The following is a 144,179-nucleotide window of genomic DNA, read 5'->3' on the forward strand; positions in this document are numbered from 1 at the left end:
CATTGAGGAATATATTCCGATTATAAGCTCTAATAGGATTTGAAGGACTTGAGATGTTTTTGGAGAGGGTGAACGTCAAAGTTTAGCCATTTATCCCCCTCCCCCGTTAAAGCATCAAACTTTATAACAATTTATAATTGCATAATTTAAGAAAGGTTCCAAAATACCACAAATATTATGTACCTAAACGTCAACTCTAAATACTCCAGTGAGCTGGATATAAAAGACACCACAGATACTGACATGTCTGTTTCATATTTGAATAATTTACTTGAAAAGGACACAGATGGTAACTTATTTAGAAATGGTAACAAAATTTATGATAAACGTGATGATTTCAATTTTTCCATCCTCAACTTCCCTTATTTATGTAGCAATATGCCATCAATACCTTCTTGTTGGGTTTACGTCTCTCAGCTTATTCGATATACATGTACAAGAGCGTGCTCTACATACGTACAATTTATTATGCGATGCAAGCGAATGAAAGACAATCTGTTGAAACAAGAATATCAAGAACTTCGATTAAAATTATCTTTACGCAAGTTCTTTGTCGTTACAATTACCTTGTCAGCAAATATGATATTTCTTTAAGTCAAATGCTGACTGACGTTTTTCATACTTGTAAGGCTATTTTTACACCGAACTGACTACGGGGATTTTTTTTCCTCCACTGATTTTGACAATGAGCAAACGGCAGGTGCGACCGGTCGGCAGGGGAAGCTCACTCCTCCATGGCATCTGTTCTCACCTCTTACTTTAGAGGTCCGCGTTGGCTCGGCTTTTGAATTTGCATTTTGTTTTATGGACTTATGAAATGTATAAAAGTTCGTTAGTGTCATATTTAACATTCTCAAAAGAATAAAATAATCTTCGAACTCATCAGACCCCAATACTATTAAACATGTAAAAAATTGTTCTTTAGAACCAGTTTCGGCAAGGAAATCCTGCTCATTCAAGTATCATTGCATTTAAAGTTGCTTGAATAAAGGAATGGGAATACACCCCCCCCGCCCCCCCCCCCCCCCGCCTGAAAACGCATTCGAGGATTTTCCAGGCAATTCATAGCTCTGATTCGGGCGTTAGGAGGTCACACGAAGTGTTCAGACTTGTTAAATTATATGTCCTTTGATATTCAAAAATAAAGAAATTTCTGACCATGGAAAAATTCTCCGTTTAAAGGGGTGTACCTAATTGGAGGTCTCAAATTTCTTCCAATTTAAAGTGAACACTGAAGAATAGTTTTATCATAAAAGTATCCTTAATACAATGTTAAAATTATGTAAATTATTTAAACATAATATACATTGGTGATATAATAATAATTCTTGAAGCTTTTTATAGCCCTTAACTTTTTTGTTGAGAATCTGAGTGTTTCTTTACATAGATAATACAATTAATGTATATGTTTAATTAATTGCTTCCATTTTGATATGGAGATACTGTACAAAAGTGAAGGATTTTAATTTAGGGATTATAACTTGATTTACCAGTAACTACAATAGATATACGCATCACATGTTCATAAACTACGTGTATCAAAAGTTGTTGACCCTCCAACAAAATGTACCATCAAAACAAATTACATGCCATCCTTTTACCTCTTAATTTAGTGGTCCGTGTTTGCTCGGCTTTTGAATTTGTACTTTGTTCTATGGACATATGAGATTCTAAAAGTTCGTTAGTGTCATTTTTTCATTATATATATATATATATATATATATATATATATATATATATATATATATATATATATATATATATATATATATATATATATATATATCAATACCTTCTTTTCAAGAAACACCAGTCACAATTCAACCAGATTTGTTACAAAGCATCCTTATGTCTAGTAGAATATAAATTATAAAAGTTGAGGGTCCATTCTTTTTCAAAGGGGATATTATTGCAAAACGAAAAAAAGAGAGAATCAAACATCTTCTTAATATAAATAAAATAAATATTATTTTTCTGGGTAGAAAATTTGAACTTTAAAAATATGGAGCTTCGAAAAATGTAACAGACCCCTCTAGACTCAAACGCGGTAACTGTGTGTCGGCAGTACCGTGACTTACCGACTGAGCTACAAAGTAATACCAAAATAAAGTGATCAATATATTTAGATATGATATTACAATGATTTCAACAGGATGTGACGTTCTACCGAAAAAGGTACAGGCCATGGGGCGTCGAGGATCCTTTAAAAGAAATACTGTGCATAGAAATGTTTGCGTGCGTTTAATATTCGCTCCTTTTAACAATCTATCTAAACATCACCACTTTAACGAGCTCAAAGAGGGGCGAAACAAAAGCAGAACAGCGAAGAATACATGTTCTAAAAAATATCCTTTTCTAAGGAAGCTACACATTGTACTTTAAATATGACAAAAATAATTTTTAGAATACGTCTGGGTTTTTTTTAAATCCCGAAATCCACAAGCATGTATTTTGGTGCATTGCATGGCCTTATTTGCGTACTGGTTCTTACATGTAGCATGGACATATCCGTTGCTTTATTTTATGGATTTTACATAAAAGAAGTCTTTCGAACTAAAGAACATATGACTTACATGAGAACCAAGTTTTTAAATGCTGATATGATGGTATACACAGTGAAAAATTACATTTATTTCCATCAAAACTCCCTGGGTATATTGTTTACGTTATTTTTTTCTGTACTTAATGCATAATAAATGTTTCTAAATTTAGTCGTCAGTCATAAATTCCTTTGTGAATCGCAGTCTACGATGCCCTTGTCTTTTGCGCCCTCTTTACATGGGGATATCCTTCTGAGTGGGCGGAGACTATTATGAGCCTTTAGTATAACTATATAGAGTAAGCCTAGGGTGAACCTTCCGAGAGGGCGGAGTCTAAAGAAGCATAACTATAAATTGTGGGTGAGCCTTCCAAGAGGGCGGAGTCTCCTATAAAAGCCTTTGGTATAAATATATAGTGTAAGCCTTTCTGAGTGGGTGGGACTATTGTAAGCCTTTGGTATAAATATATAGAGAAAGCCTTTCATCTTATTAGCATAATTGGTAAGAATATATAGTAAATTGGGCGGGTCTTACTATATAACTATAAAGTGTGTTGTAGAGCACCATATATATCACTACTAATAATGTTATTAAACAAAATTGATTTCCAATATTTATAGATTATAATTGCTGCATTGTTGTCACAGGCACTTGTTTCTGAGAAAAAAATTTACCCTACAGTATAATAAAAACACATGTTATTAGTATACTATAAGGTATTTTTTTTCTCAGAAACAAGTGTCTGTGATTGTTGTAAGAGAATTCTCTTCATCATACATGTACAATCATGTCAGGCACGTAGCATCGGGGGGGGGGGGGGGGGTGGGGGGGGTGGGGGGGGGGCTGCCCCCCCCCCCCACTTTTTCTCGCAGCAACTATTTTTTTTTTTTTGCTTGTCAACATCTTTTGGATGAGCCCCCCCCCCCCCTTTCAAAAATGATGCTACGTGCCTGCATGTACATATGTTTTTTTTCGCCTTCTTTTTCAGATTTACCCATTTCATTGTGCATGTAATTGTAAATAAAATCACACACTCAATAAGTTTTTAGAAAGTAAACTAGCATAACATGATAAATCGTTTCAATGTAACAGTCTGCCTTAGTGTCATTTGTGTAAAAAAAAAAAACGCCCGGAAATGTATATGTTTTTGACACGTCCGTTTCCGGGAGGTGAAAATACAGCACATTTTGGATTTTATACGTACAAGGTATGTATTTTAAAATTTGCTTGATCATTACGCATAATTAAATCATATTGATAGCATCTGTATATATTGCTTGGTAGTTAACAGTTGGTAATTATAAAGATTATCGTAATCTTAATCCAAACTAATAATTCATTGATGATAGGCTGGCAGTGAGTTACATGTAGCTCACAGAGCACAATTCGTTGTTTTTGCATTGAATTTTGTTTTCCTATCAAACTCGTATATTTATTTTGGAAATACTATTAAAAGTTAATGATAAAAACTTTTTTTACATAAGTATGTACATGTATTTCGACCCAAATCTGTCACTGAAGGGTTTTGACTAAAACTTGCATTGCTTGTTAGCTTTGATCTTTTATAGAATAAATATATGGGAAATGGTTTTTCCAGGCTAGCACTAAGAATGTCTGTCTATCTGACCATCTGTCTGTCTGTCTGTTTGACTACATGTACATGTACGGGGTCATTAAATGACCAGGAACACGGTTAACAAGCATGTAGTTGCGTGCAGAACATGTAATGATTTTTGATCTGCCGATTGTGTTTCATTAGATTATGCTATTTGTTCGTGTTTATGATACAAAAAACACAAAAGATAAAAAGAGATACAAAAAGACCCCAAAAAAAATTCAACTGTATAAGCTCTCGTAAATTGTTCACAACCACTCAAAATATTGTCAAAACCTTTTTTTCATTTCCTCTGACGTAAATGATTTGGGACCGACACTTCTTTTCGTCTTCCTTATGCTTTTTAATTATATAAAATATTGTAAAAGTCGCAATATTTTGGCCGACACTTGGGAAAAGATTCTCTGATATATCAAAAACAAGACTTAAAAAGAAAGACATCATTCAAATGTTGTTTACTATTTTTTTTCTCTCCAGGGCCTATTTATTTAATTACAAACATTGGCCAATTCGAATTCCATGGCCATGGAGATGATGGACGCGGTATCTGCCCGCTTCTTCCTGTTTCGGAGTGTAGTGGGGTTCATGCTTTCACAGATCGGAGTCTTCCTTCTGATTCCGTCTCTGATAGCATTTTCCACAAAGTTTCCAAAAGTTTTCGACAACCAAGAAACAGGTACAAATGTATGAGGAAATTATCTTTTCATTATTTTTTGATAGAATTGCATTCCTTGTTGCAGAGTACCTGTAGCGGTATGTATTATTTAAAACGCTGGCTTTTTACTGTTAGTTCAATTTGTTTTTTGTGTTAGGATCTTTTTGAAAAACAAATACATGTATGATAGATAGTACAAGTTTTATTTACCTTTAATCAGATTGCTCAATAAAGGTCGCCTTTACCTGTATTCTGATATCCACCAGCGTCGAGACGTTGCTATGGTGTTGGACTCTGTTAGTTATTTTCGTTGCCGTGGAGTCGGACGGCTTCTGTAATCTGAAATGTTACCACATCGAGGTGCTACTGCATTTTCTGGCGGGTAAGTTCATTCATGATTTGATTGTTTATGATTACTAGAACAGTTCTTTTAAATAATAAAACAGTACACATGTAACTCGATTCAGTTAAGTTAAATTTATTTAAGTTTGTTTAAGTATCCCAGGTATACATGTACAGCGCTGAATTTTAGCTGCATCTTTATGTATGTTTTCCACAATCGCAACCAAGAAGCGGTAAACAACTTCGATTATTATACTTTCATGTTAAATACTGAAGTCTGATTGGTTTAGAGGCAGTTGGTAATCTGTTCTATTACCTTCAGCGTTAGCAACACAATTGGCAACGGGTAACACAACGAATTGCTAAATGCGCGTAAATTATGCGCGTACGGTTCGCCGTAGAATTCACTTTATTTTTGTTTAAAAGCAATACGTTTTTCTTTAGAATTAAGACATTCAGTATAATAAAATAAATAGTGCCTGTTTGTGAGGGTAACTGTTGAAACTGACACCCCTTGAAACCCGTTGACTTGTCAACCTCCGCTTCGGGTCGGTTGACAATGGTTTTCTCGGGGTGTCAATTTCAACAGTTACCCTCCCAAACAGTCACTATTTATATACTGTATAACGTAGGCGTTCATGATTACCACCCCCCCCCCTCCCCTTTTATTGTTTTGTAAAATACAGAACTTGATAGGTTACATGTATAGGACGGTATAAAATCTGTTGAAATTTGAGCTTAATATCTTTTAATAATATACTTTAAAATAGAAAGAAATAAAAACCAACAACAGATTATTGTTTTGAGGTTGTCTAGACAATACTTTATATGTAAAATTGATAAGAATCGATTCCATTTCTGTCCGGAACGAGTTGAAGAATTTCGAAGTTGCCATGCACTAACTTATATTTATTTTTTATTTTTTATTGTCTAGCCGGCTGTTCCGGTGTTGGGGTTTCGGTCTTTGCCTACAAGTATGACAGATTCGTCTGGTACTGGATTTTTGCCGTGGCAGGCGGCGCATGCGCAGGAGCAAACTCATTCATTGGCTGCTGTTGTCAAAACATAAAACGGAGAGTTAAGAATCGTTTTGGAGATTTAGAAATCGGCGAAGAATTGGCCTTACCGATGAAGACAAAACCTCACAAACGTTAACGATGTTAACTATCAAACAACTGATCGTCGTGTACTATCCCTTTGTTAGAGGATTTCTATATATAGACGCTGACATGTATCTTACATATTATATGATGATGATATCATTGTTTGATTGTTGGATTAATTTATATCTGATTCATTAGTTTATTATGAGATATACTTTATGTGTAACAGTTGGCATAAATACTAAATATTCATTAAATAAAATTTTCTTGGAATAACCGAAATTTTCTAAGTCATAACTGCAGTATTCTTGCCACAAAGTGTTCCTCAGTATTCAATCATGTCAGAATTTGAATAATGTTTTATGATTTACATTGTATTATATTGGTATGTTACATAATTACAATATCTATGATTTATTATATTGGTATGTTACATAATTACAAATATCTATGATTTATTATATTGGTATGTTACATTATTACAATATCTAGCTTAACAAATATGATTCTGTGCATGTAATTGAAAAATTAAGATTTAGAGAATAAATTATAGGCGGAAATTTTGCCTTTCGCATGCGTTTTGAGTCACCATAAATATCATGTATGGTAACTGGCTCTCGTTTTCATTAACAATCCATTTCCATTTACTAAAGGCTCCTCTTGAATTTCGTAAAGGAAAACCTATAAGGATCGTGAGTTACCATTGCGGTAATAGTTTTTAGAATCTATTAATATGGTTTAAAAAGTGCCTGTCTTTGTAAAATAATCTAGTATGATTTTATATTATGAACAACTAGAGTTTTGTTTTTTGATCTGAAAATTAGAAATGATAAAATATTAATATTCATCTAGCTATAGATAATAATACAAGCTGGCATACGGTTTGAAAGCGAGAGCCAGATTGGCTTATTCATCTTGAAACCATTAAAGAATAATGACCATATTTGTTATAGCAAACTGCATCATTTTTAACATTTTGGTACTATCAACATTCAACCTAATAACTCAATAAACATGAAAATAGGAAATGTGTTATTAATAACAGATGAGTTATATTGATTTTTATACATAATTACTTGTTTTACATACAGAAAGAAAGAAATTACATTTACATATACATGTATACTTTTGTATATACAAGTAAGTTGTCCGATTACATATTATCATAATGCATGGCTATTATATCATTCCCTGGTTACCTATACTACAGCAGGATGATTTCAGATGATTAAATGTGTGGTTTTCACAAATTTTACAATAAACTGTTACATACAGTTTTTGCTCAGACCTTTGTAAAACAAGTACAGATCAATCGAAATTCCACATGGATCATTCCTTTTTACCTCTTCACATTTTCAGCCTTACAGAACCTGGTTTTGATTCCCTCGGGATTCAGACAGCGGTAGGATTGTGGTCCTGTGATCTCATAGTCAAACGTGTTACAGTTCGGGAGGTTCATGTACCGCTCATCCATGACGTCATCCCACATCATTTCCAGGACAGGCGGAAGTGGGTCAAACCCGCCCATCTTTGCCAGGTCCTCGTTATACCGGAACTGACGGTCGATGTCCCCCATGTAATGGGCAAACGAAGGCGGCTTTCCTTCTTTCAAACGCGACTGGAAATCGGCCTCGCTGTCCGCCAGCATGTTCTCTTTGGACGGCAGTTTGACGTCTCCCGCCAAAATTAACGCGGCAAGTTTTGCCATTTCGTGATAGTGGGGAAAGTACGACCATTGTCGGGGAATTCCCACAAATATCAGGTTGTTGTACTCAATGTGCACCATGTGTTTGTAAATGGGCTCTATCCTCTCATCCTTGATTGTGATGACGTCATCCTTTAAAAATGGATAAGAGAAGCGATATCCGGTGCAGAATATAACGGCGTCCACCTTCTCGGAACCTCCGTCCGGGAAAACCACTGAATCTCTGGTCATGCGGACGAACGGTGGTCGTTGTTCGATTTCCTTCGGGAAAGACGGTGGAAATTCCTTTGGATTTCTTCGATGACAGGCGTATACCTTTATGCAGGAAAAACTGCATATCATTAACATATGTATAACTTAATGTAGGGAAACATAAATCAATTCGTCAAAAAGTACTCATGAGGTGATAATAATTAATCTTAATCATTTCTTTACATCTATACAAAGTTCTATCCAACTGTAAATTAAACCCAATGTTCTCGCACATAAGTTTACTTAGTTAACAGTATTCTCATTTTGAATAAGGTTGGTCTATAGTTTTAAATATGTTTACTATTTTGCAAAGGATCTAGGGTCCTTAAAACGTTTGTCCTTAAATAGTTATACTTATTGATTTCATCACCTAGATAGCATTTGTACGTTAAAAAGGGGTCAAAAGCTTCAGCTAATCGGGGTTTATTTACCCATTGTTTAACTAGAATTAAAACAAAAGCACTTAATATCAAATATTTTTTTTACAACACAAACTGATTTTAACAGTTCTAAGATATGTACAGAATGAAAATAAGAGAAGTCTCACAGTAAGTTGACTTTCGGGAAGAAATAACTCGATTTTTCATTAAAAAATTAAGAATAGAAAGTATATATATAACTGTTGCCATTTTAAAATAAAAAGATGAAGAATAGTATCTGTTCATATTTTCCGTTCGTTTGCAAGGTGATTATAAAATAAGACCAAGGAAAAACGTTTAATGGAAGTTGCGATGAGTTTGTGGTTGCGCCGGGTCATTGGATGTAGGCAATTTTGTAAGCTTACCAGGAATAAAAAAAAATGATGTCATTAACTTCAGAATTTTTACGTCAATTTAAGACATTCTGGTTTATTTTCTGATTAAATTTTAATACTTTATCTTTTTCCCAAGGGAATAAGAGTAAATGTCTCAATAACTTCAGAACAACCCTCGTATATGGTTCGCATTACCTTCTTAGCAAACTTAGCGACATGCATAGAGATGTCTTCTCCGGAATAGTGGCAGCCGAGGATCGCCACACGAAGTCCGTCAAAGTGTTCCTCGTACCGGAACTCCTTGCTATGGATAGCTCGTCCCTCAAACAGCTCCAGGCCGGGAATGTTGGGCGTGTAGTCGTTGAAGTCGTGGCTGTAATATGTCAATTCATAATGCATTATCATTTATAATCGCTATAACGGAAATGTACGTATATGTACACATGAAGCAGCGTACAGTGTATCTATATTATACATCACACTGTGGAAGCATTACAATTCGCGGGAGCCAGTTTTGAAATCGTGGATTGCTTAAATTTTCAAGGTTCGTAGGGACGTAATTTTGTGTACTCTCTTATATACCAACGTAAGGAAATATGAATTCATAATCCTAATTCATTAATTCGTGGAGGATGTGGAAGATGTTAATGTGGATGATAGGTACTCCCGAATTCCACAAAAATTTAGCCACCATGAAATCTAATGATTCCACAGTCTTTAATTTTTCAGACATGCGAAATGCCAGCGGGAAACAACATTTTATAAAAGTAAACTTTTCCAGATAAATGTGATCGTTAATTATAGATACTCAAAAGGCTAAGGAACCTTTACCCGTTGCTCACAAGTACGGCGTCGAACACTTCTGTGTTGACCTCTGACATTCGGGTCACGGGTGAAAAGGTCACCAGCCATTTTGGTTTGCCGTTTTCGTTCATCTCCTTCAATGGCTTCACGTTTCGAACAAATGAATGAAACTGTCGTAAAATAAACAGCTGTTAGTGTACATGTATAATGACATATATTGAATTTTATGACGTCGAAACGGTTCCTCTCTAGTTAATTTAATATAGTTACATGTAATTATATATGATTCGTGATAGACCTGTAAATATACAATGAAATGATTTTAAAATCCCACTTTGGGACTTTTTTTATTCAGTTTTATGAACTGCAAATACAGCAAATAAATGATTATACAGATCTCAAACAATGCATGGACGGACTAATTACCCGGATATACTTCCTGATGTCGAAATGGTCTGTGAACATGTTGAGGTATTCCCAGCACTGCTGCCGCGTGATGTAGGACGTCTTCCATTCCTTTGGGTAGGGGAAACTTGGAAATTCCTGTAGTTCTTTAGGAACATTTATCCTGCGAAATATAAAAACTTTCACTACATGTGTGCTAATGTACCGAATTTGAGTCTGACATCATCATGACTACGGTAACTTCATGTAGTGATTAATTTTGCATAGGTTGTTGAAGCATTTGATAATCAATTTTCGTAAGAAATATAAGGAATCATACTTGGTGAATGTATAAAATAATGAAACATAAAAGTATTTCCAATTAGTGGCGCCATAGCTTACTTCAGCTTATTATACAGTGCAGAGTGTACCGGAAGTCCGAATGCGTCTTTCCGGGTCTGGTCAGTGTAGTTCCAAATCCCGCCCGGCCAGAAGTTACGCTCAAAGGCAACAGGTTCAAAGAGCTCGGGTTTCGCAGCCAAATGCTACAATGGGGAACAGATGTGTCACTACACACACTCTAACCAAAAGCTCTGTTCGTGTGAAGTATGAGCTATGTGAAACGTATAGTAGTATATGCTCTTAAAAAGGATTTTTGTGTAGTCCGATATGACCTTAACTTTAAAGTAAACCTAGGAACATGGTTCAAAATCAGTGCCCAAACCTTTACCTCGTCTTCGCTAGCCAAGGGTGGCGATCCACGGTATTTCTCTATTACATTTCAGTCGGAGCCGGGTTTCGCTTCAACAGAATGTTCATTTAAATTATCACGGACGTTTCGACGCGTACACCCGCAATCAGCAATGGATTGTGTTCCGAGTACCGGGTGTCACCGTCAATTTGAAATAAAATTAAACCTTAAGGCTAATATGTATTTTGATGCATGTTTATTGATATAAAGAAAACTATGGAGAATGCAAAATCTAGAGTTAAGTGGCGTCCTACATGTGACTTTTCGAGAGAGAAGAAGCCGAGCATAGATTTTTCATTAATAAATCAAACGAATCTTTCCTTCAAAGCTACCATATTGTCGGGTCATAAGTTTAGACTTTAAGCATGTCATTTATTTCAACATGAGTGACTTTTATAGGTTCCCCTCTATCTGATGTTGATTGTTAGGTTATTATTTCACCAGCGACACAACTGTCTCGTCTAGTTTGGTGGAGGGAGAAATTTGCAGACAACAACACAAAATTACAACAAAACAGACCTGTAACAGTTTACCTTTATGGTATATCTTATGAAATTAGAAACCCTTAAATATTGTCTGTCTGGTGGTTAAGGGGATCCATGGCCGTGAACATATTTAGACTATATTGATCTCCTTTAGAAGAAGAGCTCTATATAAAAGTATCGGAACACACCCAAAAATGTAAAATATATGGATTTTTTCTTCACTACCTAATAGTTTATAACTGTGAACAAAGCATATCTTAAAGTATAAACAGTTTAATTAATTAACCTCTTTACTTCTGATAAAATACTGAGATCTAGAGCTGAGACACGCTCGTATGTACCATAGATCTTATTGTTATACTTTCATGTTATAAATACTGAAATCTGATTGGTTAAGACGCAATTCATAACCCGTTCTATTACCCTCAGCGTTAGCAACGCACTTAGCAACGGGTAACATTACAAATTGTTACATGCGCGAAAATTATGCGCGTACCGTTCGCTGTAGAATTCACGTTATTCCTATATAAAAGCAGTAAAATTTTCTTAAAAATTAAGACATTCAGTATAACAATGGTTTTCTCGGGGTGTCGATTTAAACTGTTACCCTCCAAAACAGGCACTATTTATTTAATGTGGCTGTGGTGAAGACATTACCTGTACAAATATACGGGGGTTGATCCAAAAGTAATGTCACAGATGCGATAAAATCGTGAAAAATCCGGGTAAAGTGACAAAAATTCGTGCTTGAAGATATCTACCTAATTCAATTCAGACCTGAAAATTTTAATGCATTGTGATAATTATTTCTGAAGATAATATATTTTGTAGAGCATGAGGTAACGATAGTCGCCGCACGCTAACGACGTCATTTCTAGATCTTTGGCGTTCTGGTAGAATTTCGTAATTTAATACTCTATATAAATTCGCCACGATGCTCTATTTTACATTTTTTTTATCAAATTTTTACATAAAGTAACTAATTAATCTTTTTGTAATCGATGAAGAAGGATATTGCCAATGGATTATTTAATGTGCGATCACGTTGTCAAGGTCTCTTCAAGAAGTCATGAACGTAGCTTTATGATATAGACATTGACGTAAGAACCCAGCTTTAATTTTTCTTCAGAGCGTATGTCTTCTATCTATCTCATTTATTTATTAACATGACATTTGCTTTTATTAGGTTTTGGAACCACGTGTAAGGTACCTTTTTTACTCACTCTCAGTTTTAGGTTGATATATCAATTCCAGTACATTTTCTAGTGATTTCTATCCGTCGAAGCAAAAAATGCATCGTATCACTATTCGCATGTCCAGCCTTTTTATTCCTTGATCTAGAGACAAAAGGCATTGGGTAGATATCCAAAATGGACAGTAACGGTCCCTAATTTTTCAAAACAGTTAGAAAAAGTTAATAATATATCTGTTTTAAAATATTTTGTTGTTTGAGGCATTTTCAAAATTTGAGGGATGTAATTTATTCATATATACAAACCTTAAAAAAAAGGTAAATTCATGACGCGGCGATGTCACGTATATATCATGCTATAAACATCAATATCTTCTTAAGTGTTCAGCGAAATTTAATAAAAATTTTGATTCGAATTTAATTTTTCATAAGGACAATTTTGATGTATCATTTTATACAATAGCGCGTCATTGAGAAGCGCGGTGCATAGTGTGACATTACTTTTTGATCAACCCTTGTACATGTAAAGTCGCTTTACTTGAAGAGTTCACAATTCGACACTATACTTGGAAGGCTTAATGCATTGAATTGACACCATGTGAAAATGCTCCCTATCAAACCGCGTAACTAATTACATACATACTGTAGCATAATACAGGCACGAAGCATCATTTTTGAATCTAAGGGGGCGGGAAGGGGGGGGGGGAGCAGGCGTAGTACATCTCTAACTCCAATTTTCCTGTTCATTTTCTTATTTTTACTTCATGCAATTATGCACTTATTCTAAAAAATGGGGGGCGCGACAACTTCACTTTTTTAAATGTAAATTTCAGAAAAATCTTTGCTGCAACAACATAAATGCCTGTATTCTTACAAGGTAGTCCCAATCCATTCAAGTAATTAATTTATATTCTAACATTTGCAATAGTGCAACAGTGTATACATCCACATATATTTATCGCATAAAGCAGTTGATTTTAATATAAGTAACTTAACATGAATTTTTCACATACATACATTTCATAGGAGTAGGAACTTTTTACCATTAATTCTATAATCTTATACAAAAATATGTAACTTCATCTTTCATAAAAACCCTGACATATGTGTCCAAGTGACAGGGCGCCATAATTTGCGAACCACGAGAAGTGCCCCCCCCCCCCCCCCCCCCCCCGATTCAAATGATTTGACCGTATTCTACTATAAGAAATATAACAAATATAAGACGGCGAACCTTGAGACAGCACAGCCCCGCCGGTCCGGCCCCGATAACCGCTACCCTCTGTCTGCGAGTTGTCCCCGACATCTCTGCTGCTCACTGTACGTGTATTAGGGAGATCGGACTGCTGTTAAATGACAGGAGTATGTGGGCTCATGTCGTCTTATATGGAAAACGCATCGCAGCGTATCTATAACCCCCTCTTGTGAATTACTCTAATACTGTTGTTGATATGTAGTCTGATGTATCTTTGATATGTTAACATGCAACAGGAGTATGGTGCAAACTGTAACATACTCCAGTACATGTAGTATATCATATGCAATGGCATGCATATGCACATAATTATAATATCCATAAGTCATTAAATTGATTGGACGGTCTTTTCAAAAACATATTTGTTTGTTTCCAAAACGGCACAGTTAGTGTAAACTCTGCATTTAAACCTATGTATGCTATGCAAACCAGTTCGCGCGAGCATCCCACTTTCAGCAAAAAGGTCATGAGAAGAAAAGGCAGTTGGAAAATAATTCCCATTTCAAAGCCTGTGATGTTATGCCTCGTTCCTGTTCAAATAAACATTGCCTTGAAAATTTAAAAATAAGGTCAAGGTAAAAATGTTCTGGTAGTGTTCTGATGTGCATTATTTCATCTGGACATACGTATTTGGTGGGAGCTTTACATTACGTTTTCCGTTCTGTGTTATAGCAACACCTATATATGGTGCAAATTGGAGTCCTTATCTTAATTATATTTTTCAAATAATGATGAACCTTGAGTAAAAAAAAGTGAAGTGCAATAATCAATAATTTTGGTAGATTTCACTATTCTTTATACCATGTTTAAATTTTGAAATATTTCAGGCAATGTGTTATGAAGTTATGGTCAAGACAAAATTTATTTTATTAATTTGACCTTGGGAAAGAAGTCAAGGTAAAAAAATTAAAAACAGTTACACAATGTTATCTTTATTGTTCGTTGGTTGAAGTTTGAAGTCCTTCTATTAAAGCATGATAAAAAATGAAAGGTATTTTTTCCTTTAAGTTGAAATTGAAGTAAAATTACTAGGGCAAGAGTCGGAGGAATCTTGTATATCTACATGTAGCTTTTAACCCTAGCTACAGGGGAAAAATTGTAAACTTCTATAGTGAAAAGAGACCTGCATGCCTTTATTTACTGGCTAATCTTTAATAATATTTATTTATATTAATTTTATAATGCACAAACATGTATGCAGTTTATTTCTACAAACAAGCAATGGACAAGAAATATAAGTAGATTTCCTAATAAAAAAACAAAGTAAAGTTACTCAAATTACCGCGCTTTTCCTTGGCGCTTTATTATAGAATCTATGTACCATTTTAACAATAGCTTGGACTTTGGGTAGTTGTTTCAAACAGCAATGTGTCTATCTCATTGTTGGCCACACAGGGGCCAAGCCCGTTTTAACATTAATTTCAATGTAACCATAAATAAAGTATTTATGGTTACATTTAAATAAATGTTAAAACGGGCTTGGCCCCTGTAGTTGGCCATTCAGCCATGGCTCTTTGAAATAAACAAGATTTGTCTGGCTTTAGAGCCAATACTACGGAATCTATGCATATTTCAATTGAAACCGGTGCAAGAAATTGATAGTTACGTCCTTTACCAAAATTTTAAGGCCTTATTAAAACAGTTCTAAAATTATGTACCAAAATTTGCCCAATCAAAAGTCGAATTTGAACTGGAAAAATAAAAATTCCTGGAATAACAAAACCTAATTGAATGTTTAAAACATGCATATATGTGACATCATTCATTAAAGTCTTTTTTAACGTTTTCAGTTTAGAAGAAAAGACGTGCGTTAAATTTGAAAACGCCCCAAACAAAACAATATTTTAAACAGATATAGCATATACTTTTTCTAACTGTTCACGAAATATAAGGAAACGTCACCGTCCGTTGTGGTTAACTACGCGGCGCACTTTTATCTCTAGATATAGAGAGACCAGATATATAAAAAGTGATACAATATATTTTTTGCTTCGATAGATAAAAATAAGGAGAAAACATATTGATCAAACTGATCGTAAATTAAAAAAGACTAAAACATGAAGTTAAAAAAACGCCGAGAATCCAAAATGACGTCGCCAGCGTCCGGCGATAATCCGTGCCCTACTGTATATACTCCAGGGTATATTTTCCTAAAAAAAATGCAATTAAGGTCTTCCGTTTCCAACGGAAGACCTTATTGTTATTGCTTTAATTTGTTTCTTTTTCCCTTTTATTATTTTTTTTCTTACGCTTTTTTGTACAAGCGATTTCTTGAAAACGACTCGACCGATTTCGATGAAAATTTCAGATCTTGTAGATATTGATTAAAACCTTATATATATATTTTTTTATTTTAATGACGTCATTTCCGTTTCGGAAATATTGACGTTTTAGCGATTTTTAGAGGGTCGGTTTGTCCTACTATCTCCTCCTAAAAGAAAAAAGATATTGAACTGAAATTTTCAGGGATTGTAGACGAAAAATTGTAGATGTGTTTAAAGGCTTTTGTGGTTATATGGCTTCAAAGGCGTCGAAGCTCGCCTGGACCCGAAAATCAAGTTTGAAAAAGCGACGTGATTTTGAATGTTTTTCGTTCTTTATCTCCTTTCCTAGAAATATTTTAACATAACATTTAGAGTAAATAAAATTTATATTTACAAAAGCTTTCGTTTGATATCAAGAAAAAGGGGCTGGCCCCTCAAATTAGGGGCCAAAAGGGCTCTTAAGTCTTTCTTCCATAGCACATTACCGAGAAATATTTTGTAATATGTTAAAGAAGCAAATATGTTCATCTTTTACTAATAAAACTATACATTATAAAACTTTTATCATGCGTTATGTAATTAGAGGTTTTAAGGGGCCAGAAGTTCAAAACTTAGATCAATTATATCTCAAAAAGGGCAAATATTTTGAAAAACAATATAGAATAAAAGATGCTTAAAATGATGTTTAAAACACTATTCAATCATAAAAGTTTCGTTATCTGGCCCCAATAAGGAGATAAGGGGTCGGCCCCTAAAAGGTCCTATCCCAGATAGCTCAAAAACGGCATTGAATTTCTAAACACTTGTTGAACAAAATATGTTTAATATCAAAAGACCTATCATATGATGTCAAGAAAAGGGGCTGGTCCTTCAATTTAGGGGCCAAAAGGGTTCTAAAATCTTTCTTCCATAGCACATTACCGAGAAATATTTTGTAATATGTTTAAGAAGCAAAAATGTTCATATTTTACTAATAAAACTATACATTTTAAATGTTTTATCATGCGTTACGTAATTAGGGGTTTTAAGGGGCCAGAAGTTCAAAACTTAGATCAATTATATCTCAAAAAGGACAAATATGTTGAAAAGCAATATATAATAAAAGATGCTTAGAATGATGTTTAAAACACTATTCAATTATAAAAGTTTCGTTATCTGGCCCCAATAAGGAGATAAGGGGTCGGCCCCTAAAAGGTCCTATCCCAGATAGCTCAAAAACGGCAATGAATTTCTAAACACTTGTTAAACAAAATATGTTTAATATCAAAAGAACTTTCGTATGATGCCAAGAAAAAGTGGCTGGTCCTTCAATTTAGGGGCCAAAAGGGTTCTAAAATCTTTTTCCATAGCACTTTACTTAGAAATATTTTGAAAAGCAAAATTGAACAAGCATTCTGAGAGTATTGCAATACACGTCCTCTACCGGTTTGTAGAAATGTGTGGAAACAATGCGCTGTTATGCAGAATATCATTCTTACCGTCTTCTGTACCCCGAATCAACAGACATACCCGATAATGAACCCGATCGTAATTATACAAACAACCCTTTCGATTAAATTAACAACACAATGCTTGAAACTATTTTAGAGAACTTATTTGTTCTGTTCGAAACAATAAAAGGAATGGTCCAAGTAATGCACAATATTATTACTGACTACATACTTTCCTCGTTTAATCATTACACACCGAACCCGAACATTAAAAAATTGGAATATAAAAAAATAATTTTCTCGTAAATATGTCAACCAGACGCTACAGAAATGTAAACTTGATCTGTAGTTTGGCATTTTGAAGCTGTTCAGCAAATTTCATGTTATTCCTCAAACGCATAAAGAAAAAAGCGTGGAAAACTGAAGTGGGACAGACAGACGGACGGACGGACGGACGGACTGACGGACGCAGAGGAAAGCTATAGTCCCCTACCGGTGAAACCGGTAGGGGACTAATACTAAATGCTTAGAATGATGCGCATGTCAATATTTAGGCATCGAAATTTTGTCATATGGCCCCAATAAGATAAGGGGTCAGTCCCTAAAACGGTCTTTACAAAATAGCTCAAAAACGGCAAAGAATTTCTAAACACTTGTTGAACAAAATATTTTTAATATCAAAAGACCTATCTTTTTATTTTTAGGGGCCATAAAGGCTCTGAAGTCTTTCTTTTATAGCACTTTACTGAAAAATATTTTGTTATTTGTTTAGGAAGCAATAATGTTCATCTCACATTTATTTAACAATAAATTATAATTATGTCATCATGTGTTTTCCGTAATTTGGGGTTTTTTAAGGGGTTTTAAGGGGCTAGAAGTCGAAAACTTTGATAACATATCTCAAACAGAACAAATATTTTAAAAAGCATCATTTTGAAAATCAGTATAGAATAAAAATGCTGAGAATGATGTTCCTATCAATATTCAACCATCAAAATTTGTTGTTGTTGCCCCAATAAGGAGATAAAGGGTCATGTATCAAAGTCAAAGGTCATATAACCTTCAAAATATTGAATATCGGAAGACCTCCTCGTTGCTCGCAACGAGATCGTGTCTAGTTATTTTAATAATTCATTGAAATTTTCAGATCTGAATTGGTATAAGTAGATAAAGTACGAATTTTTGTCCCTCTAAGCACAGTTTTCACGATCATATCGCATCTGTGACATTACTTCTGGATCAACCCTCGTGGAACACACATAAATATGGCCTAGTGACAATATACCTAGGCTTGTGGTTTTCAAGGTTAACTTAAAAGGGTAAAATCGTTAATGGACGATAAACGATAATATGTTACCCGAGTGACTCAAGTGGTTTAAAAATATATGTTCACCATACGGCTTTATTTGTTTCCCCCTCATATAAAAAGCCTCATCCCCTGACATGGACAGTAAATTTCCCAATTTAAGAACAAGAGAATATGTATAATATAATTAACAATGCATTTAGTTTATTTCCAATGGCTGTGAAAGAACAGAAAATATCATATAAGTGAATAATTTTCACTATGTGGCCAAATTAGCCCTACACAGGAGACTTGAACCCATGACCCAGAATTCATGAATTTTGTAAAGTACGTTTTACTAATAAGTGCTTCTTGGATATCATAACCATGCGTTCAGTTTCACCATCCAACCCCCCTGCCATGGAGGAAGAGAAGATGATTTTTTAAAGATTAAATACATTTTTATGACCATATTGGCCTGCTCGAGGGCCTGAACCCCTAACCCATGTATTTTACAATTTTGACGATAGGCTTTGTAACCACCAGAATTATGCAGTCAGTTTATTCCCCACTACTGTGTAAGTAGCGGAGAGAATTTTCTATAATTCATCCGGCTATATTGGCCCCGCCATAGGACCAAAACTCTTGACACAGCGACCATTAATTTCACAATTTAAGTAAAGGACAGCAAATATGGACATCAAAACCAGGCCTGAACCCCTGAGTCAGGGGCGAAGAACTTCCCAATATAAGTGACATCGTAACCACGCATTGCGGTTTTTTTAATCATCAAAGTTAGGCTTGTTCCCGTTTTGCACGTATTTGCAAATCTAGAATAAAAAATGTGTGCAAATCGTAAATTTGTCCAGGTAAGAGAATTGAATCGCTAATGCCTGTATCAAAAGGTATCCACAAACCCAGGGAAATTTGATATGTCGGTATTTATGAATAATAAAATTTTTTTTTGTCCTAAGTAAATTTGATGTGACAAGAATTTTGGCTGATTTTTGTTTTATATTTTGTACACTTTTCAAACCTTTGCCATTTTTCTGTACAATGGAATTATTGTATACGCCCCGGGAATCCTTTGGTCTAAAATATAAGTGGAGGGGGTGGGTGAATTCACTCATATAAACAAGAAGTATATGTCAACCAAAAATAATGATTAAGAAAAATCGTAACTATATGGTATTGGTAAATATATATTTGATCTACAATTTTGAAGAACAAAATAAACATTGCATGCATTAGAATTCGCCCGGGGAGAACGATGTCTTCGTTAATAAATGCATCCCAGATTTCATTGAACCAGCATATTAAACAGCTCATCAAATCAAGTTTAAAATTGTATCAAGCATGTTCAGCCATCTTATATAATTGGTGATAAAAATGTAAATATTTCTTGAATTGGATTTAAGTTGTTTCTGCCCAACCTGTTTAAAAACTGGTTTAAAAAGATAAAAAACATTAAAGGAACTTGGACATGATTTGAGATCAAAAATTACCTTTCTATTTTTCATGTATAAAATGGATTACTGATGCATTTTAAATTGATTGACCAAAATATTGAATGTTAAAGTCAAATTACAAGCGAGATACAGAGGTAAGAACTGGTTGTTATGTAAACAAAACTCCAGTCTTATAGTTGTTTACTTCTTAGACAAAATGACTTGTAAAAACAATTTAAACGAATTCAGTATCTTCATAAATACTATTTTCCACAAAAGAAATATTCATTTGATTGAAACTTGCATCAATACAACACATATGTAAAAAATGACAATATTCAAGCTTTGTTTACAAAACAAAGAATTATGAACTCTGTATCTTGCTTATAACTTGATATCTAACTTTCAAATTTTGACGTAGCATTATAAACTTCTATGTTTATCAGTTTAAACATCGAAAATGGAAAAATAAAATTTGAAAATTTTAAGTCAAATCGTGTCCAAGGCCCTCACGTAGCCTCAAGTGGCTCACGTGTTTGCTTGCAGTACCAAAACATTCTTAAAAAATAGAATAATAATAACAAACTCAATTTTTCCTCATACAAAACAACGAAACAGTTGTTCTGTTACCATGGTTATAATAATATACACCATTCTGAGATTCCATGTACATCATGTATAGAATAAACAACCTTAAAAAACCCTCACACATACATGTAGTGTCTCCACTTGTACAAGCACTGTTTAACATAAAATTATAAAACCTTGCACACCTTTAAAACTTGACTGTGCTCTCTCTCTCTCTCTCTCTCTCTCTCTCTCTCTCTCTCTCTCTGTCTGTCTGTCTGTCTCTCTCTCTGTCTCTCTCTCTCTTGTTTGGCATGAACTATTCACCAGGAAATAAGATGTTTTCTTCACAATAGCCTGTTATATTTCATTGGAATGCTTTCCTGTCCAGACCCAGAAACTCACATGCATTGTTAACCAGCAACTTTTCCTGTCAATACAAAGAACATCTATATTTAAATTTCCTAAAATGTAACAGGTGAACTACATGGTAGGGTATTGCTTATGACTGGTTAAATGTTAACAATGTTAACCAATGTTAACCAACATTAAAGTAAGAAGTAGCATCTGATAACAAAATGTTAACTATTTGAGAGAAAAAAACCCAGGGATGATGACCATCCTACATAGTGTAGATCCTGCTCTAGAGATATCTATAATGACTGTACCTTCAGTGGTTGCTGGAAGTCCATGGATTCTATCAGCTTTCCTGGATGATGCTCACCCAGAGGGAAAGGATAGTCAGACCCCATTATGACCCGGTCCTAGGTAAAAGAGAGAGATCAGACAAAATCAAAGTACTGATAGCTCTGAAAGGAATTGACTTCAGCAACTGTAACAAAGTCAGAGTTCAGAGTTGCCTATTGACTTTCATTATAAAATATGTTAAGTTGCTTTTAATGATAAAAATTTTCTATTTAATTTGCCAACACAAAATTATGTAGATGCTTTTAACTAAAATTATCTGCAATATATCTGTATCGGGGTATGAACTACAAAAAAAAGGAATAAAATTTTACAATAATTTTTAAATTACACATTTATTTTCACTCTCTTTTAAAGATGATTGCTTATTGAAGGGGTTTCTCAGAAACTAAACATCAAAATAATTGACAATAAAAAATCATGAGAAAAATTTTTATTGTGGAAACATATGACTTGTACCATGTACTATCTTTTTATTATAAATGGAAAGAAGATAAACCTTAAGTCGACCCAGAGTGGGCACAGAGAATAAACCCTGATAAGAAGTACACACTTGAAAGCAGAAGCTACATGTCGTGCATTTAGAGTATACAAGGGGCAGACTTAGAGGCAACAAGATGGTGAGATAAAAGATGGGTCTGATTCTCACTTCATTGTGTACAGTGGACCCCAAAAGCAAACCCTGAGTACACCTAAAGTAAACCCAGAGTATACCTAAAGGAAACCCTGAGTACACCTAAAGTAATCCCAGAGTATACCTAAAGTAAACCATGAGTATACCTAATGTAAACCCCAAGTGGACCCAAAGTAAACCCAGAGTGGATCCAATTTTCAAAAGCGGACCCAGAGAAAACCCTAAATATACCCCCAAAGTAAACCTGGGGTTTAGTTGGGATCTGCTCTGGTGTTAGGTTGGGTCTGATCGTACTGTAGATGCATACATTTAGGAAAATTATGATGACCAAACAAAACAGGGACCAAGTTATTTGAACACATGTAGTCGGCAAGATCTACAACCATATTGACCTACCTCCCCTATAACGTCCACTAGAAGTTTGAGGGCCACTGGATCATGCACTAGGGCGTCCGTATAAAACTTGCCCAAGAATTGTCTAGGACCAGTTTTGCAGTCGGTAGCACACAGATCTGGACGGACATTATAACCATGCTCAATACGACCCACAGTGAAGGGAAAAGCTCCCCCTGAAATATCAAAGTCATGTCAAAATGTCTGCTACTTCTTTCCTCCTGCATGTACATAGTATTACACGTACTATGTGTATGGTGTATGTTTAAGATTCAAAGCCTTGACCAGCTTTCTATATGTAAATAATGAAATTTAAACATTGGAATCTGCTTAAAGTTTTGAAATCTTTTAACTGTTTTACATTTTAAAAGAAGAATCCCCATCTAATTCAACTAAGCAATCTATTGCCTTGTTCTATAATAGATAAAACAGATCAAATCCTACATCTTTGGTCAAGCCATATAGATTGTAGAATATGGGGTGTCCATAACTAACGGTAGGCTCTTACCCAAAGCTTTTGATTATAAACCAACACCCTCCCCACTAAGCTAAATGGTAAGCCCGCTAGGAGCTATATATAGGCAGTACTGAACCTATAAATACACTATTACAATAGTACAGAACGTACCTCCGTGTGCGAAGCAGACTTTGAGTTTGGGGAATTCTTCTAGGACTCCCCCCATGACCATACAGCAGATTGCCGTGGCTGTCTCTGACGGCATTCCTGGAAAACAATAAACGTGATGAATTAAGCTAACTCCTTAAAACAAATGAAATAAATCAACTTAAAAAAAATGAACTAAAAAGCAGGGATATTCGTTGGAGACTATCTTATATATTTTTGTGACAACATTTAATATTAAGATTATTCAAGCGATCCACTCTGTGTGATAGGCCTCAGTACTAAATCACCCCACATTGACCAACAATACCATAAACTAGTTCACTGACCTACCAGCCACGGTAACCAGTACTTCTTCATCCGACCGCTCAAGTCCATGTCCCAGGGGTGAACAAAGATGGACATCTCGTGTTTCTCAGCGGCCTGCAATTAAATTGTTACTGTAAATTCCTTATTTTTCACCAGTATGAATTCCACAAGACTGCTGTTTGGCATCAAACCGCGAAAATATAAAATTGAGAGCAACAACTATTTATTATAATTTAAGAGTTCTAAACTGTCTAAAAAATAAAAGCAAAATTAAAGTTTGAGAGTTGATTCTCGCAACTTTATGCGGATATTAATTCCTCACATTTAATAAGGAATCTACAGTACTCTAATAAGAAAAATCTGATACAACATTTAACAGGGAAATCTTAAAAGGAAATGTAACCATCTCCTCATCTTCAAAACGATGTTCATTAAAAGAGTTTACAAAATGAAATAAATAACTTAAACCAGTAACTAAAATTTTAAATTTTAGAAAAATGCCATCTCTAAAACACATTTCTCTTTTGAGGACAACACCAGACTCTCATTATTTTGTTTTTATCTGATTTATGATTATCCATCTTCTGCACATATAGTAGTTCTTCAAAGAATAACATGAAAAGTGGTCAGTTATCAAGGGACCACTGGTTTGGGTAGCCCTACCACAAACTTTCAAAGACAATTGCCATTACATTGTAGTACATGTACATACCGCAAATATTGGTCGGAGTTCCTGGGCGTCCAAGTTCCAGTCGTTAACGTGAGAGCCAATCTGTACGCCATGAAATCCTGAAGGAGAAACAAAAGCATGTCAAAATAAATCAACATTTAAAAAAGGTAACTCTGGTAGTAAATGGAGTATTTAAGGCAAATATTAATATTAAAGTCTGAACATTTCAAGACTGTTAGTAAGGCTGACATATGAAAGGTCTCAAGAGGAAGACAGTGTTTATTACTTGTAAAGCCAAATATTAAATATTCGTTACTTTTCTCAGGCCTAACATTTTAAATACAATGCAACAAGCAGACATTCTATTTTCATTACAATATTTGAAAAGAGGAATAGCTCAAAGTTGCCTTTTTTTCTCTTCAGTAAAATACAAAAGCACATCTCACAATGTTAAGCTAATACGTTACTCTTAAAGAAAAAAAAAATGGAGGTTAATTGTTTAATCAAATGCAAAAAATTAATAAAGAGGTTGATCAATACAGATTGCCTGACTGAACTGCTTTGTAAACTTTAAAATAATTATATATACATTGACTGCAACAAAACATTTCGATAATGACCATGAACTAAATGAGGTTACTGACCTAGTTCCTGTTTACAGCGGACTAGTTCTTGGACAGCCAGTTCTGGGGCCTGCATGGGGAGTGTTCCCAGCCCCACAAACCTCTGGGGGTACTTCTTGACCGTCTCCGCTATGTCATTGTTCAGAATCTGACACAGGTCCAAGGTGTCCGCTGGTTTGGCCTACAAAAGTTCAAGGAGAGAAAAGTTGTGTCTTCATTTCTAAATCATTGGTGATGATAGGGAATATTTAATCCTTTAATCAAAGACTGTTATGTTTTTGTTACTTACATTATCATCTTGAAAATTCATCATTTCAGATATGAGGAGGAGGGAAATATTCATAATAGTTTAATCTACTGTAGATTCCTAATTAAACGCGAGGAATTAATTGATATAAAACAGCAGGATCGCCGAATTAATTACTCGCGTAATATAAGGAATTTACAGTATATATTATACAAAAGTACTTTAACAGCAGAATGATGTTTAATAATGGTACATGTAGCATCCCTTAATGTATTGTAAACATATTTTATTTAGCGTGTACAATGTTTGGCGGAAAATGATTTTTCAACAAGTTATGGTGGAATTGATTAGGCATTTTGTGAATGTGCTCATTCTAATACACATATGAAAGGCATCTAGCGATGTAATTGAATTAGCGGTAGCCGCTTTCCGCCAAAAACGCTAAAAAGTATACACAGCCAAATGTTATATGTTTACAGTGCCTTATAATAAGCTACCATTCCAGTGGCACAAATAATACTTAGTGCTTTTGCCTGAAGTTTGGTTGACAATAATTGAATAAGCTCCCACCAACATTTTGTACACACGTACCCAGTAACTGAACATCACAGGGACTGTGGACAGGGCCTGTACTGTCACCCCTAAAAAAAAATGAAAATAGAAAATCCAATCGGGTTAAAACCAGATCCTTTGATCTGCTGCACAAGATTGGATCTGCAGCAAATAGATTAGATAATTCCATTTATATTAGGCATACATTGGAGAAGTTTATAACTGTAGTGGCATGGATAGCCCTGGGAAAATATTGACGGTCGACCAGACTGGGATTCCAAACCGGCCCCCTATATCTCTCACCAGGTACTCTATCCACTGAGTCATCTAAATGTACATGTAGCCCAGGTATTCAAACCGATCTTACCATCACATTCCTTCCCCTTACATGATCTTCATCACCGAAGATCACCCAAGGCTCAGTCCTCATTACCAGCATTATAATATAACTGGATTATTGTCTACCAACTTTTCCAGGTTTTTTTCCCCGATTACGACAAAGAGAACACGGCGGGTGTGACCGGTCAGCAGAGGATGCTCACTCCTCCTAGGCACCTGATCCTACCTCTATCTATTTTGAGGTCAGTGTTGCTCTGCTTTGAACTTGTATTTCATTTTATGGATTTTTGAGATGGTTTGTTATTGAAATGTCATTTTTTCATTGATTTACCTGGACTCACCTGTGTATTACAATTAGATAAGTTGTTTAGTTCTCTCACCTGTTTCGTCCATGTCCTTGATCCTTGCCTCTGGGGACCAGCAGTTTTCATCTATGGTCCTGAAAAAGTTTCCATCCTTCATCATGTCTGCCTTCCCAGCACACTTGTGATGAAGTTGCACCCATCCCCCATATCCATAGCGCTGAAATCAAAACCATTTCCTCATAAAATATAATAAAAATCTTCAATGCACTATTATATAAATAGTACCTGTTTGGGAGGGTAACTGTTGAAATTGACACCCCAAGACAACCACTGTCAACCGATGTGAAGTGGAGGTTGACAATGGTTGTCTCGGGGTGTCAATTTCAACAGTTGCCCTCCCAAATAGGCACTATTTATTTTATTATACTGAATGTCTTTATTTTAAAGAAAATTTTACTTCTTTTATACAGAAATGAAGGTTGCTAACGCTGAGGGTAATAGAACGGATTACCAACTGCGTCTAAACCAATCAGATTTTAGTATTTAACATGAAAGTATTATAATATTTAAATGTTTAAAAAAAAAACGGTCCACTGACACCAAGTAATACATAGGATTAAGATTTGGGGGGAAAAATCACAAACAACAAATTCAGCATAAATGCAACATACATGTATTTTAAGTAGTAACTCTAAAGGACTTTATGAATTTATATTTAATCTTAACTCAGAATTCTTAACAAGAATTTGGTGAATTATGTACAATTTTATTCTTAAAAGGGGCAAAATACTTTTTTTAGTAACAGAGCTGCAGAACCTAGTTTAGACTGACCACATAAAAAAAAAATTTGCGCCAAAATATTGAAATTAATTCTTATAGATGCACATAAAATATGAAGTTGATCAGAGAACCTTCCTCCAAACAACTTTTGCATGGTTTTCTCGTAGACATGCTCTTAATATTTTCCAATGTACTTGATTTTAATGGACCGTTATTGTGATCGGCTTCGGCCGATCACTATTGTGTCCATATGAGGCATCTGTCAAAAGCTTCCACGTGCGCACACATTCCGCTTGCATAAGAAGTTCTTATAAAAACTTGAAGTTTGGTTTAGTATTTATATAACATTTTACTCACTTTTATTTCAATTCATTTACCTTAAGAGATGCAAACATACATAAAATACAGTTCCACCTGTTAATTCAAGAATGCACATTTTGTCTCACACGTAGGAATTTTGATCGAAAGGTTCATTCAGTAATGCAGTTGACCTCGATGAACTGACCTCAATCATAAGAAGATGCTCCATGAACTGACCTCGATCTATTGGTGTTGCATAATAGTAGCTAGGAAGACGGCTTGATTTATAAACAAGGTTACGTTATAATGCGACCTCAATAGCAAGTTATGATGGCATTCAATGTTATTCAGTCGCATTAAATTATTTTAATACAACTCTTTCTTTGTATACGTGTTAATGCTCTTTTAGAGCCCTACTCAGTATTCTGAAGAAGAAGATACGTTAAGATTTAATAATTACATTAAAAATATTAAACTAGACAAGGCGTTTATGAACGGCTTTCCCCAAATTTATTTCAAAATTAAATTTGTTGACGGTTTATAATGATGACATTATGATGTATACTCGCTTCTCATTATATCGCGGGTTCCGTTGTATCGCGGTTTGTTCCAAAAAATAGGATTCCCGTTTTTCCGCGATTTTTCACAAGGAGTTCATGCACCAACATTAGGATGAGTGCAAAGAAGATTGTCAATGTATCGATAAATAAAATTTTTCTCACAAATAAAAATTTTTTCCGGAGAGAAATCAAGCTTAAAAATCCACAATGTATATGATGAAAAAAAAACTAAATAAAAAGCATAACAGAATGTATATTTTATTCTCTAACCAGTTAAAGTGACTTTGATTTCATGAATAATCATATTTTATTTACAAAAAAATAAAAACTGTCCGTTATAACTAAACCAGGCTTCCAGATTTCCAATGCCGCGATACAATGGAACTCTCTAATTTTGTAGGTGAATAAGACTTCTGATTTAAAATTAGCATACAAAATAAACTACGTAAGTTGGGAAACTGATGTTCCTCAGAAAAGCTAGTCTAATGCAAGCTTTTTGAACATCACGAATGACATGTGAAAATAATAACTTAGTATATCTTTTTTTAGGAAAAAAATAAGTACCGCGATATTATGAGACACCAGTATACATATTTAAAATATTCTACATTTTTTAAAAATACAATACTTTTTAAATTATTTTACATCAAACTGATCATGTTAATTGCTTCTTGCTATCAATATATCATTATTGCCGATAATTCCTTTAAAAGGAATACTTGTTTTTCATATAGGATTAGCTCAAACTGTCAAAGGGTCCCGATCGAAGTCATGTGCGAAACGCTTTTTGTGTGTGAGCCGTTAGCAGTTGAAATGCTGACAGCTTGTAATGCCATGTGAATTCTGTTATTGGGAGACAAATCTCCATGAATACCTGTTTTAGATCCGGCCAGTTCTCTGGTAAAATGTGGTTATGAATGTCGATCTTCATGTCTTCAATGTGCAGGTTTGTTTTTCGGTGAAGGTCACTTTCATTTCGATTGACCAATCAAATTGTCGAATTCAGTAGGCGCGCCTTCTTAAAACGGTAGGACTAATTACACCAAAAAAGGATAATAATTTTAAACATTTTATTGAAATGGAAATCATTAAAAAGAGCGCCAACGAAAGTTAACATGAAACGATTTGTTGCATGTGCAAATGTGTTGTTTTGCATCAGAATGTCGCAATTGAATAACAGTCCCAATGTAATCCACATAGACGATTTTATTGCCCAAAGCGGGGGGAAAAAACCAGGGATTCCAAGGTGTGTTTGATATTGAAATGCGATTTGAATTTAAATGTACATGTATCTATAGTTGTAGCAAGAATTTTTTAGAAATATATATTTTTGAACTCTGTAGATAATACATAATTTAAAATTACATAGAAAGGGGGGTGGGGTGGGGCAGTGTTTAATTTTCCTTTTTTCCACCTAAAATGCAATGTTTGCCCATTTGACTTTTGCGCCGAGATTTTTACTAAGCGGATAATAATGTTGGGGACATTCATTATGGAACCTTATTTTCCTTTATTCCATTTCGACTCTTCATAATGAATAATAATGGGACCGGTATACGTACATTGTTGGTTTGAGTTTCAATATCAAATGTTACATTTTGTTGATAATATAATCTTCTATACATGTTAACAAATTAAATCAATTTTTCAATATCTTTGGCACGGGCCACTTTGTCAAAAATGATGATTTCTGTACGCTGCATATATTTGTAAACAAAGAAACTTTTGTATCGTGATTGTAACTTGAATTCTGACAAGTTTTTGTCAATCATCTTATAATATGAAATGCATAAGTAAACCATTTTATACATATTTTAAAAAAATCTCAAATCGTGTTGAGGTTCCTTTCATCTAACAATGCACATGTAAATCATTACATTCAACCCCCCCCCCCCCCCCCAAAAAAAAAAAAAAAAAATACACCAAAAAAACCCCAACAAATAAATAGAAAACCATGCAAAGATTATCATGAGGATTTTGATTTGATTTCTAATGTATAGTAATATGTACATGACAGTATTTGTATGCGTATTTGATTCATCACTATTATACGGGCATTTCAAAGTTTTAAGGCTCATCGTCGTATACATGTATGCTAGACCCTCTACATACAGTTATCTCAGTTATCACTTGACACTCCCACCCCCTTCCCCAACCACACACACATGAAGTTACAAAACATTAGCGAATGCTGAATTTTTTTTACAGTTCACTATAAATACGGTATATTCACGCAAATTCGCTTTTTTTGCCGAATACTTTTTTGTTTACATTATTTGATTTTGCTTTTTTAAGCTTACACTAGACTTTGACCCGTGCGTGCACGGGTTGACATTGCATATCGGACATTTACGAAATAGGTACATCGACACACCTCATTATTGACATTTACATAACAAAGCTATAGGCCTACAATAATGCTATTAGTTTCACTACACTTTCCTTAATTTGAATAATCTAACTGTGTCTCGGGAAAGGCCCTCACCACAGCTAGTTAGAATGCATCCCTTATACCCGTAATGTAGCAGAAAATTGCAGAATCGCTCCGGAACGATTTTGGAGAAAATTAATGAAGTTGCCTTGAAAATGATAGTCAAATTCATCACAACAAACCTTTTTAATTTAATTGAGACTGCAAATACCTTTCAACTAAAAATTCTAATCCAGAGAATGGAAGAATTCAACACCTTTTCACCAACGTACACGTATTTTCTTTGTAAAACTGGGTCCGTAGGACATTATTCATTTTTACGATAAAACATATTCTATCTTCACTCTCCTAACAAATATAATGTTACTTTTTTGCATGTAATCAACTATTTTTGTCATCACGAAGACAAAAGTATAAGAACTTAGTTGAAATGTATATTTGTTATTTTATACTTTCTCTCTTAAGAAATCATTTAAATAAATATATATGAACAGAATATATAGCAAAAGTCCAATGAAAATTTACCCGTATCTGTATTATCATCATGCAGATGTGATATTATGGAAACAAACTAAAGATCCCGTTAGCGTGAATGTATTGCGCAAGCGCAAGATTGTAAAATCCAAACAATTCATGCAGGTGATTTCCGGGATTTTTTGAGGAATTTTCGCTGATTATTAATAAGCGAAGCTTAACTGAGAAAAAATTAAAACAAATTGGTAAACTTCAAGTACCAATGATGTTTAAAATATATAAAACAGTATTCTTCCGATTTCTCGGTATTAAAGACTAAAAATTCGAGTCTATTATTTTAATATAGTAGTATAGATATGTACATGTATTTATTAATCAGTTTTCCATATACACATATTTCTCGGTGTATATTTTCGTTCCTTGCAAATGCTAAAAAAAGTGGATGCAATTGTATTAATACTGATATTATAACAGACTCCAAATAAGGAGCAGGGCCAATAATGTAAGAGAGGTGCATTGTGCTACAAATAAGTATGCAATATTTAGACATTGGATCAGTTGAACCAACAACGCTGTGGTTTTTCTTCATTTCGCACTCGTGACATAATCTCGGACCACTGCCGAGACTTGATTATTTGACCTTTGGAAATTGCCATGTACGATATGTAATTAAAGAAAACGAAACATATATATATTTTTTTGATATTTAGAAATTGCACTTTTCACATAAGAAAGAAATGACAAAAAAAATCGTACATCTGAATGCTTCATATAGAGAACTCAAAGACATTTCATAAAAAAGAAAAAGAAAACTGACAAACAAGCAAAAAACCGAATGAAAATGAAAACAAAAACCAGACAAAACTAGAGGTACTGTGAGCAAGCTCACAATTGATACCCCCCGCTAAGATAAAAATCATAATGCGTGTATTTTTCCAATTATAAAAAATATTGGATGAATCGATTTCACCGTCCATTATCTATAAATAACAACTGCTCTATTTTTTTAAAACTGCTGGTCATAAGCAATATTTGTGTGAAGTAAGAACATTCAATGCTTCTCCATAAGAAAGATAATGACCGGACACGAATTTTGCACTTTTTCTGCCAGTGTCCTTGACCTTGCCAAAATGACTTTGGGTCAAAGTCATGACACACCCTTTGGTCCTAAGCAATATTTGTGTGAAGGTAGAACATTCAATGCTTCTCCAAAAGAAAGATAATGACCGGACACTAATTTTGCACTATTTTTCCCAACGACCTTGACCTTGCCCAAATGACCTTGGATCAAAGTCATGACACACCCTTAGGTCATAAGCAATCTTTGTGTGAATTAACAACTTCCAATAATTCTCCATAAGAAAGATATTGACCGGACACAAATTTTGCACTTTTTCTGCCAGTGACCTTGACCTTGCCAAAATGACCTTGGGTCAAGGTCATGACACACCCTTAGGTCATAAGCAATCTTTGTGTGAAGTAAGAACTTCCAATAATTCTCCATAATAAAGATATGGATCGGACACTAATTTTGTATTTTTCCTGCCAGTGACCTTGACCTTGCCCAAATGACCTTGGGTCAAGTGCATGACACACCTTTAGGTCATAGGCAGTCTTTGTGTGAAGTAAGAACTTCCAATAATTCTCCATAAGAAAGATATGGACCGGACACGAATTTTGTATTTTTTCTGCCAGTGACCTTGACCTTGCCCAAATGACCTTGGGTCAAGGTCATGACACACCCTTAGGTCATAAGCAATCTTTGTGTGAAGTATGAACTTCCAGTGTTTCTCCATAAGAAAGATATGGACCGGACACAATTGCACAGACAGACGGACAGACGGACGGACAGACGGACAGACGGACAAGTTGATTCCTATATAACCCCCCCCCCCCCAAACTTCGTTTGCGGGGGGTATAATAATAATGATATGCACCTCTCTATCTTTCGAATGACCTCTGTATGAATTCAATAATCGTTCAGTTCACAGCTGTCAGGAATCATTCTGCATAACCACGTCCATTTCACTGTAATTATCAGCCATAAACTACACACGACTTTTTTAGACAATATATCGATTTAAAAAAAAGAAGAAGAGCTCTACAAAAGATGAAGAAAAATTTTCAAATATCAAATTAACATATTTCGATTGTTTAGTGATAGTTCCTAACTAAACCAATCATATCCGAAAGTTTATGATGATCTGATGTAGTCTCCATACGTATTAAATCACTGTAATGCTGAACCATTACAAACACTGACATACATAGTGAAAACATCAAAAAGGAGTAATGTCATTTTGCATACCTTGGTTGTTTTTCTTATGATGATCAGATTTTCGTATTGCCAGATAGAGATGAAGTTTCAGTTCTCAATATGCATAGCTTTCATAACCGGGGGTAAGGTGAGGCAAATACAGAGGGGAGGAGCCAATGTTTTACATAGCAAAATATAGAGAAAAATCTTCCTATCAAAAATTGGCAAGAAAAGCCGAAGCTTGCATTGTGTAGAAGCATACTCAGATAGTGTAGATTCAATGTGTTCAAATCATGATCCACGGGGTTTGGGTTGGACGACGATATTTCTATTTTACATAGAAAAAAAGAAATCTTTAGAAATCCACCTCTCAAAACCAATTGGCACTTGTGTAAAAGCATCCTAAGATATAGAGTAGAGTCAAGTTTGTTTAAATGGTGATACCCTGGTTATATAGAATGAGTCCACAATGGGATGAGGAAGGGTGAATGTGTTAGTAGGAAAAAGTTTGATTATTCTCGGAAACTCAAATGTTAAAATACATGGTATAAATTTACTTATATGCATGTATGCTGAAATAGGTCGATTTTCAATTGTATAGACAGTGGGCAATACTTCGGCCACATCAGGGATTCAAAATTTGATGTAGGATTATATTCGTATAAAAATGCAGTTGTGTTTAAGATCTTCTTCAGTATTGCAATGCATGTAAAATGAATTGTTAGTGTATGAACAATTTTTATGGTTCATTTAATTACATCATCAAATCGGTAATACAAAATAGCTTATTCATTAATTCATTTATAAAATAATTTTTTGATTTTTTTTTAGAAAAAAAAATGAATCAATACACAACCAAAAACCCGTTGAATGAATGAATAAATAAATAAATAAAGGATAAATAAATAAATAAAAATGAATAAATAAAAAAAAGACAACTAGATAGATAAATAAATAAATAAATAAATAAATAAACTACTTGAGTGCAGGCAAGTACTGCGGGGGTGTTTTGTCGGCGGTAATAAAGACACTTGACAATAACATTGTAAAAAAATAATTCCAAAAAACGAAAATGCAATATGAGCTACATGTGATTGTCCGGAAAACAGTGACATTGACAGTATACAACCAATATACAGACAGGCTCACTATAATAAACCGATGGAGGAGATGAGTATTTTGACACCCCCTCCCGTTTTTATAGAGATATGACAATATAAGTCAATATAGGAAGATAATAATAACAATAGATTGAGATCGGAGGCTGTCTAGGGTTGACCCCCCGGGGTGGACACTCAGGGAGAGGACGAGGATACGTCGCATATATAGCATGTTCCTGCTTCGATATCTTCGCTCGACGAGATTTCACGAGATCTGGAGGAACAGAGAAAGGTAAGGTACGCACCGATTCCTAATCAGTTCTTGTTTAATGTAACCTGTACGCAGTCTGTGTTTAAATTGCCTTTGTGCGTACAACATGCACTCATCCTTGTCTTGATGAAAGCTGGCTTGATGATTAAAAACTTATGAAGTAAATTTGCCGCAAAAATTTTGAGTATAAAATCACACTGCGTAGTTTTTATCTAATTTTTCTATGTTAGGAAAATAACAATATATGTATCTAAACAAGAAACTCATTTTGTTTTGATTTTCTCTGCAATTTATAGTTTGCAAACTTATTCCCCTCGCAAGAAAAAATTGAAGCGTATTTTACGTGTGCTGTACATGATGTAGTTAGGTTTATCAATTCAAAATCAATTTCATTTTTTTTGTTATTACAATATGACTAATATATACCCCCTCTAACAAAATTAAGAAGAAAAGAAACAACTCAAAAAAAAAATACGCATGTACAATGAAAAACTAAGATTGGTTTTTTTTAATCACTGCCAGATCTAAGAACAAATCATAGAAATGATACATGGATATCATTGCAAGATAAATTTGATAAGATCTTCATTTATTTGAGATTGATGTCTTTTTGTCTAGCTAGGTTCCCAGAAAACAAGCAGCCATGTCCCCTTACATCGCCGTGATTTTGTCCCTGTGTGTCTGCCTCTCCTTGACCGTACAGGAACCGCTAAACACCAAGGCCGGGGCGACAAGGCAGCGCAGGTAACAATCAAAGTACTGACAATGATTAATGAGCAAGGGTTATATAATCAAAGTACTGATAATGATCGAAAGTTATAATCAAAGTACTGATTCTGAGCGAAGGTTACACATAAAGTATTGATATGAATATGTTAATGTTATAATCAAAGTACTGATAATGAGCAAAGGTTATAATCAAACTACTTTTAATAAGGATAGGAAATCAAAGCACTTATAATGAGTGACGGTAACAATCAAATTTCTGATCATGAGTGAAAGTAACAAGCAAAGTCCTGATAATGAAGGGATCTTAAAATCAAAATACTGATAAGGACAGATTACGAGGTTCTGATCAGAAAATATTTAGGTAGTCCTAATGTCTTACAAATGGAGCAAAATTCTTTAAAAGACATCGATACGATCGCGATTTATTTAAGGTACAAAAATAAAAATATTATGGGAAAAGGGATAATATATGTAACACTGTAATTTTCATTTCTACTTTTTTTTAATGAACAAAATACCACCTCCTCTGAAAAAAATCTGCATGACTTTAAGATATTCCGATGTGTCCTGTTTGATTGATTTACAATTTATAATGAAATCAGAAAATAATACTTTTTTTGGTGTAGTAGGGTTACACGGAACATCCTTGGGGAGCTTGAGATGATGAACGCGCTGGCAGAGCGGATGAACTGGGTGGGGCACGGACTCAATATGTCTCTATAGTAAGTGTCAGAGAGAGAGAGAGAGAGAGAGAGAGAGAGAGAGAGAGAGAGAGAGAGAGAGAGAGAGAGAGAGAGAGAATATTGCTACTAATCATTATTTGAAAAGAACGCCCTAGATATCTGTGAAAGAAAAAAAAAATTTGTGAGTCAATAAACTTCAATTGAAACCCTAGCATATACAATCTGTTTAAATGATTGTCAACAATGGTATCTCAATATAGTGCAATTTGAGTTTCAGGAATAATTGATTTCTTTAATCGCACATACCATTCATTTTGTAGTGGAAAATAGACAATAAGGGAACGCTTAATAAAGGTACGTATATCTTACTCCGTATCCGAAGTGTAATTTCAGTCTTTCAAATATTACATGCGCTTTCAATATATTGTTAATGATAATTTTTTAAACAAAGGTTTTTTGTAATTCATACATGGAAAATGTTCAGGGAATTAAATGTAAGAAAACGCTAGGGCACCAAAACGTCAAAAACATACTTGCATGAAATGTTGTTCATAAGTCTATTTATGATCTATTTCTGTCATTTTACTTTCCTTTACAGACGCAGCGATACCTAACAAGAACTACGTCCGACAATGTTTATTTTGCATAAATGAAAAGTGTAAATAAATTTGTTATCATCTAACACTAGTTATTCTTCCTTTCTGAATTCTTTGAAAACTATATTGAAAGTGTTTTCAATGGAAATGTGTATTAACGAAAGTTGTTGGATATGTTCTAAAAACTCAGAACTATACGAGATCAACATTGTGTAGTCTTGGTTCTTTCTTCTTTTCTATCATATCTCCATCCATCCTACAAATTTACTCTAACCAGAACCTTAGTTGAAAGTTCACAATCCAAGGATGACATGTGTTTAACACTTATTTAGTAACAAGAAAGAAAAGAAGACGAAAATACACAAAGCTACCAGACGGAATGATTGACGACAGGCAACAAAAAGCTAACCTCATTTTTCTGATATCTATTTGAAAAGGACACTTGAAAAACTTGACTCTTTTAAAACACAGAATAAAATTAATTCAAAACAAAGATTGATATATGCAAACATTATAAAGACACGTCACTGAAAATTATAATAATAAGCGATAAATAAAAATATTTTTAGGAAATTACATAACTAGGCAGTAATTAAATCAACACCCCGGCATTGCAACTGAATTTGATTCAAATGATTTACAGAATTTAACGCCCCCTTTTTTAAAGTCAAAGGAACCACGTGGATTGTATTTATCTAGGGTCAAAATAGACCACTGTGCAATTCACAAGCGTGCAGCTGTCTCGCTATCCAACATTAAGTCGCTTTAATTCGTAATAGCGATCAATACCTTGATAACCGTTTACCGTCAAAACTTGGTAAATTGCTGATACCTGTGTTAATATTGATTGTTTATTCCCTGCATATTTGACGGACTTGTCTTCTTCAATTATCCAGGTAAGTAAATCTTATATGTTTTATGTATAAAACCACTGATATAAACCGTATTTTCGATTTAAGACTTATAAAGTCTCAAATGCTTATCAGAGTTTAAAATGTTATGACAGGGCGGCTATTAATAGACTATCAATACATTTCTGTAATGGCGTTTCTTTATACAATGCAGCAGATTCGACCAAATAGTCTCATTAGAAATACACAATATGCAAAATATTATTTGTACACCGATTGGAGTAATATTGGAAACTGGCACTTCTCGAAAACCCATTGTCTACGACGACTTAATTTCTCTTTGAAAATCATTCCTTTATTGCCTATGTCAAGATTTATGGAAAAGTGAAAGATTCGTAAGAAATATTCCCTACATCACGAAGGATTTGTAGTCATTAATCATTATTGCATGTCAAACTTGTTTGTTGTCAAGCATTTTAGCTATCCGCTTTTGTTACCTTCTGACAAAAAAGAAAAAAAAAGATGTATATATCTTACGCCTCCTAATCCTAAAAACAATTGAAAATTTAAAATAATCAATCGACAAGCAATGTCTCTCAATTCTGATAAAATTGTAATGGTGTCATATTTCTGCCCCAAACATGCACGATGTATTATGTTGGGATATTTAAAATTTCTGGTATGTGACATAACCCTTATATGAAATGATAATCTGTGAAACAATATTTTTTTACACTGTAAAAATATCTTTTTAAAATAGGTTATAAAGTTCAATTGAAATCAGTTACCATTTTTATCACAGGAGCTTTAGTTCGTTCATTTATTTATATTACATAAGCAAATCATGTTAGCGATAAACTAAATAACAAGTTGAAGATATAACATAGTTTTGCTCTCTCATTCAAACGTCCAACTAATGAATAAAAAACGCGTTAAACACACTCTTTATGAAATGAGTAGCTTATATAATTGAAGACATCAGTTTTTTTAAAATTCAGATTAGTATGGAATCCCTATCAAGCACTATACAAGACAACTTCTTGATGTGTACAATTTGTTTAGAAGTCTATAAAGAACCCCAGACTCTTCCTTGCTTACACACCTTCTGCAAAGAATGTCTTCACAACTTTATAAAAAAGAGCAGTTCCAAGGATTCTAGCAACTGCCCTATATGCAGAAGAACGTTTTGGACGAGCCGAAATGAGATTAAGCTAAATTTTTGTTTGCAAAGCTTGATCGATTTATTGAACGTTTCATCGACGTCATCTCAAACGTTCTGTTCGTTTTGTAAACTTCATGATAAAAACGAAACAGCTGTGTCCCAGTGTCTAACGTGCTTAGAATACCTATGTGAGATTTGTGCAAAGGAAAGGCACACGTTCACCAGCCGAACAGTGAACCACAAAGTTGTTCCTTTAAGTGAAGTCCTAGAGGGAAAATACGACAGGGAGCTACAGCTTATACAGAAAACCCACTGCACACAACATAGAGGTGAAAAACTGAAATATTACTGTGTGCCGTGTGCGTTACCCATGTGTAGAGACTGCATCGTTATTGAACACACAGGCCACGAGGTAAAGTTAATGACTGATGAAAGGAAACAAAGAGAGAGACTGATTAAGGAAAGACTGTTATCTTTTAAAAAGCACATTGAGACTTTAAATCATAACAAATCAATTTTATCTAAACGTATTACTGCATTATCAGGAAAAGAAGAAATCATTAAAAAACAAATAGAGGAAATTTGCACAGATGTTGTTCAGAAGATCTATAAAACACAAGCAGAAAAGGAAAATGAAGTCAGCAACTTTCTAAAACCCGCAAGGGACCAATTGGTAAACTCACATATGCAATGTTCAGAATTTTGCAAAGAGGTGGAAGACTGTGTTGCAATTTCGGAAAACGTTCTAGCAAATGGGAGCGATTCTGAGTTATTATCTTTATCGAATGAAATTTTAAGAAGAATGGATGAGCTAGAAATAAAGAACGATCCAAAATATAACCAAAGCCCTGTAGTAAATATTCCCGACTTACAAATTGTTTGGAAGGAACCTTTAATTACAATTGTCGATCGAGCTTATTCATGTAAAGAGCCAACTACGAAAGAAATTAGCACTCAAACATCAATTACTAGGTCAAACCAAGGGACTCAATTTGATTCGATAGAAGATAGTTTGAAAAAGTTATCATCAACTGCCAGTGGTTGTAAACCAAAGAGTGTTACAAAGTATGAAATAAATCTGAGTGAATCCATCACTATAAGGGAGGGCAGTGATACAGTCAAACCTGAATTGTCCTGCGTTGCTTGGATTGATAGAGAAAACATAGCAGTTGTTGACAGAGGAAACGAAAAGATCAAGCTATTTGAGTTAAACAGTAAATCCATTAAGTCCATTTACATGCCAGGTGCTGTAACAATTTCTATTAGTACACTAGCTATAGCTTGTCGATTGGCAGACCTACGTATGAAGATTTTTAGATTACCGTTCACAGAAATTAAAACTGATGTTGGTGTACAATGCTTAATCACGGCTTCAGATGGTTCTTCCTTGATGTGGATGACTAAAAAGAATATATTCTGCTTTAAAGATGACACCGTGTCACAAGTCTCTATCAAGAACAAGGACTCGAACCCTAAAACTCTTGGCGCACCGAGATATGCGATTCAACTCTCTAACGGGACATATGTTGTGTCTGATAAGGGTAATGATTGTGTTTTTTTCATAAGTAATTCAGGAATAATAATTTTGGAGATAAATCATTATCCCGGCTCTATCACACACGACGATAACACTGGTCTCTTTATCTCAGATTTCGAGAAAGGAACGATATCTATTTTTGACCAAACTGGAAAGTATATGTCAAAACTCAAGATCGGTGTATGGCAAAAATCACCAAGAAGCATCTCGATTCTTGACGACAGATTACTGGTTGCCACTCAGTATAAGATACTGTTGTATAAGCTGACAAGGAAATAAAATAAAACATCTTAACGGAACCGTTACCAAAATCTATCCACATCATGGTGTATTGCAACCCAATTATACATTGTTGTAATGATTTTACTACAATTTACATAGTCTTTAAATGGTCTCGCTGGTGATGGCAATTTTTTTCTCCTTAAGAAGAATAACTCTGTATAAAGATATAGAATTTGATCAAAGAATCTTTCTTTGGGGTTTTTTCATCACTGAATATTAGCTTATGGTCATTACTGTCACATGTCAAAGTTTAAGTCAGATCTGATGGAAAAATTGTTGAGCGCCCAGCATCCTTAAGACTGTGGTTTCATTAATTTTCGTAGGTATCAATTTTCGTGGATTTTCTGAAAACCACAGTTTCAAGGATACGTAATTTCGTGACCAATGATCCTATCAATACAACATGTTTGTTGAAATTGAATTTCAATGAACATTTAATTTCGTGGATCAACTTAACAACGAAATCCACGAAAATTGGTATTCAACGAATATTGATGAAATCACAGTACTACGCTGGAATCCTTAGAAAAGCTTTTTTTTCCAAGTAGTAGTGCAAAAGTTACTTTGCTTGAATTTTAGATAAAATATTTTGTAGGAAATGCAAGCTACTTTCAATAGGTTGCTAAATTGGGAGAAAAGAACAACAGTTTTATCATGAAATTTAAATTTCAGCAAGGTGGCATCAGCTGAAAAATCTTTTACGAAAAAAAATCTGCCAGTTGATGTATATTAATTGCTTAGTTATAACCGAGTAGAATTAAAAACGATAGATTATGAAAGTGGATATTGTTAATCTACTGTTGTTTTTCATGAATGATACAATGTTATACATACTTATCAAATGTTTAAAAAAGTAAATTTTTGTTCCCTTAAAACGTTATTTGCAAAGACCTGAACCCTTATTTTGAAATGACAATGCTAACAAATTTCATTTTTATGTACAATCTTTACTTTTGGTGTTCTTATTCGCTTATGATTTTACTACAGGTGTATGGATTACCAGTAATTTGCTTTCGAACGTAGAAAATTCAATAAACAAAACTAAAATAAGACATTGTTGGATCTGAAAGATGTGTTAAACAGAAACGAAATTTTCACAATTGCACGAAAGTCCTTTTGACATTTTGAATGTAGAAGCATTTTTAAAAAGTTTCTATAAAATGATGTGAATAACATTGCATTATAAGTTTTCTTTTTTAAGCAAAATCGTGCCAGAATATGATTTTATTATAATCTTTGGAATTTTATCTGTAATATACAGGAAAAACCAACATTCGCAAAATTTTAAAAACGAAATGTATTTTTAAAAACTATTCTTTTCTGTCCTGGGCATAATCAGATTAATATCTCTGAAGTTTGATTGTTGTGATATCTGATTATGACAATTTTCTGCACAAATTATCGTTAAGCCTGCTTTACATTAATAGATCGATCACGCATTGATCCAAATGACGGAAATATGAATTTTTTAAAATTATTATTTTGATGTTTTATTTTGAAATTTTATTAATCCTGAGTTTTTAAGTAGCGTTTTATCAATCAATGAATTTGTGAAGTACTTTATGGAATGCACTTATTCAGTTTCAATATATATATAATATCGAATCGAAGTTTGTTTATAAAACTATAAATGCCAATTGGTAATTTTTTGGAAATAAAGAGAGAAATAATCATTAAATGTGAATGAATCATTGCACAACAACTTTAACAATATTTCTTAGACCATATTTATATCAGTAAGTTCGTGAACGACAAATGAGAGGGTAAAATGACAAAAAGACAACAACAAATAAACAAAACATGTTAAGTAACCAAAACAGAAGCAAAACAAACAACTTCGGAAAACAGGATTTATCTACCTCATATTCATTTTACAATTGTAGGTATACAACATGTTATTCATCCTTTGCCCTGTTTACTATTGGACGTTTGTATATCTCATAATTCACCTCGTATGTACTCAATCTTAACTGCTATCACATTTCAGTCTATTCCTTGTGATTACATGTACATGATAAGGGATTGAAGGACAAAATTTTGTACTTTTGGTCTCAATGGAAAACATGGTTCACCCATTCGCAGTTGTTTTCTGTGCATTTCTTTTAAGCGATTTCCATGGATATTTTGTGTACGGGGCCAACAAAAGCAAAGGCTCTGACAATGAACACCAGCAGCAACTATTCAACCTACTGGTATCTCAAAACCGGCGATTTGAAATCCTTGAATCCAGAAATCGTGAATTACTGGCAATGGTGGAAAGGCAAACGAAACAAATGAGTCATATGGCTAGCAATATCCTAGAGTTGCAGGAAACAGTAGAGAAGCAAAGACACCAGCTTGATAGCGTTTACAAGATATTGAAGGAAAACACTAATGATAAAAGAACTGAAACGTATACCAATGACAACACTGACCAGAAAAGTAAGAACAACTAACCAGTTTTGTTAACCCTTAATCTTTACCTTAACACAGATCAAACGATATGAAATTTAGTGTTCGTAAACTTTATAATAATATTAAGTAAAGTAACATGTGCAATTGTTGGTGTGCTTTTTAAGATGTATTCATAATTGTAATGTTTTATAATTAGAACGGCTATTAGTCGGAACATTGGCAGTGCCAGTCGCCTTCCAAGCCTACCTCAGCAGAGCACAAACAAATCCAAACGGACACCAAACTATCATCTTCGACAATGTGGAACTCAATGTCGGCAATGGCTACCATCATACATCCGGGATCTTCGTGGCTCCAGAGGCCGGAATCTATGCCTTCTCCTGGTCGATCCGTCTGTTTGGTAATGCTTCACATTCCGCCCAGCTGATGGTCGGGGACCAGGAGTATGACGGGGTGTACCTGTCTGTGAGGAACGGTGACAACGAGAACGTCAGTGGCACGGCGGTGGCTCAGCTGGAGAGAGGACAGGACGTGTTCGTCAGGACCCACGCGGCCTTCAACTATGGCGACATCCACAGTGACCCACTAGGTCGATCATCTTTCTGCGGGTGGAGGGTGAACTGATTTTATCATTGTTTTAATAAATACATTTAAAACCTTTTGTTCCTTCACCAATGATTGACTTTTGGAAAACAAATCAATTTTGTGCCGATAACTAACTACATGTAAGAGTCGTATAAGATGAAGAGGCCACATTATAAATTTCTCATAGTTATATCACACAAATATCGATGCAGAAATGTGAATAAAACCATATTACAGGTAGTATATGGAACTATACCTGGAATGATGTAAGTTTTGTGCATATGAATAATCTTGCCACATACAATAGCGTTAGTATTGATAAATTGCACGCATCAGAAAAATTGCATTCATATTTAATTTCATTTTTGTTAACTACCTTTCCTTTCTGGATAAAAAAATATGATATATTAAAAAAACACTACGCCTAAGTAAAAGTGTACCCCGTATGTGCAAAACGTATTAACCTGCAGCCCTTGGTACATTATAATTTTTGGCTGAACGACAGAATAAAAGAAATGTGGTGATAACGAACAGTTTTAACATTCAGAAGTCCAAAGGGATCATCATCACTCAGTCAATAAGGTCAACCCCTTAACGGAAGAGGAAGAAGAAAGGTAAAATACAAAATAGGTACAGAGCAAACGCTCACAGACCTTTACAGAAATTAGAGTTAGGATTAGATGCCAAGGAAGAGTAATCATCCTCTGGTTACTGGTCACACCCGCCGTGTGCTCTTTGTCGTAATCGAGAAAACGTTAGATCTCGTGAATAATAATGGCTAACAGTAGGTATGGAAAACGTCAGGCAGCATTCGACTTAGCAGATGATTGTATTTGCTGACAAGGTCCTTGTATCGTAAATTTGCCCTTTTTTTGAACAAATAGGAAACTAAATTTTCTCGAATAAATCTTTATTTAGATTTTCACGAATTTTTTACTTGATTTATTCAATGATTCTCGTTAGACTTTTATATTGCAACTTTAAACGTTCTTTGCTAATTTTCCTGATCTTAAAATGTGGACATGGACGCATACATCCGACTAGATAGCCACTTTAAATTCAACACTTTTAACAAATACAAAGCCTAAACTGCTCGCTCTTTTTACATTCATTGATTCATTCGTAATTTGTCATATCCAACTCCAGTGATATTTTTTAACATAAATTTATTTTCAGATAAATGAAAAAAAGATCTATGTTACAACAAACAAAATCTACAATTTACATATATAAATAGCACCAACTTTTTACTTGATAATAAAAGTTTAAAGGAAAAATATGAAGCAATATGAAAAACGTTCGAAAAAACAAAAGGAACATCACATAAATCTCTAACAATGAGGTCGATATTGTTCTTGCAAGTATATTGGCAGTTATTCTTGATGAAATAAGTATCTACATGGACCATCTCACTAAGTATTTGCGTAAACATTGTCTTCATTACTGTAGATATCATTTGTTGAGGTCTCTTGTGCGTCAAGTGATATCAAAGTAGATGTAAAACAGAATCGGAACTCTTCCTGTAAGTAGAGAAATGATATAATGACTGATAGTATTATCTCATAGAAGTTTATGGCTGCATGGAATGAACTGCGCTTTGAGTTCAGCTAATGAAATTAAACACTATAAATTTGTATCCCCTATGGTAAGATTCGATTCCCTATTCACTTTTGGTGTATTTAAATCACCTCGTTATATAAATAAAAATAATTTTATAAGTTCTATCACATAATAAATATTCTCAGCTTATAATGTTTTAAAATTAAGTTTTTTTTTTTTTTTTTTTTTAGAAAATAATTATTTTAATTCCATCTTCAGAAATGTGTTCTCCTATTAAGTTTGTATTGTGTTATAATAGACTTTAAATAATCCATTCTTCCATTACATTTTACTTTCTTTGAAATTTAAGTGTTACTGTTTAAAATGTACAGCGATTTGAGCTCAGCATGCAAGATAAAACAGAGTATTACTTTGAATCTCTAATGGTGAGTTTCAATTGATTAAAATAGTCAAGCAAAGAACTATGTTGAATAGTTCTACACTCTCTTACCAGTGTAGCGACCATTTCCGGTCGTCTGACCTGCAGCTGCCTGACAATGGTAAACATGTCCACCTCCGCGTCCTGACACAGCTGTTGTGTGGCGTTAAGAGCGGCACAAAGAAGTCCGCACCCAGAGGCACCGTCCCTATAGAACAAACCCAAATTATAATCATTGCTACTCCACACTAAGTATTAATTTATTGTCTCGGAAGAATTTCAATTTTTGTCTTTTTATTTAACTACATCTACTATCTCTTATATTTGGGTGACATAATAGATGAATCATTACACGAGAAAATCATCTTCAATGGTGAAGTAATATAAGCTAAGTTGTCAGCTGTTTAATCCATTTTCGTTGTATACGTTGTATACGTTTATACAATGCCTTCTAAACTATAAATAATTACACCGTCACACCACAAATGTAATAATATAAGGATTATGAAAAGTATTCTTTCCTTCTGTTTTCTCCGATCTCCCACCCCGTCTTAGTTTTGTTCATCCGTATACCATTTAGCTATTTAGTTTAACATTGACGCCCTAAGACATGTTTTTATTTCATACTGTACAATACTTACTTTGACAAAATAGTCACTGGTTTCTTCTCTGACTGTGTAGCAAAATAACTGTTTATACTACAAACAACATCTGCTATCACGTCAGCAGTCTTTGGTAGAGGATCAGCCATGCTCCATGACATTATTTCATAAACTTGGATATCATCATCGGTAGCGGACTAAAACGTAAAACACACTTTTTACTTTTGATTAAAACATCATCAGCATGTTATCTTAAAGATTCAAGGTCAGCTTACGATTGTTTACGAATATTTTATTTTATCGAACGTTCATGCAAATAAATATATTTGTGCATTTACGTCTAAAAATCTTTTATTTTATAATCAAACTCTACTCTTATCTTGTGGATTCGGTAAGCTAATGGAAGCAAGTTAATTTATTTAAGTTACATTTATAATATATAAAAGGAAAAGCCCGAGTAAAATGAATTTTTAATGTCTAATTACCTCCGTGTTAAAAACTTTAAGAACATGTTTTCGAACACCCTTTGAACTAATACACGTGTCTGTTTTCGTTATTTCAAAAGGAGGAAGTGAGATTTTCTCGTCCAAAAACCATTCACTGCACTGCAAATAAATAAAATAGTAGATACACAGCTAACGCAATATGATTTTTCTTCGTAAGTTCTTTATATTCCACATATTACTTAGCATTTGCACTGTATACAGTTTAAGTACTTACTGAAGGTATGTCTGATAGTTTATTTGTCACAACAACGATATTGGAGTCATTGTCATATAAAAGACGAAACAGATCAACGGAATTTCCAGAAAGTGGGTACTGCCCAGCAATTAGTACATCTTTATCTGTAAATGTCTACAAAACAAATAGATTCACTGAAAAACTCAACATATAGTTTATACATGCAGGTGTCATTTAATTCATTTATGCTCTATTCATTACTTGTATATTTCATGTGAATTTATCTACATTTTATTGTAATTAAGAGAATTGCTCATACACATTTTATATATTCCTTCGTTTACCTGAGGAATTAACATTGCCAAAACAAAACGTGAAAGCTCGGAAGGTAATTTAAATGCATTATATCAAACAGAAACAAAAATAGTGTAGATATCACAAAAATTGAAAAAGGAAGAATTTATCAAACAAAAAATAACACCGCACTGATGTAAAATTATAACAAAAGTTGAATGAGGAACACTGTTAAGGCAGATAACCGAACTTGAGAAAGAAAACGTTCGTCTACGTACAGATAGATATACTGCATTGTAGTAATCTCCCCTGCCTTCTATGCGTGACGTCAGAAACACTCTGTATCTGTCCGCTAAAATGCCAATTTGGAGTGTAATTGTCAAATGTTATGTATAAGCATCAATTTCAGTAAATAAAACATGGAGGTAATAATACATTATTAAATCAATAATAACCTGGCAGAACATTTCTCGTCATATTGAGCTCCTTGTTTTCCAGTCCGGCTTTCTTTTCACTCGAAGAATAACTCTTTAGAATGGCTTTCAAGTCCTTAAAAAGCAACGGTTTTAATACATAAAAATTTAATATATTAATAAGTATGTTGACGTATGGTTACGGGCTCACCCCCCCCCCCCCCCAAAAAAAAAAAAACCCACAATAACAACAACAAAAACAGATTGATATTTTAAAAAAATCATGTAACCATCAAGATAAGAAAAACAAAACCCATTTACCACCAAAAAAAGAAAAAAAAAAGAAATTAATTTGTTGTTCATTAATTGATAACGTAACAAAATGTTAAATTTAATTTTAAATTATTTGGATTTCACGTCAACATTGTACATTGTAGCTAGTACATTAATTATTAACACATTTTTACTTAAGAAAATACACTATCAAAGTTTAATTTTGTTTGATACCTCAAACTGGGATTTCATCCAATCCGATGGAGATTTACTACCGGTCTGTAGATCACGAGTTTTTTTGATGAACGTGTCCTTTGTCATTACGTCATGCTTGTCTTTAAAAGATTCAACCAAAGCTTCGTACAGAAATATGTACTGCTCCTGAAAATGATTCAATATCAAAAAGCATTAAATGCATGTACTCTTAATGTTAACACTTATTATTATAATCATCTAACAAAATTAATCCATGATAATTGAATGTTCAAGTGTCGTTATAAAATCAAAAATAGAAAAAGAATTGCATAGGTAAGTTTATCTTCACTTGACTGATTTATTTTTTTCTTTTGACTTAAGATAAAATGAGCACTATGTGCAAGCATTTTTATTCATCATTCTACCCCACTTGGTCTTATATTACGAGTTACCCCCCCCCCCCCCCTAATTGAACTTACTACGTTCTGTACCATGTTCATCCTGTCTTCTCTCATACGTCTGACGTAATCCTCCACTGTGACGTGTCCAGTCTCCAGACCTTGCTGATGTAGCGCATCCAAACCTATGAAGGTTCCGGTCCGACCGATACCCGCACTAAAACAGCAAGTACATAGCTTTATGCAGGTTAGAAGAGGAACCTACACTTGAATTTCATGGAAGTTAATATAATTTTATAATATATTTGTTCAAATACACATATTTTCTTTGAACTTCATTCTTAGTTTATTAAGGAGAATGGATGGTCAACAAATTTATCATCAGATCTTTTATAAACGTAACGACTATCGAACCGAACCCTCTTAATTTTTGACAGACAAATAGTTAGAACGTTTTAATAAAATAAATGCTTGATTTCAAATTAATGGAATCAACATTTTCCGATGTATTCAAAACCACGTTGACACAATATTAGTAAATTAAGTATTCCGACAGGAGTGCATAAATTCAACATTGGTACAAACATATATACCACATATGGGTGAAAGAATCTTGACTAAACATGGGTAAAACAATCCCGAACAGACGATAATCAACAAATAACAATGAACTAATATAAATCGATTACATACGGTTCCTACCTGCAATGAACCAGAATTGGGAGAGAATTTTGCTTTCCAACAGATCTCTTGACATGTTTATGAAACACGACCAGACTAAGTGGGTCAGGCACGCCATGGTCTGGCCACTGTATGTAGTGAAACTGGGTCACGGTTCGGGAAGACTTTGTCTGAAAGCAAAGAATAGCTACGTTGTTTATCTTCATTCCAGACAATTATACCAAACATTACACAGATTTTATAATTAAGATGTAGTTTAATTAGACAAATTTAATTAGGCAAATAAATGCAATTAATATATTTTATAATTTTCCTTTAAGCAAACTTATTTAAAATGCCGAATAAAATCAACACTACAATTCAATTATGTTTAATTTTGACAATCTATCAATATTAAATGCAGAAAGGAATATTAGATATTGTAATGTAAATCATCAAAATAAGGTATCATTCATACTTCTACTGAGGTAACCTTCATCTTCCGGACAACATAGTATGCATATGCATTCTCACTAAGCAGAAGGACCTTTGTTTTTCCGAACAGAGATTCTGTCAAGAGGTCCGGCCAGTACTTTTCACACTTTTTCTAAAAAAAAAAAAGATATTTAGAATTATCAATCATTATCATTTTATATCGAAGATTCCGCGGATTTTTTTCTCCTACTGAAACGCCTAGTGTTTCTTTTTTTTAAAGCGATAGAACATTTATTTGGTAACGAATAATTGATAATATGTGTTCCTAGTTCATTGTGCTGTCAAGTCCTAATTAAACACGAGGAATTTTTTTCGCGTAAAACCGAAAGAAACCCGTCTCGCGAACATTAAAATCTAGCTTTTAAATCTAATTTTTGGACATATGTTAACTTTATGAAACAATGATACAATTTCAGCATTCGCGATTTTATCTTCTTGGGCTTTGATGGAAAACCGTTAATTTGCGGAATTAAGTACTCGCGTAAAATAAGGAATCTACAGAATTATGAATATATAGATGCATTTTGTTTTAAAGGCAATGTACTCCTCTAAAAAGCTACTGCGTTAAAATTTCAAAGGCGATATGCATGTTGTTTGCTTTAAACAATTTGACATATGTAAAATGCAAAAAGCATAACAGTTTTTATAAAATGTATGAGAGAAAATTGTAAAAAAAAAATAATTGACTGCATGTACCTTAGTCCCTTCAATAAGATTTGTTAACATAACAATGGTTGTCACATTTTCTTGCCAAATCAGCATCCAGTGATCCGCTAGTGTGTTTGGTCGTGGTCCTGATTGATTAAATAATTCAAAATAAATCTTATTTCATTTGTGCTTTGATTAGGGAGAGTATGATTTAACTTAAACTTTTCTTGTGTAAATATGCAATTTTTTTTTACTTAAAATCATTCAGTCATTAAACTGCTATTTCCTATGTAAAACGTAAAAAATACAGTATGACAGCAAAACAGGTTAAGTTAAACTTAAATTTAATTCAGTATGTGTAATTTGTTAAAAAAAAATCAGACGGAGTAAGGAAGTGTACAAGACGTGACTGTTTAAAAGTTTTTTGTCGAAGAAGTCTAGTAAATTCTTCTTACCTTGCGCTGCTATGTAAGTTTTTTCTCCTTTAACATTCTGAGAGAAAAAAAAAATTATTTGAATTTTACATAGTTAATAAATAAAATAAAATGACATTCGCACTTGAGAGAGGGAAGTGATATATTTTTATCACATTTTGCAGTTGATGAATGAATAAATATGGTAAAATTTCTTTTGCAAACATAAGATAGTGATTTATTTCTGTCTGATTAGGTTTTTAATAAGATACGAGGAATCTTTTTACCTGTATATAGTTTGCATTGATGTAATCAGATTTCGCATCCTTCAGAATAATCCTAGAATGATCATCTGAAAAAACCCCGGAAATAATTTATATGACAGATTGCATGGATTATCTTATATTTATTTAATATTTGATATTTGTGTCAATTTTTAAATTAATTTAATTTAATAGTAGCACTATAAAAAGATATAGAGGGAACATTCAATTTCTAAAGAAAAGCTTCATGTGCACTGTGAAATCATTTAAATTCGTGGGGGTCAATTTTTGTGGATTGTTGGTTTTTTGCTCATTTGTGGGGATGTAATTTCGTGGGTGTGTCAGTTTTCAGTTTCAGTAATAAAGAATACTCTTTCTATTTTTGTTTCGTTGAGGATGTAAATTTGTGGGAAACGGCTACCCATGAATACCATGAAAATGTGGCCACCACGAATTCTAATGATTCCACAGTATTTGAAATTTTTTAACTAGACGGTTTATGATTAAAATATCATAGAGTTTTGTGATAAATAATTGTTAATCATCAAACCTCCTTAAGTTCATAACACTGAAGACGGTAAAATTGTGTGGTCGTGTTATTCTGTTCTACTTTTTACATTTTCGTGCATGATAATTAAGAAAACGGTAGTTATGTGATAAAGCCATAAATCAACGAATGGTATAGATAACCTAATTCCATTGTTACCTTGGAGAATAAAGATACTCATTTCTTCATAAGTGGTGTTTCTAACACTTACATGGGAAAGTAGTTTTGAATCTATTTTTGGGAATATTTTGTGGAAGTTTTCCATGATTGCAAGGTATATGATCCTGTTCCCCATACGGTATTGTCTGAAAAAGGTTTTAGTAAAATTTCAGTCCATAATATATATATATATATATATATATATATATATATATATATATATATATATATATATATATATATATATATATATATATATATATACACCAACTAAAATGAAAAATATATACATAATAGATAACAATTAGTCTTTGTTATTTATAACATAATGAGTGTTTTAACGTAACAATTGATTAAAATAAACGTCGTGCATTTTTTATTGAAGCGTCAATAATTAAAATCAAGAAAATAATTTCAAAGTAAAAACATATGCCCGCCCTTCATGTTCCGTGTAAGTGTAAATTAGATATTTCTTTATCTATTACAAATTCAATTAAAGTAGATTCGTAAACATCCTTTAATTTTATACAATTCTATATTTAAAATTGCTTGCACGTCATGTTCCAAGGCCCAAATTTTGCAGACGGCTAGTAGAAAAACTTCGTTTTAACTTAAGAAAATCGGATGTTTGTAATTTTTTACATATGAAATTGAACATGAAAACCCCCTTTTCCTACATAATCCTATATAAAATGTCGGGGATGATTCGGACATACACATGTACGACCCAAAATTTGAGCGCAGCAAACAGATAAACTATCTTGTCAATTTACTTTATATATTGCACAAAGTTTACTCAGAAGTTTGATCTTTTACTATAAAAAAATAAAAGGAAATCGTATGTTTGAAATATTCTTCCCCGAGATTCATAATTTCATGGAATCCATGTGTATTATCAACGAATGTACCATGATTAATTATCTTGGAAACCAAATTTGTATTAAAGGTGGCCGAAATGTTTCTATTGTTGTGTAGGCGGGCGTTGCCATTGTGCTTTAATAGTGTTATTTAAAGAATTGAATTTCATACTAAAGTCTATTTATATAAAATATTGTGTATCGCTGATACAAAGCCTATTATTCACTGTCTCAGTCAGGGATATGAAATATAAATGGAACAGTCATATTAACATGTTATTTAGTTAGCTTCCGCGACAACAAATATAGTGCCATAAACTTTGTGGAGAGAAATCTTTTTTATTAAGGGGTAGATATATATTAATGATTGTTTTTCAAAAGGACATATCAAATTGGTTATGTAAGATTGAAAGTTTCATTTAATCTAACAAAAATTAATATACTCAAAACACGTGAAGACGTTTCTATCCGTGCTCATGGCGCATGAATTACAATGTAGTAAAGTGTATTCATAAAAAAATGAACGTCGCAGATTTCCAATGCAAACATAAGAGGAAATATACACTGTATGTAAATATTATGAAATGAAGCTTTGTATGAAAACGTTATAAACATTGGCATAAAAGAAAAAGAAAGAATTGTAAGTATTTGCAATCGTAAGCACAAAATAAGGCTATTCTCCAGGTTATTTGTTTTTGTGTTTTTTTTAACTATATAGAAAGGTATACTACTAAACATGAATTACAATTTGAGGAAAATATCAATTCAAATAGTGTGCTATATAATCTACTTTGAAGTGCGGTAATTTGTAATTTGTGATATCATTCTTTTGTTCCAGCAGTCTAAAACTTTGCATGTGACAGTTCGATATTAGCGAGCTTTTTAATATCAGACCATTGCCAGTGATTACAGTAATGATATCTTTCAAAATCGGACTGTTTCAGGTAAGCCAACACGAAATTCAATGGCAGAGTTTTAGGTACGATATACGCTTCAAACACTTTTGTATGAAAAAAATATCAGACATTCTCGGCCCTAACAGGCCTCGAAACTCTCTAATACTTTTTTTACAGAATTTTTTCGGCATATAAACATTATTTTCCGCATATTAATCTAATCGGACATTATCAAATTTAAAAACGTCTTTTGGTGTTGCATAAAACATCAATATCTATTTTCATCTTACTTGGTACTCTTTTCGTAGATCCTTGTAGCTATTCACAGATCCTAATGTGACGACATTAACAAGCCTGGTAATGGATATTTTTCCGACAGAGTTATTGTTCCTGATCGGGGTATCTTCAGGATTAGAGTAGACGGGATCTTGCGGGGGCTCAGTTGTCTGGGGCACGATTACAGGGGGATCAATTGTCTTGGACATTGCATCTGGGATACAAGCGGCCGCATTCATGTATGTGATTTGATCTGCAGACGACATAATTATATACAATTTATTGTGTAGTACACCATGTCCACGTATACAAATATATTACACATATTTTTCACAAAATATTGTCATATCAAATATCAGAGGCCAATAATATCAATGTACAACAGAAAACAATTTAAACTTCTTACTCAACTTTTTAGATACACTGCATTGATTGGAGATATGTTATTTACCTTTTGTGCCATTAGGTGCAGAGCCTTTTGGAGCGTTGTGTGACCTTTTACGTCGATCCCTAAAAATCAAGTTTTGATTCTAAACAATGATCAAAAATGAAAAAAAAACCGATCTGTTCATTAAACGCATGCAATATTGATTGATCTTACAAGAACACATACATGTACACAGATCGAATACATGTATATATGTTAGCCTTAACCTTATAAGCAAGATGGCAGTCACAGCTATTACAGCCAGTAATGACACAGCACCAACCACGGCTCCAACCACTAGACTATTAGAGATATCCGGGGTGTCCGCAGGCGAGACCAGAGCTGAAAAATTGTTAAGTTTACAATCTCTATACAAAGATGGACACATCCAGCAAATGTGTTGCATGCGTTCACATTTGTATATACAATGAACAAAAATTTCAAATGTTCACCCAGTATATTGTATTTACTATTTGAAATAAACACATTTAGTTGTCTTGCCACCGGGTGACTGATTTTCACTTATCTTTTGAATTGTTTAAAAAACGATGCATTGACTTTGACTTCTCGTTACGAAACGATATCTTGACATTTGCTAACTATAACAAACACTTCAGGTTCGTAAAATCTTGTGCAGAGCTTTTGTGTTATTATAAGTTACCGTTTGCAACGATGTTAAGCTAATATCAGAGAAAAATCTTATCCAAAATAATGGTTTCTTCGGATTGTATGATATTCAAAACAAAGTCTTAGGACAATAAACAGCAAATTCAAACCGAGTAAAATCTGTTGCAGAAACAATTGAAGCATTAATATTCCAACTCATCTGGCTGTTTTATTAATGTTCATTTAGCCTTGTTAAATGGTTTTCCTTTTAGAACTATCAGCACATAGTAATGTCAATCAAAAAATGCCAATGATATTAAGTACGCGCTGAAAAATACCAATTTAATGTTTTGACGTTTTATCAAGGGTAATTGATTCAATTGTTATTGTTTTACTAGTATTTCATCTGTGTTATTGATAAAAAGAAATATCAGTAATGAAATGTTGAAAATTTTGCATAATCTCTTTTCGTAATTACAAACTATTAGATTTATCAAAGTAAACACTTAGTAGTCATTACTCTTTTTAGATAAGATACTTCCTAGAAAATCTTTAAAATTTTTGTTACGATGAAAAATGAATAGTACCAAATTCCACCTGTCCCCCTAAAGCCCGCCTTCAAATTTTTAAGTAAAATATTTCAGTACAGAATGGATTACATGTATATTGAGGTTTACCTTTCGCCATTAGACACCTTCCACCCTCCCATCCGTCCTGACACGGTCCACTGCACGAGCCGTTCACGTGATTACACGTGTTGTTTACACATCTACCACATTTCTCTAAACAGTCCCCTCCAAAACTGCCTTCAGGGCACGCTGATTGAAAAAAATAATCAACAATTCTAAATGATAAAAATTCTTACAAAAATGTGAACTTGTCATCTTGTAATATTTTGCTCTGATTGAAAATTCTATTAAATCAAAATTAATCCAGTACGTGTTTTCCTATCTTATTTCAAATAGGTCATAAAGAGTTCAGCTTTGAAAAAGCAAATCTTTCTGTCAGTTACATATATTATATCTAGGTGGATTAATCTTTGTTAACAATATTCTTTTTCATGCCTAGTCTCATTTTTTCCGAAAGAAGACATTTTAAAACTGCCTTAAATAATCCGTTTTATGAAAAAAAATATTGCGTGAAAAAGTTGATTTTTTATTTCCATATTATAAACTAATAGAATTTAAAAATTATCAAAAATCATGTAAAATAAACTTCATATTTACATACGGATAAGGAAAAACTGTTCATAACTAATCATTTAGTTTAAAAATGAATTAAAATTTGCTCTTAAAAAAAACAGGACCTCAATTCATATTCTTTATAAGGAGAAATAAGGAAAAACCTTGGTCGCACGTGCCACCGATCCATCCATCCCTGCAGCCCAAGGTACACGTCCCCGTTACTGAGTGACACATCCTATCCTTGCAACCATCCCCACAAGTACTGTTACAGTGGAATCCAAAACTCCCGGAAGGACATTCTACACAGAAGTTTTCAAAATGATATAAATTCTCTAGCTGAAAATATTCTAAAGTCCACATTATACTCGAATGAATATGTGTTGAAACTAATGTTTTGAAATCATAGCAAGACTTTTGAATTATTTATAAAGGTTTACTTCTTATATTTAGTTTTAGATTCATATTCATGTTAATTGAGTCCAGCATAGTTCTGAATCGATTATTTCGCCTGAAGGTGTCAAATGAATATGTTCCAAATTTCACCCACTTGTTAACAAAATTTTTTTATCATACTTGGTTTACTCAAGTTTGAAATTTAATGTTATATTATTATTTTTTGTTAAGAAAATAAAAACAACAAAATGCTTTCTTTGATGATTTGTGCGAAATATGAAGGAGGCAACTTTGCAGAAAAATAAATAACTAGCGTTATATTTTCTGCATTTTTAATCTTCATTTCTTACAAAATGATAAACATGAAAGCGCAAGTAAAATTTATTTAATACTGTTAATGTAAACCAGTACGTAAAATAATTGAAAAAAACCCCCAGTATAATGGTATTCTATGAAGGTCTGAGTCTGAGATCTTCATTATTATTTATACAGTCCGTGTTTTTCCTCAGGTTGCTAAAATTCGCAACCAATCGATAATGCAGCGTTTAGATTTCAGTTCTGTCAGTTCCTACAGAGCCATGAATTGCAACTAATTTCCGCAAGATATAGAGGGAATCAGACTTTGTGGATGTAAATATATATAATAATTTTTGATAATTAGAAAACCAATACTTTTGTCATTGATTCATATAATGTTTTCTCTAACCTCTGTCACACGCTTCCCCATCCCAACCAATGTCACAGCCATTGGGACAATATCCCTCAAGTCTGTTACAAGTTTCATTTTGGAAGCAGTGTCCGCTGCAATTGTACTGGCAGTTTTCACCATATGTACCGTTACTGCAAGCTGCGAAGTAGGAAACAAAATCATTAACAACTGTTGGAATCAAAACCGCAATTTATGTTTTCTTTTTCCAGTTTGGTTTAAGGATACACCCATTTTTATTTTAAGATATTCAGATTTTTTTCAGTGTAAAATATTATTATCTTGCACATGTTTGATATTGATATGATAAATGTTTGAAATGAATTTAAGATGGAAAGAAAATATATTATACATGAAACAATTACTTACAAGTGAAGCAATTTGAACCAGTCCATCCTTTGCTACAACCGTTTTGGCATGCGCCGCTAATAAAATCACATGTTTGGTTTTCAAAACAATTACCACTACAATTTTCCAGGCACCCAAGGCCGTAAGTTCCATTGATACATTCTGTAGATATAAACTAAATCTTTTAAATACTTCTTGCACTGTAATTCGTATATGATAACATGCTATGTAAACATTATTTAACTGCTCGTTATTCTACAACAAATATCTGATTTGATATTATATAGTACTGACACTAAATACACGAGAGTAAGGCACATTTCTTGTTTCATTAGAATGGATTATTGTTACTATTAATGATTTTGCGTGTGTGTGAATCAATACTTATTTAGATACTTTATCATCTTTATCGTCTTTAATTTTTTTTCATTAAAATATTTTGCTGAATTTAAAAGCAAATAAGGGCGAAACAGACTTTATTTCAAATTAAGATAACGTACCTTTTGAACAAGTCGGTTCTCTGTATCCAGGGGCACACCCTCTTTGACAAGTACCGTTCACATGAAAACAGGTATCATCATCCAAACAGTGGCCACTGCATTCCATGCTACAGTTCTGTCCATACCATCCAGTTGTACATATTCTCTCTATACAATGGTTAATATGTTGATTTGAAATTTCAGCATATATTTCATCATATACTATGCTTTTATCAATGTTCGTTGAATACCTAATTTTGTGGAGTTCCTTGAAACTGTGCAATTCATTAAATCTACCAAAATTAATACGCACAAATATTCATGAAACCACAGTACACCATGTTGAAAGTGCAAAACTGATTTGGGGAAAAACACTTTTGAACAAGTTCTTACTTGAATTAGTATTTTTAAAAAAAAGGGAAAAGAACCTTACCGCAATTATTTCCCATGTAACCAGGTAGACATAAATCACATTCACTTCCGGTAAACTTTCCTTGGCATGACACACATCCTCTTGTTATGTCACAGTCTGTACACTTGGCGTTACAGTCTGTACAGTTTTCTCCGTACTGATGTGCTTCACAACCTGTAATTTATTTGTCAACTCAATATGTTATGTGCGATAAAAGTGCTATTTACAGTATAGCTGTTTTTGGCGGGATATACGTTTGGCTTAATTCAGCGATTTCTGAGAATCAACTAATATTATGTCTTTTGTTTTCAAACATGTGTGTGTTCAGGGTAAAAAGAATAATTGTTACATCACACAGTGTAACAGATCATAATGTATATTTACTCACAAGCAATACAAAACTAATGTCAACAATTAAAAAATAAACATTTCAATGAATAAGAATTGTTTATTCATCATATTACATTTCCTTATTCAAAGGGGTAATTGACTTCAGTGGAAGAGGTATTAGCTTATTTCGTTTTTTATTGAAGGAAAAAGGAGTCACAAAAATTACATCCGCCAAAATTAAAGGTACCTTGTTGGCCTAAATCCACCAAAATTAAATCATGCCAAAAAAAAAAAAAAAAACCCTCCAGCATACGATATTTAGTCAATTCAATAACATATTGCCAACGATCAGTTCATAAAAAAATTTCATCTATAATGAGATTTATACAAACATACCATAAATTTTCACTTCACAAATTTCTAAGAAGGCTTGACTGCCGTCTTGAGGGCTCGGTTTGTTGGTGTAGAACATGATGATTTTAGTTTTACTTGGGCATTCAATCGTGGATGGCATAGGGATTGGTGTACTGTAGACTGTATTATCTTTGTAACATAATACCGGGTTTCCAGATGTATTGTAATAATACAACGAGTAGTAGTGCAACCTAATGGTGCTTAGCCAAGCGCTACCTCCTATAAGATATACATATATGTACAAACATTAACTTCATTATAAAATTAGCTTTTATAATCAAACGTTAACTTTACAATAAAAAAAACCTTAAACTTCTGTAATTTAACGTGTAATAAAAAATGAATGAAAGTCAAAGTCATAAAACGCTGCTAGATTTTTGAAAAGATGATAATGTATCTAATTATGGTATGAAGAAATTAGATATAGTAATAAGAAAAAAGCCAAATTTAACTATCGCTGCAATAAATCAAAAATATTAAGAGTATATGAAAACAATATATAGTAAATATATCGTCAATTCATATTACAAAACATATTACAAAACAGAATGAAGCGCTGCTTTTAAGTTTAGAATAGCAATTTGTTCTGTAGCTTTGTTACCAAAATTGCTTAAATCAGCAAGAGTTTTTTTTCTTTATCATAATCTTTTGAAGGTTTTACATGCAGGTTTTACAAACAGTATAAGATAAATCGCCATTATAAATACTGTGGCTTCTAATTTTCTATCAATGTTTTTCTGTTTTTTTTTTATTTGAATAACATAATTATAGTACATGTAAATGGATCCATATGTTTAGGAAATGCTATAAATGTAACACAGAGAATTTTGTTATAACACAAAAAGGGGTCATGGCAAAGCCACGAGTAGGTCTTCCGTTGTTGCTGCTGGTTGAAAATATATGTGATATGGTGTCAAACGATTATAATGATGTTAATAATGTTATAATGTTATAAAAACGTGTTGTGATTGAAAGCCTGTATATAAAACGTGTTTTGAAAAAGAAAGGAAGAAAATGTTTTAGGAAAACTATTCGTCGAACACAGTTTGTGTAATCGTTTCAAAAATTCTTTAAAAAACGAGATGTTTAATGGCGAGTTAAAGTTTCAAAGGGTAGCAAGCATTGTTATAAACAGTCTGTATTCATGATTCATGTCAGGAATTGTATTTTTTTTAAAAACCGAACCCGCCTACAAAACACATCACCTTTTCTCTTAGATGACTTCTTTATTTAAATCTTTATAAATTTTGGAAGACTGGAAGACTAGTTTAGAACTGTTACGTGCTGACAAAATTTAGTAATTAGTCAAAATTGATGGCATTTCTGAACTTTTCTACAGGGAAATGTGTGTCGTCTGATATTATTGAATGATACGAGTAGACTTGGACATTCAAAATAAAATATAATCAGCTAAAAAAAAGATAAGCGGGAGAATTTATGCAAAAGCGAGCATATAAATTTTACACCAGATGGTGCTGTTTCATAGAGACACCGCTATGTAACGTGAATCAAATAACATTATTAACAGACATGCATATTACTTCTCTCGACGATAAATAATTATATGCAAAATCCATATATTTATGTCAGTGGGTTGACTAATTAAATTGAAAAAAAAACTTCAATTGCGCTTGCGTAAACGGGAATTCTGGGAAAGAATTAGACAGTCCGTGTTAGAGAAATTCGAAGAAGTTATGAAACTGGTCAGTTTCTAGATCAAACTGCGCATAGATGTATAAAAGGCTATCATGGGTATCGTCTATAGCCACGGTCCGGAATACGTATGTGCAGTCAAACATTGTATGTACATCAATACACCTTTACCTCCTCACTTACAGCCATAGAAATAAGGGTGCAACCTTCATATACACATGCATAGTATTATAGTTCTGGAAACTATTTATCTTGTATTTTAATATATTGGGTATTCATTGTTCACCTAAAATTAGTATTCCACTGGCTGTAGCTAGCCTTGTAAGTAAATTAAGTTGCATTACAACCTCATAATACACAACTTCAATTGAAAGTTGTTTTTTTAAATCAATTTTCATACAATTAGCAATAAATAAAATCCCCAATAACGCACATCTATCTCAATTAAGTGTAACTTTGAGAAGCAAATATATTTTTGGGAGGCAGATAAGTCGCTATTGTATAGTCTGCAAGTCAAGTGAATTATTATGGTCTTTCAAAGAAATAAGAAATCTGTCGACACTTGCAGTACTTTGATGATTTCTATGGCGATCGACTGCATTGCATAGGAATATAATGAAGTCGTATTTCCCAAGAACAAAATTTCCTTTGACTTCAAACTTTTAATTATGATATAATATGAATTATTCTGTTCATAACTATAGAAGTTTAGCGTGTTGAACAGAATAATTTATTAGCCACATTCTCAGGTTACGATTTCACATCTTAAATGTGAAAATGATTGACTTCGAACAATATTCTTATTGTTTATAAAAGCACCCTTCCAACTGTTACTCAATTACATTTGTTCTGAGCTGTGTGCGCTGAAGCGACACAAGATTTTCGGTCGCACGTTGCGATTGAATTAACACAGACTGACCGAATAAACAAACGGGTGGGAAAGTGAAACACGTCGTGGAGAAAATGTTACACATAAGAAGAAGTCACCAAAAATGATTTTCGACAGATCTGTATACTAGTATCTTTTCGCCAATTAAAAAAAAATCCAGCGCAAGCACTTGTCAGCGGGGCGGGATGAGGGGGGGGGGGGGCAGCAATGAGTTCGCTTCCACACTGAAACGAACAACCATTGTGATTAATATGTGACCGATAGAATCTAATCTTAAGTTGTTTAAAACTCATGTGAATATTCTTTAAAATAATCATCAAATGCCCCAATTCAGGACAATTCAGGACATTCTTTTATCGTGCTAGCACCTACCGCAAACATGTAACATGGAACTTTGATTATAATTTGATTTGATTTTTAAACTACCTTGTACGATATCGTATAATTAAATCAATGCTTAATCAACTGTACAAGTAAAATAAATTTATCTTTTCATCTTAAACCTATATAATAGTTGAAAACATAATAAAATATAGTTCTCTCCGTGCAAAATATGAAACATGAACGCGTAATAAGGTACATGTAGAAGAACACGAGCCGACCGCGGATCACTTGTCCACTCGCGCTGGATCTCCTCGGCCATGTGCGAGGGATGATCATCAATATATATTTGTGGGGGGGGGGGGTTAAAACAATTAGATACACAAACCAACCATTAATTTATGTCTGACGATGTTTCCGATGTGGAGTAATATCGTTCATTAATGTTCACTTACACTCAAATGTTTAATTAAATAAATACAAGATGGACAAACTTGTATAACATAAAATTAAAACAATTCTTGTATTTAAGGCTATATAAACTCAAACACGTTCATATTCATCTAAGTGTGTGTCATCTAAGAGTTCGCGGCTAAATAAACTCATATATGAGAGATGCAACTCTCGTGTATTGGATAACCGCTGACCGCCAGGTAGCCCGGCCGTGACCATGGTGACCGATTCTCTCCGCCGCGGGCGAGGGAGAGTTTCGTTAACTTGGCCAAATTGCCGCGAGTGCTGGTCAACACGTATTACTTTTTACACTCATATAATGCAATACTCGAACACAAAAACAGTTTTATGAGATCAATAAAGTCACAAACAACAGTTTTTGCAACGACGCCCATATCGAAAAATTTACCGTTTTAGAGTTATAAAGCAAAACTTTTTAAGGGATCTAGACCCCTCATTTTAGGGGCAAGCCCTCTTTTTAGGTATCAAATGAAAGCTCTTAATATTCTGCACAATTTTTGTTCTATATGTGTCTAGAAAAAATTTACAACTAAATGTTATTGAGCAAAAATATAAGCAAAATTTAACATTTTTTGAAACATAAATTTCGATGTAATTTTTTAAGAAGTATATGTGGGTTAATTAAACATGTAAAACTAGGAGGACAGCGTTCAATATGTCTATATTAAAGATTTGTAAATTAACTACTTGCTACGGATCAACTCGGAGCCTTTGCAGGTACACGAGACCCACTAAAAATATTCAAAGGGGAATAACTCAAAAACGGAAGTAGCGATTTCACAATATTTTGTGCTATATTAAGCTATTGTCATTTCCAAAAAACCCTGAAAATGTGAATACAATCTAATGACAAACAAGCGAGATATTACAGTTTAAAGAAACGTCTAGAAGAAAAAGAAGAAAAAAATAATAATGAAGAATTTCCAACGGAATCAGTACAAGGTCTCCCGTTGGAAACGGAAGACCTTCATAATTGCTCTATCAGTAGTTGGTGTAATCTCATTATAGGGATATACTGTCTCGAATAAAATGTTTTGTTTTCCCATATCTGCCCTCTCAGAATTAAAAACCTTTATTCAATATTAAACATCAGAAATGTGTAACGATTTTATGTTATGTAATGTTGAATCATGCGTACGGCACATGATATCTGTGTTTGCATTGTCGCCTGGCAACCAGCTGAGATTGTCACGTGACCCACAGAGGGTATATAAACGAGTGCGTCGCAGCTGCAGCGTTCTTTTCCCTAGCAGTCTTCATTGAAAAGAGAGAGAGAGAAATTGCAAGACTAAGGTACGGTTTTGGTAGGTGGGTTGCCTTGAGAGAGTGGCTTACCACATTGATATTAAAAGGACCAACCGTGTTTGACCACTAGTTGGTTATTATAGAGGCTGTCCTCTTGGAGGTTAGCCTAGCTTAGTCGTCGCTGATACTCTAGTAGTATTAGGGAAGGGGTACGCCTTTAGTTAGAGGTTGTACACTGTCCGTCCTGCATAAGGCATTAACACAGTGACTGCCTCTACTAAGGGTTTACCTCTTCAGTAGGTTACCCAGCTAGGGCGTGCCGCGGGTATTCACTACCGCCTGAATAAGGCATATAATAGTGTTTACCTCGTGGTATTAATAAAGTTTCAATCCCGGCCGACCAGATTCATTTGTGATTTTACCCTAAGTAAGGGAAGGCCATTTTGTAAATATTTGTAGGCCAATTGTAATCACTAATCATTTTAGAGAGGAAAATTATTATTGTTTGATATTTTTATATTCAACACCCAGACCCTAGAATTGACTAGGTACGGACCCCTCGACACGTTACAAATGTTATACTAAGTCTAGAAATTGCAGTTGTCTTGGTCACATGTTTTTCCCAGTTCTCCTGGTAAACAAACTATAAATAGAGAAATAAAAATTTTCCATCTAAATATTATCTGGCCTAGAAAATCAAACATGTACTGTTCATGTACTGTACTAGTACATTCAATTTAGTTATATTTAAAAGAATCCATTATAGGCGATGAGGAGGGAAGACTTATATTGCCTCATAAAGATTTGATCAATATTATTACATGTAGTTTCTTGTGTTTTTGTGTAAAGGTTTTCAATACTTTTTTGTCCCTTGCTAAAAAATTAGATTCATTTCTGTATTTTTTTTGCTACATTTGAATTTGAATAACTGTCGTCTTTAAACATAAATAGTAGCTCGGCACTGCTAAGAGAAAATAAGTGGGATTTTTGTTGTTAGATTACCATCAATGTCCATTTTCAGTAAAATATCCAAATATAAAACCGATGACGCAGACTCTGTGGTATCTTCTATGAAACATTTTAGATCAATGAAAAATAGTCTTTTTATACGTATTAACATGTAACCTTTTGACCCATTGATATACTGTTCATGGGAAAGAATTGCATTAATACATAAAAGCGATCTCGTTGCAAGCAACGAGAGGTGTTCCGCTTAAAGGTTTTAACATAGAATATCGAAAAAGTTGTTTTTTTTCTATCATTTCTTTTTATTTCCTCGATTTTCTTTAAACCCCCTCCAAGGATTTCAACAGACTTAAAATTATACTGACAAAAAGGTGCTGTTATTATAATTTGTGATTTTCATTCAAATTAAAACGGAAATTAATGAAATCCATCATTTAAATAAATGTAAATCGAAATGCAATTAAGGAAATCTTAAAAAACATTTCGGATTGGAAAATCAGCAGAATTTATTCCCATGTTTGTAAGGGTATAACAAATCTGTATTTATTTATTAATTTTTTTTTTCTTAGTATAAGGGCACATTTGTATAATTATTATACTTTCATGTTAAATACTGAAATTTGATTAATTTAGACACAATTGATAATCCGTTCTATTACCCTCAGCGTTAGCAACACACTTAGCAACGGTAACACAATAAATTGTTACATGTGCGTAAATTATGCGCGTACGGTTCGCCGTGCAATTCACTTCATTTCTATATAAAAGCAATAAAAAATCTCTAAAATTAAGACATTCAGTATAATAAAAAAAATAGTGCCTGTTTGGGAGTATAACAGTTGAAATTGACACCCTCGAAAACCTTTGCCAAACCTCCGCTTCGCGTCGGTTGACAATGTTTTCCTCGGGGTGTCAATTTCAACTGTTGCTCTCCCAAACAGGCACTATTTATATAATGTCATTTCTTACCTTGATTCTATTTTTATGATATTTTGCATTGCAAACACAATTCTTTCATTATATGTTTTAGAGTGAAGCTAAATATCGTTTATGAAATGCAGTGCATACGTTGACTTTCTTTCTTCACATGTGGAATTGGCATACTTACGATCATTTCTATACCAGAAGCGTACTTGTTTTACGTTGTAAACCTTGTCTAGGATTATCTTCAACCACGCTTCAGTCTGGCCAGACCCTGTGTGTGAACATGAACCGTCAGTCATCCACAGTCTGTTTGGATAACCGTCAATGGTCCTGTCGGCGGAAAAGACTCCGTAGTCGGAGATCTGTGTTGCAGTTGTAAGGCCACGAACAACAAGGTTACCTTCAGTAATAAGTGAAAAATAAAATAATTCCATGTGATAGAGTCACGCGAGCGACGTCATTTTATCAACGACATTTTACAATAGTTGTTACATTAGCTGTCACAAAATTCAGCTATTTTCTAAATTGTCGATGATTCTTTATAACAAACCTTAAAGAGATAAACTTGATTAAAAACTACTAAAAAACAATAAAAAGTTCAATATTATTTGACTTAAAACAGTTGAAAAAGAACAAAAAGTTCACTCTCGTTAGAAGCCTTTGATAGGGCAATTAAACTTAAACTTAAATGGGTGCATTGGTTGTTGCAAATATTTTTCTTTATATATATTAGGATTTGACATATATAATTGTATTTAAAGTAAAAATCATTAATAGATTAACTTTCTCCATTGTCACTCCTCCATATTAAGATCTAATAAACTGAGTATACATACGGTAGGCCTGGTTTTTATGAAACAGAAGACAATATACAAGTGCTGCGAAGATACAATGGCAACTGTGCATGATTCCTGTATCTACAAATAAACATTCTTAACAATAGAGGATATTAGGTCGAACAAATAATAAACATAAAAAAGAAATTCCTTGTAAGCAAAAATGCAAATAAACTATAGTGTATATAAATGATTAGGATAAAAATTTACTATGATGGAATGATGGACAATAATAATATTTATTATGTCTCATACTGAATTGAATATTCAAACCATGTTAACATGTACATTGTATTATTTGTTTAAGAAATTGTGTTTAATAATATTCAATGAAGGAAGTATTCATCGAGTCTTTACATAATTTAAACGCACGACATACTAGGGCAATACATGTAAAACGATGTTTCTATGTTTTAAAGCAAAGTTAAACAACGCAAATGAAGGATGACAGACTTTCAAAAAAATTTGAAATTATCCATCATGCTTCAATTAGTGATTTTACATCAAACTCTGTCTTTAGATGCGATAGTATCTGATAGTGCATTGAACCTACTTTTTAAATAAAATCATTCATAATTACGAATCTGGAATATTTTAAATCCAGGGTACAATATTCACGGTCTAGGACAAGGCTTAGCCGAGTCCTTGTCCGTGAATCGTGGCCGCTTCCGTGGAATTTCACTATCCCACACGAGTATATAATGAATGATTATTTTTCTCGCATTAGTTTACATTAAAAAATAATGTATGACAACTTTTTGTTATGACTTTCAACAGATTACTTTCGATTTAACCCTACGCGTGCTTCAAATAGTGCAAGTCAAAATGAGAGAAAACGAAGTTTTTTCAGTAAAAAAAATGATAAATGTAATTAATTATGCAAACAGTTACCTAATGGATAATCTAAATCCATCGTTTTGCATTTTTCTACAGCAGAACATTTTTTACGCTTTTACGCTTTACGGTGTAGTAATACACAGTGTAAGACAGAAAAAGCTCCTACTGCTGTCTCACACTGGACAAATCGATAGCACATCGGTGATAATACGAAAATAAAAATATCATCGGTCATATGTCTTCAATTTCGTTAATTTTATGGTTTACCATTCCATCTTTTCAGCTCAGTTTGTTGCAATATCTTTGTAATTCAAGCACAGATAGTAGGAATCAGTATTATCCCCGGTGTTAATGTTTAGTTTTTCTTTTGGTAACTGTGTAAAAAAGTTATATCTGCCTTGAAGTTGTATTCTTCCTTTTGTCCCGTTAAACAATTTATGAGCTGAATCAAATAGAGAATATCACCCTGTGATCGTGTCCATCAAATCAAAGTTTTTTACGTAACAAAGTTGGGTCAAACTTTGGCCACTAAGCAATTCTAAGAAACAAAAACCTTTTCCTACGCTACCGTTACGTCGAAAAAGTCACGGTTAGATTTCATATTAAATGACTTGTCAAATGCAAACATGAATTGAAGTAAGAAAAAATGTCAACATTTAAATTTCTTATTATGATAATGTAAATTGATTAACACTTAAGTCTATTTTTTATATTTTGTTGAGTCAGAAACTAATAAACTTCATTTAACGATTACCTATGAATTACATTGGTCACATTTTTATTTTAAAGATCATGCATGTACCTCAGGTAGACAAAGGTTGAACTCTATTCTCTTGTCCGTGAAGGAAGGTGTACAAATCAGTCAACAACTCCGGATTGTAAGTGTACAGTAAATATATCATGTCTAAGGAGCTCTTATTTATGTCTGTTCAGGTCAGTCGCATTAGGAAGTAAAATTTGAGGATAGAAAAGGCACAAAACGACACTAAAAACGCATCAGTTCTTCACAGAAACTTTAGTTTACCAAAGGTAAATTAAAACTAATATAACTTACGAATAGAAGATTTAGCCATTATTCAGCGTGCCATTACAATTTACTATCAAAATATCAATCAATCATAACTAGAAACGATCTCGTTGCGAGCAACGAGGAGGTCTTCCTCTCGATTTTTAGAAGGTGATATGACATCATCAACTTTGATATTTGATGATAAAAAAAATATTTGGAAAAAGGAGTTAAGTACAAATGTTTTCCTGTGTCGCTTTTTATGAGTTCCCTTACGTTGAGTTTTAAAATACTTGCATTTTTTTCCAATCCAGTTAGAAAAATTTAAGTTTATAACCTCTAGTCCCTAAAAACCCTAATAATGTAAGCGCATGAGAAAATCATAACATTGTTACGATATATAAACGTATTATTTTGTTTAACAAGTGTTAAGAAATTCTTAAGATATATGGGAAAGAACGTTTTAATGACAAATCCCTTTTCTCCTTATAGTGGCCGTTTAACGAAATTTTGAAGATTGCATATTATTAAGTATATCATTTTGAGAATTATTTTCTTATATACTGCGTTTCAAAATTTTTTTCTTTCTGAGAGATGAGAGATCAGAATTTTAGACTTTTGACCCCTAAAAACCCCTAATTACTCAACACATGATAAAATCATTACATTGCTTGGATATATAACTGTAAGATAAATATGTTTGCCTCTATAACCTTTCACAAAATATTCCTCGGTAAAGAGCTACACATAAAAAACTTTAAAGCCCTTTGGTCCCTTAATTTGAGGGACCAGTCCTTTTTTCTTGATATCAAATGAATGGTCATTTAATTCTCAAAACATTTTCTTCAACAAGTGTTTAGAGATTCGTAACCATTCTTGAGATATATGTGAAAGAACGTTTTATCTCCTTATAAAGACCGTTTAACGAAATTTTGAAGATTGCACATTATTAAGTACATCATTTTTAGCATCTTTTCCTATATACTGCATTTCAAAAATTTATCCTCTCTAAGATATGGGAGATCAGAAGTTTGGACTGTTGACCCCTTAACACCCCTAAATACTCAACACATGATAAAATCATTACATTGCTGACATACTTAACTGTAAGATAAGCATATTTGCTTCAATAACCTTTCACAAAATATCCCTCAGTAAAGGGGTACAGACAAAAGAATTTAGAGCCCTTTGATCCCCTAATTGGAGAAGCAAGCCCCCTTTTTTTATATTAAAGAAAGGTCTTGTAAATATTATTTTTTCCCCATAACATGTAAACTAAATATTTTTCCGAAAAGAGATAAACAAAGAAAACTATGAGAAATTACAACGTTTTTTACTCTCAATTTTTGGGACCAGGCGAGCTTTAACGTCTTTTGAGCATGACAAATATGAATGCCAAGTAGCACATCTACAATCTCTTGTCTACAATCCCTGAAAGTTTGAACTGAATATATTTTACCATTTAGGAGGAGATCCCTGGACAAGCCGACCCTCTAAAAATAGCTTAAACGTCCTTATCTCAAGAACGGAAATGACATCATCAAAATAAAAAAATTCCGTTCATCAAAATAAAAAGAATTGTATATTAAGTTCGGATTAATATCTATTAGATCTGAAAGTTTTAATGAAAATCGGCTGAGCCCACTTCCTCCGAAAAATTGCCTGCACAAATTTTGTAAGAAAAAAAATAATAATAGGGAAAAAGAAACCGATCGTAAACAATAAGCCTTAATAATAACATCGAACAACGTATTAAGAATAGGTAGGGGTCTGGGAACAGTAGATGTTTGGAATGTTATGTTAATGAGGCAACTGACAAAAATGCTCGGCGGATCTAGATTTTGAAAACAATTCTATAATTAAATGATTAACACCCAAAATCATATCTACTTTTTTATGCAAAGTAGTTTTTGTTAAAGAATGTTTTCTAAATAAGTAAAGATATTTTATTTGCAATTTGAAAGGTACATAGCTATTAAACGTTAACATTATTTATAATGTTAATTTTCGCTATCCAAGGTAACATTCTTAATTCAGTTTGGTTTCAAAATTTGTAGGTCAACACACTCCGTCACAGCCAACTGAGACAAATCTGTCCAGACAGACGACATAAGCGCAGTTTAAGAGGCAAGACGCATTTTATATAATAGTAATCATCAAAGGGTTTTTTTTAATGGCTGGTCGGTTGGCGGCTTGTTTCCTTTAGAGATTTGTTGAGAAAACAACGCAAGAGATGATCTGAAGATGAACACGGAAGTAAAATTCACATGGGCCTTTACACGTATTAAAACTTGAATATCTTAAGTCAAAAGACGCCAGAGAAAATTCTTTTAAAAGTACATTCCTTCTATCCTTCACAGATTAGAACCAAAGCTCGCAGTGAGATCTCTTTTCACCTATATAATGTAGGCAATTTTCCACTGTCCACTTTTCGACATTATACTAAAGATATGCTGTTCCATTTACCGTTGTTAAACTTACAAATGATGTGAAATAGCAAACGTGTATGTAAAAACACAACTATATTTACATTTTGTACTACAGACACTTCTCTGATAGTTAGAATATAAACAAATGAAACTTTCCTACGCTTCGCCAAAGACGCCACTGTTGACATGTAAATCATTAAGAAGTGAAATTACAAACGGAAGGCAGTATGTCGTACAACTGAGAGACGCACTGAAGCTTGACACACACAGTGCTTCCTTCACTCAAAACAAAACAAACTCTAAAAATATGTACTAGCCTAATAAAGAAAACTTTTTTACATCATTGCAAATATTTATCATGCAAAAAAAAAAAACCCCAAATAAAACTGTATATTACGTTTTTAAATTTTTTGCGGCGTGACGAAGTGAAAGGAAACTTTCGTTATTCAACCCTTTTAATACAAAGTATAGTTAATAGACAAATATTCCTTGGAATGACGATAACACAATATAGTACAATTTATTACTGTCACTATATGAATAATGGACTCTAGCTAGCCTAACAACAGATAGATTTATTAAGAATTCGGTAACCTTTTTATTTAAGTTTCTTACACGGTCGTCAATGAGGAATTGTTTATTTAGGATGAGATAAGTTAGGATGCTTACTTCTACGTGTACTGAATATATTCATCTGAAACTGCCTTAATATCCTGAGCTCATATGAAAGAGTTAAAACAAAATAACCATGGCAAAATGTTCTTCTTTTAAATAGACCCAATTTTTTTTTGAGTTTGGATTAAACAATGACGTTTTCAGAATTATGTACATAAATTTTTTTCTCACCTATCGATCTCTTCTTGAAAAATGTGCACTCGTTACTTGCAAATTGGTTCGAAGCTCCTATTTTACAGGTGTTTATATCTGTCTTAGTGTATTGAAAAAAATAAAAGAATTTAAAGTTGAATTTAAAATTTAATGCAAATTTATCTGAGTTATATTTATTCGCTAAAGCTTATAAAGAAATTAAAACAGCAAAAAGGAACGACATTTTTTTAAATTGATTTTAATTTTAAATTACAAATCTTTTTTTAAAATTTGATTTTCACATATTCTCATAACAATTTTTTTAACCGCGCACCCTTTTTTGCATTTGTTTTTGATTTTTATAGTTTGCTCTACATTTATAAATGGATGGAATAGTTACTGATTTGAACAATGAACCAATGTAATTTTGACAGTTTTATGTTTTCTAATAAGAATAAAGAAAAACCTTCTTTCCACATGACTAGTCTAGTGGAGAATAAGTATAAACTTCCTGCTTAAAAAAAACCATGGGAATGTAACCTTGTTTACGCCACGACAGGGTAGATGACACATTTAAAAGGCGAAGGCTAATCCCTCCTAAAAACTGTTGACTTATTCAGTAACGCTCTGTTAACTAAGTGTTTGGTCACTACGATTGATTCAGCTATTCGTAAAATCTTCCTGGTTAAAACTTGCCTCGACGAAACAGTATTGATTTTACTCCAGAAGCTGCATGGTCTCGACTTTGGTCAATTTGTTTTTCTTGTTTGATGTTAACAGTGCTTTAGTAATGCATTTCTAGTGATCAATCTAATTCTTAGAGTGTCTGTCTTAGAGTTATAGGCAAAATGCAGAGTTTACAATTCTTTGTATTGTAATTGAGGCTTGTACCATGTTTATGTTCACATTGGTTTAATAAATAAAAAATAGAAAAAAATACTTTTAATACTTATTGTTCCATCAAATAACATTGTTCCAAACTAAATTTGAGAGCTTTTCTCATTCATTTTAGGTCTGAAACTGGAATTGTTCAGTCAACATTCAAAATGTAAACAAAACAAGACCTGGCCTTTTCGCATAACAAAATACTGTGAGCTCTATATCTCACTCGACAACTGACCCTGGCATTTTGCGTCGATATACTATGTATATGTCATGATACATTGTATTTATTAATTTGAGCTAACTAATGCACTAAATCCATTTTAATTAATGTAAGTTAACCAGTAATGCAATTCCTTAAAAGTTTTATAGTTTAGGAATAATGGTCGATATTTCCCCAAAAGATAATTATGCTTATGTGCATTTTACATTACCAAGGATTTTTCTTATACATGTACACCTTAAATTAACGACAATCAATATTCTGTGTCCAAATTGTGATGAATTGTATAAATTAAAGGGTGAAACATGCTTTGGGTCCTATAAAAATGGATTCAAAGATTAATAGCTACTCGTTATTTTTGTTTTTAAAAAAATTAGACACCTCTCTTTATCATCACTATGAGCCAGAAAGTTAAGTGTTCCCTTTCTCTTTTAGGACGAAACATCCTTCAGTTGAAACTACGTAATATTTTAAATCTTAACCTTGTTTAATTTCTACTAATGGATGAGGAAGTGAGTACTTGGTGTTTTGTATTTCTGTACCGTGTACGTCCTCCCGTGTGACGCTGGTTTTAGGATATACAAAAATGAAAAAAAAATGGTTCAACATATTAAGCATTCTATTATATTATTGTGTTAATTCCCGCGCTTGCGCGGGGTATCCTTTAGTGCTTAATAGTTAATCAGACTAAATATTTTTTCTATTATGTAAATCAAGTCAACCTTTTCAATTTGTATCAACATCTTCATAATTCAAGCATAGGTACGGATAAGTATTTTTTCCTGGTTTTAATGTTTAGTTTTTCCCCTTTTTGTCGCGTTTAACAAATAATGAGCTTAATGAAATAAAAATATCCCCTGTGATCGTGTCCATCATATCAAAGCTTTTTACGTAACAAGGTCAGGTCAAACTGTAGCCACTTACCAATTCTAAGAAATCTTTTCCTACGCAACCGTTACGTCACAAGAAACTCGCGGTTAGCTTTTTTATCAAATGAACTAGTGAGCCAAAAAATATCAACTCTAAAATTTCTTATTTTGATGATATAAATTGATGAACACTTAAGTCTATATTTTGATATTTTGTTGAGTCGGAAACTTATCAACTTTTTTAAGCAATCCTTCCTGCATGAGATGTAGACGATGACCATATGAATAAAACTGGTCACGCTTTTATTTCTACAAGTCATGCATGTACCTAAGATACACACAAGTTTGAACTCTGTTCTCTAGTCCGTAGAGGGAGGTGTACAAATCAGTCGACTTTGGATTTTAAGGGTAAATTAAATAAATTATGCCTATAAGGCTCTAATTCATGTCTATCGAAGTCAATCGCATTCAGAAGTAAAATTTGAGGAAAGAAAAGGCATAAAACGTCACCGAAAACGCATCAGTTCTTACATTTATTTACCAAAGGTAAAAACCAACTACTATTACTCACATATAGCAGAATCAGCCGTATTTAAAGTGTAGCTACTCAGCGCACTATTACAACTTTCTATTAAAATAATATTCATCATAATAATAACGTCTAACAAAGTATTAATAATAGGCGCAGAGTGGGGTGGGGGGTGGGTGGGTAGAATAATGTACATGTTTGGAATGTTATGTTAATGAGGCAACTGAGAAAATATGCTCGGCGGATCTAGATTTTGAAAATAATTTTATGATTAAATGATAATCGCCCAAAATCATATCTACTTTTTCATGCAATGTAGTTTTTGTTCAAGAATGTTCTCTAAATAAGTAAAAAAATTTTTTTTGGCATTTCGAAAGTTACAAGAAACATTATATAGCTATTAAACGTTTACATTATTTATAATGTTAATTTACGCTATCCAAGGTAACATTCTTAATTCAGGTAAGTCATCAAAATTTGTAGGTCAATACACTCCGTCACAGCCAACTGAGACAAATCCGTCCAGACAGACGATATCAACATTTCGACTGAGCGTAGTTAAAGGGGCAAGAGATATCTTATATAAAAATAATCATCAAAAGGGATTATTCTTTTAATGGTTGGTCGGTTGGAGTCTTGTTTCCTTTAGAGATTTGTTGAGAAAATAACGCAAGAGATGATCTGAAGATGAACACGGAAGTAAAATTCTCATGAGCCTTTACACGTTTTAAAACTTGAATATCTTAAGTCAAAAGACGCCAGAGAAAATTCTTTTAAAATTGTCAACAAAATAATACATTCCTTCTATCCTTCACAGATTAGAACCAGAGCTCGCAGTGAGACCTATTTTCACCTATATAATGTAGGTAATGGTCCACTGTCCGATTTTCGACAATAATAATAAAGATATGCTGTTCCATTTAATGTTGTTAAACTTACAAATGATGTGAAATAGCAAACCGTGTTTGTAAAAACACAACTACATTAACATTTTGTACTAGAAACACCACTCTAATTGTTAAATTACAAACAAATGAAACTTACCTACACTTGGCAAGAAACACGACTGTTGACATGTGAATCATTAAAGGAGAAGTGAAATTACAAACGGAAGGTCAACTGAGAGACGCACTGAAGCGAGACACCCGGTGTTTTCATCACTTAAAACTCAGCACTACGTATATGTACAAAACTAACGGAGAATACCTTTATAAATCATTGCAAGTGTTTATCACGTTAAAAAAGCAAGGTAACTGTATAATGCATTTATTTCTAGGTGAGGCAAGGTATCAGATTTTTTTCGTCTTTCTCCTTTTTCATTACAAAGTATTAGTTTAAAAATGTTAAAACGCCAATTAATACAATTTAAAAAAACATGAAAAAAAGTAAAACATACATTTGGTCTAAAAAGAATTTAGATAATGATGGGTTGATTAAATTGACTCTAGCTAGCCTTACAATTTATCAAATTAAAAAATCTTGTTACATTTTGTTATTTAATTTTCTGATACAGTCTTCGATGAGGAAGGGTTTTATTCAGGATCAAATAAATTTACATACTTCAACGTGTGGTAAAAAAATTTGGGGCTTAAACTGGCCTGACTCTACCGAGCTCATATGAAGGGATTTTAAAAAAAAAAGAATAACGAAGTCAAAAATTTTTCTTCCGGTAAAATAGACCAGGTTCAATTTTTGTTTGGATAATTCAACAAAATTCTAAGAATTTATGTACATAAATTTATTTCTTACTTATGATACCCTGCTTGAAAAATCTACTCTCATCACTGGCAAAATGGTTAAAAACTAATAAATTTTGAAATTATAGTCTTTTTAGATATGTTTGAGAAAGAATAAAAAAAAAATCAAAATTAAATTAAAATTTAAAGTAAAATTTTAGAAATCATTTCTGCAAAATGAATGATATTGTGTAACCTAATTGATGTTAATATAACGTACACATTTGTTTTCAAAATTTCCCTTTTTACCTACATTCTTAACATTTGTTAATTTTAGGCTCACGTCTTTTTTTTTATTTTACACGTCATGTGATGTTGACTGTTTTTTGGTTTAAATGAGATACGAGAAAATTTGTTTTCTAAAGGCTGCCTTGGTAGAAAACTAATATACTTCCTGCTTCAAAAGGACGTGGGAACATATCCCTTTATCCCTTTAAGGAGACCTAAAGAATGACACATTTAATAGGCAAAGGGTAATCCCTCTTACAAACTGTTTGTTTATCTCGATTTAGATGTTCATTATACTCAGCACTCTGTTTCACTAAGTGTTTAGTCACACTGATCGACTCGGACATTCCGACAGCCTTCTTATTGAGTTTGATTTGATTTTTATGTTAATTTCCTGAAATTTGTAGTTTAAACGCCACGTATAAGTATTAATTGAATTGATATTCTGTATATAAAAAAAATATTCGCATGATTTTCTTAAATAGCTTTCACAAGAAGATAAAAATTACGTCTTTCTCGGGAAAAGTGATGAAAAGAAATGCAAACATATTGGAAAAATTAAGAATGCAGCTGAGTTTTTCTTATATGTGACACAATTTCCGCGTAAACCTATATTATAGTCGGTTTTTGAATACTGATTAGTGTAGCACGGGACAAACCAATCTAAAACGTGTATGTTGTTTTCATTTCTCACATGAACTGATTTAAAATGAATTGATATTAGGAAACTAGTTTATGTAATACAATTTCTTCAAAGTTTTAGACTTTAGATAAATTAAGTAAGTATTTCTCTTAAAAGATAAATAAATTAATGTGCATTTTATAGTACCACGGATTCTGTTATAATACATGCCAATCTTAAAAGATTGTCATACAACATTTTGTGTCCAAATTGAATTGATTGTTTAGATTAAAGGAGAGACCATGCTTTGGGTCCTATTTACTGTTCGAAGATGAATAATTACTTGTTATATATTTTCTTCATAAATTGAGAAAGTTATTTTTATTATCACACTAAAGCAGAAAAGTAGTTAGTATCTCTTTCCTCCTTAGGTCAGGGCATCCTTTCTACGTTGTCTGTTTTTAACACAACGCTGTTAAGTTTTCAACTAGGAGGAAGGAAGTGAGTATATTTATGTTTTCTCATGCTGCACAACCCCACCGCAGCTCGGTTTTTGCTGTCTGATAAATGAACTCAACACTTGTGCATGATGAAATGTGTCATTTATTAAAAATGACGAAAGTAAAGAAAAATATAAACAACATAGTAGGGGATCAGACCCAAAGCTGTTCACACAAAATGTTAAATAACTTATCAATAAGCTGATCCCCTTGAAATACAGAAAAACAATATTTTGTTCAAAATTATATACAATATATACAAAACCAGCAAAAAGATGGCACCTCAAAAATAAAATATGCCATATGCAAAAGAACAATATTTTGTACATGCATGCAACTTTCGAATATTGGAGTGGTGAAACGGGGATGGTGGTGGTTGATCAAAACATTACTCGTGCTAACACTATCAGAGATGAAGACAGAATGACCCTAATCTCACCGGTCAGATACTGACCGCATCAAACCACGTTACCGTATCGCTTAATTTGATTTGCTATTAAATTAAATTTGGGGAGAATTTCACCATTGGATTTTTATCAATTACATGATAGGTCACTTGGAGCTTTTTAGACTAAGAATTTGGGCTAAAAATAGACATGGACAGTGACCACTGCAGGGAAATTACATAATATGGCCAACGACCACTACAAGGCCTGGGAAAGAAATGCAACTTATCTAATCAAACATATACATGAAAAATACAATAAATAAGCAAATAAAATTATAGCATTCAACACATAAATACAATTATTAACATAATTGTTGTTTTATGTTTTCTCATGCTGCACAACCCCACCGCAGCTCGGTTTTTGCTGTCTGATAAATGAACTCAACACTTGTGCATGATGAAATATGTCATTTATTAAAAATGACGAAAGTAAAGAAAAATATAAACAACATAGTAGGGGATCAGACCCAAAGCTGTTCACACAAAATGTTAAATAACTTATCAATATGCTGATCCCCTTAAAATACAGAAAAACAATATTTTGTTCAAAATTATATACAATATATACAAAACCAGCAAAAAGATGGCACCTTAAAAAATAAAATATGCCACCAAATGTGAATTGCATAATGACAATTGGCAATTCCATTGTGCCATCCAAGGTGAGTTGTGCCCTTGTTGATGCTGATGTGAACACAAATCTAAAACGTGTATGTTGTTTTCATTTCTCACATGAACTGATTTAAAATGAACTGATATTAGGAAACTAGTATATGTAATACAATTTCTTCAAAGTTTTAGACTTTAGATAAATTAAGTAAGTATTTCTCTTAAAAGATAAATAAATTAATGTGCATTTTATAGTACCACGGATTCTGTTATAATACATGCCAATCTTAAAAGATTGTCATACAACATTTTGTGTCCAAATTGAATTGATTGTTTAGATTAAAGGAGAGACCATGCTTTGGGTCCTATTTACTGTTCGAAGATGAATAATTACTTGTTATATATTTTCTTCATAAATTGAGAAAGTTATTTTTATTATCACTCTAAAGCAGAAAAGTAGTTAGTATCTCTTTCCTCCTTAGGTCAGGGCATCCTTTCTACGTTGTCTGTTTTTAACACAACGCTGTTAAGTTTTCAACTAGGAGGAAGGAAGTGAGTATATTGGTATTTGTGTACTAATTCACCGTATGTGTGTACGCCTTTCCGACCAACAGGTCACTTATAAAGACATTCATTGACATCCTCTGAGTGTTTAGCTCTTCCGTTTTTACAAAATATGACCCTGTTCATACAGCCACTAACAAAAAGGTATCCATTTCAAATTAAACTTGCAGCAGAAAATTCAACACATTAGAAGTTGATAAGAACAAAGAGGGATCAATTATCTTTCAATTGTAATACGACCGTCATCCTAAAAATATATTCGTTGATACTGTTGTTTAATACTATTTCTAAATGAATTGCTATCAATAGTTAAATTCTAACGCATTTGAACAACTTAGGAATTAGAGGATTTTGAAAAATATTCAACATTCTAAAAATATACTAAGATACTCTACATTTATAATCATGGGAAATTCCGATTCTTGGCATCATTTTCATATAGATTGTCTTTTATGAAACAACCTAAAATTAAATGTATTCTGTATCGCAAGTGATAATCTGCACGTAACATATTTTGTTCTTCTGTGCAAATTCAAAAGTCAAATATGTGTTTATGTGGACTCTTTGTGTACAAAAACTGTATGTTTTTTAATTTTCCTTTTTAAATTTTCAGTAATTTACATCATGTCTTCAAAGTCACCATAGTTTCATTGTTTTAGAAACTGTAAATCGAATTATGCTTCTTTTTAAACAAAGACGTGGGAATTTATTTCCTGTATGCCCCGAGAAGCTAAATAAAGATTAAATTTACATTCTTAAATGGAGGTTAATTTCTTTTATAACACTATCTAACTGACAAAGCCTTAACAATCAGAAATACGCAGTATCACTATAAAAGTGCTTGGATCAATACATTGTCTGATTTACATAACCTAAACGTTCAGTAACTATCTGTATCAATGGCTAGGTGTTTGGATCTATACTTTCTGATTGACAGAACCGTAGCTTTCAGTAGCTCTCTGTATCCCTGACAAAGTACCTAGACATAATTTTACGCACTATTACTTATTAGGGTTATTGTTGACTGTTTACAGAAATTTGTGGGGTCGGTAAAGTCCATAGAGGGCGAGGCGGAGCAGTCAGTTATAAACCTTGTAAGTGTTTTGTTTTGTTAAGGACCTAAAGTTTGATAATTAGACATCAAAATAATATGTATAACAATTAAATTCATCGGCTAATTCTCTAACTTTTTACCTTTCTCGTCAGTTGTATGTGCAAACCTAGATGCCATTGTAGGATCGTTTTATTACGTCACGGGCAAAGGGGGGGGGGGTCACTCCAAACATTTTGGGGCTTAAAAATTAAAGGTATGGTTGAACGTTTGTGTAAAAATCAGCTCATATAACGTTACGTCCGCCATGTTGCTGTATAAATTTTGACGCCCGCCGTGTAAAGATTTTCTAAGGCAATCACATGAAACGTTTCATCCAATGACGTCGAGACATTATAGCCCGGGGCAAAACAAAGAAGGTTCAGTAGGTCTCAGTGCTTGTACATACACTGTTTGATTGTAAATAGTTCCTGGTCATTTTTTCATTATCCTTTGTTGTTAAAAATTGGTGTCTGATTTTTTCCTTTGCACTCTGATAGTATCTATTACCTGATGAATTATATGTATCACTATTTTTATGCACCAATAAAAACGAGTGAATTGCTATTCTGAATATTTTCTCTGCGTTTATTTGATATGATGAAAATAATTCAGCAAGAAGGAATCTGTAAATAAGACGCAATTATCAAAATATCATTTCTACATTACAGTGGTACTCGTTGAAATGCGTCTCAAAGGATAACTAATGACACGATTTGCCTTTATAGATGTGTCTCTGGTGTGAAATAAAAGAAAAGATACTTGATTTGTACATAAACGTGTTCCAAGATGATTAGGTACTTTTTATATTATTTATATTTCTTTTTAACTACTCTAAATCATCTTCTAGGATTGTTTAAGTTTCCTTTCATATCGATGAAGATGACATCATTTTTACAATGAAGTTGTTTTCCACCAGCTTTGTTTGAGCGATAGAGGGAGTGCATGCTTATTTTGTGTATTTGCATCATGTATAGGTAGACTCTTTTCCGCAGGATTCATTTGAATTGTTTTAGTCACTCCTTTCCGCAGGATTCATTGGAACTGTATGTCATTTTCAAGACAAGCCACAAAAAAGGAATATGTTTTACATTATGATATATATATTGCATCACAGTCTACTTCACCCCATTGACTTGCCCAACCCTTAAATAGTCATTAACTATTGAAAAGCACTTGATCAGTTATATCTGTAATAGATAAAATGATAAACAGTTTTAATTTTACTTTGTTTCTTGTTGTTATTTGGATTCTTTGAATTAATAACAAAATGAAGTGGCTGGAAATCTAACAAAGTCTGATTATTTTTTGATAAAATTGATAGTAAAGTTTAAACATTTATATCCATTTACCTAAGCATGTAAGAAACAAAAACTAATAAGTTTAATGATCGCCGTATTCACTGAAATGTTGAGAAAATATACACGAAACAGATGCCTCATCGCGGGAATTGAGATTTTTTCTGTGTCGTATATATTAGAACAATTACGTGTACCATGATTAAAAGCTTAAGAACAATTTATTCAAATCATGAAGCAAGGTTCCCTCAAAATTCCCTAAAAACTCAATCAAATTTTAATTTCAAGAAATTAATAAAAACAGAACGATGGCGGAAGCTTAAGTTGAAAGGTTAAGATTTCTCCTGTAAACTTTCAAAAAAATCGTTTACAAAATTTAAAAGACTTAGTTGTCTAAATTGCTTATAATTTCACATTTGAATTAACACAAGTACATGTACTAGTATTAGAAATTATGAAATATCGTCTTATCAAGATTGAAATACACAGTCTCAAATTATCATATCTTTCATAATCAAAATACACCTTTAAGGAGGTTGGCAACTGAAATTAAGGTAATTTCAATAATCTGGAAACCACTTGGATATATAGATGAGACCTATTATGTTCATTTTTTTAATCTGTAACCCATCCCTTGTGCCAATTTTCAAAAATATTGAGCCCCAAACCGAAATGATATTCTTCTTGCAATGTTTGCTAAAACGGGACATAGAAATTCGTAATTTGAAGAAATCAAACAAATATTTATAGTTTGAACTATTATTTAGTTATGGTTTTAATATAGTATGAAGTTGAACACAAGTAGTGACTCTAAAAGTAAAGTCTACGTCAAAGTTTAAAAATTCTTCCTTCACTGGTGGCTTCTACTGCCAATACATAATGAACACAACAACAAGTGTTACAAAATTTGAGAGTAATCAATTTATAACGCAAATAAACGAAATTATAGTTATGTCATCTTTCCAAAACTTGGCATACAGTCAAATAGACATACATTTAATGTCTCATTTAAAAGTAAAACAAGTAGGGGTCACATCTCAAAAATATGAGAAATAGCACGAAATATGCTAAATTTTTGCCAAAATTGAAAAATATTTTTCTTAACTTATATGAAATATAGGATAAATATGCCAAAAGTATCGATAGAAATATCAAAATATTGTTTAGATATGTTTTTTAGAACATCATGAATATATCGTAATACACAAACTATCTAGAAGTTTGGTCTGCGCTATAAAATTAGGAAGCTTAAGAAACAGTCCTCTTAAACTAATGGATTACGAAAATTGTCCATTTCCTTCTTGAAAACTTCCGGCACAAAATATAGTCCCTTACTAAACTCGGTACAAATGTATTTAAAAAAAACCCAGTTTTATTCAATATAGTTTATTTGGCATTGTGAAATATAAATATACTACTATAATTAATATGTGATGCAGAATTTTCAGACTAGAGGTGACCTGAAATGGCTACCCAAAACCTAAGGAGCGAACTTCTTTAACCTTAAAACCAAACCAACTTGAAAAGATATTATACAATGTGTTCAGAGGAAGATTTTCATATTTTAATGATTTTATAAAAAAAAAAAAAGTAGTCGATTATAAATCAATTAAATGTTAAAAAGTAATTAATTACAATCGATTACAAGGTAAAAATGAGTGTTATCGAGGAATAATAGTAATCGATTATACAAAATAACCCTATTATTGATCGATTGCATTGTTAAGAATACGTACCTATGCCTGTTTGGTGTATTTTCGCCATTATAAAAATTTAAGCAAGGTATGATTTATTTTATTCACATTAAAAAGCTGTTATTTTTATCACGAATTCACAAAAAACAAAATACACAATACATTCTGTATATGTACAGTTGAACTGCAATACCAAAAATTTAAATTGTGATGATCATAGAAAAAATTAGTCGAACAATATGAGTACCCTGTATGCAACATTATGTTGTTAAATGACTGTTTGACAGTTGGTATTTTTGGCATTGATTATCAAAAATTAAAGTAATATGAACATCTCTAATATGTGAACAATTGATCAGCCAAAAATAAGAAAAAACCTATCATGATAACAGTAATTTAGTTATAAAAATATAATTAGTTACAAATATCCACCAATAGACCTGTGAGTTTTGAATGAGATTCCGCTTTTAATTATCTCTGAAACTCTTAAAATTCTTTATAATCTAATATCCATACACAACTATCTTGAATATATATATATATATATATATATATATATATATATATATATATATATATATATATATATATAAAACTTAAATATGACGTCATTCAAAGACTTGAAGACGCCGTTAAACTATTATGACGTCATAACAAACGTTACCATGTTAGTATTGTAAAACATCTGAAGAAAATGAAAGATGTTTTACTCGATCTTTGTGTTTTCATTTATTTAAGTTTTATATATATTTCACCGACCACTGAGGTTTTTCTTGGATTTATCTATATATATATATATTACTTACGATCAATCAGATGATTGTCAACACAGATACTCTTGTGCAACATTGTTAAGTGCTTACTACATTCACATGAATACCAAATATGACGTCGCAATGAAAAAAACCCTCTCTCTCTTTCTCTCTCTCTTTCTCTCTCTCTCTCTCTACATATATATAATGAATAGGCATTTTATTTTAATTCATGTATGTCTCGTTTTTTAATTTCCTTATAATTTCAAAGTATCATACTCTTCTGTTGATCTTTCACCTTTGTTTATCACTTCGTACATTGGTCTAAAATATACATGAAAAATATATTTAAAAAAAAAACCTGAAAATTTCAATTTATCAATTTAAAAAACGGAATAATTCTTCAAATGTTTGAAAAAGAGAAACAGCTAGGTATGTTTTTAAAATTCTACTTGGCATTGGTATAAAAAACATACTGGTCCGTGTGATTGTTGGACAAGGTATCATACTCTTCTGTTGACCTTTCACCTTGGTTTAACACTTCGTACATTGGTCTAGAATATATATGAACAAATATTTTAAAAAAACTCGAAAATTTTAATTTTAAAACGGATTTATTCTTAAATTGTTTAAGAAAGGAAAAGAATTCAAGTATGTTTTTAAAATTCTATTCGGCATTGGTACAAACTAACAGATTAAACATACCGGTCCGTGAGATTGTTAGACAGTTTTCGTCTTTCTGCTGAACTCGAAAAACCGTCCTGATTCTCGTATGTTCCGCTTTAAGATAACAAAAATGAAGAAATATGATAACAGCTGCAATAATAGTATTGCTCAGTGAGATAATCATCACCTTTATAACATGAATTTAAAATTAAACTGCATTAAACAACCTTGTTTCCGGGTGTTGGGGCATCTCTTGTTCAAGATCTGAAGAACATATTACGATCATTACCAAATTTTAAAAGCACAGTATATAAAAAAAGTATATCTCTCAGTTAATTGTCTAGACAACAACCGGACAAGGGAAATAAACCGTCAACTCTCTTGAGAAGAAAAGTCATACCATAACTCATTGAAAGCCGGAGAATCGTTGCACAGTCGGTAAAAGAAAGATTGATTCTGAGCAAAAAGCGTGTTGGAAGGAATCAATGATTTTTTACTATGAAATGTTACATCTTCCCTAAATATACGAAATTTATATTTTTTCTACACAATATACATATTTGAACTTTAAAAAAATAATGTAAAATGGCTGGCCTTTTTTATCAGCATGCGCAGATTTTTTTCCGGTGAAGTGAGTCTTTTTATGTCGTATCCTAAAAAAAAATTCTTTAAAAAATTACTGTACAATTATCTGTTCTCATTAATTGCACACATGAGGGAAAATATGCTGTCTTATTTTGATGGTGTTGGCCATGCTTTGTAATTTAAAGATTATGATGGCAAATAATATAAAATTTCTACATATCATATTTTTCCCCGATGTGAACAAAAGATTCTAAAATTAGATTATCGCAAAAATTATCAAATCTAAAAATATATTAAAGAACATTTTATTCTAAATTACAACAGCAAAATAAATTTAATTTTCATTTCTTAAAAAAAAAAAGAATAAATAAATGGTACACAAGATTTTAAGCAAATCAATATATATGCAAAAACAAATCAAGGTAGATATATAAATACATGCATTGAAGAAGGTAGATGAAGAAGAACATATACCAAAAGATTAAGATAGCAGCTACAGCTATAATAACCACCAATGCTCCTGTTCCAGCCACCGGTTCCAATAAAAAACTGTACGAACGTTCAAGAGGCGATTCTAAATCATCTAAAAGTAAATGTTTTAATTGTTTTTTTCCAGGGTTTAAATTTTTCGCTATAATTGTTTTTGCAAATAGTTTAATGATAGCGTCGGTACAAAATTTTATGTAGTTTAGAGAAATATGCGGCCATCTTGTACAGTTGTGGATAAAAATGTAAACATTTCTTGAATTGGCTTGTTTTTTGTTCAAAAGAGACCAAACTCATGGTAACATAAACAAAAACAATTGATATGAGGCTTTATATGTTGAATTGTATGCAGATTATTCAGACAAGAACAGAACAATGCCCTATTCAATCATTTAGAACTGTGCAGCTACAGACTTAAACACAAGATTAAAAAATCTGAAAAATAGTAAAATGGTCGATGTTGTATACTCTGCAACCATTGGTTAAAGAAAAGAAGTCTAAGCCTGGTTATTTAAGTTGTACCTTTGTCTCAAAATTGTGTATCCTGTTCTTAAAATTAGTTTTAGAAACTATCAACTCTAATTAGATACATATATATTTATCTATGGCAGTCCATTTAAGAAATATTTTCATTGAACAATATTAGTTTACCATTTATTTAAGACAATCACCCTTTGACCCTTTTACCACTTGTAAAAAGAACTTACTAAGATACAGACTTAGAGACTTAGTTAACATGCAAGATTTATACCTTTTCTCACAAAATGGTTATAAAAAGGACACCAATTAACTCCTTTCATATTTTTTCAGAATTTTTAAATCTTTAAAATTAGTTTGCAGCTGCGCAGTTCGACAGGTGTTCTAAGGGATTGGAACATACATTGTTCTGTTCTTTTTATGCAAATTGTTTTTACAAAACAACATCTAAAATCTCATATCTTTTGCTTTTTAATCTTTAAAAAACAGTTTTGGTCAGTTTCAAGCAGAAACAAGCAATTTCAAAAAGTTGACATTCTTATCTTCACATGTGCAAGATGTCTGTTCATCCCCTTAAGTAAATGTGAACAAGTTCTGGTATCAAATCATAAAAAAGTAAGAAAAGGAAAGAATAAATGTAAGTTTTTAAAAGTTTTAACACATAAAAAGAAAATATGTTTTTTTTTAAAATATCTGTCATAACACAAGTTGGATGAGCTAGATGCATCAGCAATTAAAAGTACGTATACACATTTTACTGATAAATTTTTATAGATACAAAATATATCGAATATAATTATGTTTATTCCTAATTTTTGATTATAACAATTGTGACCAAAGCATCTTGATAAGGTGTCTGGAAAGGGTTATTTGTATTGTGTTCAGAAAAAATAGTAATTGCGCTAACACACAAAACGCCGTCTCACAAAATCAACTTCTCACAACGCGCCGTCGCGCCAGCACACATCACACTGTGACGTTAACACTCAATACGCCGTCGCGCTAACGCAACATTGCACAGCACGTCGTCGCGGTTACACACAATACGCCATCGCGCTAATGCAACTATGCATATCACGCTTTCGCGCAAACACACAACACACTGCCGTGATAACACACAACACGCTGTCGCGCAAACACACAACACGCCGTCGCACTAACACACATTTCGCCATCTTGCAAACACACAACACGTCGTCGGGCTAACACACAACACGCCGTTGCACTTACACACAACACGCCGTCGTGCTAACACACAACACGCTGTCGTACTAACACACAACACGCTGTCGCGCTAACACACAACACGCCGTCGCGCTAACACACAACACGCTGTCGCGCTAACACACAACACGCCGTTGCGCTAACACACAACACGCCGTTGTGTTAATTTAACAGTTGTATAAACAGCTCGTCGTATTCGCCGTTTTTCGGCTAAATGTGTTTTACTTTGATAAACATAAGGTCATTAATTTATGTTTAATCTTAAGCACTACCTTTAGCCAGTAGACACCCCTCCCCTTCCCATCCGTCCTGACAAGGTCCACTACACGAGCCGTTCACGTGATTACACGTGTTGTTTACACATCTACCACATTTCTCCAAACAGTCCCGTCCAAAACTGTATTCAGGGCACGCTGATTGAAAAAAAAATCAACAATTTTAAATGATAAAATATTCTAAGAAAAATGGGAACTTGTTATCTTGTAATATTCACTTAGTCTTACAAGAAACCAATTTTGTTCTGAGTGAAAATTCTTTTTTAGAAATGCTATGAAATCAAAATTAATCCAGTATCCGTTTTCTATCTTATTACAAATAGGTCATAAAGAGTTCAGCTTTGAACAAGCAAATATTCCTATCAGTGACATAAATTTTATTAAATCTAGGTGGATGAATCTTTGTTAACAATATTCTTTTTCAAGCCTACGCTTAGTTCTTTCCGAAAGAAAACTGCATTTAATAATCCGTTTTATGAAAAAAGAAAAACGCGTGAAAAAGTTGTTTTTTTGATGCCATATCATGAACCGATAGCATTTGGATAATTATAAGAATTATAGAGAACAAACATATGTACATAGGAATAAGTAAATTAAAGCCTATCAGTATAGGCTATAAGTCTATCAGTAAAATCATAATAATAATTTATCAAATGTCGTTCAGTAAGTATTGTTAATCATTTGCTTTAAAAATAAATTAAATTTTTAATATGAAAAAAAGGGGAAACAACCTTGGTCGCACATGTCACCGATCCATCCATCGCTGCAGCCCAAGGTACACGTCCCAGTTACTGAATTACACATCCTATCCTTGCAACCATCTCCACAAGTACTTGCACAGTGGATTCCAAAAGTCCCTGAAGGACATTCTACACAGAATGTTTCAAAATGATATCAATTATCTGGCTGAAAATATTCTAAAATCCACATTATTCTCGAAATAAATTTGTGTGGAAACTACGGTTTCTAAATCAAAGCAAGACCTTTGAATTATTTATAAAGGTTTCTTTCTTAGATATAGTTTTAGATTCATATTTTTGTTAATTATGGCTGGCTCAGATCTGAATCACTTATTTCCTCTGAAGGTGTCAAATGAATGCGTTTCAAAAAGTCGCCTCCAGTAACCAACAAAAAACATCGTACTTAGCATGCTCAATTTTGAAATTTAAAGTTATATTATCATTTTTTGTGAAGAAAATAAAAACAATAAAATGTTTTCTTTGATGATTTATGCGGCATATAAAGATGGCAACATTGTAGAAAAAAAATGAATAACCAGCTTCTAACCAGGTTTCTAAAATTCGCAATCAATCGATAAACAGGCGTGTAGATTTCAGTCCTGTCAGTTCCTACAGAGCTATGAATTGCAATTAATTTCTGCAAGATATAGAGGGAACCAGACTTTGAGGATGTAAATATACAGAATAATTTTTGATAATTAGAAAACCAATACTTTTGTCATTGATTCATATAATGTTTTCTCTAACCTCTGCCACACGCTTCTCCATCCCAACCAATCTCACAGCCATTAGGACAATATCCCTCAAGTCTGTTACAAGTTTCATTTTGTAAGCAGTGCCCGCTGCAATTGTACCGACAGTTTTCACCATATGTGCCATTACTGCAAGCTGAAAGTACGAAAAAATCCATCTACATCAATCCGCAATAGATATCAATTTTCGTTTTACTTCCCATATTAATTTTTGGACATATTTATTTATAGAAATTCATATTTTATTCAGTGTAAAAATATCATCTTGCACTTTTTTAATATTGATATGACAAATCTTTGAAATGAATTAAGAATCGTGGAAAGAAAAAATGTTATACGTGTCATATTTACTTACAAGTGAAGCACTTTGAACCAGTCCATCCTTTGCTACAACTGTTTTGGCATGTGCCGCTAATAAAGTCACATGTCTGGTTTTCAAAACAATTACCACTACAATTTTCCAGGCACCCAAGGCCGTAAGATCCATTGATACATTCTGTAGGTATAAACTAAAGCTTTTAAATACTTTTTGCACTGTAATTCGTTAATGATCACATGCTATGTACACATTACTAAATTGCTCTTTATACTATGACAAATATCTGATTAAATATGTTATAGTACTGACACTATATAAGCATGCACACCCGAGAGTAAAGCACATTTCAATTCATTAGAATTGATTATTGTTACTATTAATGATTCTGTGTGTGTGTGAATCAATACTTATTTAGATACCTTATCATCATTATCTTCTTCAATTTGTTTTCATTAAACTATTCTGAGGAAATTAAAATCAAAGCAGAGAGAAACAGATATTATTTCAAATTAAGATTACGTACCATTTGAACAAGTCGGTCCTCTGTATCCAGGGGCACACCCTCTTAGACAGGTACCGTTCACATGAAAACAAGTATCATTATCCAAACAGTGGTTACTGCATTCCATGCTACAGTTCTGTCCATACCATCCAGTTGTACATATTCTTTCTATACAATGGTTATGTAGATTTGAAATTTAAGCATATATTTTATCATATACTGTGGTTTTATCAATGTTCGTTGAAAACTAATTTTTGTGGATTTCATTGTTAATTTGATCCATGTAAATAAATTTTCAATGAAGTGCAATTTCTACATATGATTTGTATTGATAGGATCATTAGCCACGAATTGAAGTATCCTTGATACTATGCTTTCCATTAAAACCAACAAAATTGATACCCACAAATATTAATGAAACCACAGTACAGCATGTTGAAAGTGCAAAACCGATTTGGGGAAAAACACTTTTGAAACAGTTCTTACTTAAGAATCAGTATTAAAAAAAGAGGTACAAGAACCTTACCGCAGTTATTTCCCATGTAACCAGGTAGACATAAATCACATTCACCTCCGGTAAACTTTCCTAGGCATGACACACAGCCTCTTGTTATGTCACATTTTGTACACCTGTTGTTACAGTCATAACAATTTTTTCCATACTGATTTGATTCACAGCCTGGAATTTATTTGACAGCCGTATATGTTATGTGTGAGAAAAGTACAATGATACCGTATAGCTGGGGTTTTTTTGCGGGGATTTAATTTGGTTTAATTTAGCTATTTGTGAAATTTAACCAATATTAAAATCACCAAATTTAAGTACTGATTAACCTCTTTGTAGATTTTGTTGACAAACATGTAGATTTGGAGCTTATTTTTTAAATATCTTTTAAAGTATGTGGGCAAGGTAAAAAAAATTATTTACATGCACACAGTGTAAAAACAGCTACTAATGTACATTTACTAATAAAACTAATGTTAATAAATAAAAACTAAACATTACAATAAATTAGAATTGTTGGATCATCTTTTTAATTTTCTTATTCAGGTGGGTAATTTACTTGACTGGAAGGGGTGGTAGCTCATTTTGTTTAAGAACATGTGATCCGTTAACGATTTCGGAGCAATGAATTGAGTACTTTATGGTTTTTTCATTAATACAATGAAATTGTAATTGATAGTAGACTGGCAGTAAACATTGGAGTTTATTATTGGAGGGAAAATGAGTCATCAAAATTATACCTGCCTAATAAATGTATATTTATTTATAATGATCTTTGTACAAACGTACCATAGATTTCCACTTCACAAATTTCTAAGAGGACTTGTCTACCGTCTTGAGGGCTCGGTTGAGAGGTGAAGAACTCGATGGCTCTCGTTTTACTTGGGCATACAATCGTGGATGGCATCGGAATTGGTGTGCTGTAGTTTGTATTATCTCTGTAGCACTTTACCGGGTTCCCAGATGTATTGTAAAAATACAACGAGTAGTAGTGCAACCTTATGGTGTTTTGCCAAGCGCTACCTCCTATAAGATATTCATATATGTACAAACATTAACTTCACTATAAAATAAGCCTTTAAAATCAAACTTTCACAATAAAAAACCTTAAACGTTTGTAATTTAAGGTGTAATAAAAAATGAATGAAAGTCAAAGTCATGAAACGCTGCTAGAGTTTTGAAAAGATGATAATGTATCTAATAATGGTATGAAGAAATTATACATTGTAATAAGAAAAAGCCAAATTTAACCATTGCTACAATAAATCAAAACATTTAAGAGTATGTGAAAACAATATCTAGTAAATATATCGTCAATTCATATTACAAAACATAGTACAAAACATAATGAAACGCTGCTTTTAAGTTTAGAATATCAATTTGTTCTGCAGCTTTGTAACCAAAATTGCGTAAATCAGCAAGAGTTTTCTTTCATTATCATAATCTTTTGAAGGTTTTACATGCAGGTTTTACAAAGAGTATAAGATAAATCGCCGTTAATAATATTGTGGCTTCTAATTTTCTATAAATGTTTTTCTGTATTTAATTTGAATAACATAATTATAGTAAAATGGATCCATATGTTTAGGAAATGCTTTGTTATAACACAAAAAGGGGGTCAAATAATTGTTCTATCAGTAGTTGGCGTTATCTCAATATAGGGATATATTTTCTCGAATAAAATGTTTTTTAAAATATATAATTTTGTTTTCCCATATCTGCCCTCTCAGAATTGAAAACCTTTATTCAATTTAAGACATCAGAAATGTTATACTAAGTCTAGAAATTGCAGTTGTCTTGGTCACATGTTTTCCTCATTCTCCTGGTAAACAAACTATAAATAGGGAAATAAAAAAATTCCATCCAAAGATTATCTGGCCTAGAAAATCAAACACGTTCTGTTCATGAACTGTACTAGTACATTCAATTTAGTTATATTTAAAAGAATTCCATGATAGGGGATGAGGAGAGAAGACTTATATTGCCTAATAAAGATTTGATCAATATGATTACATGTAGTTTCTTGTGTTTTTTGTGTAAAGGTTTTTAATACTTTTTTGTCCCTTGCTAAAAAATAGATTCATTTCCGTATTTTTTTTTACATTTGAATTTAAACAACCGTCGTCTTCAAACATAAACAGTAGCCCGGTACTGCTAAGAGAAATTAAGTGGGATTTTTGTTGTTAAATTACCATCAATGTCAATTTTCAGTAAAATATCCAAATATAAAACAGATGACGCAGACTCTGTGGTATCTTTTATGAAACATTTTAGATCCATGAAAGATAGTCTTTTTATACGTATTAACACGTAATTATTTGACCCATTGATATACTGTTCATGGGAAAGAATTGTATTAATACATAAAAGCGATCTCGTTGCAATCAACGGGAGGTGTTCCGCTTAAGGTATCCCACTCCTCAATGTTGTTGTATCAAGATTTTCTTGAGAAGTATATCATTGAAATCTGTAGACAAAACAAACTTAAAAAATACAAAGATAATGGGGGATCAGTATCCATCCCTCTGAGTTATTGCCCATTTAATTTGACCTTTTTGCACCTAAAATGCAATTTCATCCTGATTAGGATTTGTTGTCAGTATTTTTGATTAAGCAAACTTATTTCTCCAAATATTGTTTTTAATTATGCACAATGGTCACACTGAATTGAGGGATTACAAAAAAAATTTGTACAAAGCTGCATAATTTTTTGTGACCTTTTTGCACTTAAAATAGACAATTTCTTTAATAGTTACAATTGGATTTGAAATAAAAACTTTTTGAATATCAAGAATTTTATAAGATTAATCCAGTTTGCCTCAATATGTATTCAGTATCATTTTGACATAATATAACATGGGGGTCAGTGATGTCAAATTTTAGATATAGGGCTTCAAAGGTAAAATTCTCGCAAAATTTGGCTTTAAAAAATTCAGACATGTTCTATATATATGCATGATTTTATGCTAAACGGCTATCATATTTTCAAGATTTGATTTTGTACATGTCACACAGAACCTATAAAATATGTTACAAACCTATCAAATGTTAAAAATGTGAATAATGATTAAAGTATAATAAAAAGAAAAGTATATTGAAAATTCATAAAATTGCTTGTTTCTGTCATTTCCGTCTAAAAAACCTTCCGCACGAAAAAATAATTCCCCTAAAAACTTGTTTGTTTCTTGAATTCAAATGGATTTTCTTTATGAATGTTGTGTAATTATGAAATAATAATCTATCTGTGATGATTAAATAAATAAAATCATATTCATTTTAAATATAATGATCATCTGCGCAATGAAATCAAAACATGAGGAGTGAGATACCTTAAATGTACCTTTTAACACAGAATATCGGGAAAGTTGTTTTTTTTTCTTTTATTTCTTTTTATTTCCTCGAATTCCTTTTAACCCCTTCCAAGGATTTCAACAGACTTAAAATTATACTGACAAAAAGATGCTTTTATTATAATTTGTTACTTTTATTCAAATTAAAACGGAAATTAATGAAATCCATTATTTAAAAAAATATAAATCGAAATGCAATAAGGGAAATCTTAAAAACATTTCGGAATGCCAAATCAGCTGAATTTATTTCCATGTTTGTAAGGGTTTAACAAATTTGTATTTATTTATTTATGGTTTTTTTTTCTTAGTAAAGGGCACATTTGTATAACTGTCATTTCTTACTTTGATTCTATTTTTATGATATTTTGCATTGCAAACACAATTCTTTCATATGTTTTAGAGTGAAGCTAAATATCGTTTATAAAATGCAGTACATACATTGGCTTCCTTTCTTCACATGTGGAATTGGTTTACTTACTATCATTTCGATACCAAAAGCGTACTTCTTTCACGTTATAAACCTTGCCTAGGTTTATCCTTAACCACGCTTGAGTCTGGCGAGACCCTGTGTGTGAACATGAACCGTTAAGCATCCCCAGTTTGTCCGGATAACCGTCAATGGTCCTGTCGGCGGAAAACGATATATAGGTAGAGCTCTGGTTTGCAGTTGTTAGGCCACGAACAACAAGGTTGCCTTCAGTAATAAGTGAAAAATAAAATAATTTCATGAAATAGAGTCACATGAGCGACGTCATTTTATCAACGACATTTTACAATAGTTGTTACAATAGATGCCACTAAATTCAGCTATTTTCTAATTTGTCGATGATTCCTTATAACAAACCTTAAAAAGATAAACTTGATTAAAAACTACTAATTGAAAAACAATAAAAAGTTCACGATCGTTAGAAGCATTGATAGGGCAATTATTTCATCGGCAACTTAAAGCAATATGAGCTGCATTTTTCATGTGGGATTTTTTTTTTTACTAAAATGTTCTTTTCTACTAAAATGACAAACATATCATGGTTTTTAAATTTCTGTTAGCCAAATTTTTGTTGAAAAGGCCGTTAAAAAGCCTTATTTGGAGCAAAATTGAATTATTGTCGTCCTGTACAAAAATTGATTTGCTATATATTCCTTAGTAGAGAAATATTTCATTTGACAAAAATTAATGATATTACAAATCTTATTTATCATAAAAGTTTAAGTTATATACAGACTTATCATACTAGCAGGTTTTTGCAGCAAAATAAAATTCTAAAAAATACAGCTCATATTGCTTTAAATGGGTGCATTGGTTGTTGCAAATACTTTTCTATATATATAATATGATTTGACATATATAATTGTATTTAAAGTTCAAATTATTTATAGATTAATTTTCTCCATTGTCACTCCTCCATATATAGATCTAATAAACTGAGTATACATACGGTAGGCCTGGTTTTTATGAAACAGAATACAAAATACAAGTGCTGCGAAGATACAATGGCAACTGTGCATGATTCCTGTATCTACAAATAAACATTCTTAACAATAGAGGATATTAGGTGGAACAAATAATAAACAAAAAAAATTCCTTGTAAGCAAAATTGCAAATAATTATAGTTTATTAGAAATGGTTAGGATAAAAATTTACAATGATGGAATGATGGACAATAATAATGTTCATTATCTCATACTAAATTGAATTTTCAAACCATGTAAACATGTATTATTTGTTTAAGAAATTGTGTTTAATAATATTCAATGAAGGAAGTATTCATCGAGTCTTTCAACATAATTCAAACGCACGACATATTAGGGCAGTACATGTTATACGATGTTTCTATGTTTTAAAGCAAAGTTAAACAACGCAAATGAAGAATGACATACTCTCAAAAATTTTTGAAATTATCCATCATGCTTCAATCAGTGATTTTACATCAAACTCTGTCATTAGATGCGATAGTATCTGTGATAGTGCACTGAACTTATCATATTAATAAAATCATTCTTTATTACGAATCTGGAATAGTTTAATTCCAGGGTACAATTTTCACGGTCTAGGACGAGGCTTAGCCGAGTCCTGGTCCGTGATTATTGGCCCCCTCTGTGGAATTTCACTATCCCACACGAGTATGTAATGAATGAAAATTTTTCTCGCATTAGTTTACATTAAAATATAATGTATGACAACTTTTTGTTATGACTTTCAACAGATTGCTTTCGGTTTAACCCTATGCGTGCTTCAAATAGTGCAAGTCAAAATGAGAGAAAACGATTTTTTTTCAATAAAAATATGATAAAATGTTATTTATTATGCAAAAAGTTACGTAATGGATAATTTAAATCCATGTTTTTGCATTTTTCTACAGCAGAACATTTTGTTTTACTTTTTTACGCTTTTTACGGTGTAGTAATACACAGTGTAAGACAGAAAAAGCTCACACTGCTGTCTCACACTGGACAAATCGATCTCACACCGGGGATAATGCGAAAATAAAAATATCATCTGTCATATGTCTTGTATTTCGTTAATTTTATGGTCTACCATTCCATCTTTTCGGCTCAGTTTGTACATGTAGCAATATCTTTGTAATTCAAACATAGATAGGAATCAGTATTATCTCCGGTTTTTATGTTTAGTTTTTCTTTTGGTAACTGTGTTAAACAGTTTATATCCGTCTTGAAGTTGTATTTTCCCTTTTGTCGTGTTAAACAATATGAGCTTAATCAAATAGAAAATATCACCCTGTGATCGTGCCCTATGATCATATCAAAGCTTTTTACGCAACAAAGTCGGGTCAAAAAACCTTTTCTTATGTAACCGTTAAATCGAAAAAGTCACGGTTAGATTTCATATCAAATGAACTTGTCATATGCCAACATGAATTGCAGTGATAAAAAATGTCAACACTTAATTTTCTTATGATAATGTAAATTGATTAAAATTTTAGTCTATTTTTGATATTTTGTTGAGCCAGAAACTAATTAACTTTTTTAAACGATTACCTATGAATTACAGTGGACATATTTTTATTTTACAGATCATGCATGTACCTCAGGTACACAAAGATTGAACTCTATTCTTTTGTCCGTAAAGGGAGGTGTACATATCAGTCAAAGATTCCGGATTGTAAGGGTATAGTAACTATATGATATGATCATGTCTAACAAGCACTTATTTATGTCTACTCAGGTCAGTGGCATTAGGAAGTATAATTTGAAGATAGGAAAGGCACAAAACGTCACTAAAATGCATCAGTTCTTCACAGAAACTTTAGTTTACCAAATGTAAATAAAAACTAATATTACTAAACTTACAACTAGCAGAATTAGCCATAATTCAGCGTGTTTTTACAATTTACTAGCATAATATCAATTATAACTAGACACGATCTCGTTGCGAGCAACGAAGAGGTCCTCCACTCGATTTTTAGAAGGTGATATGACATCATCGACTTTGATTTTTGATAATAAAAATGATTTGGAAAAAGAATTAAGTACAAAATTTTTCCTGTGTTGCTTTTTAGAAGTTCTCCTACTTTTTAAAATACTTGCATTTTTTCCAATCAAGATAGAAAAGATTAAACTTTATAACAGCTAGCCCCTAAAAACCCTAATAAGGTAAGCGCATGAGAAAATCTACATTGTTACGATATATAAACGTATTATACCTAAATTAGCTGTTATTATCTTTCATAAAATATCTCTCGGTAAAGGGCTAAAGATAAAAGACTTTAGAGCCCTATTGTTCCCTAATTTAAGAGACCTACCCGTTTTTTCTTATATCAAATAAAAGGTCTTTTAATTTTCAACACATTTTGTTTCACAAATGTTTAAAAATTCGTAACCGTTCTTAAGATATATGGGAAAGAACGTTTTAGGGACCGATCCCTTATCTCCTTATAGGGGCCGTTTAACGAAATTTTGAAGATTGCATATTAATAAGTACAGTACCCGCAACGTTATTTTTTACAATCCTATCCTATCGTATCGCGAATCAATCCTATCGTATCGTGCGTGTATACTGTTCTATTGTGCGTTAATTCTATCATATCCTGCGTGTATACTGTTCTATCGTGCGTTTATCCTATCCTATCGTGCGTTAATCCTATCAGGTTTATCGCTTAATTTCAACAATTCTTCCGTTTATCCTATCGTGTTAATCGTTTCGTGCCTTTTCATAAGCAAGTACATTTATTACTAAGTTGCAACTCGTTCGGTGCGCCGTATACGAATATGTATCGAACAAGAATTGTAAAAACCTATCTAACATTCCGTCAGGATACTAATTTTTAAATTTAACCATCAAGATCAAAATTAACCAATATCGTATGTAAATCATATTTGTTAACATTGAAAATGAAAAACGAAGTTCTTAGGAACAAGATAACATATTTACCTGTATATCGAATAAATTAAATCGTACGCAGAGTGTATACCTGCGTGAACATTAACTTGTATGCAATATAATTTTGATGCATCATATTTTACAGAAACAAAACTATTTATGGTATAATTTATATCTAATTAAAACCCGAGTTGTATTTTGAACCCGTTATTTTCCGTGTGATATTTGATTTCAGACTGAAATGTTCTCGGCAATCAGCTAGGGTGTGTGGTGATGAAAACAATGTTAACAAATCGTACGCAGAATGTGTATTTGCGTAAAAATATATTTAACTTGACTGTAATAATTTGTTTTTAATGCATCATTTTCTTATACAGAAAGAAATGTACTTATGATAGATTTTATATTTACTTTATACAAGAGTTGGATTTATATAATTAAACCCGCTATTTTCTGAGTGATTTAATCTCGGGCTGAAGTATTCGCGGCGATCGGCTAGGGTGTTCGGTAATGAAAACAATTTTAACAATACAGAACATTTATTGATCATTAAAGCTCATAATTTTAGCTGAAAAAAAATTAACGGGTCATTTTTATACAATCTATAAATGATGCAGCGATGATTAACAACCCGGCAATTGTTACGAAAAGGATATTCCACGTAAATCTTTATTTGTACGTGTTCCCTCTCAAATTCTGCCATTTATCAGTTTGTTCGTAAATATCGTTTAAAGCGATCATACGTTTATCATGAACATCGTTTATCCTTTCCTATCGTGTATCAATCCTATCATATCGTGTGTGTATACTGTTCTATCGTGCGTTAATCCTATCTTTTCGTGCGTGTATACTGTTCTATCGTGCGTTAATGCTATCCTATCGTGCGTGAATCCTATCCTATCGTTTATCTTGTAAAAAATAACGTTGCGGGTACTGTACATCATTTTAAGCATCTTTTCTTATATACTGCGTTTCAAAAATTTTTCCTTTCTGAGATATGGGAGATCAGAATGTTGGTCTTTTGACCCCTAAAACCCCTAATTACTCAATACATAATAAAATCATTACATTGCTTGGATACATAACTGTAAGATAAACATATTTGCTTCTATAAACTTTCACATAATATCCTTCAGTAAAGGGCTACAGACGAAATAATTTAGAGCCCTTTGTTCCCCTAATTGGAGGAGCCAGCCCCCGTTTCTTGATATTAAATGAAAGGTCTTGTAAATATAAACGTTTTATACATTACATGTTTCAATGAAATATTTTTCAGAAAAGAGATAAACACAAAAAAATCTATGAAAAATTACGACGTTTTTTACTCTCAATTTTCGGGACCAGGCGAGCTTAAAGTCTTTTGAGCATGACAAATATGAATGCCAAATAGCACATACATCTACAATCTCTTGTCTACAATCCCTGAAAGATTGAACTTAATATCTTTTATCATTTAGGAGGAGATCCCTAGACAAGCCGACCCTCTAAAAATAGATAAAACGTCATTATCTCAAGAACGGAAATGACGTCATCAAAATAAAAAAAAACTCCGTTTATCAAAATTAAAAAAAAATTGTATATTAATCTATTAGATCTGAAAATTTCATGAAAACCGGCTGAGCCCACTTCCGAAAAATTGCCTGCACAAATTTTGTAAGAAAAAAAATAATAATAGGGAAAGAGAAACCGAACGAAAACAATAAGGTCTTCCATTGGAAATCGGAAAACTTTAATAATAACATCGAACAACGTATTTAAAAAAGGCAAGGGTCTGGGAACATATACATGTTGGGAATGTTATGTTAATGAGGCAACTGACAAAAAAGGCTCGGCGGATGTAGATTTTGAAAACAATTCTATAATTAAACGATTAACACCCAAAATCATATCTACTATTTTATGCAATGCAGTTTTTGTTAAAGAATGTTTTCTAAATAAGTAAAGACATTTTTTTTGCATTTTGAAAGGTACAAGAAAAACTACATAGTCATTAAACGTTAACATTATTTATAATGTATGTTAATTTACGCTATCCAGGGTAACATTCGTAATTCAGGTGAGCATTCAAAATTTGTAGGTAAACATACTCCGTTACAGCCAACTGAGACAAATCCGTCCAGACAGACGATTTCAACATAAGCGCAGTTTAAGAGGTAAGACATATTTTATATAATAGTAATCATCAAAGGGAATAGTTCTTAATGGTTGGATGCTTATTTCTACTAAAGATTTGTTGAGAAATTAACTCAAGAGATGATCTGAAGATGAACACGGAAGTAAAATTCACATCGGCTTTTACACGTATTAAAACTTTAATATATTAAAGCAATATGAGCTCTATTTTTTAGAATTTTATTTTGCTACAAAAAGCTGATAGTATACATAGTCTTCACATAACTTAAACTCTTATGATAAATAAAATTTAGAAATATCAAAAAAATTTTGTCAAAAGAAAAATGTCTCTTCTAAGGAATATATAGCAAATCAAATTTTTAACAGGACGACAATAAATCAATTTTGCTTCAATTAAAGTTTATTAACGTCTTTTTCACAAAAATATCACTTACAGAAATCCAAAAACCATGATATCTTTTGTCATCTTTAAAGAAAATAACATTTAAGTAGAAATAATAATTGGCAGCTCAAATTGTTTTAAGTTAATAGACGCCAGAGAAAATTCTTTTAAAATTGTCAACAAAATACTACATTCCTTCTATCCTTCACGAATTAAAACAAAGCGCACAATGAGATCGCTTATCACCTATATAATACAGGTAATGTTACACTGTCCGATTTTCGACATTAATCTAAAAATATGCTGTTCCATTTACTAATGTTAAACTTACAAATGATGTGAAATAGCAAACCGTTTTTGTAAATTAACATTTTGTACTACAAACACTACTCTAATTGTTAAAATATAAACAAATGAAACTTACCAACGCTTGGCCAGAAACGCAACTGTTGACATGTAAATCATTAAAGGAGAAGTGAAATTACAAACGGAAGGCCAACTGAGAGACGCACTGAAGCGAGACACACGGTGTTTTCATCACTTTAAACTCAGCACTACAAATATGTTCAAACTAACGTTAAAAACGTTCAAAGGCAAAGTAACTGTATAATGCATTTATTTCAGGTTGGGCGAGTTATACGCAGCACTCTGTTTCACTAACTGCTTAGTCACACTGGTTGACTCGGACATTCCGACGACTTTTCTTTTTGAGTTTGATTTAATACATTTTTTCGTTTATTTCCTGAAATTTGTAGTTTAATAGCGACGTATACGTATTTTTTGCAGTGATATTCTGTATTAAAAACCAAAAAAATATTCGCTGGATTTTCTTAAAAAGCTTTCGCAAAAAGATAAAAAAAAATACGTCCTTCTTGGAAAAGGTGATGAAAAGAAATGCAAATATATTGGAAAAATTTAGTATGCAGCTGAGTCTTTCTTATATGTGACACAATTTCCGCGTAAACATATATTATAGTCGGTTTTTGCATACTGATTAGTGTAGCACATGACAAACTAATCTAAAACTGTATGTTGTTTTCATTTCTCACATGAACTGATTAAAAATGAATTAATATTAGGAAACTTGTACATGTAATACAATTTCTTCAAAGTTTTAGACTTTACATAAATTATGTAAGTATTCCTCTTGAAAGATAGATATATGATGTGCATTTTATATTACCACTGATTCTGTTATAATACATGTACATCTTAAAAGATTGTCATACAACATTTTGTGTCCAAATCGTAATTGATTGTTTAGATTAAAGGAGAGAACATGCTTTGGGTCCTATTTACTTTTCAAAGATGAAAAGTTACATGTACTTGTTATATTTTGTACTTCATAAACTGAGAAAATTATTTTTATTATCACTTAAACCCAGAAAGGTAGTAAGTATTCCTTTTCTCCGGAGGGATAGGACATTCTTTCTTTAAAACTACGTTTTTCTTTTTTAACACAACACTGTTTAGTATTCAATAAGGAGGAAGGAAGTTAGTATATTGGTATTTGTATACTAATTCACTGTATGCGTGCACGCCTTTTCGACCAACCGGTCACTTATAAGGACATTCATTGACATCCTCTGAGTGTTTAGCTCTTCCGTTTTTACAAAATATGACCCTGTTTATACACCCATTAACAAAAAAGGTATTCTCGTCAAATTGTTTAGGAGTTGAGCTTACAGCAGGGAATTAAACACAGTAGAAGTTGATAAGAACATAGAAGGATCAATTATCTATCAATTGTAATACTACTGTTATCCTAAAAAAAATATTCGTTGATACTGTTGTTTAATACTATCACTAAATGAATTGCTATCAATAGTTAAATTCTTAACGCATTTAAACAACTTAAGAATTAGAAGACTTTGAAAAATATTCAACATTCTAAAAATATTCTACGATACTCTACATTTATAATCATGGGACATTCCGATTCTTGGCATCATTTTCATATAAATCGTCTTTTCAGAAACCTAAAATTAAATATATCCTGTATCGTAAGTGATAAACTGCACGTAACATATCTTGTTCTTCTGTGCAAATTTAAAAGTCAAATATGTGTTTATGTGGACTCTTTGTGAACAAATTATGTATGTTTTATACTTTTTCTTTTTTAAATTTTCAGTAATTTACAACATGCCTTCAAAGTCACCATAGTTTCATTGTTTTAGAAACTGTAAACTGAATTATGCTTCTTTTTAAACAAAGACGTTGGAATTTATTTCCTGTATGCCCCGACAAGCGAAATAAAGATTAAATTTACACTTTCAAATGGAGGTTAATTTCTTTTATAGCACTATCTGACTGACAAAGCCTTAACAATCAGAAATACGCAGTATCACTATAAAAGTGCTTGGATCAATACATTGCCTGATTTACATAACCTTAACGTTCAGTAACTATCTGTATCAATGGCTAGGTGTTTGGATCTATACTTTCTGATTAACAGAACCGTAGCTTTCAGTAGCTCTCTGTATTCCTGATAAAGTACCTAGACATAATTTTACGCACTAGTTGACACTATTACTTATTAGGTTTATTGTTGACTGTTTACAGAAATTTGTTGGGTCGGTAAAGTCCATAGAAGGCGAGGCGGAGCAGTCAGTTATAAACCTTGTAAGTGTTTTGTTTTGTTAAGGACCTAAAGTTTGATATGTAGACAACAAAATAATATATAACAATTAAATTCATAGGCTAATTCTCTAACTCTTTACCTTTCTCGTCAGGTGTATGTGCAAACCTAGATGCCATTGTAGGATCGTTTTATTACGTCACGGGCAAAGGGGGGGAGGTCACTCCAACATTTTGGGGCTTAAAAATTAAAGGTATGGTTGAACATTTGTGTAAAAATCAGCTTATATAACGTTACGTCCGCCATGTTGCTGTATAAATTTTGACGCCCGCCGTGTAAAGATTTTATAAGGCAATCACGTGAAACGTTTCATCAAATGACGTCGAGACATTATAGCCCGGGGCAAAACAAAGATGGTTAAGTAGGTCTCAGTGCTTGTACATACACTGTTTGATTGTAAATAGTTCCTGGTCATTTTTTCATTATCCTTTGTTGTTAAAAATTGGTGTCTGATTTTTTTTCCTTTGCACTCTGATAGAATGTCTATTACCTAATGAAATATATGTATCACTTGTTTTATGCACCAATAAAAACGAGTGAATTGCTGTGTAAATCCACCTTATAAAACGCACATTTTTTTACACAAATTCATCTAGTTTTTACTAACTCCCTTAAAATATTTTCTCTGCGTTTATTTGATATGATGAAAATAATTCAGCAAGAAGGAATCTGTAAATAAGACGAATTTATCAAAATATCATTTCTACATTACAATGGTAAATGTTATAATGCGTCTCAAAGGATAACTAATGGCACAATTTGCCTTTATAGATGTGTTTCTGGTCTGAAATAAAAGAAAAGATACTTGATTGGTATATAAACGTGTTCCAAGATGATTAGGTACTTTTTATATTATTTACATTTCTTTTTAATTACTCTTAATCATCTTCTAGGATTGTTTAAGTTTCCTTTTATATCGATGACGATGGCATCATATTTACAATTAAGTTGTTGTCCATCAGCTTTGTTTGAGCGATAGAGGAAGTGCATGCTTATTTTGTGTATTTGCATCATGTATAGGTAGACTCCTTTCCGCAGGACTCATTAGAACTGTATAGTCACTCCTTTCCGCAGGACTCATTAGAACTGTTTTAGTCACTCCTTTCCGCAGGATTCATTGGACCTGTATGTCATCTTCATGACAAGCAACAAAAATGTAATATGCTTTACATTATGACCATTGATAGGGCGAGCGCAACAAGAACTGCACATAATTCGCATCACAGTCTACTTCACCCCATTGACTTGCCCAACCCTTAAATAGTCATTACCTATTGAAAAGCACTTGATCAGTTATATCTGTAATAGATAAAATGATGAACAGTTTTAATTTTACTTTGTTTCTTGTTTTTATCTGTGTTTTAATTATTTTGGTTTGAAATATTGAAAAATTTTGGTTTGAAAGTTGTGTATTTTTGTATGATACGTATGTGCCTATTTTTTAGATTTATAATACCCATTCATATTTAAAAGTTTGACCATATGCGACTTCTACATACATTATTTTCTTTGAATTAATAACAAAATGAAGTGGCTGGAAATCTAACAAAGTCTGATTATTTTTTGAATAATATGATAGTAAAGTTTAGACATTTATATCCATTTACCTAAGCATATAAGAAACAAAAACTAATAAGTTTAAGAATCGCCGTATTCACTGAAATGTTGAGAAAATATACACGAAACACACAAAACAGATGCCTCATCGCGGGAATTGAGAGCTTGTTTCTGTGTCGTATATATTAGAACAATTACATGTACCATGATTACAAGCTAAAGAACAATTTATTCAAATCATGAAGCAAGGTTCCCTCAAAATTCATTGCATATTGCCATACTATTTTAATAATAAAATTTCAATGAAATTTTAATTTCAAGAAAATAATAAAAACAGAACGATGGCTGAAGTTGAGAGGTTAAGATTTCTCCTGTAAATTTCCAAAAAAAATCGTTTACAAAATTTAAAAGACTGAGTTTTCTAAATTGCTTATAATTTTACATTTGAATTAACACACGTACATGTACTAGTATTAGAAATTATGAAATATCATCTTATCAAGATTGAAATACAAAGTCTCAAATTATCATTCTTTCATAATCAAAATACATCTTTAAGGAGGTTGGCAACTGAAATTATAGTAATTTCAATCATCCGGAAACCACTTGGATATATAGAATAGGACCTATAATGTTTATTTTTTTGATTTGTAACCCATACCACGTGCCAATTTTAAAATTTTAAGGATCCAAAAATCCAATATTGAGCTCCAAACAGAAATGATATTCTTCATACAATGTTTGCTAAAATGGGACATAGAAATTCGTAATTTGAAGAAATCAAACAAATATTTATAGTTTGAACTATTATTTAGTAATGGTTTTAACATAGTATGAAGTTGAACACATGTAGTAAATCTAAGAGTAAAATCTACGTCAAAGTTTAAAATTCTTCCCTCACTGGTGGCTTCTACTGCCAATACATAATAAACACAGCAACAAGTGTTACAAATCGACATATATTTAATGTCTCATTTAAATGTAAAACAAGTAGGGGTCACATCTCAAAAATACATGTATGGGATATAGCATGAAATAAGCTCAACTTAGGCCAAAATTGGAAAATATTTTTCTTTATTTGAATGAAATATAGGAAAAATATGCCAAAAAGTATCGATAGAAATATCAACATATTGATTAAATATGTTTTTTAGAACATCAATAAGTATATCTTAATACACAAACTATCTAGAAGTTTGGTCTGCGCTATAAATTAGGAAGCTTAAAAAACAGTCCTCTAAAACTAGTGGGTTATGAAAATTGTCCATTTCCTTCTTGAAAACTTCCGGCACAAAAAATAGTCCCTTACTAAACTCGGTACAAATGCGTTTTTAAAAGACAATTTCATTCAATATAATTTATTTGGCATTCTAAAATATAAATATACTACTACAATTAATATGTGATGCAGAATTTTCAGACTAGAGGTGATCTGAAATGGCTACCCAAAACCTAAAGAGCGAACCTCTTTAACCTTAAAACCAAACCAACTTGAAGAGTGTATACAATGTGTTCAGAGGAAGATTCATTCACATTTTAATGATTTTATAAAAATGGTAGTCGATTATAAAGTAATAAATGTTATAAAGTAATCAATTACAATCGATTTTAAGGTAAAAATGAGTGTTATCGAGGAATACTAGTAATCGATTATAAAAAATAACCCTATTATTGATCGATTGCATTGTTAAGTATACGTATCCATGCCTATTCGGTGTATTTTCGCCATTATAAAAATTTAATCAAGGTATGATTTATTTTATTCGAATTAAATAGCTGTTATTTTTATCACAAATTCACAAAAAACCAACAAAATACACAATATTTGTAAGTTGAACTGCAAAACAAAAAAAAATTAAATTGTGATGATCATAGAATGAATTAGTCGGAGTATAGGAGTACCCTGTATGCAACATTTTGTTGTAAAATGACTGTTTGACAGCTGGTATTTTTGACATTAATTATCAAAAATTAAAGTAATATGAACATCTCTAATATGTGAACAATTATTCAGCCAAAAATAAGAAAAATCCTACCATGATAGCAGTTATATACTTATAAAAATATAATTAGTTACAAATATGCCCCAATAAGGCTGTTGATAGTCAAATTATTGTATTAACAAGATACTAAAAACACAAAATAAAAAAGAAGAAATAGATCCATTTTCCAGACTTTGTCAGATTTTTAAGACTATGACTTTTGCATACTCTTGTGCAACATTGATAAGTGCTCACTGCATTCACATAAATACCAATGATGACGTCACAATCAAACCCCTCTCTCTCTCTCTCTCTCTCTCTCTCTCTCTCTCTCTCTCTCTCTCTAATGAATTGGCATTTTACTTTAATGCATGTATTTCTCGTTTTTAAATGTCCTTATAATTCCAAAGTATCATACTCTTCTGTTGATCTTTCACCTTTGTTTATCATTTCGTACATTGGTCTAAAATATATATGAAAAAATAATTAAAAACCTGAAAATATCAATTGATTAATTAACAAAAAGGAATAATTATTCAAACGCTTGAAAAAGAGAAACAACTAAGTATGTTTTCAAAATTCTACTTGGCTTTGGTATAAAAACATACTGGTCCGTGTGATTGTTGGACAAGGTATCATACTCTTCTGTTGATCTTTCATCTTGGTTTAGTACTTCGTACATTTCTCTAGAATATATATGAAAAAATATTTTAAAAACTCTAAAATGTCAATTTAAAAAACGGATTAATTCTTAATTTGTTTAAAAAGGGAAAAGGATTCAAGTATGTCTTTAAATTTCAACTTTGCTTTGGTAAAAAAAACCCAGATTAAACATACCGGTCCGTGAGATTGTTAGACAGTTCTTGTGTAGAGCTATTTCGTCTTTCTGCTGAGCTCGAAAAAACGTCCTGATTCTCGTATATCCCGCTTTAAGATCACAAAAATGAAGAAATATGATAACACCTGCGATAATAGTATTCCCCAGTGAGATATTCATAATTTTTATAAAATGAATTTGAAATTAAACTGGATTAAATAATCACCTTGTTTCAGGGTGTAGGGACATTTCTTGTTCAAGATCTAAAGAACATATTACGGTCATTACTAAATTTTAAAAGCAAATATTTTAAATAGTATATCTCTAATTTAATTGGTCTAGACAAACATTTGACAAGGGAAATGAACCGTCAACTTTCTGTACAAATATTCATACTCTAACACTTTGAAAGCCGAAGAATCGTTGCACAGTCGGTAAAAGAAAGATTGATTCTGAGCAAAAAGCGTATATGAATGAATCAATGATATTTTTTTTACTATGAAATGTTACTTCTTCCCTAAATATACGAAATTTATATTTCTTTACACAAGATATATATTTGAAGTTTAAAAACTATTTTAAAATAGCTGGCCTTTTTCATCAGCATGTGCAGATTTTTTTCCAATGAAGTGAGTCTTTTTATGTCGCATCCTATATTAAAAAAAATCATTATAAAATTACCGTACACTAATCTGTTCTCATTAATTGCGAACATGAGGGAAAATGTGCAGTCTTATTTCGATAGTGTTGGGCATGCTTTGCATTTTAAAATTTTTGATTGCAAATTATATGAAATTTCTACATATCATATTTTTCCCCGATGTGAACGAAAGATTCTAAATTAGATTATCGCAAAAATTTTCAAATTTATAAATATATTAGAGAACTTTTTTTCTAAATTACATCAGAAAATAAATTTTTATTTCTTAAAAAAAGAGAGACTAAATTAATGTACCTGGTACACAAGATTTTAAGCAAATTAATAAGGATATGCACAAACAAATCAAGGTAGATAAATAAATAGATGCATTGAATAATTAAGGTAGTTGAAGAAGAACATATACCAAAAAAATAAGATAGCAGATACAACTACAACAGCCACCAATGCTCCTGTTCCAGCCACTGCTTCCAATAAAAAACTGTAGGAACGTTTGAGAGGCGATTCTAAATCATCTAAAAGTAAATGTTTTAATTATTTTTTTCCAGGGTTTTGATTTTTCGCTATAATTTTTTTTGCATATAGTTTAATGATAGCGTCGGTACAAAATTTTATGTAGTTTAGAGAAATATGCGGCCATCTTGTACAGTTGTGGAAAAAATGTGAACTTTTCTTGACCTGGCTTGTTTTTTTGTTCGAATGAGACAAAACTAATGGTAACATAAACAAAAACAATAGATATGAGGCTTTATATGCTGAATTGTATGCAAATTATTCAGACAAGAACAAAATAATGACCTATTCAATCATTTAGAACTGTGCAGCTACAGACATAAACTGAAAATTAAAAAACCTGAAAAATCTGAAGAGAGGTCGATGTTGTGCACTCTGCAACCATTGGCTGAGGAAAAAGTATAAGCCTGCTTATCTAAGTTGTACCTTTGTCTCAAAATTGTGTACCCTGTTCTTAAAATTAGTTTTAGAAACTATCAACTCTAATGAGATACATATATATTTGTCTTTGTCTATGACAGTACATTGAAGAAATATATTCATTGAACAATATATGTTTCCTTTTGTTTATTCATGACAATCACCCTTTGACCCTTACCCAACTTGTAAAAAGAATTTACTAAAATTAAGGCTTATAGAACTGAAAAATCCACACAAAAAACAATCTTCGGTGGTGTATGTCTCATACAGCACATTGTTTTGAATTGACATAATTTTTTTTTCTATGAAAATATAATTTCAACATATCTCCTTAAACATGGGAGTTCTAGGTACAGACTGGGTATTCTTTTCTAAAATAAGATCTCCTGTCAACTGATAAAAATAAAGTACCCTATCTTGAGGCAAAGTTACAACATTAACATGCAAGATTCAAACCTTTTCTCAAAAATGGTTATAAAAAGGACACCAATTAATTCCTTTGATACTTTTTCGAAATTTTCAAATCTTCAAAATAAATCTGCGGCTGCGCAGTTCGAGATCTGTTCGAAGTGATTAGAAAAGACATTGTTCTATTCGTTTTATGCAAATTGTTCTTACAAAACAACATTTAAATTCTCATGTTTATTGCTTCTTTATCTTTAGAAAATAGTTTTGTTCAGTTTCAAGCTGAAACAAGCAATTTCAAAAATGTTGACATTCTTATTCTGAAGTGTACAAGATGGCCGTTCATCTCCATAAGTAAATGCAAACAAGTTATGGTATCAAATCATCAAAAAATAAAAAAGGAAAGAATACATGCAAGTTTTTAAAAAGTTTTTAACATATAAAAAGAAAATATTTTTCAGTTAAAAAACAAACATCTGTCTTACCCAAAATGACTTAACCAGATACTTCAGCAATTAAAATACGAATACACATTTTACTGATAATTTTAGATACAAAATATATCAGATATATTCATTCATTCATTCCCAATTGTTGATTGTAACAATTGTGACCAAATCAGATTATATGGCGTCCGGATAGGGTTATTTGTATTGTGTTCAGATAAAGGAGCCATCGCGCTAACACACAACACGCCCTCTCATTAAAGCAACTTTACACAACGCGCCGTCGCTCTAACACACTGTCGCGATAACACAAAATACGCCGTCGCGCATAACACACCACCTCGTCGTGCTAACACACAACATGCCATCGCGCTAACACAACTTTGCACAACAGACCGTTGCGCTAACACACAACATACCGATGTGCTAACACACAACACGCTGTCGCGCTAACACACCAGACGCCGTCGCGTTAATTCAGCTCGTCGTATATGCAGTCTTTCGGCTAAATGTGTTTAACTTATATAAACATAAGATCATTAATTTAAGTATGATCTTAAGCACTACCTTTAGCCAGTAGACACCTTTCCCCCTCCCAGCCGTCCTGACATGGTCCACTGCACGAGCCGTTCACGTGATCACACGTGTTGTTTACACATCTACCACATTTCACCAAGCATCCCGCTCCAAAATTGCCTTCACGACACACTAGTCAAATTTGAAACATACGACTATTTATAAAATTTAAAGAATTGTGAGATGTTTCGCATTCTTCATGCAACTAAATAATGTTTTTGTGATAAAAAATATTTTCGTTATCTTTTGGCCGAGGCCAACGCTCACATGAAAATACAAATGTAGATTATAATAATTATGTAATATTATATATGCAAACTATGTTGCCATTTCATAGTAAATGAAAAAGTGCAAGGCGCAATACGTGCGCAAAAAGTGAAATTTGTCATATGGACATATTTTATCTTCAATTTCAAACAATAAATACCTAGCATTTAGTAAACTGCTCCAAGTTATTTTATATCATATTACATACATAAAAATTAGTTCCATCTCTCATTAATAAAAGATAATTTTAGACAAACCTTCGTCGCAAGTGTCACCGATCCACCCATCGATACACCCCAAGGCACACTTTCCTGTGACGGAATGGCACAGCTTATCCTTGCAACCATTTCCACAGGTACTATTGCATTGCGGTCCAAAAGTCCCAAAAGGACATTCTAATGAAAAGTTTTTCAAACATACAAAATATGCTTGCTTTAATTTATACGGAATTCAATACGGAGACTACGAAAGCCGAGAAGGATCATTCGAGATTCGAGATTCGAAATACGAGATTCGAAATACGAGATTCGAGATTCGAAATTCGAGATTCAATATCTAAATTAACCAATCAAATCAAGGATCTGAAAATATGTATCCTAGCGACATCAAACTGTTCTAAATAAAAATCATACGTACATGCTCTTATATACAAATAAATGCTATGTTCACCTCTCCCTACCTAAATAATTATTTGTATTTACTTTTACACAGAATATCTAAGTAGACTAGTAATAATGCAGTGTGCTTCGCGGATCTAAGTGATTTTGTTTGCCCTGGTGCATTTCCACCTGATGCGTTTGAACCCTAAGGTATTTCACCACCAGTTATAGTTTAAAACCCGGTTTTATTCACCCCTTTTGTGTAAAAATGCGGTTATGGTAGAGAACTTCATAAGCGTACCTAATTTTTTCTGTAGGGGGTCCTAGGCCAATTTTTAAAAAAATTACTATGTAAATTTGATAAGCTCCAATTTTCCCGAGGAGGGGGTCCAGATCCCTTGACCCCTCCTTTCTAGATCCCCGCATGAAGATTAGTACATGTATCTAAATAATCTAAATATAAATAATCTGTCCTGTTTCACTAATAAATATAAGCATTACTTATCGTTTTTATGTATACATACAGTGATACACTAGTTCTATGATTATAAACAAATCATTGAGATATTATCACATCATACGGAATTATTAATAAATACATTTTTTTTCCTTTTCCTCAGTAAACAACTTATTATGAGTCTTACTTTTGGAATTGTTTTCAATAAAGAAGGATACCTACTCTCTACAATTAAAGATAGGGATGATAGGGGGCCAATTTGTTCACATTGCCGATTTCTTGTGCAGAGAACAGTAAAACCTTTTATTTGATTGTGCATGAATATTTCAAAGTTAATTGTTGTACATATATTTTGTTATAATTCATTCATTGATATATCAACAAGAAAGAATAAAAGCATATGTTTCACAGCCAAGTTAAGTTTCTCTGTAGTTTCCTACCCCCCCCCCGCACCAAAATTGACAATAATTACATATAAGTCATACAAATGTTTACTTTTTTTGTAAGTAAATCTCTAAAGATGTAAATAAGCACTGCAAACAAAGATGTGTGTATTTAATATACTACTACATTACACTTAGCCAGATAAAATGTAATCAGGATGAAGCTACAAGGGGTGAGTGGTGCAAATTTACCAATTTGTCGCCATACACACAGAACACCAAATAAAGAAACTGTGAGTGGTGTGTGGAATGCAAAATAGATGGCGGCAAATTATCTCAAATAATCAGTGCAAAAACCCACAAATAGGCTGTTATTTGTTACATATCCTGCAAAAACATTGATAAAAAATGTTATCGTCCCATAACATAGCCGATTAAGTTAATGTGTACATATGGTCAACGTACATGTAATTCTAATATACAAGAAGGCGGACGTATCAGACGGGGATCCAGAAAATTAAATTTCAAAAATGATCGGTTGAATTACATTCGATGCTTTGAAAATTGTTTTAAACTATCGCACGGGTCAAAATGCGTGATAGAAGCTATGTACAGTGTAATTGGAAACTTTCATTTTATATCAATATGTAGTATTACCTATTATAACAAATGAGAGTATAGCACAACTGCCACAAGCAATACATGTCCTTTACCGGCACCACCTCCCTCCCTTTAAAAAAATGAAACAATTGGCGTTTTATTTGCTAAAATGTGTGTGGTTCAAGATTTTTCTAAAGGACATACCCGATTAGAATTGAAAAAGAGTCGTACGTTTAAAACTAATTTTGTCAACATTTTTAGATTCATTTGGTTATATTTTGGTCCATTTGGGTAAATATATGCACCAGCGCAGCTCTAATTTATATATAATCAGGCCATAAATTCAAAATATTTTAAAAAATTAATAGCTTTAAATCCAGTGGATGAAAGAAAAGGAAAGCAAGTCGAAATCGATGAGTGCTAATACCTGTGTTGAATGAATGGTACAGTAGGATATGCGCAAAAAAGTCCCGTCTACTCTTTCCTACCCTATAAATTTTGGAATATTAAATCCGATTATAAGAGTCAAATTAAAAATCAAGTACGGATATGTACCTGTTTATCAAAAGTAAAACTACTCATAATTTATCTACAGTGCATCGTTATGGAGCTACACAGAAAGTTTTATATTAATTTGCCGAGCCAAATAAAAAAAACCCTGGAAAACGAAGAGAAAACAAAGTGGGGACAGAATAACTGACAAATTAATTAGGACTATATAGCCCCCCTAGCCCCCCCCCCCCCCCCCCCCCCTCATGAAATGTATATACTGAAAACAGATTATTGGCGTACATCATCCGCACACAATTTAAAGAAAATTTCATGTTTTTTTTTATCATTTTCGCTAGCTAATGTAAGACATCACAAATACCCCAAACCCCCTCACGGAAAAGGAAATGCTAGGTGATGAGAGAGAGAGAGAGAGAGAGAGAGAGAGAGAGAGAGAGAGAGAGAGAGAGAGAGAGAGAGGGGGGGAGTCGATGTAAATCACAGGTGCGCTAACACCGTTAAAATTAAAGCTTGCTAGTTGGTCTGCCCTACCCTAGCTACAACCTCTCTTTTCTCGTTTTAGAGGCTTAATTATTGTCTATATATGCTTGTAACAAATTAAATCAATTTCAAATTCTAAATCAAACTGAATTTGTCACTACAAAACTCTCTGTCTGTCTGTCTGTCTGTCTGTCTGTCTGTCTCTCTCTCTCTCTCTCTCTCTCTCTGTCTCTCATATCGACAATGGCATTGCAATACCCTACAATACACTATTCTTATCTGGATTTTTGTCTTTGGGGTTGTAAATCATTATATCTTCTATGGTTTAAAACTTTATCATAACCTATATTTTGACATGTCGATTATTTCATTGAGTTTCGTTTCATAGCTAAAACATTTAGATTAAACAGATCTTTCTTCGCGAGCCGATTTTTACACAGTTGGGGCGAATACACTACGGGTTAAAATGGTTCGGGGGGAAATACATACAGGGCAAACAAAACCACTTAGATTCGCAAAGCCAACAGTGTTATTTCTAATTTAATTGTTTATACTGTGTGGGGTTAATTCATCAATGTTAATTTAACCATTTTATAACCACTATATAAGAGCTATTAAGACATTTATTTGTAGGAAAGAGCATGTACGAATGATCTTTATTTAGAACAGTTTGATGTTGCTAGGATACAGGTTTCAGATCCATGATTTGATTGGTTTATTTAGATATTGAATCTCGAATTTCGAAACTCGAATCTCGTATTTCGAATCTCGTATTTCGAATCTCGAATCTCGAATGATCCTTCTCGGCTTTCGTAGGAGACAGACATTGTACAATAGAAGATTATTGATTCTAAGAAATATGATTGCTTAGATAATGCAAAATTTAAATCATTTCCCGAATTGTGCTTAGTTGCAAAATAATGTCCAGAACTTTCTGTGTCGATAGAATCCTGGTATTTGTTTATTGCCACTTGTTAAAAGTATTGATGACATCTGCATGTATGATTGTAAGGAGGTTGGATCCTGTAATCAATAGTCTCTAAGTTTTTTTTATAAAGTGTGTTTCAAAATAATACATTTAGAGCTTAACCAAAATCCAAAACCAAAAATTGGGGGTTCATATGCTTCCTTCGGCGCTGCGGTGCTTTTAACATGACATTTTTGCACTGAAAGTGCAACTTAAGGATAATCGCTTTTATATTATAATATGAATAACGTGTAATATAGGTTCGAACCAAAGATACTAAGGTTTCCTACGTTTCTAAATGATTGGAATAAAATCAACTTTATTCATCAAATTAAATCAAACCCGATGATTCTTACTATGTATAACGTACTTATGCTGCCGGGCTATATAATATAAACTTATGTTTCAAATGGTCCACCTGCAGTATTTTAGGGTCACGCAAATGAAACATAAAACTACTATTATCGCTGTATCTCTGTTCTCTGAATGAGGTCTTCTCTCCTCTGCGTCTGTCAACAGACTAACAACTATGTGCAGACGCTTTACCTATTTATACCCTTTGTCAATTCTGCTGACTCATCGCATGGTCATCATACCGTTTGAGACAGTTAACCACACCCAAGGAATAGCTTATGCTTGAATATATTTGATTGACCTGGTTGGCTTATTTACATAATCAAAGGAATGTTCATTACAATATTTCTTTACCTTTATTATGTAAGCTAAATGTGCAAAAATCCATCACCTTCGTCGCACGTGCCACCGAACCTTCCATCGATACAACCCAAGACACACTTTCCTGTGACGGAATGGCACGCCTTATTCTTGCAACCATCTCCACAGGTACTATTGCATTGTGGTCCAAAAGTCCCGAAAGGACATTCTAAAAGAAAGTGTATTAATCAAAAAAAGTATGCTTGCTTTAATTTATACGGAACTCAATACCGCAAAGGACAGTCTACAAAAGAAGATTATTGATTTTAAGAAATATGATTGCTTAGAATATGCAAATTTAAATCATTGAACGAACTATACTTAGTCGCAAAATAATGTCCAAAACTTCCTGTATCGATAAAACTCGGTATTTGTTTAATGCTACTTGTTAAAAGTTGATGACATCTGCATGTATGATTGTAAGGAGGTTGGATCCTGTAATCAATAGTTTCTAATTTTTTATTTCTAAAGTATGTTTCAAAACTCTTCACTCCCAGCTTAACCAAAATTCAAAACCGAAATTGGGGGTTTATATGCTTCCTTTGGTGCTACGGTGCATTTAACATGACCTTTCTGCACTGAAAGTGCAATTTGAGGATTATCGCTTATCCCTCTTATTATTTTTATAGGAATGAACCATAGCTTGAAATAAATATAATTATATTCCATTTCGAATATATTATATGTAAACTAAAACTATTATTACCTAAGTTTCCTTTAACTAAAACTAAAAGTTTTTTTTTTAGAAAACGTTCACTGTTTCATCACCTATTAATATCTTGACATTTTAGCAAAGAGACAAAGCTGTGTTTAGTCAATAATATAATTTAAAAGTATCAAACTTTTTTCTCCAATTATAACAGACATGTCAAAAATTCTTATAAATTCAGAAAATTTAAATAAAAGTATAAGTCTGTAATGTATTTTTTTTTAGATATGGCATGAAGTAAACTAATTTTTGGCCAAAAATATGAGTAAATATTACTTTACCTTTATGATATATAAGCTAGATATGCAAAAATATATCATTAAATTTTTTTAAGCTGTTTTAATTGTTTCAATAGAATTGTTTAATTGTTTCAATTTAATCTGTATCAATAGAATAATATTGGAACAAATTAAGATATCCCAAATTCACATACTCTCTAGAAGTTTGATTTTTATTAAAAATTAGAAAGCTGATGTTCAGTATTAAACGTTTGAGTTAAAAAAAAGTTCATTTCTTCTGGAAAACCTTCCGCAAGAAATATAGTCTCTTATTAAGGCGTCGAGCTAATGCTCGACAGCCTTCTAGCGATCGTCTGGATTGGCAATCGTCCAAATTCATGCTCTGCACCGCCTTTTAAATGCGCATGAGAAATAAGTTCTCTAAAGTATTAAACGTATTACACGATTTTTATTCCATTTATTAAACTAAATTGTGTACAAAAAACCCATTGCCTACCTGGTTATTGACAACTCATTGCATAAGTATAAATTTGCTTAATCAAGAAATGGCGGGTGAATACAATCAGGTGTAAAAATTCACTAAATATTATTTTAGTTTATCGCTTACATCTTAATTGGAGAGCGTGCCCGATAGAAATAAAATTTGCGATGTTAATTTATTTGTTATCGGGCACGGTCTCCTAAATAAATGTAAGCGATACACGTGTCTAGTGATTTTGTTGCTAAAAATAAAAACGATAATGTAGTTGGTCTGGTCGAGCATTTTAGATAGCACGTGTTGTAGATTTGTTTGTAAACAACCGTACCATAGGGAATCTTGTTTCAAACTGGAATTGAAATAAATAAAAGTATGTTTTATTATTATAATTAGGGACGTACTGTTAATGTATTCAAATCATGAACCTGTGAAAATTGTTTAAAGAAAATAATTGATTTGAACTTTGAAATTTCTTCGAATTTTGTAACCATAATGAGTTATTGAATTGTAAAAGCACCAATACCTATTTCATAAGAAAATAAACTTATTTTTGTTTTTAAAGCAGCACAAAACATAATTCATATACCTCGCTATTCTATATCTAAAATTATTTGATATACGACTATTAAATTAAAAGAAATTCAAATTATTGATATCATTCTATATAAAAGAATTAAATGTCAGGTCGACGCCTTTGTGGCCGTTCCGGCCTTTGATTTAACAATGTAAAGACCTATGTTTCCCTTAACTATTTTTTTCAATATTTCTCATTGATTTGGAAATCGTAAAAAATAAATATTAAATGCAGAATTTTCAGACTAAATTTTATCAAAAATGGCTACCCCAAAACAGAAGATCGAACCTTTTTAATAGAGCTGACCTTATTTCTATATCTCGGTTATTGTTGGTGGGAAACAAGTATTTAAGACAAACCTTCGTCGCACGTGTCACCAATCCGCCCATTGATACAACCCAACGCACAATTTCCTGTGACGGAATGGCACACCTTATCCTTGCAACCATCTCCACAGGTACTTTTGCATTGTGGTCCAAAAGTCCCGAAAGGACATTCTAAAAGAAAGTTTATCAATCAAAAAAAATATGTTTGCTCTAATTCATACAGAATTCAATACCGAGACGGACATTCTACAAAAAAAGATTATTGATTCTACGAAATATGATTGCTTAGATAATGCAAATTTAAATCATTGCACGAAGCTACTGACAAACAAATTGATAAAACAGGACTATCAGAGGTCTCTTTTGAAGTCATCTTTTTGTAATTTCTATGGTCGATACAAAGACATTGTCAGCAAATACAATATTCAACTGGTTCGCATGCTGACTGACGTTTTTCATACTAATTGCTAGACCATAATTAATCCTTAAATTGTCTACTGGCTTTTCCATTTTTTCCTGAATACGACAAAGAGCACACGGCGGGTGTGACCGGTCAGCAGAGGATATTCACTCCTCCAAGGCACCTGATCATACTTTTATAATTTTGGAGGTCCATGTTGCTCTGCTTTGAATTTGTATTTCGTTTTATGGATATTTGAGATGATTGACGGTTTCTTATTGTCATTTTTTGCATGTACTCAGTTGCAAAAATAATGTCCAGAGTTTTCTGTATCAATAGAATATCGGTATTTGTTTAATGCTACTCGTTAAAAGTATTGTAAACATCAACATGTATAGACTATTGATAACAAGATCCAACCTTCTTAAAATCATACATGTAGATGTTTACAATACTCGTTAAAAGTATTGTAAACATCTACATGTATGATATAAGAAGGTTGGATCTTGTTATCAATAGTCTATACGTTTTTTTGTATAAAGTGTGTTTCAAAATTCTACATTCAGAGCTTAACCAAAATTCAAAACCAAAATATGGGGTTTACATCCTTCTTAGGCGCTACGGTGCATTTAAAATGACCTTTCTGCAGTGAAAGTGCAATTTACAGATGAATTGCTTTTTCCTCTTTTTATTTTTAACGGAATGATCCATGGCATAAAGAATATATATATTTCATTTCAAATACATAAAATTAAAACTTTTATAAGCTAAGTAAGCTCCCCCTAACTTTTATATTCAATATAGTTATTTTTGCAATGAAAATTTTGTTTTAATTGTTTTACCAATTTTTTCCACATACTAAGTCCCTTTTGTTGTTAAAGGTATAAGAAGATATACCCCCCTACTTTGTGGCAAACTTTTCTCTAGGGAATCATGGTTTGATAAAACTGTAATTTGCACAACACGTGATTTCGCACAAATTACTGCTTTTTAGACTGCATGAAAACTTTCCAAGAATATTTTTACATATTTGTTTTATATATATTCCAATATAAAAAATTCATACCCCCTTTTTGGCATCGCCTTCCACTGGGGACCATGAGTTAAACAAACTTGAATCTACACTATCTGAAGATGCTTCTACCCTTCTACTCTTCTACTTATTTGAGCTTCTCTGGCCTAAGATTTGTAAATATGTTCTCTATATTTTCCATATAAAATTCATCCCAATTGTGGCCCCACCCTAGCCCGAGGACCATGATTTAAATAAATTGGAATCTACACTCTCTGAGGGGATGCCTTCACTTCCTTTTACGTTTTCTGGCCTAATACTTTTAAGAAGATGATAAAGTTTTTCTCTATATCGTCCTATGTTAAACTATACCCCCCCCATTTTTTGCCCTACCCTACCCCCAGGGACAATGATTTGAACAAACTTGAATCTACACTCTCTGAGGATGCCTCCACACAAGTTTAAGCTTTAAGCTTTTCTAGCCTTATAGTTTTTTTGAAGAATTCTTTTTTAAGATAGTTTCTATACATTTTTATGTAAAAATGTATCACTACATTGTGGCCACACCCAACCTCCGGGGACAATGATTTGAACAAATTTGAATCTACACTACGTTAAGATACTTCCATACAAGTTACAACTTTTCTGGTCTAATAGTTTTTGAGAAGAAGATTTTTGGAAATACCAACCAAATATCAATAATTCTAAATAATCTCCCCTTTTAAGAGGCTTGGCCCTTCATTTGAACAAACTTTAATTCCCTTCACCCAGTAATGCTTTGTGCCAACTTGGTTGAAATCTGCCAAGTGGTTCTGGAGAAGATAATGAAAATGTGAAAAGTTTACATTGGCAACGTCATCGACAACGACGACGGACAAAGGACAAATTTTGATCAGAAAAGCTCACATGAGCTTTCAGTTTAGATTAGCTAAAAAGAAACAAGGATTTTAAGTCTCTTCAATTTACTACCTTCAGAACAATTGGACCCTGTGTATCCAGGGGTACACCCACTTAGGCAACTTCCGTTCTTATGAAAACAGGTATTATTATCATCAAAACAGTGGCCACTGCATTCCATACTACAGTTGTTGCCATACCAACCAGCTGCACAAGCAGTGTCTGTAAAAATGTTAATGCTGTCTTGAAATGTTGAAGATTTTTATCCGAAGCAACGTTGGCTTTAAGTAGTAGATATGCGGTAAGACTTAAAAAAAATGTTCTAAAATCTGAAAAGCTATTTTTAGATAGTATAATGTACCAGAACCATACCGCAGTTGCTTTCCATGTACCCGGGTGGACATAACTCGCAGGAGCTTCCGGATAACTGTCCTTGACATGATACACAGCCTTTTGTTATGTCGCATTCTGTACACTTGTTGCTACAACTAGTGCAATTTTCTCCGTACTGATTTTGTTCGCAACCTACAGTTCAGTTGTCAAAAAGCTAATTATACAAAGGTCCTTTCACAAGCAGTAGCGACAAATCATTCCTGCGATCAAAAATGAAAAAGTAATTGTGCATGGTCTAAAGCTATGGCTGTGCGATGCAAATACATTAATTCAAAAGCTGTTTGCGATAGGTCTTGCGTCTATATACGAGTCTTTTACAATGTAAGCGAGTGTTGTAAGATTATGCGATAAAATTAAATGTGCGCCAATGCGATTGGATGTGCGGCGCTCATGCGATCATGCGTTACATAGTATGAATGCTCTTGCAAATCAGATTTGGTATATCTATCGCCGTTTCCGAATCCCATTCAGTAAACATAGTTCTATGCGAGAGAAGATGTCGCCAAACAAGAATACAGATACAGCAGCATACATGGTATATTGTGGTCTGAAACAAAGATGCTAATACAAGGCATAGCTACTTGTGGCAAAGCATGGCAAATTGGTACTGATGAATCGTGCAATGATAATAAACGTTGAATGATGAAATAAAACAGGTAAAGCAACAGTATCATGGTCTTAAAACATACGCATAGATATCTGCAATTCATCCTACAATCTTTAAAAACATTGCATCACTGAACACAAAATGTTCAATAACGTTCGCACTTACGAGGGTCAATCAAAAAATACGAAGACTTTTGTCATAGCTATGTTACTTAACGTCATATCATTACTAAATTTGGTAGACATTATTTAACAATAATTTCAAACAATTTGCAAGAAAAAAAGTTCATAACTTCCTTTACTTCTAAGACTTATTAAGAATCTAATCCTGCAAAAATGAGGTCACGGCGCACGGTCAAAATTTGTGTTATGTCAACAATAAACTATATAATGTTGAAAGTAATATCTCTATAAATCGGGCTTAAACCAAATAATATTGAAACCTCAAATTTAGTAAGGTCATGGTATTCTATGTTCCAAATAATGACGGGATATATTGTTTTTTCGAACAGATATTAGTAACTAAAGACAGATAGTTCTCTTTAGAATTGACTAAAAACATCGACGTCGCCGGACGTCACGGCGCAACGAGAAGTACTAACAAAACAGATTTAACTCAGGAAAAGGACGATACAAGCTGTGAAAATGCTCAATGGTGCAAAAAATAAGTCAACAATTATTTGCAAGATTGTGTTTAACTGTAATAAATTTTGTAGGGGTGGTATTTTGAATATCAAACTGTCCGAAAGAGAGTAGAATATCTGTAAATATTTGGTACAAAAATAAGTAACGTCAACCGGCGTTCAGGGTTGTCCTTACTATAAACTAAGAGATACATGGTTAGAAAATGAAAACTGTGAAGAACTGACTTATGATTCTCGAACAAATGTGTGCAAATAAGATGTTAAGTGATTCAGTGCCATTTTGAATTGTAAGGAGAAAGGCACAAGAGACTAAGCGTGATACAAAGATGGGGTTTATCTATAAACTGTGCGTGTTTAATCTTGACGTCATGTTTTGAACGTTAACGTGCGCCGTGGTGACAAAACATGTTGTTTTTAAAAAGGGGTAACAAAAATACCGTTTCATCAAATGGACTAAAACTTCGCATATCTATAACATAAGTATTGGTGCACGGATTAATCTGTTAAGTATGACTTTCATGAAAAATATATGATAGACAGCCACATTGTCTTCGTATTTTTTGATTGACCCTCGTATGTGTGTGAGATGCACTGCGGCCATTTGGGTCACATTTGGTTGTCTTTGAATAGTGGGCTTGTCTACTATTTTGATGAGACTTGATGCAACCACTAAAACGCATGCAACGAATGCAAAACATCCATGCATGCGAGAGCTCGAGCAAAGCTTCAAAAACATTCCGATCGCAAAAAGTTGTAAAGTGCCTTGTGCTCATTTTGAAAGGATCCCTACATTAACATTAACAACCCAACGGAATGTTTAATTAACAATTAGTTGGTTTTATTATGACATTTCTGCTAGTGAAAGCATACCGTAAATTTCCACTTCACAAATTTCTAAGAAGACTTGCCCACCGTCTTCAGGGTTCGGCTGAGTAGTGTGGAACTCGATGGTTCTAGTTTTACTTGGGCATTCAACAGTGAATGGCATAGGGATTGGTGTACTGTAGTTTGTATTATCTCTGTAACATTCTACCGGGCTCCCAGACATATTGTAGAACAACAGCGAGTAGTAGTGCAATCTTATTGTATTCTGCAAAACGTTACTTCCTACAAAATACGAAAATAAATTAATGGTAAGGTTTTAATAGGATTCATTTTTTACGATAAAAAACCTTTTAATAGACTTAATGGCCGCGTTCTGTCAAAGAGTATTTTATATGTTTTTAAGTACATAAGTATTGCAATTGATGCACTAAGACAGTAATAAAATTTAACTTAGAACCTGTACAAGCTGATGACCATAATTTTTATTGCTTATAATTTTAGTTTCTGTCCGATCTCTCCAAAATATTAAATCCTCTGTTTAAAAACGTATTCATTATTTATTAAATTAAAATTTATTATAGAAGAAATTGATATTTTTTCTTCCTCTTGAATAGCGTGCAAAATATAAATGTATTTATGATAGGAAATAACCCTTTGCAAAACACCATAGGTTGCTCTACTGCTCGTTGTTATTATACAATACATCTGGGAGCCCGGTAAGATGTTACAGAGCTAATACAAACTATAAAACACACAAACATTAACTTCATCAGAAAATATGCTTATAATTCGTGGTATCTCTGTTACATCTAACAGATTTTCAAGGTGCACTGTAAAATACAACGAGTAGCAAGACAACATTATGGTATTCTGCAAAGCCTTATATCCAATTAACCTATTGATTAATGACATCCTATTTGGGTTTTTTTTTCTCGTATAGGTACATGTTAATTATACGTTAAACATTTTGCATCAAAACTTCCAGTACCATTCAAACAATGTACTTAAACATTTGTTTGGAATATTAAAACATCTATAATGGCAAGGTTTGCGACTTTCGGTTTTTTTAATGTTTAGAAATTGCGCCAAAGTTACATATCATTTTGTTTACTGAATTGGGATCTTTTTTCATATAGACTTCGGCATTTATTGCCAGACCAACCAACTTTATGACAAAAAAGGTCACAGGTTTTGATTTAAGATGTCATGTTGATGAAAATGTAAAATTTAACACTCTGGAAAAAACATGACCGTTTTATATATTGCAGGTTCTTCTTACCCTAAAAATCTTTAAAATAATGTCTATATTTATATCATGGCTGCTTTTGTTAAAATCGCCAGTGATTTATATAAAAAAAGAATAATATGGGACAGATATAAAAACATATACAATGTATCTTCTCTCATAGCAAAATATCAATACCCGTATCGTTATTTTTTTTTTCAATCCTATCGTGTTTCTATCCTATCGTGTTTCAATCCTATCCTATCGTGTTTCAATCCTATCCTTTCGTGTTTCAATCCTATCAAAGCATGCCTGCATACTGTTCTATCGTCCGTTAATAGTCTCTCTTTTCGTGTTTTAATCCTATCAGGTTTCTCGTTTCACAGGGTTTTTTTTTTTCGTTATCCTTTTGTGTAATTCAAATTTCGTAAGCAAGTAATTTGATTAAACATATACAATGTTACATGTACAAGCCGCTCGATGTGCCGCATACGATACTACATCGAACAAATAATGTACCATTCTATGCAGCATTCTATGTTATTATACTTTCATGTTAAATACTTAAATCTGTTTGGTTTAGACGAAGTTGATAATTCGCTCTATTACCCTCAGCGTAAGCAACACACTTGGCAACGGGTAACACAACGAATTGGTATATGCGCGTCAATTAAGCACGAACAGTTCCCCGTAGAATTCACGTCATTTCTATACAAAAGCACTTAAAGTTTCCCTAAAATTAAGACATTTAGTATAATAAAATATATAGTGCCTGTTTGGGAGGGTAACAGTTGAAATTGACACCCTTAGAAAACCATTGACAACCAACGCGAAGCGGAGGTTGACAATGGTTATGTAATACTCACATACAAATAAATGTTTTAATCTTACAAAATTAAACAAGAAATCACATGCCAATAATCCGTTGGACATTAAATTTAAACAAATATTGAACAACGGAAGTTTTTAAGAACAAGGTAACATGATTACTTGTGTGTCGAACATATTAAATCGTAAACGGAGTAGCATCGGTTGCTATAAAAAAAAATCCTGCTTACATCTTGATATACGTGGTTTTTTTTTAAAATCAAATTAACAGGTTAATCATTGAGATTTTTCATCTCGACTCTTTTTCATAAACATCGTTTATCCTTTTATATTGTGTATTAACCATAAAATATCGTGCATGTGTACTATTCTATCGTGCGTTTATCATTTCCTATCGTGCATGTATACTGTTCTATCGTGCGTTAATTCTATCATATCGTGCATGTATACTGTTCTATCGTGCTATAATCCTATCCTGTCGTGCATGTATACTGTTCTATCGTGCTATAATCCTATCCTGTCGTGCATGTATACTGTTCTATCGTGCGTCAATTCTATCCTATCGTGCGTAAATCCTTTTCTATTGTTATTTTTATTTTGTAAAAAGTAACGTTGCGGGTATTGTATGCATTTATCAATATCATAATAAATCATACTTTTCTTTTATGTATTGGTTTACTTACGATGATTTCGATACCAGAACTTTACTTCCTTCACGTTGTAAACCTTGTCTAGGTCTATCCTTAACCAAGCATTTGTCCAGCTTGACCCTGTGTGTGAACAAGAACCGTTAGACAATTTCAGCCTGTCTGGATAACCGTCAATGCTCCTGTCGGCGGAAAAATATAGATAGGTAGAGCTTTGGGTTGCAGTTGTTAGGCCGGGAACAACAAGATTACCTTGAGTAAAAAAAAAAAAGGTGAAACCATTACAAGAATCAGAAAAAAAATATACGTTATGATTTTTGCTGTTTGATTTTTGGTTGCATAATCAACTTTAACCTATTGGTTTTTATCCGATTGTGACCATGATTGATACTGAAATAATTACTTGATTAATTATCACTCACTGTGGTCTATAAAATAAGGAGTGTCTTTCTTAATAATTTTATTCATTGTAGATTTCAATTATAGAACCCATGTTCTCAGTTACAACTGTTTGTCATACTTACGATATGCCTGATTTTCTTTAAAAAGAACGTAATACAGAAGTGAGATGACAAAACAAGGTAGACGGTGCATTGTAATCTTCTCTGTATCTACAATCACATGAATTAAACAGTGAAACATCTTCAAAATTAATAGCGAATTATGTTGAACTTTACCTCCGAAAAACAATTATTGACATAGGGAATACATTTCTTCCTGTATACCCTAACTAAAATTACACTTAACTTAAAAAACGACTGGGTTAAAAGAAGTGAATTTTTTTTTTCAAAAGTTAATCCTTAGATCAGAATACATAGTAGATCGATTTTAAGAAATAATACACCAAAAAGTGTTTTGAAGATTTACAATACATTTTGATGTGGCGATGCTTTTTTCGGTGATTTTACTTTTGGTCTAAATGATGTTATTGATAAACTGGGTTGTGTTGAAGAGATGATCAAGTCAGATCTTACTTTTAATAAACATGTTGCATTTGAAAATCTATTTTCAATATCATCTCCTTTAAAGTGATTTAATAAAAAAGAAATAGGTTTAAGAACAAAACACAAATAAATGTAATAAATAGCAACGCAATACATATTTTCTTTACTGGAACCTCTAATTTATTTCAATTACATGTAACAAAATGTTAATGGATGCTTAATCAAATGCACATAAGAGACAATCAAGGGACTTTACAGTTTACTTCCCTAATTTAAAAGGAAATTTGTTAGAAGTTGACTTAGACATAAACTCAGAAATAAGGAAGTGTGAAGATTGCAGGAACAGGCCTCTTGGGACCAGGGACGCAGCACATGATGCAATTTCATGTTCGGAGATCGACTCGAGATTGTGAGCGGTGTAATGAAATGACGGAGCATGCTGAAAATGGATTGTTTGTATTTTGGGGTTTTACAGTAAGTCCAGTAAGAGTGTCGTCCATTTGTTTTCTCTGAGCCGTCGAGCAATTACGAGTGTAACTTCTAACAGAAAATTCATATTTACAGTTTATGTGTTATGGCCAGACATCATTCTTCAACACTCTATACAGTAATAGCTCAATCATTATTGGAAATCTGTTCGCTCGCCATACGTTTCTACGAAAAGAGGTATCACTCTGACAGCATATTAAAACCACGTCAAAATACCATCATAAACCTAGATAGCTTGAAAATAAAGCGTTCTAAAAGGAGAGATTTGGGTACAATTCCCATTCTGGGTTAAATTTGGGTGTTTTTGGTAAATTTGGCTTTAATTTTTATGATGGCTTAAAATGTATTTATTCAACATACGAGGGTTGTCCCAAAATAGCGTAGACAAGTGGCGTTATTCAGTTAACCGACGACAAAGGAAGATGAAATTTGTGCCACAAAGGGTTCAAGATATTTGCATTTAAATAATGTTTTAAAATCAAGTATTGTCTGAGATTAAATTAGCGAAATGAAAGCATGTTAGATCAGAAATTCGACATGCGGCGCAATATCAAAAACAGAAAGTTAAAATCAACATAATGAAATGAAAATTGCGAGGAAAAGTACTTTTTGAATGAAAAAATTCAAATAAAACATACATTGATATTTGATAATAATTCTGTTAGTGACTCAGAAAATGTTTTGGCTATAACAAAATTTTTAAATATTATGTAGCGCATTTTGTGACAAGTTGAAAAGTTAACTCGTAATAAAATGACGATGTCAGCGTTTAAGGCGGCGCAGCAGTAACTGATACAATTTTGTAAAAACCCTGAAATAAATCCTTAGCGGCTTTGGAAGTAAATGAAATTAACAAAATCGATTAGAAATGCGTTTTGTGAATAAGGAGTTAAACAACATTGAAAATATTTGAACAAGTATGATGACAATAAGTGAAAAAAAAAAACCCCGAACGATATCAATGGACGTCAAAATGCAGAACGACACATTTCGGTAAGACGGACGTTGGACAACAAGTAATACAGGACAAGTTTGGAGCCGACAGGTCGTTTGTACTTAGAAAATATGAAAAAACAAAAACAAAACTAGAAATATATGTTGAATGTGCACTCAGGGTACATGTTCAAAGATATTTTTTCTAAGACATTTTCGGAAATAAAACGTAAATGTTATTGTAAAACGATGTGGAGGGTTTAGCAACAACGTAAAACTGGATATTTTCGACGTTGCACATTGCGCCGCCTGACAAAACTTGTTGTTAATAATTATTTTTTTTCTTGAGAAAAAAATAAAGTACAGATTTGAATTTTTCAGTATTGTTTGCCAAAGGGTCATTGAAGAAAACATAGAAGTTTTATGAAATTGCAGTGAACAAATTATAAATTATGTGTCCTGTCTACATTATTTTGGGACAACCCTCGTATGTGCATTTTTTATCCTTTACATACTTTGAAAAAGACCCCCTCCCCCTATTGTGTTTTTTTCGTAGAAATTACTTTAAATTTTTATGTCTTGAAGTTATTTCAGTTTTATTTGTGAGACATTTAATTGTTTTTATTTCATTTATATAGAAAGATTGGAGCAGATTTTTCAAGTTATTTACATTTTATTTCAATTTTATATTATGCAAATGAAAAAATTTGAACTGAATTGTATTCCTTTATTCACTTTGGTATACACATGCATGAAAGTGTACAATCATATCAGGTTTACATGTAAAAAAAAAAAAAAAAAAAAAAAAAAAAAGTTCCAAATAATAAATGTAACTGTCAGGTGGTCGTGTTATACAATATTATACACTTCCCTCCATCTGTATCAGCCAATGAGGCGTTACAACCAAAATTAAATTATTATTTGATAGAAGTTTGGTTTTGTATCATATATATTATCATATATACAATGTATGTAAATTGAATATTGTTTCTTCTAAACTGATTGTAAATATGCTAGTATTTTATGTTTATTTTTTTCCTTTATGTATTTGAAACCATCTTTATTTACATACCCATATTATATTAACTGTTTAGGTCTGACTAAGTATGAACAAAATATATTTCTTTTTGCAACCAGCTCCAAGACCGCAATACAATTTCAGTTGTTCTAAAATTTTAAACCTGCCTAAAAATCTAGATGATGAAGATCACTCTCGGAATCTGAAGCTACCTCTGTGATTCATTTACATCAACCATGCAAGTTTGAATAAGTACTATTTTTTACATTAACATATGCCCAGCTCGAAAAACCTTAACATAATTCAGCATTCAGCTCGGAGTTAGCATCAAGGGGTGTGGAGTACATCAGTATAGTTAGTTAAGTTAAGAAAAGTCAATTATATTAGCATAGCACTATGGGAGCTAAAAGACTGCTGAGATGATGCCATAAAATGTTCCTGATGAATCTGTAGGTTTAGCTCGTTGTTTTTCTACCCACGCACTGGCAAGCTGCTCTGACTATAATACTGTTAACATATGTAACTTTCTTTTTCTGTGATAAAATTACGAATCAGTTTGAGCCCTAAAACCCAATAACTTCATAACACATGAATGCCACAAGTGGGCGTGTCTTATAGCATAACCAAAAAACGATATTGGCTGCCCCGCGTGATAATACACAGCATGTGCCACCCACAAAAGTAGTGGTTTAAGAATAATGTTCTTATATTAATAATTTAAGAAATAAGGAATCATTCTTTGAGTATTATGAGGTGATAATTTCGGTCAGGGTGTGGTCAAATGCAATATTGCCCCATGGGCCACATCGCTCACATGAGCAACAATGACTTTATATGGTCGTTCAAAGGATATTGTGCCATATTGCCCCTCGGTAGGATAACAAAAAATAAATATTGTAAAGTATTGAATTTTACAATTATTTTTGCATACACTTAATCTTGGAGATTGTACCTTTATGGAATACCATTTTTTACCGAAAATAAGAAAATCTTATGCAAGATATTGAACTAAACTTTTGTTAGGGGTAGACTGTAAACCTTCAATTCCCAATATTTTTGTTCTGCCCCTTTCCCCCACTTTATAAAGCGATCCAAATATTTGAGAGCATATAGGTTTATTTTTGTTTTTAACTACTGACTAGTTATTCTATTTTTGAAAAGTTTATCAAATAGTTATTGTATTTTATTAAAAAATTCCGATAGAGGTGAAGAATGAAATTGTAGTTCAATCCGGCCAATCCTCAAGTTAAAAACATTCACAAATTTAATTGGTCTTCCCTATTATAAATGACTGTTGTTGACCTTGCGTACACTCGTGTGACTTTTATAACCTTATTCACTTGATTGATGAATAATGTTGTCAAGTGACATGTTAAAGAGCTATTATAATCAATGTATTGACAGGCACATCACTCTACTTTACTGAGGCCCAACCATTGTTTTCATCATTATTCAGAAACAACGGATGGTTACAAACAAGGATGATTTTCCGCCGTAATACTTTCTTAGAAATAGTGATAATGCCTTAAGGCCCATAACGAAATGTGTCAAGACTATGGAAACTGCTAACATTTTCGTTTTTATTCACCCATTTCAAAATAAACTATCAAAATTAATGTAGAATTCAAATAATTCATCATATAAAGAGGGTGCCTAAGAAAGTAATTACAACATACCATCTTTTAGTTTTTTGCACAAGTAAACGTTTAGCAATACATTTCTAATGATCGACCAAAAATCCAGCGTCAATCGTAGAACTATAAGCAAGATATAGAGCTCATAATTCTGCTGGGTTTGAGTCATATTTTGTTCACATGAGTTTATTACATTCATTTAAAATGTACACAATGAAAAAAATGGCCTCTGTATCTTGCTGATAATTCAAAGCTTAACACTCAAATATGGTAAGTGTTTAGAAATTGTAAACATTTCATCAGAAGAAACATGCACTTAAACAAATAAACAGCACGATTTATTTTACAAAATAAATCAAACATATAATGATATACCTACATATTTTCGTCAGCGATATTTAACTGTGTTTAAACTGAATAAATTCGAGAAAATGCCGAGCATCTCAACAAAACACATTGCATTAATCAACCATCACGCAAAAAAGCATACCGATTTACCAATAGAATGAATTATATTTTAGTACTATGTTAATACATCAGATTCTTTTTCGCAGGTCGACTGTTTGATTTACCGAAGTCTATGTTTGATTTGATAAATAAAAATTACAAAATATAGGCAATAGTTCCCCATGTTACAAAGCATAAACAATGAAAATGAAACGAAAATCAAAACATATATAACAACACTGTCAAACGTAAAAATTGTCAACACATTGAGATATTTAACCGCAATTTCATTCATAAAATCGGTACCAGTGTATCTTGCATGTGTTTCAAAGATTCCCTTCGCACGCAAACTGTTTTACAGCAAATAAATTTATCTTTGTCAGATCGACCCGTTTATCATACGTCAAGCATGGTTGCTTTAAACAAATAACTCGTTTTAGAAGTATGGAATACCGAACCCAAAGTTATAAACTGATTGAAACGTGCCTTTTTTAATTATTATATTCGGATTTAAAAAAGAATTAGCCGATATTTTTTGCAAATTATATTTTCCTCGCCATAAGGATTATAAATGCTAAATTACGTTGAATTTGACTCAGTAGTTCTTGAGAAGAAGATTTTTAAAAATGCACCCCCTATTATTACAGTTCCGAGGTTTTCTCGGCTTTGAATATTTATTTTTTTCAATTTATATCTGCCTTCCCATAAAGGGGGTTTGGGCAAAATTTGGTTGAAATTGGCCAAACGGTTTCTGTGAAGTTCAAACTGTAAAAAGTTTACAGACGGACGGTCGGACGACGGACAAAATGTGAACAGAATAGCTCACTTGAGCTTTCAGTTCAGGTGAGCTAAAAAGGAAATGAAAATACACACGAAAGAATGTTTATTCTGTAAAAAAGTATTATAATAATTTTAAAAACCAAACTGTGAACAAAAAACATACCTTATCGTTGTCCGAAGATGCGTCTGTTAACATGTTTAATAGGAAGGAAATGAAATTTCTGACGGAAGGTCAGCAGGAAGAATCTCCCTCATTTACAACATAAATCTTAAAGAGGCATGGTCACGATTTCGGTCTAATTTCATTTTTCTTTTTATAGTGTTTATAATGCTTTAGAAATGCACTTCTAATGATCAATTAAAATTTGAGAGTCAGTCGTAAATTTATTTATAAACAAGGTACAGGGTCCATAATTCGTTGTCATGTAGGCAAGGCTCGTGCCCTGTTTTTGTTTACATTGGTTCAATATACATGTACCTGGTAAATGTTCTTTATCAAGCTGATTTCTTTCCTTTCTAATTCGTTTTTAGCATAAAAAAATAATACCTAGCGTTTATCACATCCATTTAGGGTCAAATAGTAAAATTTACACTTCTACAAAACGTTAACAAAGCTTTGTTTACATGACAATAAATTGTAAGCTCTGTATCTCGTTTTTTACACGACAACTGACACAGATTTTGGTTGACTATTAAAAACGCCTATTTGAAGCATGATTGTCAGATTTAAAATAGTTGCACAGCTGTAGTTTCACGGGAAATTTGGGTTGACGGACCGTGATGGTACGTTTCCAAACAACAGTTACTGTATATTCATTGCGCATAAAAAGTTGCGCCCGGATTTAGACTCATAAAACTAATTAAGAAATATAATCTGTAAAAAATGTTCATCCCAAAAACATTTGGAGTAATTTTGCTTATACATGTTATGAAATTCCTTTAGGTGTCACTAATTATCATTAAACACCCTCACCAACCCGGTATCTTGATATTTTACCTGTAAAACTAAGAAAAAAATTCATTAAATTTCGTACATCAAACCATCGTTTTCCTGTAGAGACAGGCAGATGGTATAACATTCCTTTGAATGAGAGGTTATGTCTTTTGTGTACTAAAGGTCTCATTGGTGATGAATTTCATTATATTTTAGAATGTTCGGCGCTAGAAGAAATAAGGAAAAAATACATTAACACAAAATATTGGAAAAGACCAATTTTTTTTAAAAGTTTTCTGAACTCATGACTAATTGCAATTGTAAATCGCTAAGAAAATTATGTGTATTTATTTCAAAAATTTTTGATGCTGTCTGCTCCTCTTAGTTGTTTTCCTATTATGATCCTTTATACTAAAAATCTAACATAAGTAGTGATTCTATAGTCTGTTCTTTTTTATTTATATTTTTTTCCTGTATGAAAATGTACCTGTTTGTCTGTACCTCTGACGATTTGTATTTGTATGTATTATATATATGTTCCTCTTGTACCAAATTATTTGGTCTGAGCGAATAAACTGAACTTGAACTTGAACTTGGTAAAGTGAAACTGTATGGGTCTTTTTACAGGTGAAAATAGCGACTCCTGATCCCGACGTCAATTTGCATGCAAAAAAGTTTCTTTTCTTAAGAAGTTTAATGAGTTTAAAACATTTGGTGCGGAATATATATACAGTTGTTTGTTTGGACGGTACTATAGCTTTACGGTACGTCAATCCAAATGTCCCATGGAGCAACAACTCTGCAGCTAGATAAGAGGCTATCAAAATAATTATATACATAGAAACTTCCTCAATCTCCATTTATTATCCTCTAAAGTAGATTTTTATACTTAATTTCTTTGATGGTCACGTGATTAAATCGTGGAAAGTCCGAGTGGTTTCTCAGTATCCATACTTTTCTTAGTATCCATACTAAGAGGTGCACTTATCGGTCAATTTCCTACTCGGAGAGGTCAATATCATACAGGCGATTTGTGAATTTTAAAAAATCAGCGTCCTTAATATTAAGTATATTCATTGTAAAGAAACAAAACATGGTAGACTTATTTACTGGCTATGAGGACGATAGTAAGTTTATTATACCATGGATTACATCAGAGGTTTTGCGAGATTGTAAACTCATGTAATTCAGAAATATAAAAATTTTGTCAAAATATTCAGAATTCATTGATAAAGGGGAGGTTACTGTATATTTTTGCACTCTATTTCATGCACCGTAAGAAATCTATAAAACTCATAACAAGTGTTTCCATTTAGCTGGAACTAGAAGTGAAGTTACATACTCAGTTTGTCGTGTAACATTGAAATGCTCGTAAATATTTTGTAAAGTAAAGTGTGAATATTGGTTAAACATTGAGATATAATGAATTTTTAGTGTGGTTTTACTACTATGGAGAGTTTGACTTACATGCAGACCGAGGAAACTGACACTTTGAGACTGACTTTATAAGATTACTTTGGTGACGTAAGAAATTATCATGGAATTATTGGTATGAATAAAAGTAATAACCTCCCTACAATTAAATGGGCATTTAAGTCTTATAGTTCAATACTATGAAAATTATATTACAGGAATTAGCGCATTTGTCACATCGGAGACGATTTTTACAAACACACACCTCTACTTGTTTGGTTCAGTTTCAATGATACCTCAATAATTTTTCTAAAACAAGAGGCCCATGGGGCCACATCGCTCACCTGAGCAACAATGGGCTTCAAAAATTATTGTGCCATATGGTCCCTCGGTAGAATAACAAAAAATACATATTGTAAAGTATTCGAATTTTACACTTATTTTTGCATATACGTAATCTTTGACATTGTACCTTCATGAAATACTATTTTTTACCAGAATAAGAAAATCCTACGCAAGATATAAAACTAAACATTTGGTAGGGGTACACTGTTAAGTTGTTAACTTCCAATTCCCTATATTTTCGTTCTGCCCCCCCCCCCCCCCCCCCCCCCACACACACACACTTTGTAAAGCGATCAAAATAAATAAGAGCATATAGGTACATTTTTTTCATCAACTACTTAATTACTGGTTATTGTATTTTAAAAAATATAATAGTTATTGTTTTTGTATTTTAAAAATCCTACATGTAAAAATTAAAACATTCAAAAATTTAATTTGTCTTCTCCATCATAATTTCCCTTCATACCCGAACTGTTGCACATTCATCATAGTCAGATCGACCTTTCTTCGTATAATGTCATGGCTGCTTTAAACAAAGAACCTCGTTTTAGAAGTATGGAATACAAGTCTTGGTAAAATGGGTATGCAAACCCGGGCCGTGGCAAAATAAAAGCCGGGGCAGATCGGCAATCGTCAATTCCAAATACGCATTATTTTGCAGCAATATCTACAGCGAATACAAATATACTGGTCCATCAAATATCCTGAAATTTTAATAAGATTGGCAGATTAATAACTGCCAATCTTTTGTTTTGCCCAGGCCAATTTTGCAATTTATATATTCCTTCCCATAAGGATAATTTATGCTAAACTACGTTAAATTGGACTCAGTAGTTCTTGAGAAGATATTTAAAAATGCACCCCCTTTTACTACAGTTTCAAGGTTTTCTGCGCTTTGAATACAGATCGGACTTTTATTTCTGCAATTTATATTCGCTTGTCACATAAAGGCTGAACTCTGATCGAAACGACATTTCTGATTTATTAAAAATATTTTATCAACATAAACATGTTATATTTATCATAGCCGAGTGGATAAAGTGTCGGGGTTGTGATCCGTACATCCCGAGTTCGAACCCTCAAAGCTGTAAAAATGCAATGCGCATCACACGAAGGAACTGAGTCAAATCTTAATTAGGAGTGTTTACGTCTGAGTTTTATAGGTTACACGATCAGAATTACACACATTCATACTAAGGCTCAAACACCAATACGGTTGTATTTTCGGATTCACAAATTTACAGATCTGGATTTTTTAAAACATGATTACCCTCCATATTTTACCACTAGTTTTTACTCAAAATGACCCTCTCTCTCTCTCTCTCTCTCTCTCTCTCTCTCTCTCTCAAAATTTGTCCCAATATGATTATATTTATACAGTGTATGATTCGGTCAGCATTACAAGTCATACAGGTACATAGAATATCGGAGTTACCAATATACATTTTAATTCTTATTGTTCGCTTGAAAAACATCTAAGTGTGTTATATTGCCATCGGCCGTTGACCTCGGGCAATAGAAAACACTTAGCTGTTCCCTGTACCTCGGGGAAAATATTCCTAGTCTAGTCTATTGAATTCTCAGGAATTCAATATTTGTATAATAGAGTCTTTTCGTGAAGTGCTTTTCAACGTGAATATTTTAATCATCCTGGTAAAACTCAGAATATCATACATGTATGTACGTCAATTTTATTTACACATAAAAGGGGTTACAATATGTGTACGTCAATTTTATTTACACATAAAAGGGGTTACAATATGTATAAAACTCATAGCCTCCACAGGTCTCTATCTCCTTTTCCAGGCGGAGAAGTTAATACCAGGGAGTGATTGACAGCTCTGCCAGGAATTGCTAGAAATAAAAAAAAAACAAAAAACTAAGAATTATCACCGTATATATGTATTCACTTTCACGTTTGTCATAAGCCAAGTTCTCAATTATTTTTTAAGATAACTAATGCCACAACAGGTCAGCTAAGCTGAAATAGGTTCATGAGAATTGTAGCTGTTTGTCTAATTTAATTATAAAACAGGGCATGGATACTTATACTGAAATTTATTCACTCATTGATATTTTCATATGAACACAACGCTAGACGTGTCTCAGGTTAATCTACGAAATTTAAGATTTAATAACACATCATCACAAAATAGCTGACCTCTAATCGAAACGTCATTTCTTTTTATTTGAAGGATTTTATCGACCACCAAATGTAAATTACTTCTTAGCCGAGTGGATAAAGTGTCGGACTTGTGATCCGCACATCACGAGTTCGAATCCCGTAGTGTTTTTTATTGTTACTTATCAAATTGAATTTTTCAGATAATCATTTTTTATCCCCAAACTACAAATTTTTTGCTTATTTGACATATGTACAGTTTATTTATCATCATATCTTTCATAATTAAATAATTTACTGTTAATTTTGAGTGACTTTTTCCAGGTGTGTTATTCCACATTTTTTTAACAATTTACAGCTAATAAAAAATATTTACTGTGCTAAACCTTTATGATGAATATACTCTATTCTATCTTTATCCACTTACTTTAAAATTTTTGAAATAGATACAAATAATAGACGCTTCCTACCTACTCTTAGATTTGTGGTAATGAATATAGTCACTTGACAATATCAACTCAATGTTAAAAATGTAAAAAAAAAAAAATAGGTTAAAAATCTGGACATTGATTAATACTTGTAATAGGAAGTATTCGGGATTTTCATAACCTGGAGTTATTGTTCGTAACACGAGTTATCTCTCCATTAGAGCAGGTATACGCTATTTTACCAGTATAAACAAATGGTTATAATAAACGTTTTTTGTCTTGTTTAATCGGTTATTGGTGTGAATTGTCAATGTAAAAAGACAATTGTGCAATTAAAGGATGATGTAATGATGCAAAACAGTTCGGAGACTTGAATAGCGCATTTAATTGTAGCACCGTTTTTGAAAGTGCGGGGGTTATCCAAAAAATCTTGACAAACCATGAAAATTCTGATCCTTGTTTGTTGGGGGAGGGGGGATAGCGAACTGTACTGCGTACCTTTAATCATAACTTCGATTTCACTAATCATTTCATTCTTTTCACAGATTCATTTCAATTTTTTTACATGGATGGTGCTCCCCAAAAAGTTGTTGGGGGACTTAATGTTTATTCACTTTTTAATACGTTAACTTATGAAAACTATCTGCTGCAAGAAGAAGTGGGGGGTGGGGGCTCCCTGCCCCCCGCCCCCGCCCCATCCTTTATGCTACGCGCCGACAAGCAACCAGTAATTAATGCTATTGCTTGCGATGAAGTGCGTACATGTGGTTTCAGCTGATACTTGTGCATTATATTTTTCAGTGAAGTGGACATGCAAAACAATCTTAAAGACACGTCTGTCCATCTCTATAAAGAGAATTTTTTTATTCTATCAGTAGGTCGAAGTACAAAGATAGACATTATACCTACATATCTGTACCGATCATTGGCGGTCGTTACTATATACTTCCACTTGATCGATTTCATTTAGATTAATCATTGACTAATTTCGATTTCATCATGTGAATTTACGAGATAATGGATTAAAACATTCGCAACGTAGCTTTTGCGTAATTTTTCGCATATAACTTGCGATCATGTTTTCATTTAAAGTTGCGTTACGATTTTGATCGACAACATTCACGTTTATATTCATATTAATAGTTCATTCCAAAACATGGTTTTCATGTGTATAGCTAATTGATATTAATTTTGCTCTTGGGCATTTCTTTTTAAAATCAGCTTTAATATTTTCTCGCACTTTACCATAATTTGTTTGCTACAGATGGCACGTATATATAAAAAGTACAACTCAATACTATATAAAGGGCACTGTGGTAAATGATAAAAGTAATACAGTACTAAATGTAAAACAAACAAACTACAAAAGGTGTGTTTAAGCAGTCTCATCAAAGGCTTGAAGGAAACAAGTACGTCTCTCATTTCGATGAAATCTATATAATAATATAGCACTGAGCTACAATTTCAACACTGTCATTCCTTTTAACCCTGTAATATGTATTCAGGCACGTAGCATCGTTTTTGAAAGTGGGGGGGCCAGACCCATCCAAAAAATCTTGACAAGCAAAAAAAAAAAAAAAAAAAAAGGGAATTTAAAGTTACCAAAAATCTTCAAAATCCTAATCCGTGGGGGGGGGGGGGGGGGGGGGGGGGGGTGTTAGACTTAACTATACTTCCAAAAAAATTCTTCCCTACCAAAATGTTTTCCCCTACAAATCTTGAAATTCCTAATCCGTGGGGGAGGGGGGGGGGGGGGGTAGAGGTTACTTCAATTTGACTCCTCATTTCCTTATTTTCATATCAATTTTTTACTTACTTCCAAAAAAGTGGGGGGGGCCAACTCATTATAATTCATTTTTTTATATGTAAATTTTAAAAAAAATTGTTGCTGCAAGAAAAAGTGTGTGGGGGGGGGGGGGGGGGGCAGGCCCCCCCTGCCCCCCCCCCCCCCCCCCGATGCTACGTGCCTGGTATTTAATACAATGAATTTGTTTTGTTGAGAAATTCAAATGGTTGTCATTGATTAAACATCGTACATGTACATGGCAGATACAGCTGCCTGAATTGATGACCGTCGGTGCCTGGTTAGATACCAATACATACTGCGTCTATATATGTTTCATGAATGCATGGCATTTTGAACGAATATATCTCAACAGGCTTGCGCAAACTTTGTATATTGAAAAAATGTGTGCGCGAGAGGGGGAGCAGACCGACCTAAAATCATGCCGAAAAACATTTAAAAAATAAAAATCAATCAGTTCACAAATTTCCAAAATCCAAGCCCGTTAAGTTTGGGTCTCGTATATGCATATCTGAATTTAATCATAATTATATGTATGCGTAATTTCCCTATATATTAGCGCTATCCTCAGAGAAAAAAATAAGGTCAGTTTATAAGGAATTTTTATTTCTATATTTGATTTCTAGAAAAATACTCGATTTTTAATTCCAGCCCTTTCTAATATTCATAACATCTTTCATTTCTGCGTATCAGGTGAAGTTGTTTTACAGAGATATCACTATTACCTCCATCCATCCGTTAGCTCTATTAGCTGTTAGCTCTAAAATCGACAAAAGAAGTAATTGTTCGATAACTAAAAATAAAATTGTCTTTCATTCGCAACGTTTTCCGATTGATCAAAAATATGTACATCACATTATAAATGTTATTGACTGTACATGTAATCAAACGTATTCTTATGAAATGCTCATTTTAATTTTTTTTTATTTTAATAAACTTTTGGTGTTTTCTGTTTTCAAACATTATCAAACTATTTTTTTTCTCGGAAGAAAAGTCGTACATGTGTTTGTAAACTCCCGCACTGCTTTCTCATCTTTGATTACCCAGAAGAAAAGTATACCTGCTGTAAAGGGCTGATAACTCTTTCAGTAACGATAACTCTAGTTTATGGGAAGACTGAATTGAAATGAACAAACACACTCCAAAGATATCTTTAACTCTTTCAATGACACTTGACATTCATCCTTTTACTCTGGAAATTATGGATATTGATACAGACATTATATGCATCCACCTTATTTTGGATTTTTGGATAAATGGATACATACATTACCCACTAATTCACTTATTTTTAATCCCAGCTCTGTGTACATTAATATATACATTATATTACCTATATTGTAAGACATTGTATCACTAAATGTGGGTGTGAGACATAGATATATACAGTATATTACCTATATTGTAAGACATTGTATCACTAAATGTGGGTGTGAGACATGGAGATATATATTACTTCTTACTTTGGGTTGGGGACATTGATATATACATTACATATTACCTATATTGTAAGAAATTGTATCACTGTATATTGTCACTACTTACTTTGGGTTGGGGACGTGGAATACGTCGGGTTGGATGGGGTCCACGCCGAGGTTGTCACACAGTATCTTGGCGAACCGTACCTTCCTGATCTCTGCCAGTTGTTCTGTAATTCAAAGCCGAATAGCATGTACATTCAGTTTGATTGGTTTATAAGTCTTATTAGCATACGTATAGCATACAAATGTACACCGTCTCATAAAATCCCCATTTTATTAAACCTTTCTGTCTAAACACCCTTTCGCTTACATTCCAGGTCTTTTGCTTAAAGTGCGTTCAGAGTCCCGCACAGTTCAATAAAGCATTGAATGCTTATTTCTGGATGTCGTCGATCCTACAACACACCAAGCGGTGCGGACAAATTGAAAACCGTGTTAGTGCGGTATGCTCATTTGTGCACCTCTTGGTGTGTCATATAACCGATGGCATCCAAAACTTATATTTATATTCATACCGATGTCTCTTTGTACGAAATATATGTGTGTCGTCGATATTATATATAGGCTCTTAATGAGGGATACGAAACATACATTGAACGGCCATATTAACATATTAACATGCTATTTAGTTCGCTTACGCAACGAAAAATGTATAGCTATAAACTTTGTCAAAAAAAAATCTGTTCTATTATCTTTTTAATGATAGAAACAGAAATGTCACTGAATGTCTGTCTTATATATCACACAACGCAAGGCAACTCGGCTGTTTGATCATATCTCGTCCTAAAGTCTGTCCCAAGATATTTTTGCCGCATATTTTCTTAAATTATTCAATATTTATAAATACCTCTTGGTTCAGACGATGTTCATTCAATAGTATGGAAAAATCCCAAGATTTCCCCTTTGAAACGCCCCCTCTAGCTTGTCGGGTATCAGTTCACGGCTAAAAATAAAAAGTCTACGAGGTTTTTCCATTGCCAAGGAGATGAAGACGCCCGGATGATAACGTTGAAAAATTGCGCGAGGGGTCCCGAGTATTTCCGAATGGAGAAAAGATGTCAACATTCCCCATTATAAATCTCCGTAGGAAATCTGTTTTCGTTCCTGTGAATTTTTACGAGGGAAATATGATAATGTGTGAATGAAGTTATCTTGGGAATTTTCCCTTTCATCGATTTTAATTGCACTTCAGTCACAGGTATGTGTATTTTTATTAAAAATCGTTCAAATATGCAGCATAAATATCTTGGGACAGACTATAAGTAAAACCTCAGACATTCTGTCGATTCGAACAAAATCGCCGTTTACTAGATGGCTTTATTTTTGTATTTTGTTTTTTTTTTTACCTCTTCTGAATCCTTCCCTGCCCCTGTTTTCGTACCAGTATCTGTCTCCCTCTTTCACGTCTCTAAACTGGTTCCCTATGATACAGGAGAACAAGGGACCGACCGCAGCGCCGTCTAGCGGTGTTTCTGCCACTCCACCAGCAAATACGTCAATGTCATCAACGTCACTGGAAATAAAAATACAATTTTGACTTCCAGTACTGACAATTGCATGTAATTAATTCAAAATGGAAGAAAGTCAGCTTGCATTTTGACTTTTGAATTACTTTACCATTTCTTAAAATTAAATATATGTAAAATATAATCAGAAAAAATTAATGGTTTTTTATGATCTTACATATTTTTTTTTTTCAAAACAGACAAAAAGACATAGACGGAAATAAAGATTGCTTTTAGTAAAATAATATGTTTTACGGTGCGACCGTTGGGGCGAGCACAGCATGTGATCAAACAATGAATTATAATAGATCAATAAAAATAAAATCAACAACGTAAAATTTGAATGCCAAAAAAATAAAACATAACGTTACCTATTTTTCAGTAAATTTTCATTGTTCATAGTTTATAAGATTTGTTAAAATTTATTTATTTATAAGTAGAACAGTATTTTAATCTCAGATACAATGTTGTTGAATAATAAAGATTTTAATATGTAAATATTCATTGCTCTGTATCTCCTCTTTTAAAGTGATTGTAACGTCAGTTCATCCCCCTTTTTTGCAGTAGACATTTTTTCTTAAACCTACATATAAAACTTGACTCATCATAGAGCTCCCCCCTCCCCTATGTTAAAAAATAATATTTCATTTTTTTCAATTTACACATAGAAAATCGACTTATCATGGATTTGCCCCCTCCACTTTTAAAAAAAAAATTGTTTAATTATTTTTTTTTTTAATTTACGCTTAAAATTATTTGCTTATCATATACCAAGGACATGGTCCCCCCCCCCCTGCATGTAATAAATGGAAGTGAAAATAAAGAAACCATTGAACTGCTTAAGAGCTGAAGGATTAGAATTTTCATTTTTTTTCTTTTTCCTTGCAAAGATTTTTTTTTGAATGAGGCTGCCATCCACCCATCCACGTGTACGTTCCAGGAATTTACCGTAATTATAGTGAACAAAATAAATGTGAGCATTTATCCAAATGAGTGTAATTTACAACTGTTTCCTGTATCTGAAGAAATGTCCTTAATCTTCAGCTGTTCTTTAGCTTCGCCTTTGCAAGATTTTGAGAGGATTTTGGTCATTTCAGCAGATTAACAATAACTTCAATTAGAGTAATTTCCCCTTATCAGTGCTTATTGTGACGTCAAAGCTAACGTTGGTTAAGTGTCGCCAGACTCTTTAAAACTCCCTTGAGAAATAAAAGTACGTGAAGTATACTGTTTTATTAGTCCCCTACCGGTTTTCACCGGAGGGGATTATAGCTTTCCTCTGCGTCCGTCAGTCCGTCCGCCCATCCGTCCGTCCGTCTGTCTGTCCCACTTCAGTTTTCCACACTTTTTTTCTTTATGCGTTTGAGGAATAATATGAAATTTGCTGAACAGCTTCAAAATGTCAAACTACAGATCAAGTTTACACTTTTGTAGCGTCTGGTTGACATATTTTCGAGAAAATTAATTTTTTATATTCCAATTTTTTAATGTTCGGGTTCGGTATTCTGCATAACAGTGCATTGTTTTTACAATTTCCACAAACCGGTAGGGGACGTGTATTGCTTATGCAATACTCTCAGAATGCTTGTTTGGAGTCATAATACAATCTGGACAATGTACATTAATACATGTAGATCCTGTATAAATAAAATCCATTTTTCCCCCTTGGAACTCAGATAGCCCTGATTGCTGAAAATATTTACAAGAGCAGACTTTAATCACCGCTCCTGCACATATATAGGGACTCAACGTTATGCAGGCAGGGATGACCGCACACCTACGCAACTCAACAGGTACCAACGTTAATGCAAGCAGAGATAACGCAAGCAGGGATGACCTAACGCAGGGAGTGCCGCACACTTGCACTAGAAAGGCCAGAACACCAGCAGGGATGACCATACACTAGTGCTCCGCCGCAACCACCACCAATACAAGCAGGTATGACCGCACACTTGTATTAATGCGATACAGGGCAGAAATGACCGCACATTCCATATCGTTGGTTAGAAAAACACAAAGACTAGAAAGAGCAGGGATGTCAACACCCTCAATCTCTCCGTACCTGTTCAAGTTAAACCCCAAACAGTCACTCGTTGCAATGCAATAGACACTGTCCCTATATATGTGCCAGCCTAAAATAATTCATAGTATCTAAAAATTGGAAATCAAAAATAAACAAACTAATCCAGCCTAACCCAAAACTACTTATGCAGAACAACTTATATACATTGAATATTTATTATTGTATAAAAATAATCATCACATTAATTGGTTAACAGTGGATGCATTAATTAAAATAATCAAGAATCAATAAATCAAGGGCAATAACCCAAAACAGTAATACAAAAAGATTCTAATGAAAAAATAGCTGCCTGCTTCAATTTTAAAGTCATATCACATGTTGAGTATTGCAGTTCTCAAAAAGATCCTTTACAATTGTTTATATATGGGATATTTAGCTACATCAAACTCTGAACCTTCTTGTGAGGCCGAAGAATTGTCCTGGAGCATAAGTCTTAACAATTAAAAAGAATCATCTTGCTGATTAGTTTCTGAGAAGAAGATTTTTAAAGATTTACTATCTATTCCTATGTAAAACTTTAACACCCCCCCCCCCATGTGGCCTCACCCTACCCCCAGGGGTCATGATTTTCACAACTTTGAATCTACACTACCTGAGGATACTTCCCACAAGTTTCAGCTTTCCTGGCTGATTAGTTTCTGAGAAGAAGATTTTTAAAGATTTACTCTATATATTCCTATGTAAAATTTTAACACCCCTCCCCCCCAATGTGGCCTCACCCTACCCCCAGGGATCATGATTTTCACAACTTTGAATCTACACTACCCGAGGATGCTTCCACACAAGTTTCAGCTTTCCTGGCTGATTAGTTTCTGAGAAGAAGATTTTTAAAGATTTACTCTATATATTCATATGTAAAACTTTGACCCCCCATTGTGGCCCCAACCTAACCCCAGGGGTTATGATTTTCACAACTTTGAATCTACACTACCTGAGGATGCTTCCACACAAGTTTCAGCTTTCCTGGCTAATTAGTTTCTGAGAAGAAGATTTTTAAAGATTTACTCTATATATTCCTATGTAAAACTTTGACCCCCCATTGTGGCCCCACCCTACCCACGGGGGTCATGATTTTCACAACTTTGAATCTACACTACCTGAGGATGCTTCCACACAAGTTTCAGCTTTCCTGGCTGTTTAGTTTCTGAGAAGAAGGTTTTTAAAGATTTACACTATATATTCCTATGTAAAACTTCGACCCCCCATTGTGGCCCAAACCTAACCCCAGGGGTTATGATTTTCACAACTTTGAATCTACACTACCTGAGGATGCTTCCACACAAGTTTCAGCT

General features: G+C 32.8%; 9 protein-coding genes and 1 long non-coding RNA gene across 16 annotated transcripts in view; 4 read left to right on the forward strand and 6 right to left on the reverse strand.

The window, feature by feature from the left end:
- The first annotated feature begins 4,611 nt into the window (after positions 1-4,611).
- Positions 4,612-7,140, forward strand: LOC128164185 (uncharacterized). The gene is made up of 3 exons (XM_052827939.1): positions 4,612-4,831; positions 5,031-5,192; positions 6,087-7,140. The coding sequence occupies exons 1-3, from the start codon at positions 4,675-4,677 to the stop codon at positions 6,305-6,307; spliced, it is 540 nt and encodes a 179-aa protein (XP_052683899.1). The 5' UTR covers positions 4,612-4,674; the 3' UTR covers positions 6,308-7,140.
- Positions 7,141-7,196: 56 nt separating this feature from the next.
- On the reverse strand, positions 7,197-14,240 carry LOC128163583 (uncharacterized). The gene is made up of 6 exons (XM_052827210.1): positions 13,817-14,240; positions 10,557-10,699; positions 10,197-10,338; positions 9,798-9,940; positions 9,162-9,339; positions 7,197-8,275 (listed from the first exon to the last, which is right to left on the reverse strand). The coding sequence occupies exons 1-6, from the start codon at positions 13,886-13,888 to the stop codon at positions 7,595-7,597; spliced, it is 1,359 nt and encodes a 452-aa protein (XP_052683170.1). The 5' UTR covers positions 13,889-14,240; the 3' UTR covers positions 7,197-7,594.
- A 5,765-nt stretch (positions 14,241-20,005) lies between these two features.
- Positions 20,006-28,867, reverse strand: LOC128163850 (2-amino-3-carboxymuconate-6-semialdehyde decarboxylase-like). The gene is made up of 10 exons (XM_052827523.1): positions 28,745-28,867; positions 26,306-26,447; positions 25,626-25,675; positions 24,809-24,968; positions 24,207-24,283; positions 23,515-23,608; positions 23,192-23,287; positions 22,567-22,739; positions 21,500-21,595; positions 20,006-21,261 (listed from the first exon to the last, which is right to left on the reverse strand). The coding sequence occupies exons 1-10, from the start codon at positions 28,799-28,801 to the stop codon at positions 21,199-21,201; spliced, it is 1,008 nt and encodes a 335-aa protein (XP_052683483.1). The 5' UTR covers positions 28,802-28,867; the 3' UTR covers positions 20,006-21,198.
- Positions 28,868-33,517: 4,650 nt separating this feature from the next.
- On the forward strand, positions 33,518-36,170 carry LOC128164153 (uncharacterized). Its single transcript, XR_008240909.1, has 4 exons — positions 33,518-34,424; positions 35,022-35,147; positions 35,759-35,854; positions 36,136-36,170. It is a non-coding gene; the product is annotated as an uncharacterized LOC128164153 (long non-coding RNA).
- A 973-nt stretch (positions 36,171-37,143) lies between these two features.
- Positions 37,144-42,011, forward strand: LOC128164151 (E3 ubiquitin-protein ligase TRIM56-like). Its single transcript, XM_052827891.1, has 2 exons — positions 37,144-37,307; positions 38,261-42,011. Exon 2 carries the CDS (start codon positions 38,267-38,269, stop codon positions 40,238-40,240), a length of 1,974 nt encoding a protein of 657 aa, XP_052683851.1. The 5' UTR covers positions 37,144-37,307; positions 38,261-38,266; the 3' UTR covers positions 40,241-42,011.
- Positions 42,012-42,143: 132 nt separating this feature from the next.
- LOC128164152 (heavy metal-binding protein HIP-like) lies at positions 42,144-43,298 on the forward strand. Its single transcript, XM_052827892.1, has 2 exons — positions 42,144-42,664; positions 42,834-43,298. The coding sequence occupies exons 1-2, from the start codon at positions 42,298-42,300 to the stop codon at positions 43,259-43,261; spliced, it is 795 nt and encodes a 264-aa protein (XP_052683852.1). The 5' UTR covers positions 42,144-42,297; the 3' UTR covers positions 43,262-43,298.
- A 1,087-nt stretch (positions 43,299-44,385) lies between these two features.
- Positions 44,386-74,632, reverse strand: LOC128162514 (receptor-type tyrosine-protein phosphatase alpha-like). The gene is made up of 28 exons (XM_052825742.1): positions 74,504-74,632; positions 65,878-65,958; positions 65,226-65,441; positions 58,552-58,788; positions 57,847-57,999; positions 57,435-57,581; positions 56,956-57,096; positions 56,587-56,727; positions 55,649-55,786; positions 54,981-55,121; positions 53,925-54,039; positions 53,722-53,780; positions 53,285-53,523; positions 51,294-51,387; positions 50,560-50,624; positions 50,315-50,351; positions 49,908-50,005; positions 49,195-49,323; positions 48,759-48,907; positions 48,138-48,273; positions 47,698-47,844; positions 47,233-47,326; positions 47,056-47,129; positions 46,523-46,657; positions 46,288-46,407; positions 45,842-45,999; positions 45,273-45,408; positions 44,386-44,742 (listed from the first exon to the last, which is right to left on the reverse strand). The coding sequence occupies exons 2-28, from the start codon at positions 65,945-65,947 to the stop codon at positions 44,635-44,637; spliced, it is 3,477 nt and encodes a 1,158-aa protein (XP_052681702.1). The 5' UTR covers positions 65,948-65,958; positions 74,504-74,632; the 3' UTR covers positions 44,386-44,634.
- Positions 74,633-88,001: 13,369 nt separating this feature from the next.
- On the reverse strand, positions 88,002-89,699 carry LOC128162519 (scavenger receptor class F member 2-like). The gene is made up of 5 exons (XM_052825754.1): positions 89,553-89,699; positions 89,048-89,194; positions 88,561-88,701; positions 88,201-88,341; positions 88,002-88,090 (listed from the first exon to the last, which is right to left on the reverse strand). Exons 1-5 carry the CDS (start codon positions 89,566-89,568, stop codon positions 88,071-88,073), a joined length of 465 nt encoding a protein of 154 aa, XP_052681714.1. The 5' UTR covers positions 89,569-89,699; the 3' UTR covers positions 88,002-88,070.
- Positions 89,700-103,915: 14,216 nt separating this feature from the next.
- Positions 103,916-130,998, reverse strand: LOC128162516 (protein draper-like). Of its 6 annotated transcripts, none has more exons than XM_052825747.1 (16): positions 130,936-130,997; positions 125,052-125,138; positions 124,564-124,779; positions 121,873-122,109; positions 119,732-119,884; positions 119,474-119,581; positions 117,084-117,221; positions 114,756-114,893; positions 110,272-110,409; positions 109,739-109,879; positions 107,794-107,902; positions 107,322-107,380; positions 106,956-106,992; positions 106,750-106,839; positions 106,521-106,598; positions 103,916-106,375 (listed from the first exon to the last, which is right to left on the reverse strand). In XM_052825747.1, the coding sequence occupies exons 2-16, from the start codon at positions 125,119-125,121 to the stop codon at positions 106,309-106,311; spliced, it is 1,779 nt and encodes a 592-aa protein (XP_052681707.1). In that variant the 5' UTR covers positions 125,122-125,138; positions 130,936-130,997; the 3' UTR covers positions 103,916-106,308. The 6 variants fall into 6 exon arrangements, with proteins under 6 accessions (XP_052681707.1, XP_052681706.1, XP_052681709.1 ...); XM_052825746.1 differs by having other exon boundaries at positions 119,432-119,581; XM_052825749.1 differs by lacking the exon at positions 117,084-117,221 and having other exon boundaries at positions 119,432-119,581.
- Positions 130,999-135,139: 4,141 nt separating this feature from the next.
- LOC128162515 (eosinophil peroxidase-like) overlaps positions 135,140-144,179 on the reverse strand; it is a 23,530-nt gene continuing 14,490 nt past the window's right edge. For both annotated transcript variants that reach the window (XM_052825745.1, XM_052825744.1), the window contains 3 exons: positions 140,646-140,812; positions 139,364-139,466; positions 135,140-135,318 (listed from right to left, as the gene is read on the reverse strand). In XM_052825745.1, the coding sequence (XP_052681705.1) occupies positions 135,255-135,318; positions 139,364-139,466; positions 140,646-140,812 (334 nt within the window). In that variant the 3' untranslated portion in view covers positions 135,140-135,254. The remainder of the gene's footprint in view (positions 135,319-139,363; positions 139,467-140,645; positions 140,813-144,179) is intronic.

The sequence above is a fragment of the Crassostrea angulata genome, chromosome 9 (assembly GCF_025612915.1).
Source record: "Crassostrea angulata isolate pt1a10 chromosome 9, ASM2561291v2, whole genome shotgun sequence".
NCBI classification, from domain to species: domain Eukaryota; kingdom Metazoa; phylum Mollusca; class Bivalvia; order Ostreida; family Ostreidae; genus Magallana; species Magallana angulata.

What these genes read in the sequence shown, in the direction of transcription:
- LOC128162519 (XM_052825754.1), bottom strand. An exon ending in AGGACCGACTTGTTCAAATG is followed by an intron (nt 88,702 to 89,047) that starts GTACGTAATCTT and finishes TTATACCTACAG; the next exon opens with AATGTATCAATGGATCTTAC. An exon ending in TGGTTCAAAGTGCTTCACTT is followed by an intron (nt 88,342 to 88,560) that starts GTAAGTAAATAT and finishes TCGTACTTTCAG; the next exon opens with CTTGCAGTAATGGCACATAT.
- LOC128162516 (XM_052825746.1), bottom strand. Translation starts at nt 125,121, where the DNA reads ATGCACCGTCTACCTTGTTTTGTCATCTCACTTCTGTATTACGTTCTT. An exon ending in CGGTGACACTTGCGACGAAG is followed by an intron (nt 109,880 to 110,271) that starts GTTTGTCTAAAA and finishes AAATTTGACTAG; the next exon opens with TGTGTCGTGAAGGCAATTTT. An exon ending in TCTGCTATCTTATTTTTTTG is followed by an intron (nt 107,381 to 107,793) that starts GTATATGTTCTT and finishes TTTTTAATATAG; the next exon opens with GATGCGACATAAAAAGACTC.
- LOC128164185 (XM_052827939.1), top strand. Translation starts at nt 4,675, where the DNA reads ATGGCCATGGAGATGATGGACGCGGTATCTGCCCGCTTCTTCCTGTTT. An exon ending in TTTCGACAACCAAGAAACAG is followed by an intron (nt 4,832 to 5,030) that starts GTACAAATGTAT and finishes ACCTTTAATCAG; the next exon opens with ATTGCTCAATAAAGGTCGCC. An exon ending in GCTACTGCATTTTCTGGCGG is followed by an intron (nt 5,193 to 6,086) that starts GTAAGTTCATTC and finishes TTTATTGTCTAG; the next exon opens with CCGGCTGTTCCGGTGTTGGG.
- LOC128162514 (XM_052825742.1), bottom strand. Translation starts at nt 65,947, where the DNA reads ATGCACAGTTGCCATTGTATCTTCGCAGCACTTGTATATTGTCTTCTG. An exon ending in TTACATGGGAAATAATTGCG is followed by an intron (nt 57,582 to 57,846) that starts GTAAGGTTCTTT and finishes ACCATTGTATAG; the next exon opens with AGAGAATATGTACAACTGGA. An exon ending in AACTATCAGACATACCTTCA is followed by an intron (nt 46,408 to 46,522) that starts GTAAGTACTTAA and finishes ATTTATTTGCAG; the next exon opens with TGCAGTGAATGGTTTTTGGA.
- LOC128164152 (XM_052827892.1), top strand. Translation starts at nt 42,298, where the DNA reads ATGGAAAACATGGTTCACCCATTCGCAGTTGTTTTCTGTGCATTTCTT. An exon ending in TGACAACACTGACCAGAAAA is followed by an intron (nt 42,665 to 42,833) that starts GTAAGAACAACT and finishes TTTTATAATTAG; the next exon opens with AACGGCTATTAGTCGGAACA.
- LOC128164151 (XM_052827891.1), top strand. Translation starts at nt 38,267, where the DNA reads ATGGAATCCCTATCAAGCACTATACAAGACAACTTCTTGATGTGTACA.
- LOC128163583 (XM_052827210.1), bottom strand. Translation starts at nt 13,888, where the DNA reads ATGTCGGGGACAACTCGCAGACAGAGGGTAGCGGTTATCGGGGCCGGA. An exon ending in CGGGGCTGTGCTGTCTCAAG is followed by an intron (nt 10,700 to 13,816) that starts GTTCGCCGTCTT and finishes TCCCCATTGTAG; the next exon opens with CATTTGGCTGCGAAACCCGA. An exon ending in GCCGTACTTGTGAGCAACGG is followed by an intron (nt 9,340 to 9,797) that starts GTAAAGGTTCCT and finishes GACATATTACAG; the next exon opens with CCACGACTTCAACGACTACA.
- LOC128163850 (XM_052827523.1), bottom strand. Translation starts at nt 28,801, where the DNA reads ATGAAGATCGACATTCATAACCACATTTTACCAGAGAACTGGCCGGAT. An exon ending in ACTGGCCGGATCTAAAACAG is followed by an intron (nt 26,448 to 28,744) that starts GTATTCATGGAG and finishes TTTTGATTTCAG; the next exon opens with CGCTATGGATATGGGGGATG. An exon ending in CCGCTGTAAACAGGAACTAG is followed by an intron (nt 24,284 to 24,808) that starts GTCAGTAACCTC and finishes TTTCTCCTTCAG; the next exon opens with GATTTCATGGCGTACAGATT.